The sequence below is a fragment of the Geotrypetes seraphini genome, chromosome 7 (assembly GCF_902459505.1).
Source record: "Geotrypetes seraphini chromosome 7, aGeoSer1.1, whole genome shotgun sequence".
Lineage (NCBI taxonomy): Eukaryota > Metazoa > Chordata > Amphibia > Gymnophiona > Dermophiidae > Geotrypetes > Geotrypetes seraphini.
In genome coordinates, this window is record NC_047090.1 from 151,713,474 (window position 1) to 151,857,652 (window position 144,179).

A 144,179-nucleotide genomic window follows, 5' to 3' on the forward strand; every position below is an offset into this window, starting at 1 on the left:
AATTCTACAAAATAAGTTGTATGGCAACCCCTTTCATTACAAAGGGAAGTTTGTTATTCCTAGCAGATATTTGACTTTTAGTTCTCATTAACGTTACAAATTTGATGGTATAAATGTGTAATTTTAACTTTATGTTGTTGAAGGTGTCAAATAGATATTACGAGTGCCGTTTTTTGTTGTCATTTTTACATGCATTTTTTAAAAGTTCTTCTTTATGGGGTCCTTTTACTAAGACACTTATGCGTCCGTTATATTCTGTGGACATGTTAGCGTATAGCGCACGCTAAAATGGCTAGTGCACCTTAGTAAAAGGACCCCTGTATTTGTACATCATCGTTATGTCCCTGGGATGTCTGATCCCTACTGTTAATCTGTAGATTCTTCTCTGTGTGTATCTGAAAATGTTTTCAGTAAGGAAAGGAAGGAGAAAAAGATTCCTATGGGTTCTTATCTAAACTTCAACCTTAGGCCATCTTTTACGAACCCCCTCTTCTACGAAACTGCGATAGCAGTTTTTAGCACGGTGAGCCACGCTGATCCCGATGCTCATAGAGTTCCTAAGAGCGTCGGGAGCAGTGCGGGCCATTCAGCGTGGCTCTCTGCACTATCAACTGGTAGCACAATTTAATAGAAGAAGGGGTATGTCACGGTACAGGTGTCTACCGTGACCTGGAGCGCTAAATGCTCTAACGCTCATAGAGTTCTATAAGCATCGGAGCATTTACCGTTCTGGGCCACGGTAGAAACCTCCACCATGGCTTAGTAAAAAGGGGAGAGGTGTTAGATTTTTTTTCCCATTTTCTCAGCAACCACTGAATTTCAATGAGAAACTGTTGGTACTTATTTAGTCATCATACATACATATTACTATTAAACAATATTTATCTTAAGCTATGTTGATATTATTGACATTTTGGTGTCCCTACGTAGAAACTTTTGAGCGTTAAAAATGGTTGAGGTAAAACACAGTAAAATAATGTCATTCCAATGAGACAATTAACAAGGTATCAGAATTTCGCAGTCACTGTGAATGCTCGAAGTGTCCACCCCTAGCTTTAGCGTTGGCCTTCAGTCACTTTGGGAAGTTCTCAATGGCCTTGTTGATTGGGTCCTGTGACAGGCTGACCTAAATCATCTGCAGCACCTCCTTGAGTTCGACGATTGGGGCTTTGGGTGGAGCTTGTGATAGGCCTCCAACACTGCTCTCAAGACAAAAGTCTACATCACTGTGATAGTCGATTAGAAAACTATGCTCGTTTGTGCACAGTATTTTGTTGCGTTTTTTTCACAATTCTTAAGTTTGTGGTTTATAGTGGTACCGGACTCTGGAAGAAGGTTGTTTCACGCCCAAAACATGGCCAGTGTTGGGTCTATGCCACAATTTATATACTATGTTATTGTGTTATTGAATATTTTATTTTGTGTTATTGAATATTTTATTTTGGTGCTATCTGCACCGTGTTCAGATAAAAGTTTTTATCAAGATCATCAGTTCCTCAGTTTTTTGCCTTCTGCCCAATAAGCTAGTACCCACTTAAAAAATATGATAATAATAATTGTAGTTTTACAGTGCAAACATTTTCAAATGCATGAAAATCACTGGGTGGTTATGCTACAAAGTCTGTAACCTTGCTATGTTTAAAGATAATCTCATTCTACGTGGTGATAGGCACATGCATGATGATACCCAGTTCATGGAGGAGCATCCTGGTGGAGAGGAAGTGCTATTTGAACGGGATGGTGGGGACGCCACAGAGAGTTATGAAGATGTTGGCCATGTCCTTGATGCCTGAGAAATGCTGAAGCAGTGTTATATCAGTGATGTTTATCTATCTGACTCTGGGAATGCTAGTTTCAAGGAGACCTCCAGTGGTGGATCACCAAGCTTCTCAAATTCCACTGCAGCTGGATGATCCCTGACATTGCTGTCATCATTGTAGGCCTTATGTATCGCTATTACATGCTGGAAGGCAAATCCTCATGAAGCTGTACCATACTACTTTTACTCTTTAGTACTACCAGAAGCATGCAGCGCTATACATTGAACACACAAGTGACAGTCCTTTCTCAAAAGAGCTTATAATCTAGTTATGACAGATAAACAGGACAAAAAGGGTGAATCTATACACACTGCTCAAGTAGTATTTGTAGTCCATGATTCCAGCCATTTAAATCAGTGCTGCAAGTCCCATAATGCACCAGGATGAAAATGGCAGAAATCCAGGACTGGCCAAGGGGTCTCCCTTCAAGAATGGGTGGCCTGGTCACCCTAGTTAGTGGTTGTCATTAAAATAGAAAAAAGGCATTTTCTAGGACTATAGTGCATAGGAAAGACATGCATAAGAGAGAACCAAGGCCACTCTGTACTGCAGCTTAGTGATGGGAATAACTAGTGAGATAATTAAATTTGCTGATGACACAAAGTTGTTAAATCACAAGAGGATTGTGAAAAATTTCAAGAGGACTTTTGTGAGACTGGAAGACTGGGCGTCAAAATGGCAGATAACGTTTAACGTGAGCAAGTGCAAAGCGATGCATGTGGGAAAGAGGAATCCGAACTATAGCTATGTGACGCTGGGTTCTGTGTTAGGAGTCACTGCCCAGGAAAAGGATCTCGGTGCCATTGTTGAGGATACGTTGAAACTCTCAGCTCTGTTTAAATATTCGGATGAAGGACTTCCACTTCTACATAAACTATGGGCTCCTTTTACGAAGGTGGGCTAGCGTTTTTAGCGCACGCACACGATTAGCGCACACTAAAGCGCGTGCTAGCCGAAAAACTACCACCTGCTTGAAAGGAGGCGGTAGCGGCTAGCACGCGTAGCATTTTATTGCACACTAAAACCGCTAGCGCACCTTTGTAAAAGGAGCCCTATATTTCTTGCCTGTTCCTCCTAAGAAACCTTCCTCTTATGATCCTGAGGCTTTGCCACAAGCAATATCCTATGGACCTTTCAAATATATTAGAAAATTCTCAAGGTTGTATTTCAGGTAGTTTCAAGTTTATTTTTAACTTATTGAATCGCTTAATTTAATTTGCTAATTTAAGGTGTATACATAATTAATTAAATAGGTTTGACATACTGACATAAAAACTAACAGGAACATAAGGGAAGTAAAGGCAGAACTACAATTTTATTTATAAAGGTAACATAAATGGTAAAAACAGCAGGTAAGGTGAAAAAAAAAAAAATTGAAAGAGGAAAAGAAAAAAAAGAAGGTAATCATAAAATATGATTTATAAATTAAAAGCATATTTAAAAAGGAAGCTCTTCAGAATACCTTTAAAGTGTTTTAGATCATTTTCCTCTCTTATATACTGAGGTAAAGTGTTCCACAGTTGTGGAGCCATTACAGAAAAAATATTAGGACGACGAGTTCCAATAACTTTTAAAGATGGAACTGTTAAGAGTTTTTGATTAGTCTATGGTTTCAAACTACAGGCCTATTTTGTTAATAAATGTGGATGGAAAGCTCCTGGCTAAGCTATTAGCTTTAAGATTAGCCAAGGCTCTCCCTTATATGAATGGTATGCACCAAACGGGTTTCGTTGCTCAAAGACATTCTTCAAATAATACCAGATTGGCATTTCATATGCTAAATTTATCAAAAACAATGAATGATTCGGCCTTTTCTGTCTCTGTAGATGCAGAGAAGGCCTTTGATAGAGTGGAATGGACTTTTATGTATCAAGCAATGGATTGGTTTGGTATAAGGTCCGGATATATTCAAATGATTCAAACCTTGTATAGTTCCCCTTCTGCCAGGTTGTATATTAATAATACTTTTTCAGAACGTTTTTGTCTGGAGAGGGAAGTTAGACAAGAGTGTCTATTATCTCCTTTGCTTTTTGATATTGTTCAAGAATCCTTGTTATTGGCTATTCAACAGGCAAAAGAGATACAGGGTATTCCTTATGTAGGTCGGGAATATAAGATCTCTGCTAATGTAGATGATATCTTGCTTCATTTGAAAAATCCTGAATCCACCATTCTGCATTTACTGGAATTGATAGACTGATTTGGTAAATTCTCTGGATACAAAATAAATTGGAGCAAATCGGAGGTTCTTCCGCTAGATGTGCATTGTACGAAAGGACTATTTGATTCATTCCCTTTTCTTTGGAAGGATGAGGGTATAAAATATTTAGGTATTATGATTCAAAAAACATTAGAAGACACAATGACAGTAAATGAAAATCTTTATTGCAGAAAGTCAAAGAAATGTGTGAGCATTGGAACCCTTTACAGTTTACATCTTTCTTGGTGGGGGAGAGTCCAAACTGTAAAAATGATGATTTTGCCTGTAGTTTGTTATCAAATGAGTAAGTTGCCAGTTTATTTTCAAGGGTCCTTTTATAAAAAATTAAATAGTATTCTCACAAAATTTATTTGGCTGGGCAAAAAGGCTAGAATTGCCCTAATATCTTTACAAAAACCAATTGCGGTGGGTGGGATAAATTTTCCAAACTTTTATAGATACCATCAAGCTTTTATTATGCGACAGGGTATGTATTGGATCCTTCCTGAAGTCTTGGAGCATCTCCCAGATTGGCTTTACTTAGAATGGCAACTCATGTCCCCATTGCGATTGTATCTAACCTAAATATAAACTACCCAAGTGGTCCCGATCACAAATACTCATATAAAAAACTATATCCCACTAAATGCGAGAAGTGCATCAAGAATTATCTACTAATCCAGGAAAAGGCCTCAGAATTGGATCCTACGCGTAGTCCTATCATGGACTGAACTGTCAGCATAGTATTACCACTCCATGCTCCAATCATAGGCCGGAAAAACCTGGAACTTATAAAATCTCTTGATTAGTATAGATTTTAAGGTTTAAACCAATAATTTAAAAATTTAAAAAATTAAAAAATAATAATAAAACAAGAGATTTTATAAGTTCCAGGTTTACCGGCCTATGATTGGAACATGGAGTGGTAATACTACGCTGACAGTTCAGGCCATGATAGGACTACGCGTAGGATCCAATTCTGAGGCCTTTTCCTGGATTAGTAGATAATTCTTGATGCACTTCTCGCATTTAGTGGGATATAGTTTTTTATATGAGTATTTAATTACCCATTGCGATTATGTCATGTTTTTAAGTATCAAGTTACCTAGGATTTATAAGGACAATAGAATTTTATTCTCCACATGGCAAACATTAAAATTTATTAATAACCTAATACCTATTTTGATTCATCAATCCACGTGTCAGTCCTTATGATTGAACTCCAAGATTCAAATTGGCGAGTCTAAGATCCACTGGATGCACTGGCTGCAGGCAGATATACGCACGTTAGATGATGTGGTATCAAATGGAAAGATGCTTGAGTTTTCACGATTGCAACAATTATTTGGTATTTCAAAGTCCCAAGCATTTAAATGGTTGCAATTGAAGCAGGCTATTCAGAAGGGGTTCCCTTAAAGGTGGAATTTAAAGGATCAATATAGTTTGCCAGATCTATGCTTCAAGGCAGATTTGCTAGGGCATCAAGTGGTATAAATTAATATCAGAATATTTGAATAAGAAACCAAAAACCAGTCTTAAAGACATTTGGAGTATTGAGATTAAGCAGCAGATTTCTGCATCTCAGTGGCCACGAATTTGGACTTGGAGGATGAGATGTACAGCGTCAGCATATATGAGACAAACATGTTTTTTTTGTTGCATAGAAGTTTTTGGACACCTGTTAGATTACAAAAGTTAGATAGTTCAAAATCTAATAGATGCTGGTACTGCCATTTGAATGTAGGGACACTGGATCATCTAATTTTCTACTGTCCCTTGATACTTAAATTTTGGAGATCTATTTGGGGGTCAAATTAATACGATCTTGGAAGTTCCGTTATCATTGTCATATGATATAGTCATGTTTGGAACATCTTTATTGCCCAAGAGTCCTATTAAGGCAAACCAGAACAAATTATTTCTTATCATGACAGGAGCTGCTATGCAACTTACTATGAAAAATTGGAAATCTTGGGATAACTTAAACTATAGGGTTCCTTTTACGAAGCCGCATTAGCGGTTTAACGCATGTAATAGCGTGCGCTAAACTGCCAGCTGCGCTAGAGGCTAACGCTAGCATTGAGCTGGTGTTAGTTCCAGCCATGTAGCGTGGGTTTAGCGCGCGCTACAAAGCTGCATGTGCTAAAACCTCTGACGCGGCTTCGTAAAAGGAGCCCATAGTTTTTGGTGGGAAACCTTATGCCAAATATATAAGTTTTAATATATGATTTTGTTACAACTGGGACACCATAGTAAATTCAAGATTTGAGGTCCCTTAATAAAATTTTGAAAGAATTAATTATTATTATTATTATTTCCCTTTGATTCATGAAAAGATTGCTGTGCACATCCGGGGGGGACAAGTGGGAGGGTTTAGGGGGGTGTTAAGTACTTATATATTATTTTGATTGTTTGGTGTGTTGTCTTTTATATTATTTGCTTGTTAACCTGTTGCACTATACAGTCAAACCTCGGTTTGCGAGTAACCCGGTTTACGAGGGTTTTGCAAGACGAGCAAAACATTCTCGCAAAACTTATCTCGCAAACTGAGTGTTGACTCGATTGGCGAGCACCCCGCCCCGAGAACCGGCATCGCTCCCCCCCGCTCGCAAAGGTTCCCCCCCACGTGAACCAACACCCCCCACCCGAACAACTTGAAACTTACCCCCCATCTGGCACCGGCATGCAGCCCACAGGACGTGCCGGTGCCGCTTGAAGAACTTTCTGCCTCTGTTCTTCAAGCGGAACCGGCACTTCCAGTGGGCTGCATGCCGGTGCCAGATGGCGGGTAAGTTTCAAGTTGTTCGGGTGGGGGGTGTCGGTTCACGTGGGGGGGCCTTTACGAGAAGGGGGGGAGCAGCGCCACTGGCCTCGGGGGTGTGGGAATGTATCAAGCAAGTTTCCATTATTTCCTATGGGGAAACTCGCTTTGATATACAAATATTTTGGTTTACAAGCATGCTTCTGGAACGAATTATGCTCGTAAACCAAGGTTCCACTGTATATTGGATTTCAAAAATGAATAAAGAAGTTCCCCCCCCCAAAAAAGAATATTCTCAAGAGGAAGTTATAATGTGTGCTATGCTTCTTGCAACATTTGCCTTTCAACAGGATAAGGAGGCTCTCCTTCGCCTTTTTTTTAGGCATAGAGAAGTCTCCTTTTTGGGCAAAAAAATATCAGTGTTCCCATATGTTTCCAGAAGTACACAAACAAGAAGAAAAATGTTCTTGGAACTGAAAGAAGATGTGAAATTATTGGGAGCCAAATTTCAATTACGGTATCCATGTAAATGTTTGATCTATTTAGATCAAAATTCTTATGTTTTTTATGAACCCTCCCAATTACAATTACCCCAATTACAATTTTTCCTAGAAGGAAAGGAGGTAGAAATGCAGGATGCCAGGTGAATCCTATTGATCTGGTCCATATAAATAATTGGAGATGATCAACTTCTATTTTCCTATATTTTTATTTTGGTTTGTCAAGTATTATTCCCTCTGTTTTGTGAAATTGTCTCTCTTGAGTGAGGACTGTTAAAGAGTCTTTAAAATCATATTTTGAACAAGTGTATGTTTGGAATTGCTTATAATTTCTTTGATTTGTAAAATGACAAGGCTCTTATTTTGTTCCATAATTGTTTTGTTGAAATATGAATAAATGATAAATAAATAAATGAAATAATAATAAAAAGAAACTCTCAGCTTTCTTTCCCCCAGTCCGCGCCTGCAATCTTACCTCCCCGCTGCTGCTGCTAATCGCCAACAAGAATTCTTCTTTCCGACGTCAATTCTGACGTTGGAGAGGACGTTCCGGGCCAGCCAGGTAATGATTGACTGGCCCAGAACGTCCAAGAAGACTTTTTGTTGGCGATTAGCAGCAGCAGCGGGGAGGTAAGATTGCAGGCGCGGACTAGGGGAAAGGAAGGAGAGAGGCGCTTTTTTTTTTTCCGCGGCAGGGAGGGAAGGATGTAGGCAGGCAAGCTGGCTGGCTTTAGCGTGGAAGGGAGGGAGGGAGGGAGATAGGTAGGCAGGCAGGCAGGCAGACTGGCTTTGGGGGTGGACAAAATCTGGAAGGCAGTGGGGGGACATAAGAAGGAGGCACTGGGGGCACTAAGGACACGGGAAAGGGGCACTGGGGGCATTATGGACACAGGAAGGAGGCACTGGGGGCACTATGGACACGGGAAGGAGGCACTGGGGGGCACTAAGGACATGGGAAAGGGGCACTGGGGGCATTATGGACACAGGAAGGAGGCACTGGGGGCACTATGGACACAGGAAGGAGGCACTGGGGGAACTATGGACACGGGAAGGAGGCACTGGTGGCACTAAGGACACAGGAAGGAGGCACTGGGGGCACTATGGACACAGGACGGAGGTACTGGGGGCATTAGAGACACAGGATGGAGGCACTGGGGGCACTATGGACACGGGAAGGAGGCACTGGGGGCACTAAAGACATGGGAAGGAGGCACTGGGGGCACTAAGGACATGGGAAGGAAGGAGGGAGGGAATAGAAAGGGACAACTGTTGGGTCTGAGTGCAGAAAGAAAGAAAGGATACACAGTCAATTAATAGATGTCCCCTTTTGATGAAAAAAATAAATGGTCACGTTACCTCTGACTTACTTTCTCTGCAGCAGAGTCGGCAGCTGCACTAAGGTGCAGGAAGGTCCCGCGATGACTCAGCTGCCGGCTCTGCTCCGGAAGAAGTATGTTACTTCGGAGGGGGTGGACCCGGCAGACGCAGTCATTGCGGGACTTTGCCACAACTCCCTGCGTCTGCCGGGTTCACCCCTCCGACGTAACTTACTTCTTCCAGAGCAGAGCCAGCAGATGAGTCATTGCGGGATCTTCCAGCATGCGGCTGCTGAGTCCGCCCCAAAATCCCATATAACTACACATATACATAGTAACTCGACCCTAAAGCTGAAGCAGAAAGGGATATTGTGGCAGGTTAGGCATTTTAAAATGTGCTCACAAGGCAGATAGACTGTTAGCCAAATAATTGTCTGGCCTTTGGGTAGCTGAGTTTCACGGAAAAGAAAAAAGACAGGCAGGAGGGGAGAACAGCCACATTCTTTCTTGGCATCCTCTTGTTTCCCTCTTGTTCTTGCCCAAGGAAAGGTCCTTTGTAGCTGGGGAAAGCTGACTATTAGGGGCATTTTCAAAACACAAAGACATTTTTTTTTTTTTTTAAAGGCATAAATTGGCACTTTTCTCACCAAAATGTTCAAATGCCAAAATCCAAAACCATCTTTCTGGACGTCTTGTGAGGCTAGCCACTGTGCATACAGCGGGGGGCTGTTTGAGGCATGTTCTGGACAGGCTTTGGGTGGGTTTAGAGTTGGATGTCTTGCAATAATAATTGAGACTTTGCCAAGACATCCTGGATGGAACTTAGATGTTATGAGCTAGACCTGTTTTAAAAGCATCTAAGCACCAAAAAAAAAAACCTACCCAAACTGACCAGATGACCACTGGAGGGATAAAGTTATGACTCCCCCCTCCACTCCCCCAGTGGTCACCATGACCCACCCCACAAAATATGAATGAAACAGTACATACTAGTGCTGCCCGATTCAGAAAAAAAAAATTTGATTCAATCCTGCTGCTGATGTCAGAGGAGGGGCAGGATCGCGGCAGAGGGAACGTGCTGCAGAGACCGATGGCAGCCTGCAAGGATCGCTTCAGCACCGGCGATCCTCTCTGCAGGCTGTCATATTATCTGAAGGTAAGAGCGGGAGGCAAGGGAGGAAGCCGGAGGACGCTGCAAAGAGTGCCTAAGCACTGCAGCTCTTCCCGACTGACCCTCCCCCCTAAAGCAGGAGCGGCAGTGGACGGCCAGCAAGAGGCAGTGCTGCCGCTCCTGCTTTAGGAGACCTGAAGGCACGGGGAGGAGGGTTGGTCACCGAATCAGTGAGGCCGATTTAAAAAAAAAAAAAAAAAAAAGAATCGATTCGAATCTGAAATCGGGCAGCACTAGTACATACTTGTCTCTAGAACAGCAAGTGTGTCAAGTAGACTGGTGAGTGAGCTAGTGAGGCAGACAAGGAAACAAGTTGGAACGGACAATGAGCAATCCTTGAGAGCCAGCAGGATAAAACAAAGCTTGTTTATTTCAGTCCAGTATATACTTTACCATATACATTTTCATCTTTGTTTTCCATTCCTTTCCTGATAATTCCTAACATTCTATTCAGTGGCGTACCTAGCATATGTACCATCAAACCTCATGGCGCTTTCACCAAGTTGTAGTCCCGTTTCATCCAAATAGATCTATGCAATCCGAAAATCGAAAGTTACTAGACCCGATAGTGCAGGGAAGATATGCTGACACTAGCCCCCTCTTTTACAAAACTGCGATAGCAGTTTCTAGGGCGGGGAGCCGCGCTGAATGGCCCGTGCTGCTCCTGACGCTCTTAGGAACTCAATGAGCGTCAGGAGCAGCGCGGGCCATTCAGCGTGGCTCCCCGTGCTAGAAACTGCTATCGCCGTTTTGTAAAAGGAGGCCTAGGGCAATGACTTGCGGAATGCTCTGGTGCGGCAAGTACGACTATGCTCAAATAGGTTGCAATTCATGAAACAGTTGAAAGCTCAGCTCTTTCTTACCGCATTTCTTTGGTGCGCTTTGTTGATCTTGGAGCAGAACAATCTAATTAAGGCTGAAGATTTTATGTTTTATCTTGTGACGTCTATTTTATGTATGTTCTACTCTTGTAAAACATTTAGGGCTCCTTTAATCAAGCCGCGCTAGCGGGGTTAACGCACGCGACTTTTCATCACACGTAAACCCCCGCGCTGGCCAAAAACTACCGCCTGCGGCTAGCGCGACCGGCGGTTTAACGCGCGCTATTACGTGCATTAAACTGGTAGCGCAGCTTGATAAAAGGAGCCCTTTTTTTTTTTTTTTTAGATGGAACCGTATAAACATTTTTAAATAAATAAAGTAAATCATGTTTCTATATTGTGTTTGAAGTCCACTTCAGCTAAAGAATAATCTCTACCTTCCTCTCCTCTTCCCCCACCCCATCATCTTCACCAAGCCAAGAAAATCTTAACATTTTTGTATGTTTAGCATTTGTTATTTTAAAGACGAGACTGTAAAGGTGATTCAGTGGCTGGATAAGCAAAAGAGCCAAATTTCAGTGTGGATGTGCCAGGGAGGAAATGGAAGTAATTACAGTGAAGTAATAAAGGCTTTCAAAGAAATATAAAACATTTAGAATATCTATGAATATGAAATTATAAATATGGTGCTTGATAAACAGCCTTAAGAGTGCTGCAAGAGGTATCGTTTATGGCCCAGAAAAGTGAATTATATACTAAATGGTTCACAACAAGCATAGAAAAAAAAAAAAAAGATGAAACAGAGAAATGTAAATTTTGTATGAAAGAGCTGGAAACAATTACTCATCTTGTAGCAGGCTGTGAAGATCTGCTGGGAGAAAAATTGTATATAAAAAGATATAATAAGGGAGCACACCTCATCCATTAGGAACACTATAAGCACCACAACTCTGCTATTACAGAAAAGCACTCGATAATTATGGAAAATGAAGAGGTCTTGATCATCTGGGGCATTTCCATTCCTACTAATAAAAAACTGAATACAACACATGAGAACTGCATCTGGATGTCAGTGCCAAGAAATGCAGTCACAGACCAAGAAAATGTGGCACAAAGATACGTAAATATTTCTTTTTGTATTGAATACCTCAGGCTTGATTGAGCAGTCAGTTTGACTGAAAGAATTCGGAACACCTGAAAATGACCAATACAACACAAGAATAGCCCAGAAGACCCTAAAACATATCAAGAAGGCTGTGCCAGAATGCCCTAAAATACTCATAGAGGACCAATACAGCAGCATGATAGGCCGAAAGGCCTCAAAGGACCCAAAGAGGACTAATACTAGGGTTACCCGATTTTCCAAATGGAAAATCCGGACTCATGGCCCCACCCCCAGGCCTGCCTCGTTCCGGCCAGCCACACCCCTCGACCTGCACGAGCAATGAGCGATATCGGATGGCATTTGCGCATGCGCTGGTGTGATGCCATGATGTCATCCGCACGTGTCCGAATGCCGTCCCAGCGTCGCTCGTTCCCAGAAACTTTTCAAAACCCGGACAAAGTGCCGTTTTGTAAAGCCATTTGGATCCCCGGAGATGTCCTGAAAAGGAGGATAAGTCCGGGGAAATCCAGACATCTGGTAACCCTAACTAATACAGCAAGTAAGAAAGACTAAATGAGCCCAGGCAGTGGGAGTAGGGTGAGAACAGCCAAGCAGTATACCTGCAATTCAGATTCCTTGTGCTAAGGATGTTTTTGCAGCATGGGAATCTGTAGTGAAGATTCTTTTGGGATAGGGAGCAATTCACGAGGTGTGCTGTCATAAAGGCCTTAAAGGCAGTTAGAATTGGTAGAAAACCCAGTTGCCCAGAACTGAAGAGCACCAGTGCAGCAGCCAGATCAGCTAGAAGGCCTTAAACACCAGAAGAGAAGCACCTGAAGGCATTAAGGAATTCAGTCATGGAGAATGAAGCCAGGTATCTCGTCCTAAGGCACTTTTAAAGTACCAAGAAACCTATGAGTGGAGCACAACATCACCAACAGTGGCAAGAAGAACCTGGGCAGCATAAAACTGTAGAAAGTAGCAATAACAACAGTGGAACTAAGACTCAAGATACCAAGAAAGGACTAAAACAGGAAATAAGAAATATTGACACCTCTGGATTCCAAGATGGCTGTTGCTAGCTGAATCTTGACAGCATGATGCTTTTCTTCCTTTCATATCTTGTTATGGGCAGAAAAGGAAGTGGGGGAGAGAATCACTGCACGGCTCCTGAGAGCAGCTCCACAATCTCCACTGATGCCTTTATTCTCCGTGCTGGGGCGCATTAAACCAAATCCTTGTAGCTCCGGCTTGAAATGATTTGAGACCTGGGAGATCCCGAACTTTCTGGGAGGTATAAAGTCGCTCTACGTCTAGATCCTTGGGGGTGCCCTGTCACAGCCAAGAGCGCAGAGCCCTCCGTTTCATACATTCTTTGAAAGATTGTGGGGCTGCAGAGGGAGGAAAGACTGAAAACGAGCCGGCAGCTTCAGGTGAATCAGTTGGTGGCGATATGGACGTTAAAAACAGCAGTGATTTGCTACTTGAGAGTGGATGAAATGCCATTCGGGCGCTCTTATCAGCAGGGGAAAATAATAGTCTGAATATTACTACTATTTATCATTTTTATAGCGTTACTAGTCGTACTCAGTGGTGTATATTAAACATTCAAGGGACAGTCTCTGCTAAGAAGAGCTTACAATCTAATCAAGCAGATAAACAGGACAAGTAGGGGGTTAGGAAGTTTCTCAGAGAAAACAGGCATGGGAGTTTTACAAATGAGAGTGAGCTATTGTGCTCCAAAACTGGGATTCCCTGTAAGACTGCAAGTAATAACCTTGAAATTTATCTAGCAAGCAATAGCAGATTTAACTAAAGTTATGGTGCCTCAAGTGTATTTGGGTCTTTCAAAGGTCAGTCTACAGAGACTTCAATTAATACAGAACACTGCAGATAAACTTATCTTTGGTAAGTGTAAATTTGATCACGTAACCCCTCTGCTCAAGGAATTACATTGGCTTCCAGGGTATCTCAGAATTCAATTGAAGTGCATTTGTCTTGCATTTAAGATCCTATTTGGCATTTTTGCCACTTTGATTCCTTTAGACTGGAATGTTCACAGATCTCATCTTGCCAGAAGTTCTCAAAATTAAAACTTACATTTCCCTCTCTCAGTGGTAAGAACAGAACCTTTAAGAGATTTAGTTATTATTTTGCTTTTAAATTAACCGAACTCTGGAATGCTTTACCGCTTACATTAAGAAGTTTAGCTGTATTCCGGAAAGTTCTGAAAACTTTTTTGTTTGCTAAACATTTTGGAAATTAACTATTTCAGTCTACTTTTTCTTGTCAAATTTATGTATCATGTTTTACATTATTGTAAACCGAGTCGAGCTCCTCTTGGTTGATGATTCGGTCTATAAAACTAGAAATCTGTTTTACGAAGCCGCACTAGCGGCTGCGCTGCGGTAACGGCCCCGAAGCTCATAGAGATTTAAAGGGCTTCGGGGCCGATGCCACGCGGCTTCGTACAACAGGGGGTAAGTTTTAGTTTAGTTTTAGTAGTTTAGTTGAGTTTAGTATATACGCGATTGTGAGGTGGAGTGGAGAGGACAATCGTGTACAGACGCAGGAAAGCGCTTGCGTGAGGTTACAGCAGTGAAATGGGCAACGTTCCAGAATGTAAGGTAACTATTGGAGGCAGTGCAGCTTGTGCGTGTGTACATAATCTTGTGAACTCTCGCGAAATTCGGCACCTCTTCTGGCAGTGACTGCTTGATGTAATGGCGGTTGTGTCCTGTGCTGGAGGCGGTGAGAGCTGAAGGCAGTTGCGGATGCAACCACCAGACATTTAAGTCACAAGTTTTCCAGGCACAAGTCAGATTTTGATTCTCCCCTCTACAAAAAAATCCTAGAAGACTACACCAAAATCTTGACTCTTGCAGTTGATACTTTAGAATGTAAATCACAATTTTGCATGAGGTAAAACTCTTTATAGTTTATAAATCTTTCCTTAATTGCTTCTGCTAATTTCAGCTATACACAGCTGAAAGCAGTGCAACATGCAGAAAGTGAAAAATTATCTAAACTTCACTTTCTGCATGTTGCACTGCTTTCAGCTGTATATAGCTGAAATTATTTAGAAGCAATTAAGGAAAGATTTATAAACTATAAAGAGTTTTACCTCAAGCAAAGTTGTCATTTCTTTAATAAGACATTAACTTTTTTTTCTGTGGCCCTCCAAGTACCTACAAATCCAAAATGTGGCCTTGCAAAGGGTTTGAGTTTGAAACCCGCTGGTCGATATGCATTTAAGGATGGCACATCTATTGTGCCAACAATAACACCACCCACAAAACTCTCTCCACCCCCCAAATACTGCTATGTTGAATCAATTGGTCAGACTATCTGTTGTCAAGTTTACTTTTGATTTTAGGTTGAATTGAAGAAAAGTTATTTATAAAAAATTGTGAATTTTTGGAATCTATGATTAGAAAACGGAAATTTACTGAGTTTTCAGATGAACATAAGAACATAAGAAGTTGCCTCCGCTGAGGCAGACCAGAGGTCCATCTCGCCCAGTGGTCCGCTCCCGCGGCGGCCCATCAGGCCCTTTTGCCTGAGCAGTGGTCCCTGACTAGCTCTATAACCTGTCTCTACTCCTATTCCTATAACTTACCTCTACTCCTATCCCTTTAGCCCATCTCTACCCTTATCTATACCCCTCAATCCCTTTGTCCTCTAGGAACCTATCCAAACCATCCATTCTGTGGGTATAATTAAATGAGAGTATGGGTATGTATTAAGGTACTGTTAATGCTATTTTGACATCCTTAGCACTTCCAGTTCTGGAAGATCAGAAGCCATATGCAGGAATCAATCACAAATCTCCTGCATGGCACCACACAGCAAACTGCTGTGTAATATAAGTATTATTAGTTTAACAATTAGTTCAGTTTTAGTCTACATTAAAGGCTGCTCGGCATTTACAGATGATTATCTGACTGGCTCTTTGTCCTTTGGCCCAGTTCCTTGTGTCTAGTCAACCTTTGCAATACGTTTAGGTGTATCAAATTATGACACATAAGGAGTGGCAAAAACCAGGCCCAGCTCAAGCCTTGAGCCCAGACTTTTAAGACATTGTTCTTGGCGTCTCTCCTTAAAAGGGATATGCCAAAATAGAATCAGAGCAGAGGCACGGATATCTCAGCTTCAGTCACGGGGCAGGGGGTAAGGAACCATATGGGGATACATTGAGTCATTTGGGAGTTCTGTCATGGACCAGTCACTTTGGCTCAGACTGCATCTGAATTCTAGAGCCAAACAACACCGCTGGGCAGAGTTCTATATTTTATTTCCTCTCTATTTTTCATATTACTGAAATTTCAGTAAAGAAAACTACAAGTCTGGATCTGTATCATTAATGACTGGCATTTGGCGATGTTCCAGTGAAGATGCAGCAAACTGCACTCTTTATGTACTCACCTCTGACACTCAGGAAAATAAAATTACTGTTGAATATTAATCCATTTTTTTTCTCATAGACCAGATATTGTAGTGCATTCAGCTCAATACTGTCTCAACCCGCTCCCCTCACTGTAACGACCATCACCAGCCTTCTCAGTGTTCCAAATGTTTACTATTCAAAATATTTTCCATGTGAGCATGGTTGTAATTAAGCAGAACTGGTGATCTCTCCAAAACCATTTTGCCAACTGCTTTGCTCTGAAAAGTATAAGGCATGCGCCACCTAGTGTAGGAAAGGATGTACTGTCTACTTTATCAGTCACACTCAGTGGATTCTGTCTGAGCAACATAGTCTTAAACAAAGCTACAACGACTGGAATAAAAAGAGAAATTAAACAGGGCCCATGTTCTCTTTTTACATCTGCACCTAAATGCACTATTTTGCATACTATAAAAAAGATGCTCTGGGTTATTGATTTGGAACTTAAAAGGCTCCAATTAAGGGCTTGATTCACTAAAAGGTGCTAGAGTGTCCATATAACATACATAACATAACATAAAAATTCACTTCTAGACCGCATTACCTTTAAGTTCTATGCACAAGATTAGTTAAAAAAATACACAAACGATAAGAATAAGAAACTAAGAACCCATGAATCTAGAAAATAAGTAAGTCAAGTTGTTTTCTAAAGTGTAATAGGATACAGAAATCAGTAATACGGGTTTCAGCTCCTTATCTCATAAAGCATAGAGATAAATGATATCTCTTTGCTTTACGACCTTTCACTGGTGGAAAAGTCAGACAGGCTTTAGTATTTCGAGAGTATTTTAAAGATGTAAAACAAAATAATTCTGTCAAATAGGAAGGAGCATCCCCTGCTAAGACTTTGTAATACAGACAACCCAGTTTGAAAATAATCTGCATCTCGACCAGTCACCAATGCAATTCCCTATAGAAATGGGATATGGAATCATATTTTTTTTCAGACCATAAATTAATCTCACTGCAGAAATTTGAATAATACGTGATCTCTAACAGCAAGGAATTTGTAAAAGTTAAGGAAGGCTTGGGGTAAAAGGGATAATGTTAGGGGGTGAGAGAAACACAAGAGAAAACCCAACAATTAACATATCTGACTGTGTTGAGCAACTTAAGGGCTAGATTTAGTCAAAGGTGCAATAATAACATGTTATTTACTGTGGATTCCATACTATGCAATGAAACCTATTTACTAATAATAGGGCTCTTTTACTACCGTGTTTCCCCGTAAGTAAGACAGTGTCTTATATTAATTTTGCATCCCAAAAATGCATTAGGGCTTATTTTCGGGGGATGTCTTATTTTTTTCATGTACAATCATCTCTCCTTTTCTCTCCTCCACCCCATTTCTTCATCTTTCTTTTTCTCCCCCACCAAGTGCAGCATCTTTCCTTCCCTCTCACCCATCTCCTTGTGCAGCATCTTTCTATCCCTCCCTCCTATCCCCCTGTGCAGCAGAACCCCACTGACCCTCCCACCATGAGACTGACATACCTCCGCTCCGAGACCTCCAAAAACAGGAGCGGTGCGGGGTTGCTGAATCGATGAGTCCAATTTTTTTTCAGCAAATCAGGCAGCTCTAGTGTCAGGGATGGTGTCAGGGAGTGTCGGGGACATTTGTGTGTGGTGGGGGGGGGAGGGGGAGAGGGTCTTTGGAGGTCGAGCTTAACTAGGGCTTATTTTTGGGGTAGGGCTTATATAAGGAGCATCTTTAAAAATCATGCTAGGGCTTCTTTTCGGTGAAATAGGGTACTACTAATCATTTCTATTTCTTTATTTTATTTTTTTTAGCCCGTCCTCCCCTGGAGCTCAGAACGGTTTACGGCAATACATTCACAGTATTTTCGAAGCATATGAATAAGGGTACATTCACATTATACTAGAGTAATAGTTAGGAATATAGCGGCTTATTCATAATATAGTGTACTTGACGTATTCAAATCTAGGCACATAGAGATGCAATCATAGTGAATTGGAGGTGTTTGGTTAGAATACTGTCTCCACATATTTGAGTCAAGGATTAGGTTGGCAACGATATATTCTCACCCAAACTGGAGACATGGGGCTCCTGAGACTTTGAGGAAGGTACCCGTAGAGAACAGTGTCCCGCAATCGGCAATGTGTCTATAGCGCTACTAGCTGTAGCAGTGAACTACCTGCTATATGCAGGTACTTTTTCTGCCCCTAGTGGGTTCACATTAAGTTTTGTACCTGGGGCAATGGAGTAGGGGTTACTAGATGTCCAGATTTTCACAGATATGTCTTCTTTTTGAGGTCACTATTAGAAGTCTGGGTGGCAGTGATGTAGTAAGGGGGGGGGGCTTGCCCTTGGCGCCGTTTTGCTAAGGGCGCGACACCCCTCCTCCTCTCCGCTTCCCACTCCCCTACTTGCTGAGGGCACGAGCCACTTGCCTTCCCCATACCTTTTTTTTTTTTTTACTTCCCCTGCACACGGTCGCTGCCCGCGTTAGCATCGGCGCTCTCAGTGACATCACTTCTAGGACCCGAGCCTAGGAAGTGACGTCAAAGGGTGAGCCAATACTGACGTGGGCATGCTGCTCACGCTGGAGAAGTTAAAAAGGTTTGGAGAAAGAGAAGGGGGCACGCATATGGCAGGGGGGAGGTGGGGAAGAGGGCGGAGGGAGGGGTGCCATTGCCCCGGGTACCGCTCAACCTTACTACGCCAGTGCCAGGCAGCTTTTCAAGTTCACATTTGTTCGGAGAAACTAGACATCTAGTAACCCTACAGCAGCTCAACCTATCTGGAGTCCCCCTCCCTCTCCAGCCCCCCCCATGCACCTATCTGAATCCTTCTCTCTCCCCCCCTCCGTGGTCTCCTGTGCTTGCTCACCCAGTGCTTTTGTAACTCTTCTGTTGTCATCAGCATCCGTGAGCTAAACACGCTACTTTCGGCAATCTGGAACCTTTCTCTCTGCAGAGAAACAATTTCTGGGTCGCTGAAGGCCGCTAACAACGGCCAAAGGTTTTCAGCAGGGATAGGGGGGGTAAGAAAGATGCTGTGCCATGGGGATGGGGAGGAAAAGGAAGGAAAGATGCCCTAGACCTCCAGGGAAAGAAAGGGAAGGGGCAGATAGCGATACCACACCACGGGAGGAGGGGAAGGGAAGGAGAGAGATGTCTGACTACTGAATGGGGAAGGGGGTGGGCAGAAGAAGAGAGAGATGTCAGATCAGGGAAAGGAAGGAGGAGGGAGCGAGCAAGGGGAAGAAGGGAAAGATAGAGAGATGCCAGACCACAAAGGGGGAAGAAAGGAAAGGAAGGAGGGGAGAAAAATATCAAACTATGGGAAGGAGAGGATAAAGATCCCAGACCATAAAAGGGGGAAAGGGAGTATACAGATGGAGGAGGGAGGATATACAGGGATGGAGGGAAAGGGGAGAGAGATTGAGGACATGGTACACAGAGATTTGGGAAGGGTGGGGAAAGAGAAGGGGAAAGCAAGGGAGGAGATGGTGCATGGGATGGGAGAATTGGGAAAAGGAAGAAAATGAAAGAAATATGTTTCTTCCTGAACAGTGCAAAATATAGACAACAGATGTAAATTCTGAAAACTGAGACATTTCAATCACTAAATTGAAAATAAAATCACTTTTCCTACCTTTGTTGTCTGGTAATTTTATTTTTCTACTAATCTTTTCCCAGTCTCTGGTTGCACTTCCTTCTGTCTGAGCTCTTAATTCTGTTTCCAGGGCCTTCTTATCCATTTACTGTTTTTCTCTCCTTCTTAATTTTCTGCCCTACATCCATCTTTCCAAACAAGTCAAACTGACCTCACATTCAGATTAGTGACCAACCCTCAGAATTGTAACCGCCACATTTAAAGTCACTCAGAGGTATGTAACTCTTCAAGGAGGGAACCGCGCCCCCCTAGTGGTGAACCAGAGTTTACTTTCCAGTCATTGGAACTCTGTTGGTGCTGGTTACACACCCCAAGGTTGATTACAAAAAATAAATAAATAAATATCGTTACAGTCTTTCAAACACTCGTATGGAGATTCTTTGTTTCTTTTTATCACTAATCTGGTCACTAATCTGAACGTGAGGTCAGTTTGACTTGTTTGGACTTTAGCATTTTTCTGACTTCCTCTAGTTTCTAACTAGTATTACCCCAGTGATATCATAAGGAAATCTACATCCATCTTTGGCATAAACTTTTAACATTCAACTTTCTTCCATTTTTCTGATTCCTCCTCAAATATATCCACTTTTCCATGTCTCCCCTTCCCATCTATCAATGTGTACCATGTTCCCCTTCTTTCTTCTCCCCTATTCCTAACTATCTATAAACAGTATTTCTTTCTATTTCTCTAGTGTTGTACTGCAAGCAGAGTCCGGAATCTTAGGGTTTTATTTGTGTACACTAGGACTTTAAGTTTGTGGTCCTGCATTTGCTTAGGGTTTATCTGTGTTCTGCATGTGTGTTCTGGTAGGAATGTATGTCGTGAAGCCTTATCATGAAGTGTCATGGCCCCAAGTAGGAAGATATTTGTTGGCAGTTTGTCTGGGTTTTGGAAGGCCGTGTCTGGAGGGTCTCTGCGTCTGTGCAGATGTCAATAAGATCACATCACATGCATGCACGCATGAGCGCGATGTCAAAACATTGACATCCATGCATGTGCTGAGGCCCTCTAGACGTGGCCCAGAGCTCGGGGAAGAAAACATGAGGTTTATGTGGGAGCAGGGCTGGGGCGGAATGGGGTGGGGTGGGGGGGGGGTGGAATGAGGCAGAATGAGGCGTGGATAGGGGTACAACAGGGTGGGGCCAAGTGTCCTCATTCTTTTAATTTTAAGGACCATTTTAATTGTATAATATCCTTGTTTTTGATTTATTTGTGATTGATTGTTAGTGATATTGTTAACTGTAAAATATCCTTGATTTATTTTATGTATACGTTTATTGTGTTAAAATCCAATAAAATATTTAAAAAAAAAAAAAAAAAAGAAATCTGGTAACCCTACAATGGAGGATTAAGTGACTTGCCCAGGGGCACAGGGTACTGTAGGTAGTGTAGTGGGAACTGAACCCAGGTCCCCAGGACCACCTAAAGGTCATTGAGCCCTAATGTGTGCTTGTTGTTAGGTGTCATCGGCTCGTGTTCAAGTCCTAGCAACTTGATGAACATCATCAAGTTTCTGTGGCAGAATACGGAAGTAGATTGCCGGGCCTTTCTTCTGCACAGTATAAATTCGATGTTGTCATGTCAAACACTATCCTCCGCCTCCAACACTGCCCATCTGCTGCTGCCCAGATGGGTGGTACATCATTAGTCTGACATCTCTGCTGAAACCTGTCTGCCTTTGGAGGCCGTGCTGGTAGTAAAAACTACCGCGTTTTCAGCTTTTCAGATGCGCATAAGTCCCAGTGGCATGAAAAACCCATGTAACATGTGCTTAGCAAGCGGTAAAATGCTAATTTTGTATTTTCCACTTGCTAAACTCATGCTAATGAATTTTTAAATAATATTTTTGAGAAGGGCACATAGCATGGGTGGTGAATGGGCATGTCTGCATTAACCAGCTAGCGCATTCCAGTTAGCATGTGCTAATCGGTTAATACAGGGTAAACATGGGAGCACATAGACCCATATTCTATAAATTACACCTAAAGTTAAATGCCTAGATTGGCACAACTAGCCAGTCTAGGCGCCTACAGTTTCTTAATTGGCTTAATTTGTGTCGATAATTGAAAGCACCATTAAAAAACACGTTAGAAAAAATTAATTCGCTGGCGGGTGTCTAACTCGGTAGGCACCTACCACTTTGAGGTAGACTTCCATACCGAGACACCTACCAGTAAGTAAGCATGGCTAGGGGGTGGATTAGGTGTGGTTTGGGAGAAGATTTTGGACGTGGTTTGACTTAGGTGCTGGTAGGCGCCTGACTTAGGCACGCTCATTTAGGCCAAGAAAACCCTGGCCTAAATGGCAGTGTGCCTAACGATTCACTGCCTACCAGCACCTAAGACTGTTAGGTGCTATTCTTTAAATGGCATCTAGCAGAGGATTGACCATTGCGCTCAGTGGCGCCAGTAAATAGATTCAAGACCCCTAAGTGGCAGCAGGCAAACACTCCCGTGTTAATTTTTATGGCAGGTCTCAAGCACGAATAGAAAAATTAGCATGGGACCCGCTGGAAGAAAAAAGAAGAAGTTAAAAAAAAAAGCCTTGTTTTACGGCAGCATTAATAATGGACTTAGTGCATGGGAAGGAATGACCTGTGTTAATATGCGCTAAGCCCATTTTTTTTTTGTACACATTTTAGTAAAAGGTCTCCAATATGTGTTAGCATACAACCCGCATAGCACACAACTGCAAGGGGGGGGTTGTACATATGGGCGGGGTACGTGCAAGTCCCACACCTAGGCATGTCACTTATAGAATACCATCAATTACATGCTAACATTTTTGCCTGCCATTACATGGCATGCGTGATAGTGATAGGCAGAAGGAAGAGCATCTCCCCCCCCCTCCTCATGTACTAACCATTTATGTCTTCCTCTCCTATCACAGATTGTATTTCTTCCCTTATCATTATGGGCTCCTTTTACTAAGCTGCACTAGTTTTAGCACGCACGCTAGACGCTAATGCCCCCATTAAGCTGGCGTTACTTTTTGGCGCGTAGCATGGGGTTAGCACGTGCGGCCATATAGCGAGTGCTAAAAACGCTAGCGCACCTTAGTAAAAGGAGCCCTACATTTCTGTATGTCATTAACATCTTTTGGTCTTAATGTCATCCCCTTGTTTTTATTAGTTATCATATTGTCCACTGTTCAGACAGTTTTTTAAGTGGTATGTCAAATTTTAAATAAAACTTGAAAATGCCGACTTACATTCTAATTCCAGGGGTAGGGAACTCCGGTCCTCGAGAGCCGTATTCCAGTCGGGTTTTCAGGATTTCCACAATGAATATGCATGAGATCTATTTGCATGCACTGCTTTCAATGCATATTCATTGAGGGAAATCCTGAAAACCTGACTGGAATACAGCTCTCGAGGACTGGAGTTCCCTACCCCTGGTCTATTCTATAAGGGAATCTGGTTGCTCAGATGCCATTATACTGTACAATTGTCACACTCAGCACCTTAGCACCCAAATTAGGGCTACATTCATGGCTTTGCCTCCCCCCCCCTAAACAAGCTGATATATGTCAGCACTGCCAGAACAAATTAGATCACCTACTACAACAGGTTATCTAAAACTTAGCCCTTGCTCAGTTGGGTTTTCAGGATTTTCCCACTGAATATGCATGAGATCTATTTGCATGGAAATCCTGTGGGGAAATCCTGAAAACCCAACTGGGTTGCAGTCTTCAACAACCAAGTTTGAACACCCCTGCACTAAAGTATCTAATTTCATACTGCTTGTCAGTGGAAAATGCTGAAAGGATTACCGATGTGTCACTGAGATGGTAACCGGCACTGTTAAAAGCTCCAAAACAAATATTCTGTAAAGGTGTGAAATAAAAAAGCTGAAACAAATTAGGCACGAGGTATTTTCTTTTGTCCCAGTTGCCAACTAAATTATGAGAAGAAAACCAGACATGTTGGAAATACTGCTGCTACGAACCTTTCAGATTTTAAAATGCAAAACTCCAATTTCAAAGCTGTAATTTTCTCTACATGGTTTGCGTTCATTTACGGGCCTCGGCATTTATTGAGGCATTTCTTATAGGGAATATCACCAACTACACGCACATTGGGTGACAGCCTTTGTTTGCACAGTTTGTGGTTCTGCTTTCACAGCATGATTTCCACCACAGCAAATTATAAAAGCTACTCTGTCTAGAGGACTCTGCAGCTATAAAATCCTATAATAACATCAATGGGATTTTAGCTACATCAAAGGCATTTTATATCCTTCGGTAAGACATGAAAAGCCTCATTTTGCACAATACATCTAGTTATGAATTGAAACATCCAGGCCAGGCCAGTCACAATTCCCTGAGTATTTTACCAAAGATTTTCTGCTGAACAGAGCCTCTTGTAAAAATACGTATAAGGATGCCGGCACATGCATCAATTTCACAAAAGCACACGTTGAAGAAAACAGCAGTAGTTTCAAGTTTATTAAGATTTTGATTTACACGCAATATCAAATATTTTCAATGTGTATTACAAAAATTAAAATTTGGGGAAATAAATTATTTAAACAATAGACATAAAGACATATCCATAGACAATAAAAAGTACATAAGGATTACTAGGATAAAATTACATTTGTTTAAAAAAAAACCACAACATTTTTAGGGAGGAACAACATCAGGAAAGGTATGGATAGGGGAAGAAAAGGGAAAAAAAGAAAAGATTATCTAATTTAAGAATCAAATGCATCTCTATAAAGGTAACTTTTTAAGTTCTTTTTAAATTTTTCTAGAGAGATTTCAGCGCATAGAAAGATAGGAAGTTTGTTCCAGAGCTGAGGTCCAAAAATAGAAAAAGTTGTATTTCTTCTAGTGCCTACATGTAGTACTACATGTAGCTTTACCATACATGATCCATTGAAACATGATGGCAGATAAAGGCCAAATGGCCCATCCAGTCTGCTTATCCAGAGCATCCACTATCTCCACTTCTCCCCAAGAGATTCCACATGCCTGTCCCACTCGTTCATGAATACAGACACAGTCTTTTGTCTTTACCACACCTACTGGGAGACTATTCCATGCATTTGTAAAAAAAAGTATTTCCTTAGATTACTCCTGAGCCTATCACAAATGTTAAAAAGAACAGGCCCAAGAATCGAACCTTGAGGCGCATCACTGATAACATCCCTTTCCTCAGAGAGATCTCCGCTGACCACTACCCTCTGTCGCCTTCCACTCAACCACTTCCTGACCCAGTCTGTCACTTTGGGGCCCATCCTGAGGGCACTCAGTTTATTTATTAGACGCCTGTGTGGAACATTGTCAAAGGCTTTGCTAAAATTTAAATACACCTCGGGTCCTGTAATCACTGGATTCTGGAAACGTCACTATTCTTTGTTTTAAAAGCATTTCCATTATGTACTTTACTTATCACAGAAGTCAAACTTACTGGCCTGTAGTTCCCTGCTTCTTCCTTACATCCAATTTTGTGGAGAGGGACCACATCCGTCCTTCTCCAGTCTTCCAGTACCACTCCCAATTCTAAAGAAGCATTGAAAAGATCAGCCAGCAGAGCCACCAGAAGTTCCCTAAGTTCCTTCAGTACCCTCGGATATACACCATCCGGCCCTATCACTTTGTCCACCCTTAGTTTAGCTAAACTAAACTAAACTAAATCTTGGGTTTGTATACTGCGCCATCTCCACATTTGTGGAGCTCGGCACAGTTTACAGGAATTGTAATGAGAAAGGAACTCCAAGGAAGGGTTGGGTGAAGATCGGAGAAGTTCCTCATAAACATAATCCTCTAAAAATCGTTCTGGGTCTATCACACCTCCGCTTCCGGCACTTCAGCTGTGAACACAGAACAAATATTTGTTAAGCAATTCAGCCTCATATTTATCAGCTTCTACATATTTCTCCCCTTCACCTTTGAGTCTCAAAATGCCACGTTTCACTTCTTCCTATCTCTAATATACCTAAAAATTATCTTGTTCCCCAGTAAGCCTAGAAAAGTGAAGAAGTGATTGGAGGTGGCCTCAGTGATTGAAGACAGCAGCAGTGACCGGAGGGGCAAAATGATATGCAATCAGTCACCAGGGCAACCAGAAAAGAGGGACCAGGCTGGATCACAGGCTTTAATATGATCTTTAACATATAACACTATTCCCTCTCCTTTTCTTTACGCTGTCTTTCCTTACCAAATTATAGCCCAATCATAGTTCTCCATGAACCACATCTCTCTGTGATCACCACTAAATTCAACTTAGCCTTTCCTTAACAAATTATATCCCAGTGAACTTTGTTAACTGGGACGGACAGTGGCTCTTTGCCAATACTCCTGGTAGGGCTATCCCCAGTTTGGGAAGCACACCGGAATATAGTATGGAGTTGGTGCCCCACGGAGTGCCCATCACCAGTATGCAGGCCTCGGGGTGACAGTCTTCAGGATGCAATCTTCTCTGCCCTGGCCTTTAGCCACAACAGAGAGGATCGATGAGAATACCACCTGAGCATCTGACTGATTCGGTGTCAGGTCAAAAGCGCGCCGGGACAAAGGCGCGCGCAGACAATTGAGTGCAGCGCGGAGACACGCACCGAAGAAAATTACTGTTTTTAGGGGCTCCGACAGGGGGGCGTGGGGGGAACCCCCCCCCACTTTACTTAATACAGATCGCGCCGCGTTGTGGGGGCATTGTGGAGGGTTTGAGGGGTTGTAAACCCCACATTTTACTGAAAACTTCACTTTTTCCCTGTTTTTAGGGAAAAAGTTAAGTTTCCAGTACAATGTGGGGGGGTTACAACCCCCCAAACCCCCCACAACGCCGCCGCGATCTGTATTAAGTAAAGTGGGGGGGGGGCTCCCCAACAAAACCCCCCGTCGGAGCCCCTAAAAACAGTAATTTTCTTCGGTGCGCGCCTCCGTCTTGCGCTCAGTTGTCGGCGCGCACCTTTGTCTTCCGCGATTATGTCTATGAACCCTCTCCCAGAGCCACCAAGTCACTTTTGATACCTTCAGAAGGATAGTTAGCAGTATTGTTAGATTATGAATGTTTCTGTATTGATATGCTGTCGAATGCTGTAAAATATGGCTGATATAAAGGACCTGATATTTGTATAATATGTGTTATATATATATTTTTTTTATATATGATTGTCTTTTGTAAAACCGCCTAGGTATAGGCGGTTAAGAAATCTTTTAAATAAATAGACATGGATGAGCAGCATTAGGCTTGATGAGTCTCGGTAAAGCTCTCTGTAACATCTTAGATTTTGGCACCAGGCAGACAGCATACCTCCCGGGACATCATGTCTGGTCTGCAGATGGGTGCCTCTATACCCCTCAGAAGGGAATCACTAACCACCACTACCTTACACTTCCTGGTGGTCATGGATCCAGCAACTTTGGGGATTTCCAGCTTTGGTCCTTCCTCTTCCTGGGATGCTCTCATCTCCTCCACTTCCAGGGCTGCATATTGGTTCTTTAGTTCAAGGGCAGGTGGAGTTTCGGTATTGATCCTAAAAGGTCCTGAAATCTGAGGCATTAAAGATTTCCCGCAGTGGGGAAGAAGAGGCCATGCTGAGGGAGGACAGCTGGACTCAGATTTCAATGATGTACTCTCATTCTCATGGATGCTTGCCACCTCCTCTCTTAGTTCCTTTACTTTCTTCATGAAGTACTCAAGTTGAAGATACCTTGCACATGGAACCACAGAGACAGAAGCTGTAACCTAAGCAACAGCTTTGGTGACACGATGTTTCCCAGCCATACTGAGGTTGCAGAAGTACTTGTTAGGTGCCACCAACTCATATTCAAGTCCTAGCGACTTGAGGCTCTCATCAAGTTTTCATAGCAGAATACAGATGTAGATTGCCAGGCCTTTCTTCTGCACAGTATAAATTCGATGTTGTCATAGCAAATGTGATTCTCCTGCCTTCAACACTGCCTATCTGCTGCCTATCATTAGTCTAACATCTTTGCTGAATCCTGATAAAGAAAAGAAAAAGAAGAAAAAATCCTACCCAAGCAATGCCCTGTTCCTAATTGGCTGATAAGCCTATAAATCAAAAGATCAGCCTTGGTGGGAGCTGCATAGCATTCTTGTTTGGCAAGTGAAAGGGCAGACTGGAAGGATGTCAGCAGGTACTATTCGGTTTAGCACCTAAATACATAACGGACCTTTTCTCTTTCTCATCCAACAGACATAAGAGAAGCTCACACTTGAATTTTGTTTCTCCTCCAGTTAGAGGATGTAAATTTAAAAGGCATCATCAACATCTTCTCTCACATCAGGCAGCATTATGGGGTAAAGATCTAGAACAATTGCTTACGCCTACTACTTATGGGGAATTTAGGAAACGCCTAAAAACATATCTGTTCCTGAAGTACTTAGGCAACTAACCTGCACAATCTCATTCCACAATAACTGATCCCTAGAGTTGTTAATCACTAGCTTTTAACTTTGTTAGATCCACTCAGTTTATAGCATCTTTTAATCATTGTAAACCGGCAGAACATTGTTAAATCCACTCAGTCTGTAGCATCTTATAATCATTGTAAATCGCATAGAACTTCACGGTCCTGCGGTATATAAACTGTTATTATTATTATTAATCTAGGCCTAGGAAACTCTCCCATATCCAGGAGAAATCTCAATGTCCATTAAGGAGGTGCCTAGCGCCCACTTCTTCCCCTTCCCCTTCCCTCCTTGACTCTAGTGCATCAACTCTTCCTCCTAATACTGACTGTCCCCAATCTCTCTCTTCGCTCCAAACCACTTAATCCCCCTACCACTCACTCTTTGATTTCACCACCTCTCCCTCTCTTTTGTCCTCCACCCTTTTCTCAGTCCTAAAGCTTCAACATTTTCTCTCTCTCATTCAGCCATCCCCACTCTACCTGTATGCATCTCAACCATAGTGCAGTCCACCCCCATACTAGTGATACTAGTCACAGGTTGATGAAAATCCCTAAGGGGGTGAGTTTCTGACAGAGCTTGAAAAGAAATTATTTGTGTATAATTGTATATAAAGTCAGCATTGAACTGAATGGGAATAGTTGTGGCTGCCATTTTGGGGGGATGCAGGAGTGTGTGGCGCAGTGGTTAGATCTACAGCCTCCGCACCTTGGGGTTGTGGGTTCAAACCCCGCACTGTTCCTTGTGACCCTGGGCAAGTCACTTAATCCTCAATAGCCCCAGGTACGTTAGATAGATTGTGAGCCCACCGGGACAGAGAGGGAAAAATGCTTGAGTACTTGATTGTAAAAACCGCTTAGATAACCTTGATAGGCGGTATATAAAATCCTAATAAACTTGAAACTTGAACTACATTCAGTTCACATATCTGGGTGGTCCATGGGCAATCCGTGGCCAAGTCTTGCCTTGCAACCGATTCACTAAAGAGTCCCCATGCAAATTAAGTGATCGGGCACATGCCCCACAGCGACCCTACGGATCACTGCAGAGCGATCGTGACACACACACAGACTATCCTGGATGGCTGTAGATACGATCCGTGCATGCGCTTGCTCTCGGCACAAGCAAGGTCAAAATAAAGGGGGAGGGGTGGCTGCAGTTTACTTGAGTGGAATGGAACAAAACACGCTTTAGCCAGATATTAAATCCAAAACAGAACATGCTTTTAACCCGCAGGTTAAAACCACGGGCTTGCACCGCACTGCACGTTTTTCAGAAATATGGGGAGTAATTTGGCGGCAGAGAGCATGAGAGTCAGCAAGGACAGTTGCAACTGGTCCTCAGCAGTTGCTTCTTTTTGGATCGGCAACCCCAATCGGTGTTTCTTCTTCTGTTTAGTGAATCACTGCCTTCTCACTTATGCAGGCAATTTGCCCTCATTTGCATGGGCGGATCGGATCGGTTGGGAGATTGATCGGCCACAAGGTTAGTGAATCGGGTCGGGGAACAATCATAAACGGGATGGGACATTATCGGTGCGTTTAATGAATCTGGCCCATAGTTATTTAGCAGAGGGAGTTGATTAACACCTTATGCAAATCATGCAATGATGGATGAACACACAGACATTTGGGAGGACTGTTATACCTTTTAAAAGATTATTTCTTGACTGGCAATACATTTTGTGAACCCAAATGAATGTGGGGATATAAACTGAGAAGAGCTGAATCAGAATAGGGGAAGTAGAAATCTACTCCCCATGAGTTCAAGGGAGAGAAAAAATGGTGGAGACTTCAGGGAGTTGAACTATAAGAAAGGAAGAGTTTTTAATCCATGAGTCTTGCACTACATACTGTAGAGTCAACTGCAATATACTCATTGGGAAGACAGGTCTCTATGTGAGAAATCCTGTTACTGGTTACTACAGAGCTCTTATTAGAATTGGTATTCTGTGTACCATTAGATGTGCTCCTGAAGATCAGCTGCCCTTAGGAGCTATGCTCAAGGTTAGTAACCTTTGGGAGTAGTTCAGGGCAGAAGTCAAGGGCTCCAGGTTACTGGAGTATGATTGGTACTAGTAGCCCAACAGAGGAACTAGGCTACTGGGGTGTGATTGGCATAATTAGCCCAATGAGGGAGGAGGATCCCTGAAAACAGTCAGCCAAGAAGGAGAGCTTTTAGGAGGGCAGTGGCCTTCAGAGCTTCAAGGAGAACCACCAGGAGGCTACAGCAGGAGCAGGCTCAGCTAGCCTGGAAGGACAGCAACCACCCACCCCTGACATCTTCCATAGATGGGTGAGATCTTAGGGATTGGGTAAGGGTGGGTTGGAAAGGAGAGGAGGGATTTAGGCACACAGTCACGCCCACCTATTTGACTGAACTGAGAGATTTGGGAGGAGCTGCAATTGCAGTGTTGCAGTCAGAACTGGAAGAGGTGTAAAGGTTCAAGAGACTAAAATAGAGCTGAGAGTTAAAAGGTTCAAAAGACTGAGTCAATGGGTTTGGATATCTGAAATATAGACTAATGCTGTTGGTTTAACTGCGTAAGTATTGCTTTAAGTGAGTGACCACTGAAATTATTGAAAGTGTTTATGACAAATGATTTTATGACTAGGCCTATGTACATAGTTCAAATAAACCTGTTTAATTCATTAGCCAACCTTGATCATAGAACTATTTTTGGATTTTTCCTGTGTGAAGAAGAGGGTGAACCAACTCGCCGATACTTCTTTTCCCCAGGTGGAGGCAACAAGCGCTAACCAAGTGGAAGACCAACGGAGACTTGCTATGAGGGACTCCAGCCAGGTCAGGCCCTGAACCCAGAGCCACCTTGAAGGGGGCATTATATTAGTGTTGAAGTAGATTTAGAGGAAATCTTATGAATCATTTTTAAATGCTATAACAGTTTAGGCACACCCGGAAGCCATTTAGAAATGGGACTAGGTGTTCTCCATTGTGGTACCTACATTTTAGGCCACACTTTGAATATGCCCCTTTAAAATCTATATACCCCCCAAGCATCTATATGTGTAAATAATGGCATTGAAACCTCAACATTTGCACAAATCTGCCACACAACCGTTCCAAAATGATCCCCATAGTTCAGATGTTTTGAGTACTGGATAGCTGCTCACCAATCATATTTTTAAAACTCTATGAGGCTCATAATCGAAAGAGAAAAATGTCCAAACACCGGCCTAAGTCGGCATTTGGACAAACATTTCTCAAAAACGTCCAAGCGCCAAAAATAAAAATGGGGTTTGGACGTATTTCTAAACGACCTAGGCCTTCATAGTTCCGCTCAACGTCCAAAGCTAAACGGGTCATTTCGGGAGGCTTGTCAAGGGCGGGAGTTGGGCGGGACATGGGCTGGCTTAGACTTAGTTGTACAGCATGTATAACCAAAAGTTATACAGCCCAGGATCGATGGAACTTGGATATTGTGACTTAGACCATGTAAAACATGGTCTAAGTCACAAAAAAACACCTAAACTCACCAGATAAGCACTACAAACACATAACACAGACCCCCACATATTAGCCCAGTGATCACCAACCCCCCCCCCCCGATAAAAATTTTATTCACAATTTTAAATTTCAGCCTCCAGACCATCATCACCTGGCCGCCTGGCATAGGAAAGCCTAGTCGTCCAGCCCAAAGGCAGCTTAAGTCGTCTTGGGGGTGGGTTAGGGACCCATAGAGAGGAGGACCCATGCCCATAAAACCCTGTAATCACTGCATTGATACTTAAACATGTGCACTGCCCTATACACCCCCAAAACCCATTTTTACTGGCATATAAGTGGCTCCTGCAGCCATAAGGGCTATTGGGGTGGTAGATAAGTGGGTCTAGGGGATTCTGGAGGTGGTTTGGGGGGCTCACCGTCACCTATAAGGGAGCTGTAGTGAGGAGAAGACATGGCACCCTTTTAGTGAAGTTCACAGCAGTGCCCTGTAAGGTACCCCACTATTTAGGTGGCATGTCTGGGTGTGCAGTCCATCACTTTGCAAACCCCTCTCATGTCCAACAGGGCGTGTTCTAGGCGTTTTGGACTTGGGTGGAAAGTTGGACAGAAATGTGGTATAAAGATGGACAATTTAGTGGCTTGGACGATCAGATCGGCAGGACGTATAATTAGACGATTTTCGAAAGTAAAAAAAAGTTGGACGTTTCTTTCGAAAATGTGTCTTAGGCTCTTTTTAACTTTGGACGACTTGCGAGATGGACGTAAACGGACTTAGACGTGTCTTTCGATTATACCCCTCCACTTATTTATTTTAAAAATTTATACACCGCCTAGAACCAAGGCGGTTTTCATACAAACATATGTAACATAAAACAGACCTGTACACTGAATTAAAGAGAAGGACTTCTCTTATAGCAAGGCCAAAGCTTTAAAAAAAAAAAATAAATCAATCGCTGAATGATGAAGGCAGCTTTCTTTCCTTTCTATCCTTCCCCTCCTAATTCAACAGGCTCAACTATCTGATTAATTGCTAGGTAATTCTGAAGAAAATATAATGCCTTTTGTGTCTATCTAGAAGCAGCCAGTATGGAGCTTTGAGACGGCAGCTGTCCTCATTAACATTCTGCATTCTTCCTTTACAATGGGAGGAGAGCAGAAGGTGAGGGAAGCTCGTGCCTTCACAAGAATGAATGAAACCTCCATATGGCTCGTGCCTCACCAGATGCTTCTTCAGGGTGACCCTGTTTACCATACAGCCTCCACTCCCTACAACTGCTTGCACCTCAATCGCTGCACAGCTGACAGATCCTATTCAAGAGCCTCTCTCTCCGGGGATCTGCCGACATGCCCTATTGATGTCTGCTAGACACTTCTAATGGGCAGTGGCTGCTGGTCTGAATTGGACAGCAGGCAAAGTCAAAGAATTTTCACGCTACGCTCCTACACACTTCTGATATAATTCCTTTACGACGACACTTGTGTTATTCCAGTAGGGTTTACTTTTGAAAAGTTGAGCTTGAGTGGGAATTTACCCAGATAACTGCTTAGGTCCTTTGGAAAATGACCAAGAGCCTTTCAGAGACATCAAAGAAAGTAAAATATCTTTTTTTTTTTTTGCTCTTTATTATTCTTTCTAACCCAACAAATGTTGTAAAAAGGACACATACAGGGCAAAATAACTCTGAAAATTTAACAGAATGGCACCAAATTTATCATGGAAAATCCCAGTGAAAAGATATCCTAAGAGTAATTCCATAACGGGGAGCCTAAGTTAATAGATCAGGAAAGTGTCTCTTTTTAGCCTAGGGGTAGGGAACTCCGGTCCTCGAGAGCCGTATTCCAGTCGGGTTTTCAGGATTTCCCCAATGAATATGCAGGGGATCTATTTGCATGCACTGTTTTCAATGCATATTCATTGGGGAAATCCTGAAAACCCGACTGAAATACGGCTCTCGAGGACCGGAATTCCCTACCCCTGTTTTAGCCTATATTACAAAGACACAATCATAGCCAAAAGTTTCCAATTATATAGATTAGAACTATTACGGTATATTGGACTTTAATTGTTCTTATTTTGGTTTAGACCAGGGGTTGGCAACTTGTGGCTCATGAGCCACATGATGCTCTTCTTGCATGTGGCTGCGGCTCTCAAGGCCCTGACCCTTTAATTTCCCTCCCAACTCCCAATCCCCCTCCCCCCCCCCCCTGAGGTATCTGGTGGTCCAGCAGGACTCTTGCCTCCTCACAGCTGCCTTCTAAAATAGCAGTCCAGACCCGGGACATGCCATCTAAAAAAAGGACATGTCCGGGTAAATCTGGACTTCTGGTAACCCTAGTATTGGGGGGTGAGGTGGGGAGTGAGAGATGCCAAAAGGTGCACTGGGTGAAGGGCAGGAGGGAAAAGGGAAGGAAAGAGGGAGAGATGCTGAATTGAGGGTGGATAGAGAGAGGGTAGTGAAGGAAGAGATACTTGATAATGCATAGGATGGTGGGGAGATGTTAGCAAATGGGAGGGAGAGAAGAATAAATAGAGAAATAATGGTCCGGGGGTGGGGAGAGGAGGGAGGGAGGGAGAGATGTTGAACCTGGGGGCAGGAGAGATGGAGATATTGGTCTTTTAACTGTGTGAAAGATGTGTATTAGAGCTGAACTGAATCCTGATGATCATACGAGAACCCCCTCCTTTGTGATTATCTTGGCGTGATACAAGAGTGATTTTGTCATTGCCTTCTTCTGCAAAATGTGGGGTACACTGTGCCACTGCTGCCCAATATGAAGAGTGGGGGGGGGGAAAGGAGGGGGGGAGGCATAACCTGGACTTGCATTGCTGTCAGAACCTGCCCAGCACCAGATCCCATGGCATGGAAGGTTAGGTGATCTGCTGAAGGCCACAAAGGGCTGCGGAATTTAATCATGGCCCTTCCAGTTTCCAGCTTGTTCTTCCTCTGCTTCTATAGATATAGATATATAGATAGGCACACACAGACACAATCCAAAAATTGTACAGTCAACTGCAGGAATACAGCATAATGGTATCTCGCAAAATATCTTTTATGAATTAATGTCTCACTAAATGGATTTAAGCTTGCAAAATGATGTCTGCATGATCTTAAATCACTTGGAGCCATTTTATTCAGTCCTTATTGATTTTCATGCCAGTAAAGCTCATTGCTGCTCTGCCTGTGCCCGATAGGTATTGCATTATATCCTTCATCACACACAATGGGAATTAATGGTGCCAAAAAAACGAATTTCAGCAGAAATTTCTAAACATATCCTTTATCTTCAGAATATTAGAAGCCGCTTTTTAGATGTGTTTATTGACCATTTCAGCACCTGTTCCATTTGGGAGGGGGTCTCTAGTTTGGAAAATTGCTCAGTCCAACGGTTCCACAACAAAAAAAAAAGAAACACAACCCCACGTATAGCAATGTAAGACAAACAGAGCGGGGTCCAGTACGCTTTGTTTTTGCCTTTAATTTTTCCATCGTGTGAGCTGACTGCTGGGTCCGGATCATTTAGCTTGCTCCGGTTCCATTAATTCTCCTCCTGAGGAAGCCATAAAGTGGTGGAACGTGGGTCTAAGTCGAGGCGCAGTCCAATTATGCACATTTTTGAGTGTGTCACTTAGAAGCAAAAAAAGAAAAGCTGACAAGACGACCAGTTACTTCAAATACAGAGATATGTGCTTCTATATTTCAACTTTTGTTTCAGCTTAGGTAGCAGTGATATTTTCCGATTCAGAAGTAACTTTTGATATGCAAACATCTATGGTGCGACTGAAAAGTGGTATGATGGTCCCAAATTTGTCCTCTTAGTGGCACCATTTGCATGAGACAGAGGGCACTGAGCACTTTTCACTATAGAAATAATTTATATTATTTTAATTTATTATTACTGTACAAATGAAACTGAATGAGTCCAAAATAAAACTACTTTGTCTCAGCCCAAAATTAGATCAGTTACCCACGCTCATTTCTTTGCCTTCTGTTCCCACACTGCAGATTGAATTCTCAAGCATAGTTCTGGGCATCATTATTGACTCTACACTTTCCTTTAATGACCATCTCAACTCTCTGGTACAAAAATGTGTTTTAGTCTCCATATTTTGAGAAAAGAGAGATCCTGCTTTGACCAACAATGTTTTGCTGTCCCTGTACAATCAATCATTCTTTCCAGACTGGACTATTGTAACTCCATCTATCTAAATCTAACCAAGAAAAGTCTTCAAAGACTTCAGCAGATCCAGAACACTGCAGCTTGGTTGATCTTCGCAAAAAATAAATTTGATCATGTTTCCCCACTTCTGTCAAAACTTCACTGGCTTCCAGTAATTTCTAGGGTTCACTTTAAATGTGCCTGCCTAACATTCAAGATCCTACATGGCATTCTTCCTCCCCTAATTCCACTTTCTTGGAATTCTTCTAGACCTGACACTACTAGATCCACCCAAAAACTTAAACTACCTTTCCCCTCATTAAAAGGCGTCATCTAAGCGGGAAAATTAGGGAAATCTCTTTTCTTTAAAATCACTGAGCTTTGGAATAACCTTCCTGCCCTGCTGTGGAATCTGGGCTCCTTCCAATTATTCCGAAAGCATCTGAAAATTGGCTATTCTCAAAAATGTAATTCTCTTGAAAAACTTTGATCATTTAAATTTTTCATTCTGGTGGGCAAGTCTTTGCTTCAGTTATAGACTTGAAAGGATGAACGCTGATAATTTGGGACATGGAAATATATTTCATTTGATATGGGGCCCATTGACATCTTATGTTACATCTTTGTAATTGATTATTGATGTGAATTAGTTTTTGCTTATTTAGGTATATATCCAGGGTAGGGTGGGAGAGGGGTATTATTTCTGTCTTAGGTTGGTTCTAGGGTACTTACATTTGGGGATGGGTGACTGGATGGTAAGCTATGTTATTGTGTTTTATTGAATAATCATTGGGTGGGTGGGAGGGTGGGGGAAAATGGTTGATTAAAAACATGTGTAAGTTGAATGTGCTTTTATTGTATTTTTGCATGTTACATTTGTTGTTTTGCACTACTGAAGTTTTAAAAATCAATAAAGAATTTTTTTTTAAATGTATTTCTCACTACCATCTTTATAATCACTACTTCTTATTATGTCTTTCCTTCCTTATATTAAGTTCCTGTAAACCAGGGATCTCAAAGTCCCTCCTTGAAGGGTGCAATCCAGTCGGGTTTTCAGGATTTCCCCAATGAATATACATTGAAAGCAGTGCATGCACATTCATTGAGGAAATCCTGAAAACCCGACTGGATTGCGGCCCTCAAGGAGGGACTTTGAGACCCCTGCTGTAAACCGTGCCGAGCTCTATCTTTATGGAGAGGATGTGGTAAATAAACAGGTTTAGTCTAGTTTATTTTGTTGATTATTATTTGAAAAATAATATGCTGATATAGTGATTATTACTATTTATATTGACATGTTTTTAAAATTTATACATTCTCAATAAATTGATTGTCCTTGTGGCTGATGTGCGCTGTCATGTCCCGTATCCTGTCTCCAACAATGGCCATGTGGAAGCACCAGTCCCTGGCAGCAGGGCCATCTTAGGCATGGGCGACAGGGCAACCGCACTGGATCTCGTGCTCCCAGAGGCTCTGAGCTGCTGTGAACGCATGCATTAGTGTTGCCTCCCATTATAAAGAGGGGAAATCATTACAGATGTCCTACAGAAGTAAAATATTCACACTAAGGAGACAGAAAAAAAATATGCTGGGTCAGAGATCGAGCAAATAAAGCAGGCTGCACATGCTAGGTGCTGAATTAAGGGAAGGACACATATTTGTGGGGTTGGTTGAGCAAGAACTGGGTTGTTTCATAGAAAAGCAGAAATTTGGGGATTGGGTGAGGAGTTAAGAGGGAAATTGGCAGTGACAAAGACCTAGGGTTACCAGATTTTCCTTCAGGAAAATCCGGACCCATGGCCATGCCCCCAGGACTGCCCAGTTCTGCCTCTGTCACGCCCTGTTCCATCCCCCAGCCCTGCCCCCAGACGGCATCCGCGCATGAGCGGATGCCACTTTCCGATGCGATTTTGTCTGGAAGCTATTCAAAACACGGACAAAGTGCTGGGTTTTGAAAAGCCATCCGGACCCCCGGACATGTCCTCAAAAGGAAGACATGTCCGTGGAAATCTGGACGTCTGGTAACCCTACAAAGACCTAAATTGGATTTGAGGGGTTGAGTGTTGAATGGCGGAAAAGGGTGGGGAGCATTGTTCTCTCTAAGCTGAGTGGGAGTGCCCCAACTTCATTGCTTCCCTGAAAATAATCGGTACAAGAAGATCTGATATGTTTTCAGTAATGGGCCCTCAACGGTGGAACTCTCTACCACAATATATTAAAAATGAAAAAAAACCCTCCTCCTTTAAAAAAATTCTAAAGACCCATCTTTTTAAAGACGCTTTTAATATCTAAATTTTAGACTTGCTTTTTATACTTAGATTTTAAATTTCCCCCGTCCCCTTTTGTTCTTCTCCTTTTTTGTTCTTTCTTCTTAATGAAAAGCTTGTAACTTCCCCCCCTCCCATTTCAAGTTTGTCTTGTCGTTAAATATTTACCATTTGGTTTTTTGTTAAATACTTGTCAATTAGTTTGTTCTTCCTTGTACTTCGATTGTTAATTTATGATTCTGTACATCGCTTAGCATATTGATTAAGCGATTAATCAAATATTAATAAACTTGAACTTGAACTTGCTTCAATATTGTGTGTCAATTGGTAGAGATAAGCAGATTTTCGGGAGTCCCGCAGAGCTCAATATTAAAAATGTAACACTAAAACAGCACCTCGTACTGGTAGGACTCCTACTTAGCTTAGAGGTAACTGTGGTGGGGAGAACTGGAGGGAGACTAGCATAGGATCAAGAGGGTGAAGACTTCAGGGAGGAAGAGAGTGAGTGCAGGACCCATTGCCCCAGGTACATTAGGTAGATTGTGAGCCTGCCGGGACAGAAGCATTTTTCCCTGTGAGTACCTGAATAAATTCATGTAAATCGTTCTGAACTTCCCTGGGAGAACGGTATAGAAAAAATTGAATAAATAAATAAAAGATGTCTGCATCCACCCCCCCCCCCACACACAGAGCCCCTACATATCTATGTCCCTCCCCCCTCCAACATCTGCTGTGTTGTTGACTTTGGCGAATACTGTGGAAAGCGATAGACTGATAAAAATATATTCAGTAATATTGAGAATTTTCTTAGAGGAATGAAAATATATATGTTTCCTGATGTTTCCAAGGAGACCCAGAAGCGTAGAAAGCAATTTTTGCTTTTGCACCCTGGGGTGCTCCAACTGGGTGCACAATATTACCGTATTTGCCGGCGTATAAGACGACTGGGCGTATAAGACGACCCCCCCAACTTTTACAGTTAAAATATAGAGTTTGTTATATACTCGCCGTATAAGACTACCCCTTCTTCCACACATCTTCTGCACAACAAATAGTTGCACTATGTATTTTATTACACACTGCCTTTAATGTAAACTGTAAAATTGCAGGACATCAATGGGACAGGAGTGCCAGCCCTACACAGCCATACACAGCGGCACGCCTCCTGCTCGCCCCCGCAACTTCCTTAAGGGCTAGACTCCACACACGGCCGCATGTGCGAGAGACGTAGTAAAGAGAAAAGGGGTGGGGCCAGAGCGCCGCTGCTTCCCGCTGCGCAGGATGAAGGAGCTGGCACCCTTGTCACACTGATGTCCCGCCAGGTTTACTAGTACCGTAAGCACCGTAAGGAGGTAAGGAAGGAGATGTTAGGGCATGTAAAGTAAGGGCATGTAATTTAAACAGTACCCGGCGTATAAGACGACCCCCGACTTTGGGGAGGATTTTAAGGTACTGAAAAGTCGTCTTATACGCCGGCAAATACGGTACTTAAAATTCTCCTGTAAATGTGTTGTGATTTTGTTTTTAGTTAATCTACCCACGGCACTTATATCTTTGCATGAAATATTCTATGAGGATAAAGACTAAAACATCTCTTACTAGAAATGTAGGAATTAACCTACATCCATTAACATCCTCATTCAAAAGATTAGCCCCCACAGCCTCAGAGATACCTCCTCCAACTCGATTGACTCTCACTGTTAAAGGCAACTATATGGTTGAAAGTTGCTGTGGTCGGTTGGAAAGATGAAAAGCTAAATAGGGATGTTTGGCCTTGAGGAAACCAACGGGTGGAACATGTTGGCATAACAGTCCCTAAAAGACCCTACAGTTAAGTACTTTAGTACATTAGTCTTTAAGCTAAATTAAGTAATGAATAAATATAGTAAAAGAGTGATCCAGTGACAAGGTGACTCATAAAGCCTTTAACGATGAGAGTCAATCGAGTTGGAGGTGGTACCTCTGAGGATCTGGCATGAGAATGTTTGTTTTTAGTGAAACATGTCTTTTTGGGAACCTATGCACTTTACATCTTTTTTGGCTACTAGGGAATCTGTGACTGGTAGATTACATTAATGGTGTGATGAGAACTGGATTCCTTTTTTTATTTTTTTACAACAGTTCATTTTCCAGAACAGTAAAGAATGGAATTTTTACAGTCAAACACCATTAGGAAATGAGATCATTATTAAATATTAACTATTTCCATCTAGCCCACTTTAAGAAAGGGCTAACTGGATTCCTAATTGTAGTGGACTGGAGCTAAATCTTTTCTGATCATTTTCATTGCTTAATACTAGTTTTTACAAGATAGCATTGTGCTTATTTGGATCTGTTTTTCTGTACAAGTTTTGCTTGATTTGTCTTTATTTGAAATTTCATAAATAAAAAAAATATTTTTTATAGCCCTCTTGTCAATTGGGGGCAGGGTGAGGCCAGGTGAGGGGAAGACCCACTGAACCGGTCCACACAGGGCCCTGCAATTACTAAGACCAGCTCTGCTTGACCGATTCCAAAGGAGGTAGCTTTTTATTCTCTATAGCGTATACTCTCTGCCTACTTCTTGTGACAGACCTGTCCTCTGGGTATCTTTTTAATCTCAGCTATTCTATTAACCTTGACCGTGTCCTTCCAGCAACAAATCCCACAGCTGAAACATTGTGTTATGATAAATCTACTATTACAGTAGTTACTTTCATGGAGTGCCCCTAACCCCACTTCTATTTCAAAGAATAAATAATCTTTCCCTATTAACATGTTCTATATCACTCATAATTTGCTAAATCTCTATTAAATCTATTAAACCTACATTATACTAACATTTAGAGGACCTGATATTCAAAACAATTTATTAACCAGACAGGAGATGTTCCTGGCTGGACCAACCACTAATATTCAGAGGCACTTAACCAGCTGAATTTTGGCATTGACTATTCTTTTTCACCCAGAGGGTGGTGGATACATGGAACGCGTTATCGGAGGATGTAATAAGCAGGAGCACGCTACAGGGCTTCAAAGAAGGTTTGGATAGGTACCTGGAAGACAAAGGGATTGAGGGGTACAGATAGGAGTAGAGGTAGGTTATAGGGATAAGATTAGAGGATTAGAGGCAGTTACAAAATGAGTCAGGGACACTGTTCAGGCAATTAGGCCTGATGGGCCGCCGCGGGAGCGGACCGCTGGGCAAGATGGACCTCTGGTCTGCCTCAGCGGAGGCAACTTCTTATGTTCTTATGTGACACTATCCGGTTAATAGCAGGGGTGATCTGGGGTCGAGTCAAGGCAGACATGGAAGTTATTCGGGTACCACAGATATTCAATATTGGTGCTTGGATAGCCAACCAATCATGTTGGACCACAATAAAATTAGTGCTAATTATGCAAATACTGAACTGACTGACTGAAATTCTGGGCAGGACCAAAGATCCAGATCTTCAGTGCCTGCACCCGAATAATCCAGCTCTACGTCTGCCCCCAGTGGTCAGCTGATGCAGAATAGAACAAACCTGCTTTTCTCGTTGGAAATGGGGCCCACACAGTTATGAACGGAGCTTTTCAAGGCCTCAACCTAAGTATCCAACTCCAAGGCCTTATCTTTGTCCTTACATCTTTTTTTATTAGCTGACAGGCCCATGTGTATACTGCTTTATCACTGAAGCCCACCTGCCACAGCCAGAGGCCTTCACCTCCTCTTATCAGTTATCAGAGGAAGAAAAACATTCCTTTCTGAATACATGCACACTACCCTGGGCAAGCTCTATGCACATGTACATGTTTGTTGCCCTGTACAGGCTCTGGGCAGAGCAAGAATAGCACTGTACTGTGCACTGGTACATTTGAAGCTTTATTTTCTTTGGCTTTGTGCTCCGACGTTCTATCTCTGTGCAATGTGGAGGTATATCCGTAAGATTCTGCAGTCTAGACTCTTCGTGCCCCCCTCCCTGTGCTAGGGAGGCAAGAAATTGCTATGAATGCCTTCCATCTGTGTACACTTACACTGTTCATTGCATATGCCAAAATATTTGGGAATCAGCACATGGATTTTGCCAGCTATACTTTCAGGGTCTGATTCTATATATAACACCCCCAAAAAATCAGCGCTTAGTGCGATTCAACAAGATGTGCGTATACCTTTTTCGTGGATGAAGTGGTATATGAAACTGGCGACTTGAATCTGAGGGACTTCACCTTCAAAAAGCTTATCAGCGAAACATGTTGGTGAATTCTATGTCCCCGATTTAGACCACACAAATTAAGCTAAGTACTAACTTATTTAAGGCATATTAGATGAAAGAGTAAAAAATGATTCTATTGATTCGACTATCTAACTATTTAAAATTTAACTATTTAAGATTATAAAATGTTTAAAATGAATTAAATCTACTTAAGTAAATACCCCTATGATCCGATGACGATTTAACATGTAAAGCTTAGAGTAATGAAATCAATTGAACTCTAAGGGGTTCATAATAATAATTTAAAAAAAAAGTCTAAAAAGTGTCCTAAATGGCTACTTGGACGATCAAAAAGCCTGATCGTCCAAGTACCTATAACCAAAGCTGGTTTTTAGACGTATCTAAAACCAGCTTAGGCCTTTCCCCTGCCTCTAGACGCACAGAGAGAAAAGAGGCATGTTTAGAGGAGGGGAAAGGGCGGGTGGTGGGCGGGAGGTGGGCCGACCTACACCTAGGCGTACAACACATATAACCAAAACAGTTTACAGGTTGCCTAGTTGGCACTTAGACCTTTTTGACTTAGATGAAGTCAAACCAGGTCTAAGTGCCAAAAAAGGGGCCCAGCAACCTACCCAATGCAACCATCGCGGCAGGAGAGATGCCTCATCTCCCCTACTGCGATGCGATCACCCCTCTACCCGAACTGCCGCAACCCGCAGCAGGAGAGATGCCCAATCTCTCCTGCCGTGGATTGTGGCAGTTTGGGTAGAGTGATCGCATCGCGGCAGGGGGGAAATGGCCAATCTCTCCTGCCGCGATACATCACCCCCCCCCCGACAATATCGGGGCAAGAGGGAGCCCAAGCCCTCTTGCCCCGGCGATTGTGCCCCCCCCGACTTGATATGCCAGGAGGGAGCCCAAGCCCTCCTGGCCCCGGCGACTCCCCCGACTGGATTGGGCCAGGAGGGAGCCCAAGCCCTCCTGGCCCCGGCCACCCCCTACCCCCCACCCCCACTACAATACGGGCAGGAAGGATCCCAGACCCTCCTGCCCTCGACACAGCCCCCCTCCCCCCAACAACTGCCCCCCAGAACCCCCGATCGGACCCCCTGCTGACCCGCAACCCCCCTGGCCGACCCCACAACCCCCCCACCCCCACCCCTTCCCTGTACCTTTAATGGCCAGACGGACGGGTGCCAAGCCCGCCCATCCGGCAGGCCAGCTGGGTCCAGAATGGGGCCGGATTGGCCCAGGCGGCAGAAACCCCGCCCACAGGTGGGGCCTGAGGCGCCTGTGCCAATCAGAATAGGCCCGGGAGCCTTAGGCCCCTCCTGTGGGCGGGGCCTTAGGCACATGGGCCCAACCCGGGGGTCAGGGTTTGACAATGGAGTCCTCTACAGAGTCACCAGATTTGGAAATGCTAACAGCAGGGGGGCAGTAAAACTTTCTCTCTTCCTCAATTCTTGGCTCGGCTAACAGTTATTTTTATTTATAGGTAAAGCTAGCAAATTGCTCTGTAAATTAAAAGAGAAAATGTTTATTAAAATTGTAGAAATCATGTGCGAGTTATACCCTTGCCTGGCTAGTCAAAGCCAAGATTGTTCCATTCGAAACAGTATTTCAGTAGGAAGTTCTGTGTGAACCCTGACCTTCTTGCTTATTCTGTAGCAGCCAACTGAGTTACAGAAGAGAGAATAAAAGATAACTTGCAAGAGGAGCTCATGGATCTCAGACATAGTAATGTTAGGGTAGAGCAGTGGCGTTGCCAGACAGACAAGCTCTTCCATTGCCTGCACCACATAGGTGAGTGCCAGGCCATTATCCCCACTTGCTTGCTGTGTCGCCGTGGGAAAGACGGGGTGGACTATGCCCACCTGTAGCTACGCCTCTGGCGTAAAAAAATGAGATTTCACTGAAAGAATGCAACATCGCAATAGGGAAGGGCATTCATTTGAAACAAACCCTACATTACCAATGGTTTTACATGCCTTCTGGGTAGCAGATTTTTGGTGCTACTACTAGTGTGTATAGGCATTTACAAACATCTGTGTGTGAATGTGTCTGACTGTCCATGGTGCTTGTTTTCAAAGCACACAGACATTTCAAAATGGCTAAAAAAAAAAAAATCCATCTCCCCAAAGCATCCAAACTCGATTTTGGAGTGGCAGAATTTGGATGTCCTACACTGCATTTCATCCAAATAGCTAGGGGCTGAGGTGTGGGCATGTTTTGGGCAAGTCTAGAGAAGGCCCAGAATTAGGATGTTCAACATCGATAATTGAATGGGAAGAAACATCGGCCTCCATTATATAAACATAAGAACATAAGCATAGCCTTACTGGGTCAGACCAAAGGTTCATCAAGGCTTGTCTTCTTTTTCCTACCTGCCCTGCTGCAACACACATAGCCGACTGGAAGTCTTCCCCGATGTCAGCGCTGACGTCGGAGGGAGGGCTTAAGCAAAGCCATCCCTCCGATGTCAGCGCTGACATCGAGGAAGACTTTCGGTCGGCTATGTGTGCTGCGGCAGGGCAGGCAGGAAATGAAAGATGAGCCTCATGGTTTGAGCTCCATTTGGCTGAGAAAGTTGCTAAGATAATTTGCTTGCAGATGAGGGCTGAGAGACAAATGCGGAACACAAAAGGGGATAGGGAGTGCGTTTTTGGATACAATGCATGAATTTGGGAGAGAAGAAGGTAGGGAAAGAGATGCTGAGGTGGGGGAGGGAATGCGTTTTTGGACACAGAAGGCATGAACTTGGGAGAGAGGAAGGAAGGGAAAGAGATGGTTGTGTACACAGGGAATGGAAGAAAGGAGAATTTTTGGTCATAGGGAGAGAGTGAGGTTCAGATGAGAGAGAGAAATATTGTGGTGGAAAGGGAACAGTGGGACAGATTGAAATGGATGCAAGAGGGAGGAATGTTGGACATAGTGGTGAAGGAAATGGAGCGAGAGATGTGGCATGGTGCTGGAGAGGGGTGACAGAAAGAGAAATGTTGGCCATAGGACTCATGGGCAGGGGTGAAAGATGAGAAAGGGATAAATGCTGGACCATGGTAGGAGGAACCAATGGACAGCAACAGAAGAATTTACAGAAGATGGGAAAGCGGAAAAAAGAAACTGGGACCAACTTTATGGAAAAATAAGTCTCCAGACAACAAAGGTAAAAACCAGAATTTATTGACTAAAATATGTTAGCTTTGGGAAATGTATATAGCAGATATCTTTGTATTGTGTTCAAAAGAAAAGGAAATGCATTTCTGTTTTTATTTCTACAGTGTTGAAGTACTTGCTGACCCTTGCTGTGACTGGTGGGGATCCCCAAGCACCGCCAGTAGAGAACCTCCTCCAGAGACGGCCAGAACACCCCTCCACCAAGCACAGCAGTCGCTGGCAACATCCATGAGATACTGAGGTGCCAGCATCTGTGACTCAGAGACGCTACTGCTGCCTGCCAAGCTTGTCAAAAGGGACCCCTGGCCAACTGCAAAGGAAGTCCTCAGCTGACAGCTTGGGGGTTCTCATCAGCTGAGTATTTATATTTTATATTTACACTAGTCTTGAAGCCCGTTACATTAATGGGTGCTAGAATAAATATCTGTCTGCCTTTCTTTCTTTCTCTCTCCCTCCCACTGTCTCTCTCTCTCCCTGGCCCCCTTTCTCTGTCTTTCTGTCCCTCTCCCTGCCCCCATGTCTTTCTTCCTTTCTTTCTGTCTCCCTCCTTCCTGCTGTCTGTCTGTCATTTTTTCCCTGCATTTTCCCGTGCAGCAGCAACAGCATTTCCCTCCACCCCCCCCCCCCCCCCACTTCCCTGTGCAGCAGCGGTATTTCTCTTCCCCTCCAAGTCCCTGTGTAGCAGTAGTAGCATTTCCCCCCCCTCTTCCCTACTCTTACCACGATGTGGCCTGCTCCTTTTGGCCCCTCCCCCTTCCCTTCCCACTGTCTAGCCTGCTCCAAGGGCCCCCCTTCCCTTATTGCGTTCCTCGCAGGCAGGCCCAGCTTCTCCCTGCACGTTACCTTTTTTTAAATTGTGTTGCCTTCCCTCGCATGGCTGCCTGCCTGCCTGGTCCCGTTGAGTGGCTCGCGGCTGTAGTCTTTTTTGTCAGCGCTTCCCTGCCCGTCCCACAGTCTGGCCTGCTCCGGGCGAATTTTTCTTTTAAGTTTTAAAGTTGTTGCGGCGGCTCCTCTCAATCCCCACCAGCGTCAGAAGCCTTATCCGACACTGGTGCAGCTTGTGAGAGGAGCCGACACCGCAATCTTTTGGACAGCAGGGAGTCCAGCACTGGCGGCCAGTCCTGCCGGTGAGTGTAAGTAGATGCTGTAAGGCTGGGGACTCACGCTTGCGCACTCCTGTGGCCACGGACCTACATCTCATGGATCAGAGATCACGGAAGCACGCAAGTATGAGTGCGCATGCGCGGCTAGGGTTTTATTATATAGGATTAGAGGCTCTGGTAGGAACCCGTTTACAAAGTATGTATTCTTCCCAATTAATATTTCCAAATTAATAAAGTGTCTTTGCTTATTTGTGAATGGGTCTCTACTAGAGCCTTTAATTCAGTAGCATAATTAAATGAAATAACTATTTCCGAAGTTTAAAGGGACGGGTGGGGATGGAGGGGATTCCTCACGGGGACGGGTGGGGATGGAGGGATTCCTCGCAGGGATGGGTGGGGACAGGTGGGTTTTTGGCGGGGACGGGTGGGATTTCTGTCCCCGCGCAACTCTCTAGATGATATATCAAGATATTAATAAACTTGGAAACTTAACCATCCTTTTTTAATAATTCCTGGCATCCTGTTTGCTTTTTTGACCACTGCCACCGCACATTAAGTGGAAGGTTTCATTGTGTTATCTACAATGACACCCAGATCCTTTTCTTGGGCGCTAACTCCCAAGGTGGACACTAGCATCCAGTAACTGTGATTTGGTTTATTCTTCCCAATGTGCATCACTTTGCATTTGTCCACATTAAATTTCATCTGCCAATTGGATGCCCAGTCTTCCAATTTCTTAAGGTCTGCCTGCAATTTTTCACAATCTGCATGCCTAGAAGATAGGCACTGAGGAAAGCAGTGCATGGCGTACCCTAGAGGAAAGGAGGAACAGGGAAGATATGATTCAGACGTTCAAATACTTGAAGGGTATTAACATAGAACAAAAACTTTTCCAGAGAAAGGAAAATGGTAAAACCAGAGGACATAATTTGAGGTTGAGGGGTGGTAGATTCAAAGGCAATGTTAGGAAGTTCTACTTTACGGAGAGGGTGGTGGATGCCTGGAATGCGCTCCCGAGAGAGGTGGTGGAGAGGTAAACTGTGACTGAGTTTAAAGAAGCGTGGGATGAACACAGAGGATTTAGAATCAGAAAATAATATTAAAAATTGAACTAAGGCCAGTACTGGGCAGACTTGCACGGTCTGTGTCTGTATATGGCCATTTGGTGGAGGATGGGCTGGGGAGGGCTTCAATGGCTGGGGAGGGCTTCAATGGCTGGGAGGGTGTAGATGGGCTGGAGTAGGTTTTAACGGAGATTTTGGCAGTAGGAACCCAAGCACAGTACCGGGTAAAGCTTTGGATTCTTGCCCAGAAATAGCTAAGAAAATTTTTTTTAAAAAATTTAAATTAAATCAGGTTGGGCAGACTGGATGGACCATTCGGGTCTTTATCTGCTGTCATCTACTATGTTACTATATGAGTTAGGCGCCATTTATAGAATTCTGCCTAATGGTACCTAAATTGAACTTAGCTGCTGCTAGGCGTCAAAATCATAAGCGGCCCCATTTATGCCAATTGCATACAATTCTGCTTCTCATAGACCTTAGAGAGCTCCTTAAAGTACACGAAACTGTTGGGATTAGACTCACCACCCAGTCCTGTCCAGTTCCACCCACCCCCACCCCGTTATGCCCCAGTCCCGCCCAAAATCTCACCCTAGCCCTGGCCCCGCCCCCTGCTGCCTGCTCTTGTCAGGCCGGAGGGCATCTGCGCAAGCGCGGATGCGCTCCTGCCCGACAGTAATTTGTTCCAAGCTTAAACTGGGACAAAGTGTCGGGTTTTGAAAAGGAAGACGTGTCCGGGGAAATCCGGATGTCTGGTAACCCTAGTTGGGATGAGATGGGGCAGAGATCTGTAAGGCCCTGCATCCCCTGATTCCTATTTTGCTCCTCCAGCCCTAATGACTTATCCTGCCTCAAAAGCTGCAAGATTTGGAGAAAGGTACACCATGCACTGAGCTATATGTAGGGTTACCAGATTTTCCCAAAGAGAAATCCGGACCCATGGCCACGCCCCCTGGGCCCGCCCCATTCTGCCTGTGTCACGCCCCATTCCACCCCCAGCCCAGCCTCCAGTTGGCCTCCACGCATGCGCGGACATGACGCAATGATGTCACCGCACTGTGTCCGCATATCCGCGGATGCCCCTTACCGACGCAATTTTGAGGGAAGCTTTTCAAAACCCAGACAAAGTGCCGGACTTTAAAAAGCCGTCCGGACCCCTGGACGTGTCCTCGAAAAGGTACAAGTTTAAAACCATGATTAGCCAAAAACATCCATCATGGATAGCATGGTAGAGGTGGTATGAAAGGAGGGGAGCAGGAAGGGCAGGGGAGGGAAGGTACATGCGATTGGAGCTTCAGATGCAACTATGTCCACTCATGTCACAGTCTCAATTACTGGCAGTCTGCCTTGAATTCTCCAATTCAGGTATTGTTCAAAGCCAAACAAGGAGACTGCCTTCTAGAAAGCTTTTCAAGCAGCAATTATAAAGCACAATGTTTTCAGTAATGTATGAAGAGAGCCATTAAAGCCGCGCTCAAATGGAGCTGAGATTATGTAATAAATAATTTAGAAGAATATTTAAAATGAACTCCAGTTCTTTAATGTATTTACCATGCTTCACCACTTTAATGTTCAATCAATTGTCATTTAGACTCAGTTTCAGTTCTTACAAGACTTTTTGGGTTCAAGGCAACTAAGCGATCCATCTCTCTAGTGCCTGTCTGGTTTTTTTTTCAATACACAGTATTCTAGATGACACAGAAAAAAAAAAGACCAAAGCAATTACTACTGTAATTTCAATCAAAACAAAATATGTCAGTGGTAGGAAGTGCAGAGAGACTGGAAATGTGAAAGTCTTTTCTCTGTGTACCATTGCTGCATTTCAAAAAGTCATATAACAAGCTGTAATACCCTGAAGTTGTCATTTTTCAGCCTTTCTCCTCGTAATTCCCTTGACCCTTGGACAGCAGTTTTCATTCATTTTTAAGCTGGAGCCACTTTGGATTGTAATGAGCTAAAGGAGAGCTGCCAAATATCTGCCCCTGCGGGGACATGACATTAATGACCAGTAGGTGTCAATGATATCTGTCCCTGCCAGCCCACCTTCAAACTTCATGGGGGGTATCCTTCAAGGTTGTGAGCATTTCCACATACATTCGCTTTTGTCTATTAAGAAATGCCTTATCCTTCAAGCATGTGCCCCCCCCCCATCCACTTTCTCTTTTATGTCCTGAGCCTAGGTAGATAGGCAGAATAGCAGACCCCCCTTCCCCCCCAAGAAAGACAATGGGGGCCACCTCAGAGCTCTCCAAGGGCAGCCATTGGCTTTTGGGCTTTCCACTGCTTTAAGGGCTGGCATCTTTAGAACTTACATATTTATTTTTATTTAATTATTGATTTGAAGGATTTATATGCCATACTATAATTTTGTTTCTACATACATAATTTAAGATGCGACACGACATAGTATTCCTGGGTAACAGATATAGGACAGGGGTACAGAATACATTGCTGTTCTGGATAAAACAAGTTGCATTCAAACATTTAACTTACGCTCCCCCCACCCCACCCCCATCCCTTTTACAAAACCGTGCAAGCGTTTTTTAGCACAGGCCGGTGCACTGAATTCTCTGCATTGCTTCTGACACTCAAAGAGTTCTATGAACGTTGGGAGCAGCGCAGAGCATTCAGCATGCTGGCTTGTGCTAAAAAATACTTCTGCGGTTTTGTAAAAGGGGGGGGGGTTTAGTGACATTGTATCAAAGGTTTGGATTCAAGTTCTTAAGTCTGTTTACTCACATCTGCTTATTGGGATTCTAATACAGATTAGCGGTTTGGATAAGCATCGTTGAACAAATGTGTTTTTAGTGAGGATTTGAATGTCTTGAGGTCAGTTATTAACCGCATTTGCTCTGGGAGTTGGATCCACTACTAGGGACCTTTGATGTATAAAATAGAGTTCCTGTATTCTTCAACATGGATTGCTCAAGCAGAGGGTATTTCAAGGAGGTTAGTTTTTGAGAACTGTAGTGGTCTAGTACACTGTTCTTCAATCGCTGGTCCGCGGACCAGTGCCGGTCCGCAGAAAATTCCTGCCGGTCCACGCAGTGCCAGCGAGATTGAGTCAGTGGTTAAATTTCCTGCCGACTGCGGTAGTGTTGGCGGAAGGCTGCTGTTCCACCCAGCCTCGGGCGATCAAGACAGGTTGCCGACGTCGGGGCCTTCCCTCTGTGAGTCTCGCCTATTCGGAAACAGGAAGTTGAAACAAAATAGGCGGGACTCAGAGAAGGGAAGGTCCCGACGTCAGCAGCCTGTCTTGATCGCCGCCCCTGCCGAGTCGCCGAAGAGGGCTGCGGGGAAGGTGCAGTTGGAAGGGAGATGGTCAGCTTGCGCGGGAGCAAGATCATGGGGAGCCTTCGACAGTGGCTGTCTCCCCTCCCAGCAGCTCTCGTACTTGCCAGGGCAATGATTCACCGGCAACTTCCTCTTTCCTCAGAGGCGGCAATGGACCCAAAGCTGCCTAAGTAAATAACTGATGCAGGCAAGTACTGAGAGCTGCTGGAAGGGGAGGAAGCTACTGTTGGAGGCTGGGAAGCTGCTGGATAAAGGGAAAGCTGCTACTGGACCTGAGGAAGGAGAGATGCTGCTGGGAGGGGAGGAGGGAAAGGGATGGGAAGAGAGTTACTGTTGAATAGGGGGAGAAGGGAAGGGAGAAGGAAAAAAGGAAGGAAACAGCTGTCATGGAGATTACAGGAGGGGAAGGGGTCAGGGTGGAACAGAGAGATCAGATGAGGGAAAGAGGAGGGAGAGAGGAATGAGAAAGTAGAGAAAAATTGATGCTGGAAAGGGGGTCATGAGAGATAAAAATGAAGAAAGCAGTGAAGCTGGAATGAATGATGTAAAAAGGATAGAGGAGGCACAGGCTGGATGGAAAGGGGAGAGTGGCATAGAAAGAAGTCAGATACATATGGAAGGGGGAGAAGGCAGACAGTGGATGAACCGGGCAGATGCTGTATTGAAGAGACAGGGCAGACGCTTGAAGGAAAAGAGTGAAAAGAAGATGAAAGCAGAAACCAGAGACAAGAAAAGGTAGAAAAAAATAATTTTATTTTTATTTTGTCATTAGAATATATCAGATTTGAAATATATATCCTGCTAGAGAAATAACTGGGGACTGCAAAACCCAGGCAGTGCTTATGTATCTAGCCCAAAGTGGGGTGTGATGGTGCTTTGGATGATAAGTCTGAAGTTCTTGTTGGATAGTATTCTCTTCAGGGGTTTGATCATTTTTAGTTTGAGGAAGATTTTTTTTCATTGTATGAGTGATGTGGTCTTTCGTTGCTAGGGCTGGGTCAAGGGGTATGCCCAGTAATTTTAAGCACTGTTTCTCAGTACACTTCTCCCTCTGTATTCACTGTGATAGGAGATTAACAGAACCGCAAATACTGAAAAACCACAAATAACTTTTTCATACGTTATTCACTGTTTTCTATTGAAAACCATCATGAATATGGTGAAACCGTGAATAACATGGTGAGAGACCTGGCCTTTTCCTGAAGGACAGGCAAAACACGGTGAAGAAAGTACTGGGAATCAGCGATCTTCTTTGTAAACACTTGGAATCAGCGATTTCTCTATGCAAGCTGATATAATTTGGGGGAGAGGAGCCAACAAGCTAAAAACCGTGAATAATCGAAACCACAATTGCTGAAACCGCGAATACGGAGGGACAAGTGTATTGTGAATTTTAACTGAAGAGGGAAACGGGGTGTTGCTGCAAAGGCTCAGTAGCATTATTTTTGTTTTCTCATGTTGAATTGGAGCCATTGGTTCTCTGTGCCTAGGGTTGAGGTTATAAACTGCAGTTTCAGAGTAGGGTTGTTTAACATGAACGATGTATGTCATCGGCATAGATATGATAATCTACACACCCAGCTTGTACAGGACTGGGAATTACTTGCTTGAATTCTGCAGGTCCAGTTAATGGAAATGATGTAGTGGTCTGACCAGGGGACACTTTCAATTTTTTTTGGTTTACATTGACTCATGGACAGTGCTGGCAATGGTCAACAAATAGGAGATCTAGGGTCCTTCTTTTTTCATATGTTGGCTGACTGATAACACTGCACAACAAAGTTTTTGCTTCCTGAACACTGCTGGGTGTTTCTTATAGAATTTTGGGTGCTGATCATGAATATTACATCAAAAATTACCCATCACGTACCATTTCAGAGAAATCTTCAATTTTGTCGTGATTTTTTCTTATATTTGGATGCAAACAATTTTTTCTCCCATAAGTGTCTTATCAACAACGGTTTGTGCCGCCTGGGTATGTCCATGCATAAAATCTAGCCAGGTTGGAAGCTGTTTTATGGAAGATGACATCCTGGGCATGTCTGGGCAGGTCTGAACGAGCTTGCGCTGTCTCACCATGCTATAATGGTGGCTTCCATACACCGATCCTGCTCATTTGGTTAATATAGATAGTCCGTGTGTGTATATAGTATCAGTATAGTAAAGTATAGTAGTATAGTAGCTGTAGCAATATAACAGTAAGTAAGCTTGATGCTATAGACGTTTTGGTGTCGGGCAATATGTCTCGTCGGTGTCGTAACAGCCGCGACACATTCTGCTATATCTGTGGGGAATATACACTTACGCCTCAGAGACGTTCGATGACTGCCCTTGTAAAGAAAGCCTATCATCTGTATTTTGGCTGCAAAATAGGTGATCAAGACAAGCAATGGGCGCCTCACATTTGCTGTGCGACATGTGCTGTTAGTCTGAGAGCCTGGCTCAGAGGTACTCGAAAGACGATGCCATTTGCTGTTCCGATGATATGGCGAGAACAGAAAGACCATGTGACGGACTGTTATTTCTGTTTGACTAATGTGTCTGGTTTCTCTGCCAAAAACAAGAAGTCAATTGAATATCCTAATCTGCCTTCAGCAATGAGACCCATGCCACATGATGACAGTCTTCCAGTTCCGAAACCACCAGAGGATTGGACCTTAGAAGAACCAGATGAAGAAACTGCAGTGCAGGATTCTAACAGTGACATTGACCCGGATTTTGAACCATCCTCATCAGGCGATCCACATCTGATAACACAGTCCGAATTGAACGATTTGGTCAGAGATTTGGGTCTGTCAAAAGCAAAAGCTGAGCTGCTAGGTTCGAGACTGCAGGAATGGTGTTTGCTATCACCAGGTACGAAAATTTCTGTGTTTCGAGACCGGCATCATGATATAACCAAATTTTTTGCACAAGTCGACAGTCTCTGTTTCTGTTGTGACATTGAAGGATTGTTCTCGGTCTTTGGTTGTGATCACAACCCGGAAGAGTGGCGTCTTTTCATTGATTCGTCAATGTTAAGCCTGAAAGCTGTTCTGTTGCACAATGGCAACGTTTATCCTTCAGTACCTGTTGGCTATGCAGCACATATGAAAGAAACATATGAGAATATGGAAATGTTACTAAAGTATGTCCAGTATACCAGGTATAACTGGAATATCTGTGGAGACCTCAAAGTCGTTGCTCTGTTACTAGGACTGCAGCTTGGCTATACAAAGTACTGCTGTTTCATCTGCGAATGGGACAGCCGAGACAGAGAGTCGCACTATTCTAGAAAGAACTGGCCACTCCGTAAAAAGTTAGTTCCAGGACAGAAAAATGTAGCACATGAATCGCTTGTTGACCCGACAAAGATATTTTTGCCTCCTCTTCACATTAAACTGGGACTCATGAAGAATTTTGTGAAAGCAATGAACAAGGAAGGGGAAGGTTTTCGTTATTTAAGACAGATGTTCCCAAGAATAACTGATGCCAAGATCAAAGAGGGTATTTTTGTTGGCCCCCAGATCAGACATGTTATGAGTGACAAGCGATTTGAAGATCTGTTAGTTGGGCCGGAAAAAATTGGCTGGAAAGCCTTGAAAGACGTTGTTGACAATTTTCTGGGCAATTACAGAGCCCCAAACTACATTCAGCTGGTAGACAAACTTCTCAAAGCATACAAGAGAATGAAGTGCAATATGTCACTCAAGATTCATTTCCTCCATTCACACTTGGACTTCTTCCCCGCAAATCTCGGTGCTGTGAGTGACGAGCACGGTGAAAGGTTTCATCAAGACATAGCTACGATGGAGAAACGATACCAGGGCAATTGGAATCCGTCAATGCTTGCCGACTATTGTTGGATGCTACAACGTGATGCACCAGACACTGAATATAAAAGAAACTCGGGAGCAAAACACTTTTAATTCTGTTTCATTTAGTCGCTTGTGCGAAACGTAAACTTGACTATATATTTTATTGTCAGTAAACATAAAAATGTCTATTTCTCATAGTTCTTACGTGATGCAGTAAAACCAAAACCATATTTGAGCATACCAAGTTGGTACCTGTCATAATCACCAAAAACTTTTCAGGAATCAAGACTTAACCAAAAAATTGTTGTGCAGTGTAATTTGTATCCAGCCAAGGGAGTTTACTGCATTCAGGAAATTGTAGATGTGTGTGTTCTCACGGGCTCGGTCTATGTGCATGTTGAAGTTCCCTAGGATTACAGTTTTATTGGGTGATACCAGAAGAAGCTGAAAACGATGCTCTTTCTATCCCCCCTCTTCTCTCAACCCTTTCCTTCAGTCCTTCCTGCCTTTTCCCCTCTCTCTCCTTTCACTGTATGTCACCTAGAGACTGCACAGGTTTGCACGACACACAAATGGAAATGAGATACGTTAATCATGTTTAGTAGTATATTAGTGATAGGGCAAAGTCAGAGGAATGAGGCCTAGTGTGGGTCTATCAGTCCATATTGTAGAAGGGATGTGGACTAATACACAAGTAGTAGCTCTGGTGGAAGAAATTGGTTTTGTGAGTTAGGAAATAGAGGGCAGGTTGAAAGAAGACCAAGTAAGTCACAGGGGCTTGAACTGACTAGGATGTACCATAAATGCATAGTACTTTAGCTGATGCACTGAATAAAAATTGTTACCTTACAAAATGAGAAGAATACTAGTGTACTAAGCAGTGTATGAGATTCACAGACAAGATGCATATTAGTACCTTAAGTAACTGAAATGTGTCTTTGCTCAGTGCCAGATTATTTTGATACATTAAAATAAAAGCCTTTTAAACACAAAACAGGAGCCAGCTGCTGTCATCTGAGGGCAGGAATTTATGCAGCAGGATTCAGAAACATATCAGTTTTATATTCCCTTTAAATGCTTTTGAGTGTGTTTGACAGAACTGGAATGATGTAGGTCAGTGGTTCTTCTGTATCCATGCCCCAACCCCTCATTCTGCGTTTTAGAGCCGATTCTCCCAGACTGCTAAAAGTAGCCCATAAATAATCGATCCCATGGTTGATGCTAGTTGTGGTCAATGCATTTTTTAAGAAGGAGTGGTGTTACTATGGGGCATATCTATTAGTGGGACCTCCTTTTAGGTGTTCCGATGCCACACAGTAAGACCCTATGTCTGTGGTCTCCAACACGCAGCCCCTGAAGTTCTCCATTGCGGCCCTCAGTTGGCTGATACACTCTACAAATTCTTTAATTTTAATCATGTCCACTTGATATAGTGTAGGTACAAAAAATTAGACTGTGAGCCCACTAAGGACAGAGAAAGAACCTGTATAAAATGTGTACCGTGCTATGTAAATCTAGTATGCTATAGAAATGATTAGTAGTAACTGTAAATGATCTCTTAGGTGTGTTGCTTAAGTGTCTCATTTATAAAATTTGCTCCTGTTGACAATCCAAAATAAAGTGAGTTTTTAAAACATATCCTTGAAGTGTTGTAGAATCAATATTAGTGTTAATTTTAAGAATATAAGAATTGCCATACTGGGAGAGAAAGAAGGTCCATCAAGCCCAGTATCTGTTTCCAGCAGTGGCCTACCCAGGTCCCAAGTACCTAGCTAGATCCCAAAGAGTAAAGCAAATTTTATGATGCTTATTCTAGGAATAAGCAGTGGATTTCCCCAATTTTAATAGTTAATACCCAGCATGACTAGCAGGTTAAAGTGGTAGTATGTGAAAGCTTGAAATCTTTTGGTGGCCCTCAGAGCTTTCTCGTATTCACACTAAGGCCCTTTACATGAGAAAGGCTGGAGACCACTGGTCTAGAACAGTGTTTCTCAACTTCTTCAAGCCAAGTACCTCCTAAGTTTAACAAATTATCAACTAAGAACCTCTGCCCAAGCTCCACCCCAGACCCACCCAAGCTCTGCTCCTGGCCTGCACAAGCTCTGCTCCTGACCCCACTCCGTAATAATAGTACAATTGTACTGCATCCCCATAATAATTGTAATGCAATTTCATCCATTCATTTTTCATATACACACAATATAATCTGATTAATACATAATGGTAACCATCACCAATCTGATGATCAAAACAACAGACATCAAAGTGTTTCGAAAAGAAATCAAAACATTTCTATTCAAAAAACACGTCCTTACTTACTAATCTCCTCCCTAATCGCACATGCTCTCTCCCCTGTGAATAACACATCAGTCAACTCCTCGAACCACACCTACCAAAAATATTAGATTCCCAAATAAGCATCTACCATCGGTAACCAATAAACCTATCCCTTCAAAGTACGGTAACTTTCTTCTGTTACCCGAATATATTGTTATTCTCCACTGTATCCTGTAATTACTGAATCTTGCTATGTAATTCTATCGGAAAAATTCCAGATATCCTCTAATTTGTAATTTTCTACCATAACATGTAATATACTTAGGATGGGAGGACATAAGAGAAGTGGAAAGACAGTGGTCTAAGCTGAAAGGAGCGATAAAAATGGCTATGGACCTTTATGTGAAGAAAATCAATAAAAACAAGAGAAAAAGGAAGCCGATATGGTTCTCCAACCTATTGGCTGAGAAAATAAAGGCGAAAGAGTTGGCGTTCATGAAATATAAAAAAACCCAAGAAGAGGAGAGCAGAAAGGACTACAGGGTGAAACTGAAAGAAGCCAAGAGAGAGATACGTTTGGCGAAGGCACAGGCGGAAGAACAAATGGCTAAAAATGTAAAACAGGGAGATAAAAATTTTTTCAGATATATTAGTAAAAGGAGGAAGATAAAAAATGGAATTGCTAGGCTGAAAGATGCTGGGAACAAATATGTGGAGAGTGATGAGGAGAAAGCAAATGTGCTAAACAAATACTTCTGTTCTGTGTTCACAGAAGAAAATCCTGGAGAAGGACCGAGATTGTCTGGCAAAGTTACACGAGAAAATGGAGTAGATTCTGCGCCGTTCACGGAGGAGGGTGTTTATGAGCAACTTGAAAAACTGAAGGTGGACAAAGCGATGGGACCAGACGGGATCCATCCCAGGATACTAAGGGAGCTCAGAGAGGTTCTGGCGAGTCCTATTAAAGACTTGTTCAACAAATCTCTGGAGACGGGAGTGATTCCTGGGGATTGGAGGAGAGCGGATGTGGTCCCTATTCATAAAAGTGGTCACAGGGATGAAGCAGGAAACTACAGGCCGGTGAGCCTCACTTCAGTTGTTGGAAAAATAATGGAAGTGTTGCTGAAAGAAAGGATAGTGTATTTCCTTGAATCTAATGGGTTACAGGATCCGAGGCAACATGGCTTTACAAAAGGTAAATCGTGCCAAACGAACCTGATTGAATTTTTTGATTGGGTGACCAGAGAGCTGGATCGAGGACATATGCTAGATGTAATTTACTTGGATTTCAGCAAAGCCTTTGATACAGTTCCTCATAAGAGGCTGTTGAACAAACTTGAAGGGCTGAAGTTAGGACCCAAAGTGGTGAACTGGGTCAGAAACTGGCTGTCGGACAGACGCCAGAGGGTGGTGGTTAATGGAAGTCGCTCGAAGGAAGGAAAGGTGACTAGTGGAGTCCCTCAGGGTTCGGTGCTGGGGCCAATCCTGTTCAATATGTATGTAAGTGACATTGCTGAAGGGTTAGAAGGAAAAATGTGCCTTTTTGCAGATGATACCAAGATTTGTAACAGAGTAGACACCGAAGAGGGAGTGGAAAATATGAAAAAGGATCTGCAAAAGTTAGAGGAATGGTCTAATGCCTGGCAACTAAAATTCAATGCAAAGAAATGCAGAGTAATGCATTTGGGGATTAATAATAGGAAGGAACCGTATATGCTGGGAGGAGAGAAGCTGATATGCACGGACGGGGAGAGGGACCTTGGGGTGATAGTGTCCGAAGATCTAAAGGTGAAAAAACAGTGTGACAAGGCAGTGGCTGCTGCCAGAAGGATTCTGGGCTGTATAAAGAGAGGCGTAGTCAGTAGAAGGAAGAAGGTGTTGATGCCCCTGTACAGGTCATTGGTGAGGCCCCACTTGGAGTATTGTGTTCAGTTTTGGAGACCGTATCTGCGAAAGACGTAAGAAGACTTGAGGCGGTCCAGAGGAGGGCGACGAAAATGATAGGAGGCTTGCGCCAGAAGACGTATGAGGAGAGACTGGAAGCCCTGAATATGTATACCCTAGAGGAAAGGAGAGACAGGGGAGATATGATTCAGACGTTCAAATACTTAAAGGGTATTAACGTAGAACAAAATCTTTTCCAGAGAAAGGAAAATGGTAAAACCAGAGGACATAATTTGAGGTTGAGGGGTGGTAGATTCAGGGGCAATGTTAGGAAATTCTACTTTACGGAGAGGGTGGTGGATGCCTGGAATGTGCTCCCGAGAGAGGTGGTGGAGAGTAAAACTGTGACTGAGTTCAAAGAAGCGTGGGATGAACACAGAAGATTTAGAATCAGAAAATAATATTAAAGATTGAACTAGGCCAGTTACTGGGCAGACTTGTACGGTCTGTGTCTGTGCATGGCCGTTTGGAGGAGGATGGGCAGGGGAGGACTTCAATGGCTGGGAGGGTGTAGATGGGCTGGAGTAAGTCTTAACAGAGATTTCGGTAGTTGGAACCCAAGCACAGTACCGGGTAAAGCTTTGGATTCTCGCCCAGAAATAGCTAAGAAGAAAAAAAAAAATAAATAAAAAAAATAAAATATAAATAAATAAATAAATTATAATTTAAATTGAATCAGGTTGGGCAGACTGGATGGACCATTCGGGTCTTTATCTGCCGTCATCTACTATGTTACTATGTTACTTGTATCGTTGTTATGTAATTTTCTCGGTAATGTCCAGATCTCTTCTAATTGTAATCCGCTTAGAACTGCAAGGCACAGGCGGAATAGAAATCACTAATGTAATGTAATGTAACCACAATATTAAAAAAACACAAAACACACCGTATGCAGAGAAAATGTTAATTATCATTTATTTTATTTTTTTCAAAGAGGTCAAGGCAGATGATTTTAAAATATGCAATGTCACCTCAGTAACAACTCTAGAAAAACAGACAAATATAGTACAAAATATAGATAGCAGATGTAAATTCTCAAAACTTACACAGTTCGATCACTAAATTGAAAATAAAATCATTTTTCCTACCTTTGTTGTCTGGTGATTTCATGAGTCTCTGGTTGTACTTCCTTCTGACTGTGCATCCAATATTTCATTCTTTCTGCCTTCTGCATGCTTCCTCTCCTCTGGACCTCATCCCTTCCCCAACCAACATCTCTCTCTGTCCAACTTTTCTTCCTCTCTCCTTCACCGCTATTGATAACATGTCTCTCTCTCTCTCTCACTATCTATCTGTCTTTCTCTCATTCCCTCTCTTGCTGCAATGGGAATGGGGAAAGAGAGAGAGAGAGAGAGAGATCCAGGGTGCATCTCTCCCCCCCCCCTCTACTGCCACATCAAACATTTCTCCCTCTCTCATCCCCCGGCAGCAGCAGCGACTTCGGCGGAGGGGGACAGGCAGACAATAAGGAGAGCATGGGATCCTCAGTGGTGGCAGCAGCGACCATTAAGGAGGAAAGGGGTGGTGACCCGCGCAGTACCCCCAAATGCCCAGCTTCCATTATAGAATATTAGTGTAACCTGGTATTAGCATGCCTGACATTTACTCACCTTCATTTATATCAGCCATAGAGGTGGTGTAACTGTGGTATCATCCGCAAACAGGCAAATCTTCCCTGACAACCCTTCAGCAATAGCGCTTACAAACATGTCAGTGAAGTCAAGCATTAGGCAGATGCCTAAAGAAAGAACAGACACTGGAGTGGTAGAAAAATAAAGAGCGGCCATTCCCCCTTATGAGGTCATGAAGGAGACTTTTTCTGGGCTCTCTAGGAGCGCAAAGAAACTTCTTGAGAGATCTGAGCCTTGTTATACAATGCCCTCACAGCTATATAAACATGAGTAAAGAAACATTTCTGGATGAATATATGCGAGACTGCTTGCTTATTTCATAGACACTGGTTGAAGCTCTGCTTTTGGACAGCAGTTACAGAGGCTAAACTAAACCTTAAACTTATATACCACATCTTATCTATAAAGATAGAGCTTGGCACGGTTTACAAGAAATTTAAAAAAGGAACACATAATAAGAATTAGTGATTATATACAGAAAAGTGAAATTTCCATTTTTGAAAATAGCCAAGTTTTCAGATGTTTTTGAAATGATTGGAAAGAGCCCAAGTTCCGCAGCTGGCCTTTTTTTCCCCCCTCAAATAAATATTTAATTCGGAAACCACAAGAAAGGTGACAATATTTTCTTTTTCAGAATAACCTTTTCTTATGTTGTATATTTTAGACCTTCAGTTTATGTACTCGTATGTTGGTTGTTATCTACTTTGATGCTGGAAGCAGCAGACTATAAATATTTCAATAAATAAATATGGGTTTCAAGAAAGTGTTAGATAATAGATTGATAATGTCAAAATATAAAATTAGATGCATCAGATATTTCATTTATAATGTAATTTGCAGTCGGACAGATGTCAACTTTCTTCTCATATAAAACATTTTCAGCTCAGAACTAGAACATCTTACAAAGAAAAACACCATTATATTATTCAAATAAAAATATGTATTGAGATAAGATCATATTTACTTTAAAACAATAGGTCTATGCAGAACTCTAAGATATGCTAGGTTTCTTTTGATCTAACTTTGATCTAAGAGCGACCAAGATGATAAAGGGGATGGAACTCCTCTCGTATGAGGAAAGACTAAAAAGGTTAGGGCTTTTCAGCTTGGAAAAGAGACAGCTGAGGGGGATATGATTGAAGTCTACAAAATCCTGTGTGGAGTAGAACGGGTACAAGTAGATCGATTGTTCACTCCGTCACAAATTACAAAGACTAGGGGACAGTCGATGAAGTTACAGGGAAATACTTTTAAAACCAATTGGAGGAAGTATTTTTTCACTCAGAGAATAGTTAAGCTCTGGAACGTATTGCCAGAGGTTGTAGTAAGAGCAGAGAACGTAGCTGGTTTTAAGAAAGATTTGGACAATTTCCTAGAGGAAAAGTCCATAGTCTGTTATTGAGACAGACATGGGGAACATAGTAACATAGTAGATGACGGCAGATAAAGACCCAAATGGTCCATCCAGTCTGCCCAACCTGATTCAATTTTAATTTTTAATTTTTTCTTCTTAGCTATTTCTGGGCATGAATCCAAAGCTTACCCTGTACTGTGCTTGGGTTCCAACTGCCGAAATCTCCATTAAAATCTACTCCATCCCATCTAAACCCTCCCAGCCATTGAAGCCCTCCCCAGCCCATCCTCCACCAAACGGCCATATACAGACACAGACCGTGCAAGTCTGCCCAATACTGGCCTTAGTTCAATATTTAATATTATTTTCTGATTCTAAATCCTCTGTGCTTGCCTTGGATCAGTAGAATGGAATGTTGCTGCTCTTTGGGTTTTGGCCAGGTACTAGTGACCTGGATTGGCCACTGTGAGGACAGGCTACTGGGATAGATGGACCATTGGCCTGACCCAGTAAGGCTATTCTTATGTTCTTAAAGACAGGCTTCTATTTCATTGTAACACTGCCTACTTGAATACGTTTTAAACTTTCACTAGCACAATCAAGCAAGATGTCTGGATGGTGCCACCACTTTATTCAAGGCTTACTCAACTTAACTAGGTGGAACGTGTGGCCATAAATAGTCCCTCTGACAGGATTCAAGTGTTTTGAGCAGATGTTTGGCCTGCCTATTGTTCAAGGGGCAGTCACATTTGAGCATGACCTCTTAACACGATGATCAATGGCATTTAGTAAATCATCCTTTTCATCAGCAATAACACAGTACTGCGACAGTTACACACCAACTGGCCTGTGGACAAGCAATTGATCACTGCACTGGAATTAAAGAGCTTTAGACTTGGTGAATAAAAATCTGCAGGATGTGCACGATGCGTTGGACTTGCTCTTAGAGTCTCATTATCGGGAAGAAAGATATAAAATATTCCTGCTCATTAAAACTCCAGTATCTATTTATTAAAATTTGTATACACCGCCAACCTCATCATTCTTATTGTTCTACATATTAAACACTCACAGTTAAAACATAATTAGCATCACAAGAAACCTAAATCATATAACATAGAAAGAATCCTATATAATTTTCTCTAGCTGAAATAATCACAGAAAACAAATGAAATCAGCTGCTTATCTCAAACTGCATAAGGTTGGAAAAAGAGACTGTCTTAGGTGTCTTTCTGAATTGTTCAAAATCCTTTTTCAATGGCATTGTATGACTATTTATTCTATAATTTGAAATTGCTGATTTCTAGTACAGGTACAAGATCTTTTATCCAAAATTCCCAAAACCGAAAAGTTCCGAAATCTGATGCAATTTTTGTAGTTATACAACTACACTCAAAGTAGTTTACATATATACAGTGACTTGCCTAGGGTTACAAGGCGCAGCCCTGGGATCTGATCCCACAACCTCTGGGTGCAAAGGCAGCAGCTCTACCACTCCACAACCTCTTCTCTCTGAACCCTCCACTTCTCTCGGAACCCTCCACTCTCCACTTAAACTAATGATCATGCAAACAATGTAACTCAAAACTTGATCCAAATCTTATTGTAAACTACACTGATTCCTAGCAGAAAACTGCGGTATAAGACACAGCATTGTATTGTTTTATCATTGTCATACTGTCCAATTACAAAGGAAGCTTTCATAAAGTTTGAATCATTGTCTGTTCTAACAATTGTTCATCTGATGGCAAACTCTGTCTGAATATCTTCAAGAACTGATGCAAGAACATCAAATGTGTGGGAACACTTCAGTGTTAAGGATTGAGAAGCAGACTTCCTCTCTAAAGACTCTACCAATACAGTGGACAGTCACCCCAATGTAAAATTTTCCATATATACATATATAGATCATAATATATCAACTGGAAATGGATCAGAAAATTATTCTCTCAAATCCTGTCCTAAAATATCACCCATAATATGGAGCACACTGGGGATACACAAAAATATTTTAACAGATGGCTTTAGACAATCTCAGATCCTGAACGACTTAATCCTATAGAGAGAGACCCAGTGGCGAAGGTGCGCTAGGGCCTTAACACGTGGAATAGTGCACGCTAAATTGCCGCATGCGCTAGCCGCTACCGCCTCCTTTTGAGCAGGTGGTAGATTTTCGGCTAGCACGCGCTAATCCAGTGCGTGCGATAAAACCGCTAGCGCACCTTCGTAAAAGGAGCCCTAAGTTTTGTAAGGAATGATAACTTATTTTATTGACCTTTCAGCATACACATCCAGGGTGGGTGGAAGGGGGGATGGTTTTGCATTGAAGTTTAATTCAGGGAAAATGTGGATATTTTCTTGTGGTTATCTACTTTCTGATTATTTGGGGGAAGTGTGGGGGAAAATAATTGTTCATTAAACATAGAAACATAGAAATAGACGGCAGATAAGGGCCATGGCCCATCTAGTCTGCCCACCCCAATGACCCTCCCCTACCTATCTACTTTGAATAGATCCCACATGTCTATCCCATTTGGCCTTAAAATCAGGCACGCTGCTGGCCTCAATAACCTGAAGTGGAAGACTATTCCAGCGATCAACCACCCTTTCAGTAAAAAATAATTTCCTGGTGTCCCCGTGCAGTTTCCCGCCCCTGATTTTCCACGGATGCCCCCTTGTTGTCGCTGGACCCTTGAAAAAGAAGATATCTTCTTCCACCTCGATGCAGCCCGTGAGATACTTGAATGTCTCGATCATGTCACCCCTCTCTCTGCATTCCTCGAGTGAGTATAGCTTTAATTTATCCAGCCATTCCTCATATGGGAGATCCTTGAGTTCCGAGACCATCCTGGTGGCCATTCTTTGCACCGACTCAAGTCTCTGCACATCCTTGCGGTAATGCGGCCTCCAGAACTGCACACAGTACTCCAGGTGGGGTCTCACCATGGATCTATACAATGGCATAATGACATCAGGCTTACGGCTGACGAAACTCCTGCGAATACAACCTATGATTTGCCTATAAGTTTAATGTGCTTTTCTTGTGATATTATGTATTTTGGATTTGTTTGTTTGCACAATGGAAAATCAATAAGGATTACAAAAAAATAAAAAAAAAATAACACATACATAACATTATACAGTAAATCAAAACAACTTAAAAAGTGCAACCTAAGGACTCCTTAATATCATCCTTCACTATCATTACAGTTAAATGTAGAACAAAATCCTAGGGAGCAGTTCACAATATCCATCGACAAAAAGCTTTGTTTTAAGCAATCTCTTAAAGCTAAGACATAGGGCTCCTTTTATCAAGCCGCGCTAGCGGTTTAACTCGCGTAATAGCGTGCGTTAAACCACCGGCCACGCTAGCCGCTACCACCTCCTTGAGAGACGGTAGTTTTTAGGCCAGCGCAGGGGTTAGCGCATGATGAAAAGTCGCGCGCGCTAACTCCGCAAGCGCGGCTTGATAAAAGGAGCCCATAGTCTCAGTTGACCACATAGTTTATTCCATAAAGAAACACCCATACATGAGAACATTTTTAGTTGTATGGCCACGTACCTTATGTTCACAGCCGATTGAGATATCAATCGCATGCTACCATCTGATCTGACAGCTCGCGATGTTCTATAGTCCTCCCAAAGATCCTGAAACCAGGATGCAGGATCCTGCAATTGGCCCTCTCTGTTTCAGGTGGTTTCATAAGGTCAGTTCATTGTCTAGTCTCATTCCCAAGTACTTTACCTCAATTTTTTTTTTTTTTTTTTAAATCTGCAGTTTTCTCTTGACATACATCATAGGAAAATTGCTATTTATCAATCCAGTTCAATGGTTCTTTATCCCAGCCTTCAGGACACACCCGTTCCTGGGGAAATTCAGCACAAAAAAAATAAAAAAGCCTGATATTCAAAATGATTTAAGTGTCTAAGAGAGGCTTCTGGCCATGTATATCATATGTCCAAGGCTAAAAATGCCCTGTTAGTGCCTAAGCTGAAACTGGCTGCTTTGGGGATATTCTAGGGCCAGAGCTGGTATTTAACTGTTTAAGTGCAATATTTGGTACTTAACCAATTAAAATTAACTGCATAAATAGAACCATATATTGTATATACTCAAATATAAACTGACCCGAATATATACGGAGGTAACCTTTTTCCCCCCCAAAAACTGGGGGTGGGTAGGGTGGTGTATATAATATTCAAGTGCAGTGTCTTGCCTTGCCCTGCCAGGCTTTGCACCCAGTCCCCCTCCCTGCTAGGTTCTGTACCCTTTTCCCTCTCCCTCATTATGCCTTGTAGGCCTCCACCAGGCCTACCGTGAGACCTGATGGTCCAGCGGTGGCCGGAACAGGAGGGATCCTTCCCGCATCCTGACCCAGCCGATTCTAATTTTTTAAATCTCCCTCCTGCCTCCCCCGTGCAATTTAAGTGTCCCTGGTGGTCCAGTGGTGAATTGCGGCAGGAGCAACCTTCCTTCGCTCCTGCTCATGCAGAACCCCTAGCTAATTGGCTGCTGCGAGTTCACAGCAGCCAATCAGCAAGCAGCTCTGCACTGAAATGAAAAAGTATGATCATGATATTTCATGCTTTTATAACCCTTAAAGGGCATGGGATCTTCTGTTGTTCCTTTGGGAAACTAATGAAAATCGATCAACTAGGTAAAGTGGAGTTTGACTGAAAGCAACCTTATAATAGATACAGCCCAATTTAAAGATTATACGAGCTTCCACAGGAAGCCAGTGCAATTCACAGTAAAAGGGGGTTATATGATCAAATTTCTCCCCCCCCCCCAAGGATGTGAATGAAACAGTACATACCTATCTGTATGACAGCTTTAGATGTTATGGCTAGTCCTAGTAGAGCAGCAAGAAGGTTCCTGGAGTAGCCTGCTTTGTGGTATAGTTAACCATAGAGATAGGTACTCAGACCCATATCCCACTCTAACCACTACACTTATGGTGAAATCTGTGAGAATTCCAAAATCCACCCAAATTACATAAGAACATAAGAATAGCCTTACATGGTCAGACTACTGATACGCACCAGAAATTCTCCTCCCAAGAAAAACCCCCGAAAAGTCAACCAAGATTCTCTAAAGCCCCTACCCCCCGCAAATCTTCCCAACACTGTCCCGGACTCTCTCACCCCAGTCCCGACACTTTACTGCAATGCCAGATCCGCATGCAATAAGACCCAAATCTTGAAAGACCTTCTAGACGAGCTCGACCCTGGATTCCTGTGCATCACAGAATCTTGGATCGCCAAAGACGACCTATTCACACAAAATGAACTCCTCCCCCATGGCTATCAAGGCCTCTTCTCCCCCAGACCCAACCGAAAAGGAGGTGGTCTGGCACTCCTCTACAAATCTTTCTTCGACGTCCAGCTCCTTGAGACGGGCACCCATGCTTCTCTAGAATACTTGCTTGCCTCAGTCACTGACGAACTCCGCACCCACCCATTGGGCATCCTAATACTATACCGACCACCCACCCCTTGGACCAAATCTTCCAATCTCGTCTATAAGACCATAACAAATGCCTTCCTTAAATTCCAAAGACTCCTGATTGTTGGTGATATCAATCTCCACCTCGACGACACAAATAACAATGACACATCTGAATTCAACAACTTCCTTACCTCTCTAGGTTTTCCCTCACCCACCCCATCCCCAACCCATGAAAAAGGGCATACCCTAGACTTCACCACCTTCATGGATCTTACTGCCTTCAAAACCTCAACCGACGACACTCGCTGGGAACAAGTCCCCTGGTCAGATCACTTCTTAGGGACTACCTGTCTCCCTGCCTTCATGTCACATCTTGACTCCCCACCCCACTCCTCTCATTCCATAACCTTCCGCAAAAAAACCTCGAGCAATCTATTCTGGTCCAAACTCCTCAACAAACTCTCCTCCAACCCTAGACCTACAGATCCCGAATCACATTGGCACAACTGGACCGCCCTCTCCGAGTCCACCTACCACTCCCTTGCTCCATTAACCACCAAAACCATCTCCTACCCCCAAAAGGCCCCCTGGTACCTACCTTTTCACAGAGAGTTGAAACAGAAATGTCGCGCTTTGGAGCGCAAATGAAAAAAATCTAAATCCCCCTCTGTAGACAGACCTGGAGGGCTAATATTAAATTTTACAATTCAACATTAAAAAAAGCCAGGAAAAACTTCTTCGGAGACAAGATCTCTAGATCCAACAACCAGATCAGTGCGTTGTTCAACATCTGGTGCTCCCTAACTACAAAAAAAGACCCACCTTCGCTTCCACCATCTCTATCAGCCGATGCCCTTGCAAAATTCTTTAATGAAAAGGTTACCACTCTAAGATGCTCCTTCCCTCCCACAGTCTCCTACAATTCCCTGACCTCTATTGATCTCAACCCTACCTTACCTGTATCCACCCCCATTCCTGCCGACAGATCCTGGACCACCTTCGAGCTTGTCTCTGAACCGCAAGTCTCCAAACTCTGCCTCAAACTAAAAACTTGCAAGTGCATTTTGGATCCTTTCCCCTCCTATCTATTCGAGAATATCCCTACACAGGCCATCGCTTCCCTCACCGACCTTATAAACTCTGCCCTAACATCGGGCCTTTTGTCCCCCGACATGGGACACATTTCATTGTCCCCTCTACTGAAAAAGGCCGACCTTGATCCCACCATTCCATCTAACTACCGTCCTATAGCAAATATCCCTCTCCTAACCAAGCTATTAGAATCCATCATATCCACCCAACTCTCATCCTACCTAGAACGTTTCTCTATCCTCCTACCCCACCAATTCAGCTTCAGACCCAACTTCAGCACCGAATCCCTCCTGGCCTCACTAATCTCTAAGGTACAACAACTCCATTCTCGCAACAAATTCGCTGTCCTTCTTCAATTCGACCTCTCCGCAGCCTTCGACGTCGTTCACCACGACATCCTAATCTTCCAACTCTCTGAAATAGGCATAAGCTCCACAGTCCTTGACTGGTTCTCGAAATTCCTACGCTTCCGCTCCTACACCGTTAACACAAACGGTTCCTCATCCCCTGCCTGGAAGCCGAAATGTGGAGTCCCGCAAGGCTCACCCCTCTCCCCTATCCTTTTCAACATCTACATGTCCTCTCTGAAACTCCTTCATCTATCCCCCCTAGAAACTCTCTACTCCTATGCTGACGACATCCTCATCCTCCTCGAAACCGACGCGAACCTCTCGAACCTCGCCGAGAACATCTCCACATGTATTACGAACCTCCAATCCTGGGCCCAATCTGTACAAATGAAACTGAATGAGTCCAAAACCAAACTACTTTGGCTCGGCCCAATTTCAGATCATTTACCCACCTCCATCCCTCTACCTTCCGGCCCCACTCTTCAGCTTGAGTTTTCAAGCAAAGTCCTAGGCATCATCTTAGACTCCTCTCTCTCCTTCAACGATCACCTCAACTCCCTGGTAAAAAAATGCTTCTTCAGCCTCCATATGTTGAGGAAAGTAAGATCTTGCTTTCATCATTCTCATTTCGCCATCCTCGTTCAATCCACCATCCTCTCTAGACTAGACTACTGCAACTCCATCTATATAAGCCTAACTAAGAAAAACCTCCTTAGACTTCAGCTAATTCAGAACGCCGCGGCCAAGCTTATTTTCGCAAAAGGCAAGTTTGATCACGTTTCCCCACTCCTCTCCAAGCTCCACTGGCTCCCAGTATACTCCAGAGTCCTCTATAAATGTGCCTGCTTAGCCTTCAAGATTCTACATGGCGTCCTTCCTCCCGTTATCCCACTCTTCTGGAATTCCTCAAACCCGCTCTCTTCTAGACCCTCCCAAAAACTGAAACTATCTTTCCCATCTATAAAAGGTATATCCCGCGCAGGAAAACTTGGAACATCCCTCCCCTTTAGAACCACGGAACTCTGGAACAACCTCTCATCCCCGCTCAGAAATTCTAGCTCCTTCCAATCCTTCCGTAAACGCTTGAAAACTTGGCTCTTCTCAAAAATCTAATCACCTCCCGTTCTCTAGTACCCTGCCCCTCTCTATCTTCTCAGTCCCTCTCCTATACCCTTTCTTTGTAGTTCCTTTCCTCTCAACCTCTGTAAACCGTGCCGAGCTCTGCGCATGCGGAGATGGTGCGGTATACAAACCTAAGGTTTAGTTTAGTTTAGTTTAGTTTAGACCAATGGTCCATCAAGCCCGATAGCCCGTTCTCACGGTGTCCAATTCAGGTCACTAGTACCTACATATAGGTAAAATCTGCAGGTATTAGGGGTATTGGTGTGGTGTATAGTTGGGTCCAGTAGGTTTTGGGTGGGTTTTAAAGGGGTCACCATACACTTATAAGGGATGTGCACCTGGCTTTTTTTTGTGCAGTTCACTGCAGTGTCCCCTAGGGTGCCTCACTGCTCTGCTGGAATGTCTGTGTGATCAGTCTACTAAGAATGCTGTCCCCCACCCCCCTACATCCCAATGGCTTGTTCTGTCTTCTGTGCACTTGAAAATGGTTCGAAAAGATAGGCACACAGATGATACTATAGATGCACCGAGTATAAACAATATCCATTTCTGGAAAAAAAAAACCCAAAACAAGATAGTTGTTTTGCAGTTTTGAAAATGGGAATGTTCGTACTGGATTTTTGTGTGTGCTCCACAAAATGTGTAAACCAGATTTAGCAACAATATAACCGGCTGATATCTTATTTGAATAAATATGATTTCAATTGTAGTGTATTAACATCCAGCATACAAGTTTTTCCACACACATATATATATATTATTTTTTTGATTCTCAGTGGGCTCACAAAGTGCCTCAAGGCTATGCTAAAAAAAGTGCATAGACCCCAATTGTCACTGGATCGATTTTTTTTTTTTTTTAATATCAATTTAATTTATATATACTTTTTTATATTTTAACTTTTCAGTCTCAAAATAGTATTTAGCTTTATTGCAAAGATTTTACAGGGAGCGCCTCTACCACCGTGGATAAAAACAATAATATCAAAAAAATGTGGAAAAACTTGTATGCAGGATGTTAATACCCTACAATTAAACTCAGATTTAGACATCATATCAAAATGCCCCTCCACATTTATTTCATACAACAGAACACACACTAGTACAGATTTTTAGAATCATTCCCAATTAAAAGGTTCTTGATTTAAAAAAAAACATATATAGATCATAATATATCAACTGGAAATGGATCAGAAAATTATTCTCTCAAATTCTATCCTAAAATATCACCCATAATATGGAGCACACTGGGGATACACAAAAATATTTTAACAGATGGCTTTAGACAATCTCAGATCCTGAACGACTTAATCCTATAGAGAGAGACCCAGCGGCGATCCTGAGTCTTTTTTATGTGGGTGGGAGTTTAAATATAACTTTCACAGAATAGATAATTATTTTTGATGTTTCTGGGAAGGAAGCCACTCTTGACAAGTCAGTGATGCGTTCAAAGATTTTCAGGCAATGCACCTGAAATACATTTGAAGCTACAAAAATGACTTACTTTCATTTAATTGCTGTGTGTTATGACTACTGTGTGCCTTTACTGGAGACATTTGGAAGATATCCTTGGACCAGATGAAATAATGATAGAGACTATATAGAATAAATGTACCTAGGGTTGTATTAAAGGTATCCCTAGTTCCAGAATATAAAACAGGGGTAGGGAACTCTGGTCCTCGAGAGACGTATTCCAGTCGGGTTTTCAGGATTTCCCCAATTAATATGCATGCGATCTATTTGCATGCACTGCTTTCTTTTTTTTAAAAAAAAATCTTTATTCATTTTTAAACTTATAATAAGTGTGATAACATATCCATACAAATGACCATAAATATATCACTTAATAATCAACAATGATATATATAATATTCTCTTATCTCCCTCCCTCCCCACCCTTATCTATCATATAATCAATACTTATACAACATGTAACAATAAAAATACCCTCCCTCCCACCCCATAATTGAACTTGTAAATTTAAGGGAAACAAGATTTTTCTAATCATTACAATACTTTGTTAATGGCTCCAAAATATCTTGAAATTTCCTGAAACAACCCTGCTGTATTGCAATAAGTCTCTCCATTTTATAAATATGACATAAGGAGTTCCACCAAAAATTATAATTTAATCTATTCCAATTTTTCCAATTATATGTAATTTGTTGAATGGCAACCCCAGTCATTATAAGTAATAATTTGTTATTATTTGTAGATATCTGACTTTTTGCTCTCATTGCCATACCAAACATGCATGCACTGCTTTCAATACGTATTCATTGGGGAAATCCTGAAAACTCGACTGGAATACGGCTCTCGAGGACCGGAGTTCCCTACCCCTGATATAAAAGAACTCCTCCTGAAGCTGCCAATCAGCAACCTTATTATCATCATCATTATGATGATGTTTGTTAATCAAATGTATGGATTGTCTCTATCAAATGACCAGTGACAATTTACAAACAACAAAAAGACATATACAGTAAAACCTTGGATTACAAGTAACTTGGTGTGCGAGTGTTTTGCAAAATGAGCAAAACATTTTATAAAATTTTTACTTGATCAACGAGCATTGTCTTGCAATATGAGCACATTGACGCATGCCACATACAAGTATGTACAACATACGTGTGTCACATCGCTGAGCGCATCTGAACGCAGCACAAGCATCGCAACCGAGAATAATATAAGCGCGACACAAGCACACACACAGTACAGTATTTTGTATTAAAGTTTTTGGGTTGTGGAACGAATCGTCTGAGTTTCCATGATTTCCTAAGAAGAAATTTGCTTTGATATGCGAGTGCTTTGGATTACAAGCATGCTTCCGGAACGAATTTTGCTTGCAGTGAGACTTATCTATGGTCTGAAGAAATTTGATCATGAATTGCACTGGCTTCCTGTGGAAGCTCGTATAATCTTTAAATTGGGCTGCATCTATTATAAGGTTGCTTACGGTCAAACTCCACTTTACCTAGTTGATCGATTTTCATTAGCTTCCCAAAGGAACAATAGAAGATCCCATGCCCTTTTCATATTTCCTCCCGTTAAGGGTTATAAAAGCATGAAATATCATGATCATACTTCGATACGTCAACATTCAGAATCCTAGTGCAATCCCTCATACTGAGTCAGCATGACTACTGCAACATCGCCTATCTAGCAATCTCACAAAAGAATATGAGACGTCTCCAAATAATGCAAAATGCTGCGGTCAGACTTATCTTTGGGCTGAAGAAATTCGACCACGTGACACCCTACTATCGGCAGCTGCACTGGCTACCAGCGGAAGCCCGAGTAAGGTTTAAATTTGCCTGCCTCTGCTTCAAAGTACTATACGGCCTGACCCCCAAGTACATAACGAACCTTTACGCGTTTTCTAATAACAAACTCAAGAGAAACACACACCCAAAATTCATTTCCCCTCCAGTTAGAGGCTGCAAAATGAAAAAACACCATGAACACCTTCTCTCTCACCAAGCAGTCCTATGGGGCAAAGACCTAGACCAACTGCTTTCGCCCACTACATACGGGGAATTCAGGAAACGCCTAAAAACATACCTGTTCCAGAAATACCTAAACAATTGACCCGCTCTCCCTCTCCCTCCCCCCTCCCTATTCCACCTGAACTTACAGCACTGTTATAAATATAATCTGTTATCTTCATCTTATCGTAACTTTACATTGTATTTATCCCCAACAGGTCCTGTCGGACATTACCTACTAAAATGTACATATTATATTTTCGCTCAGCAAATTGTATTTCTATACTATTGCCTCCTGAGGTCTCTGATCTCTGTATTTCCTCTGAATATCTACTTATTGTATTTCACTAAATGTCCAGCACTCTTGATTGTAAACCGCCTAGAAGTCGCAAGATTGTGGCGGTATAGAAGAATAAAATTATTATTATTAATATTATACTCTTTCATTTCAGGCAGCTTCTTATGATAAGGAATTTCGCAATCTACTGTTTTCATCTCACTCCTATGTACATTTCAGAAAACAACTGAAAACTTACCATTTTTCAAAACATCTTGTTGATTAGACCTTTATGATCGCTTTCCTTTGTTATTATCTAACTTTGTAAACTGCATTGAACTTAATGGTTATGCAGTCTAGAAATTCAATTTTATGTTATGGGGAGGTTTACATCCCTCCAGTGGTCATCTGGTCCGTTTGGGCATCTCTTTGGCACTTGTTCGTTATTAAACAGGTCTAGCCCTAGTCCTGCCCACGCCGCGCCTCTAACATGCCCCCTTGAGATTTAGATGAACTGCAGATGAACAGTATAGATAACAGGTTTTGAAAATAGCAAATTGGATAGGTTTAACAAGAAATATTCCATCTGCCCTTTTATGCCACTTTTGGGATATTTACCTTTTTTGAAAATAAGCCCCATAGTGAACACTTGTATTAGAGAATGACACAGTGACAAAATTCATCACCGTTCCCGTCTCCGCAGATAACCGTATAATCCCTTGTCATTTTCTAGTGTCTATTTCAACCTCAGTCCTTCTACACCAGAATTCTTCAGAGCAAAGCTTGCAGGTCAGTGGCTGTGGCCATTCATACTCTGATTCTTATGTGAGCCAGAGATAATGAAGCCATTGTGACATCACTGATGTGATTGGTTCTCAGGCACTGGTGGAATGAGGCATTATGACATCACAATATCTGCTCTGGATACCATTCTGTAGTGTCTATCTCAACCTCAATCCTTCTACACCAGTATTCTTCAAAGCAAAGCTTGTGGGTCAGTGGTTGTGGCCATTCATACTCTGATTCTTATGTGAGCCAGAGATAATGAAGCCATTGTGACATCACTGATGTGATTGGTTCTCAGGCACTGGTGGAATGAGGCATTATGACATCACAGTATCTGCTCTGGATACCAGAGACTGTCATTCTGTAGTGTCTATCTCAACCTCAGTCCTTCTATACCAGCATTCTTCAAAGCAAAGCTTGCGGGTCAGTGGTTGTGGCCATTCATACTCTGATTCTTCCCTCTCTCCTTAAAGAATGACACGAAGATGGTTTCCCGCGGTTATCCGCGGGGACGGGAACGGTGATGAATTTTGTCACCGTGTCATTCTCTAACTTGTATCACAGTTTCTAAATGAAAGTGAGTGTGTGTGAAACAACCAAAATTATAATTATCTCAACAATCTTAGGAGATGAAAGCATGGGAAGCAATTGTGACAAGTCATTTTTTGCGTCTTTCTCTCACAGGCTTACTCTTATGTCATTCTAATTTAATCAATTGTGAACCGAGTCGAGCTCCTTTGGGAGATGACCCGGTATATAAACTGAAGATTAGATTAGATTAGATTAGATAATTAAGTCCGTAAAATAATTCAAAGACTCTCAGTGCATGAGTTATAAATTAGTTTGTGGTTTACCTCTGTAATAAATGTGGAGAGATTCATTAGGTGGGACTTGGGTCTGATTGTATGTGATGATCTTAAGGTGACCAAACAGGTTGAAAAGGTGACGGCAAAAACTAGAAGGGTTCATAGGGAGAGATATGGCCAGTGGAGAAAAGGAGGTATTGATGCCCCTGTGTAAGACTGGTGAGACCTCATTTAGAATATTGTGTACAATTCTGGAGGCCGCACCTTCAAAAAGATATAAAAAAGATGAAGTCAGTCCAGAGGAATGCTATTAAAATGGTGCTTGGTCTAGAGAATAACACGGGACAAATTTTTCCCTGTCCCTGCAGGAACTCAATTTCCCAGTCCCATCCCCATGAGTTTTGTCGCTGTCGCTGTCCCATTCCTGTAATCTCTGCCTTAACCAAACAATCCTGGAACACATGATTTTAAAGTGTTTGCGGCTCATGCAGTTGAGGACAGGGCATGCAGGAATGGGTCAGGGACAGGAAAAGAACTTGCTGGGACACACAGGACATGCAGGTGCCGGTCCCGAAGATCCTCCCTGTTGCTTGTGCTGGGCCTTGAGCATCTGCGCATGCTCAAGACCTTCTAGTTCTCGTTCTCTCTGAGATTCTCCGAGAATCTTGGAGAGAATGAGAACTAGAAGGCCTTGAGCGTGCGCAGATGCTCAAGGTCCAGTACAAGCAACAGGGAGGATCTTCGGGCACCGGCATGTCCTGTGCGTTGGTGCTGGTGCCGGTGCCAGAGCGGGGTAAGCGATTGTGCTTGGGTGGGTGAGTGAGGGATGTCGGATCGCGGCAGGGGGGGGATGCCGGATCGCGGAGGGGGAATACCGGATCGCAGGGGGGGGGGCTCTAAAATCAAGGCAAGCTCAGTTTCCGAGGCGCGGATTTTGCAAATGTTTTGCTCGTCTTGCAAAACACTCGCAAACTGAGGCACTCGTAAACCGAGGTTTGACTGTAGTCTATATATAGTCTATATTTCTACTATACTACCTTATTAGTATTTATTACTCTCTTATAACAATACATACTGTACATGCATTACCTGGACACATATTAAAGTAACTTTAGGAAAATGCTAAAGACTCATTTCTTCTCTTTCAACCTGTAGCTCGAAATGCAAAGGTGCTTTATCTCCTGTCTCTATATCACATTGTTCATGATCACAGACTAGAAATCTTATTATAAATTGAGATTATTCATATTACAGTGGTATCTTGGAATCTGAAAATAATCCGTTCCAGAACCCCGTTCGAGTTCCAAAACTTCAAGTTCCAAGAAAATTTTTCCCATTGAAAATAATAGAAACTGGATTAATCCGTTCCTTGATCCCACAAACTCAGACAGCAAGACTGGTAAGTCAGCAAGATCAGGACACTTACCGACAAAGACATCAAGATAGGGACCCCCACCAGCAAAGACAACAAGATCGGGACCCCCACCAGCATAGGCAGCAAGATCGGGACCCCCACCAGCAAAGACAGCAAGATCGGGACCCCCACCAGCATAGGCAGCAAGATCAGGATCCCCACCAGCATAGGCAGCAAGATCGGGACCCCCACCAGCAAAGACAGCAAGATCAGGACCCCCACCAGCATAGGCAGCAAGATCGGGACCCCCACCAGCATAGGCAGCAAGATCAGGACTCCCACTAGCAAAGACAGTAAGATCGTGACCCACACCAGCAAAGGCAGCATGATCAGGACCCCCACCAGCAAAGGCAGCAAGATCGGCAACTGCAAGCGGTGCTCAGCTCAAAGCTTCCCTCCCAGGCGGAAACAGGAAGCTGTGTCAGAGTGGTAGCTTTGGGATGAGCACCGCTTGCAGTTTGGATTCCAAAGCAGCGTTCGGATTACGGGACAAAAATTAAGAAAAAAACCAGTTCGGATTCCAAGTCGTTCGAGTTCTGGGGCGTTTGGATTCTGAGGTACCACTGTATTTGTAATCCGCTCAGAACTGTGGATGTAGCAGAATATAAATATTTTAATAAACAATAAACATCATTGAATCCTTGTTGAAACTTGCAGTATAGAAAAAAATATAGGGTATATATGGTATATGAGTGTGGCATAGTGGTTAGAGGTTGTGGGTTCAAACCCCGTGGTGCTCCCTGTGACCCTGGGCAAGTCACTTAATTTTCCAATACCCCAGTTACATTAGATAGATTGTGAGCTCACCGGGACAGATAGGGAAAATGCTTGAGATACCTGTATGTAAAATGCTTTGAATTAGTTCTGTAACTACAAAAAGGTGGTATACAAGCACCAATCCCTATTTGGGCACCAGGAAAAATCAGCGCTCAGTGCTGTTCTCTAGGTTGAGCACCCTTTGTAGAAGAGCGCGAGTACTGACTCCCGTGACTTAAATAAAGCACCAGGTCTTATGCCTGCTGAAACCAGATGTAAATCCAGCTGCACAAGTTGGGTGTGCATCCCTCCAATTCTGTAAGACTGGCATAACTTTTGGGAATGCTCATGACTCACCCATGCCTTTTCCATGGTCAAGCCCCACTGATTGGGAAGATACGGAGTTAATACGGGGAGGAGCATATTGCCCAGATGCCTCAGGCCCCTCCCTGGTGCATCCTAGGATGCAAAGGCAAAGTAGTGGACAGGTCCAAAGAAGACTGGTGAACTCACTTTATTTCTTCAATAAAACATTCAACGACTCGACATGAATTGTGGCGTATTCGTTCACAGCGTTTTCAACTACTAGAGCAAGATTGCATGAATTATCTCATGTGAACTCTTTTATTCCAATACGAGACTTGTGAGACTCCTGAGGCAGGACCTTTTGGGCCGAAACATGTACATGTCAAGTCGTTGAATGTTTTATTGAAGAGTCGTTGAATGTTTTATTGAAGAAATAAAGTGAGTTCACCAGTCTTCTTTGGACCTGTCCACTACTTTGCCTTTCCGTTTTGTGATTGTGGATTTGACTCTCCTGTGCTATAGCATCCTAGGATGCACCAGGGAGGGGAAGACCCACTATTCTGAAGAGGCAGGCCAGCTGGCTGAAGGGAGTAGGCATCCCTCTGGCCAGTCATCTGAAAGTAAGGTAAGGGAGAAAGGGCAGGGGTTGTTGGAGGCATGGGGGGTGTCAGTTGGTGACAGGAGAGATTGGGCATCTCTCCCGCTACTGGGAGGGGGGGGAGAGATTGGGCATCTCTCCCGCTACCGGGGGGGGAGAGATTAGGCATCTCTCCCGCTACCAGTGGGGGGGGAGAGATTGGGTATCTCTCCCGCTGACGGGGGGGGGGGGGAAGAGATTGGGCATCTCTCCCGCTACCAGTGTGGGGGGGGGTGTCGGTTGGCAGCAGGAGAGATTGGGCATCTCTCCCACTGTCGGGTGAAGGGTTACTTGCTGCTCAATTTTTCTGTTGTTGGGATTCTTTTTTGTTTTGCCTTTATTCTGTGCATGTGCCCATCGCTATCATCAGCGATGGGCACATTGAAATTTAGCGAATCTTCACTACTTTCCGCCAACCTCATCTGCATGAGAATTTATTGGAGAATGACTCGCTTTTTTAAAAATCACCACTATAACGGCTGCAACAGCAGCCCGTCGGTTTTTAACGCGAGAATCTAGGCCTGAATCATTTAACTCAGGGCAGAAGCCGTTCTCCCTGTCTGAGACCTGCCCTCCTGACTCAGCAGCGAGCTCTAAAGCACCAGGTACTCTTTTCCCAGTTGCCCAATGCCCTCAGCTGCCCAGTGGCATAACTGCACTCTTACAGAGGGAAAACCCCTGAATCTATCACAGACCCTTAAATTGATATACCAATTTATTTAAAATCGCAGCGGTGTATAAGCAAAATCATAATAAAAAAAATCACTCCAGTTTTTGATAAAAAAGCCCATATACAAAGAACAGTCATACAAAAAGAAACCAGAAGTCAATAACTGCATTCAGCACCACATCTAATACCTAGGGAGAGTGACATCAAACGCAGCTACATAATAAGTGTGATTTACGAAGGCGTTTAAAACACGGTAGGAGATCTTTCGGTCCGCAAAAGCCTATACTGGGTAATTTAATTATAAGGCAGAATCTCAATTAGAATCAGTTCCACTGCGGATGCAAAATATTGCATCCAATGGTGTAACAAATCCATCTGGCAACGTGGCACCAAATTAAAGGCCTTGAATACACTGCAGCCTGAAATGAGGTTCTGTTTTATGCTGTTTTACCGTATGATTTTCAAACACCATTTCATTTCACAGCACATCTACCACAAAACCCTAATTCTTTCTGTTCAGCAACCTGGGAATTTTGCTCAGAGATATAAATGAAGACGGAGACTGCGGAGAACTAGAATGGCTTTCTTCGTGCTGGATGCCCGAGGGGGGCTGTCGGAGGACCATTGATCTATAGGAAACTTGCACTGTGCAAAGGAAATCACATAATTACTATCCTCTGCCACGGGGAACTACCAGTCCTAGTTTGAACATGAAAGTTCCTGATTTCAAAAAGAGATTGCTGACAGGTCTGCAGAGGGGAAACCTTTTTGGAAATAAGGCCCAAGGGACTGAGTGACTTCCTTGCAGTCACAGATTCAAATCAAGGTCAGGTTGCCAGACGGTAGTTTAAGTACCGGTAATGTATATTTTATGTATTTTCAATGTTCAATGGATACCAGCTGATCTCAGCACCTGTATTTTTTGTTTAATAAAACTAGCGCACCTGTCTTGGTTCTATACTGTGCCTCAGGAAGCAATAATTGATTTGCTTTCATTTGTTTTTTTGCATTTTTCCCTGGTCATAATATTGTGAACTTTCCACTCATTGGCATGCAAAGCCAATAGAATGTTGCTTGATCACGGAAAGATTTGACGTCTGTTAACACTGCATTGGTATCGTGTTGAACGCTGATTATTATTCTCTGTAGATCCCTACTAGGAAGTCCTTCTAGGGAGGTAATGAGTTATTACATAAGAACAAAAGAATAGCTGTACTGGGTCAGACCAATGGTCCATCAAGCCCAGTAGCCCATCTTCATAGTGGCCAATCCAGGTCACTAGTACCTGGCCAAAACCCAAGGAGTAGCAACATTCCATGCCACCGATCCAAGGCAAGCAGTGGCTTCCCCCATGTCTGTCTCAATAACAGACTATGGACTTTTCCTCCAGGAAATTGTCCAACCTTTCTTAAAACCAGCTACGCTATCTGCTCTTACCAAAACCTCTGGCAACGTGTTCCAGAGCTTAACTATTCTCTGAGTGAAAAAATATTTCCTCCTATTGGATTTAAAAGCATTTCCCTGTAACTTCATCAAGTGTCCCCTAGTCTTGGTAATTTTTGACTGAGTAAAAAAATCGATCCATTCTACTCCACTCAGGATTTTGTAGACTTCATTCCTATCTCCCCTCAGTCATCTCTTTTCCAAGCTGAAAAGCCCTAACCCATTTCACTAATTATTATGTAACTCATTTTGTCTAATTATTATGTATGTTACCTTGTAACCTGTTTTGGGCTCTCTGGGGAAGACGGGATATACAAGAAGAGTTCCATCGCCTTTATCATCTTGGTCATTCTTCTTTAAAACATTTCTAGTTCCGCTATATCTTTTTGAGATAAGGCAACCAGAACTGAAAGCAATACTCAATGAGGTCGCACCATGGAACCATACAGAGGCATGATATCATTCTTAGTCTTGTTAACCATCCCTTTTTAAAAAAAATAATTCTTAGCATCCTGTTTGCTTTTGCAGTTGCCGTCACATTGGACAGAAGGTTTCATCGCACCAGATCTTTTTCTTGGGTGCTGACCCCCAAGCTGGACCCTACTGAACTATATTGGCCAAAATGCAGTGTTCAAATTGAGACCCAGATGCATTTCAGTGGAGCAGAGAGCTAGCTCCAGATGAGATCTTGCTTCACTAATGGCAACTGTCAGGACAGAGGGCAGGCTTTTAGTTTTACATTCTGCACACAAGGTGGTGTGATGGCTGGCAGGTGGTGTGATTTGCATTCCAGGCCCCCTTGCCTGCCTGTAGCCATTTAAAGAGTTAGTCACTGCGGCACTGTGAAAAGAGCAGCTGCTGTTTGTGCGTCTTCCTGTCAGATCCTGTTTTTAACACTGATGTGAAACAGGAGCACAGTGTTGTGCTTTAATTTTCTCTAAGCATCGCCACTGATGCTGCCCCTGTTCTGGCAGTCTTCCTAGAAAGCATATGCTGAATTCATGTTCATCTTTCTGCAATCCCATTGTCAAACAATAAGATTAGGATGTTATTCTAGAAATCTTGGGTTTCAGCTAAAAACAAATGTAGCTAATTATGTTTGTAGACAAGATTTTTTTTTTAATATATATCCATAATGCTTCTCAATCTGACATCCTGAAAAGAACACCCCTGACACCAAATGAACTCTCTCCTTTAATAGATTAAAGAGTTTCAGCATGTAACAGAGATGCCCATTAAATTCTTCCCTGCTGCACCAAAATCTATAATTGCACCAACCGTCCCTTTGCCCTTCATTCCTACCTGTGGTGACCTTGGAGCTTCCCTCCAGTAAGAAGTGAATCCAGGATACCAGGGCTGTGTGCTGGGTGGAGGTGGGATTCATCCTGTAAGAGGTGAATCTAAGAGAACAGGTATGTGGCCCTTTTATGGAAGCAGGAACAGATGAAATTCTTCCAATAAGAAGTGAATCCAGGAAACCAGGGATGTTGTCCTGTTATGGAAGTTGGGTACAGATTGGATTTCTCAAGTAAGAAGTGAATCTAGGAGAGAAGGGATATGGTTATTTTATGGAAGCTCGGCACACGTAAAACTCCTCCAGTAAAAGGCAAATTCAAGAGAACAGGGCTGTGGTCCTTTTATGGAAGTTGGATGCAGGTGGGATACCTCATGTAAGATGTGACTCTAGGAGACCAGGGATGTGGTTCTTTTACATAGACTATACTCAATAGATTTTAAGTGATGTTTCTGTTGGGTTAGTTGAAAAAAACTTTTAAGATTGGCTACAGCTGAGCTATATTTATTGGTTATCTCTTTTTATTGATAGGGGAAATACCTTGATAAAGCCCCTTGGGCGAAACATAGCCTATGTTGGGTGAAGATCCCCTGCTATGCTTCTTAAAGAGATGAGTATCTGAATACTAATATTGATAAATGAAAATTAAAACAAATAACAAAAAATAAAAAATAGACCAATGAAGATTCTGGTGCTAGTGAATCTGAGTATGAAAACTGTCACACAGTTGCACCGCTGAGGTCTCTAAATGGGATATAATTTAAATATCTAAGGTGAATGTTTTTTGATATTCTTTTACATAGAAACATGATTGCAGATAAAGGCCAAATGGCCCATCCAGTCTGCCCACCTGCAGTAACCATTATCTCTTCTTCTCTCTAAATCTGAAATCCCACAACGCTTTCTTGAATTCAGACACAGTCTCTGTCTCCACCACCTCTTCCGGAAGACTGTTCCAAGCATCTATCACTCTTTCTGTAAAAAAAGCATTTCCTCTGATTACTCCTGAGCTTATCACCTCTTAACTTCATCCAGTGCCCTCTCATTCTATAGCTTCCTTTTAAATGAAAGAGACTCGACTCATGCGCATTTACACCACGTAGGTATTTACACATGTCTATCATATCTCATCTCTCCCGCTTTTCCTCCAAAGCATACATTTTGAGATCTTTATGTTCTTATGTCCCCTACGCCTTAAACCGCTTAGAACCTAACGGATGTAGCGGTATATAAGAAATAAATTACATTACATTACATTACATTATGATGAAGACCACACACCATTTTAGTAGCCTTCCTCTGGACAGACTCCATCCTTTTTATATATTTTTGAAGGTGCGGCCTCCAGAATTGTACACAATATTCTAAATGAAGTCTCACCAGAGTCTTATACAGGGGAATCAATACCTCCTTTTTCCTACTGGTCATACCTCTTCCTATGCACCCTAGCATCTTTCTAGCTTTCACCATCAACTTTTCAACCTGTTTGGTCACATACAATCACACCTACCAAGTCCTGCTCTTCTGTTGTGTACATAAGTTCTTCACCCCCTAAACTGAACTAGTCCTTCAGGTTTTTGCAGCCCAAATGCATGACCTTGCATTTCTTAGCATTAAATTTTAGCTGCCAAATTTCAGACCATTCTTCAAGCTTTGCTTGGTCTTTCTTCGCGTTATTCATACCATCTGGGGGTGTCTTTTCTATTGCATATTTTGGTATCATCCACAAAGAGGCAAATCTTACTTGATAACCCTTCGCAATAGCGCTTATAAAAATGTTAAAAAGAACAGGCTCAAGAACAGAACCTTTTATGGAAGTTGGGTGCAGGTGGGATTCCTGCAGTAAGAGGCCAATAGAGGCTGCCTGCTGTAACTTTAGATGTCTTAAACTGATGTGCAAAAAGTTAGGGCAAGTATATGGATATTTGACTTGAAGCTCCTAGGTTAGATACAGGGTTAATGCAGAAACCTTGTGATAGAGCTGCAGCTCTACTACAAAATTAGCTCTCCCAACATATCACAGCATGCTCTATTCAATCATGCATGCAAATTACTTATGCGTTAAAATTGACCGCTCATTGTGAGATGTCACTCTTCCTGTAAATCCCTGACCTGCAATTTGGTGAGGCACTGACAGGAGGGGGTGGCGACAATTTAAAAAATAAATTGCCACCAGTAAGCATCAGCTCGATCCCCTTCCCCTCCTGACTGATCCAACCCGACCCCCTTCCCTTCCCCTCTGGTTAGGCAGACTAGATAAGCCATATGGATTTTATCTGCCTTCATTTTTCTATGTTTCTATGATCAGCCCTGAAATCCCCCCTCCCAACTTTAAAATTGCCCCAATTCACTTCCAGTCGTTGCTCCAGTCTTGTGACCTACCCTCTGATTTCGATTTAAAGTCTCTACAGTTCTGGTTTATGGAACTTGACTGCCTGCAAGCTCCAGCATCCCAGTTCTTGCTCTTTGCTCATTCCAACTCTAGGCCTCTGCATAGCCCAAATGCACATACTTGGGCTGAGGCCCCACTTCAAGCTGTTACTCTTAGTCCTTCACGAAGAAAAAAAAAAAAATCCTGAGCAAATACCTGTCATCCAATGTTTCTATAAGGAATAAATTGATCACCATTAGCATGCAAATTGATTCTAAATGAGCATAATTGTATGTAATTATGTTATTTAAAGTAACAGTTCATGTTAACTATGGATATTTTCATAATTTAACATTCCATATAAACTTAGAAAAAAAAAAGCTATGCTCTTTTTATTTCTCGAAACATATTTTCATATAAAATGTATAGTTTTTGTAGTGTATATCTGACATATGCAATTCAAGTAGCAGATAACCAGATATGAATACAAATACAGTGGTTGATATTCAGTGGAATTTATCTAGGTAGGAATGGATCCCACCCTACACTGGTTACCATTAGAAAACAGATTAGAATTCAAAGTACAGCATCTAAAATGTCCCTATTAGCTTCCCCAGATTTACTGAACTATTAGGTTGATCTGCGGACCAAAGTAGCTCTAACAACCTGAACCTATTATTCCCAACTCTGAAAGATATAAATTACAAGACATTGCACTGCAAATCATTCAACTACCAAACAGCAAAAGTGTGGAACTCACTTCCCATCGAAATTTGCACAACCACAGTATACACACTGTTATGCAAAAATCTAAAAACCTAGCTTTTGAAGAAATCCCTACCAGACTGAGATTAATAACACAAGTTACCTGAAACAAAGCAGCAGGAAGTTGCCATGGTTCTGTGGAGGCTGATGCAATACTTCTGCACATGCTCAGTTCACATATTTGAACTGAGCATGCGTGGAAGTGATGGTGTCAGAGGCTGGAGTAGGATTACCAGATGTCCGGATTTCCCTGGACATGTCCTCCTTTTGAGGACATGGCTGGGGGTCTGGACGGCTTTTCAAAACTCGGCACTTTGTCCGGGTTTTGAAAAGCTTCCGACGTCGGGACGGCATCTGAGAACGCGCGGATGCAATGCGGTGATGTCATATGTACACGCACGACATCATCGTGTCGCATTCATGCATGCACACATCATCGAGTTGCATCCACACATGCGCGAATGCCATCCCGACGCACAAACAGGTTAACGGGAGTGGGGCTGGGGGGGATGGAGTGGGACACGGGCGGGAATGGGGGGCATGGCCACGGGTCCAGGTTTTCTTTTGGGAAAATATGGTAACCCTAAGCTGGAGCAGCCTGCCAATTGCTGCTGCTCAGGCAGCATGGGCTGGATTCTGGCAAAGAAACTCTTCAGTTGGTGGGACATGAACATCCCTGCCAGCAAAGGTATGATTGAGAGGGTAGGGTGTGGCAACATCAGCAACAGTGGCAGCGGGGAGTGGGAAGAGGGACTGAAAGGAAATACTTGGCCTCCTAGTCCACCCTCGGGACCCCCCTCAAATAAATACTGCAAGGGGAAGGAGTGAGGGAGCTATGCTTCCACCCCCAATGAGGCCGCTGGTCCACAAGGGATACAGGTAGGTCCGGAGGGGGGCATACCTAGATAGCTGGGGCGAGGGGCCCTTGGGGGAGATGGGAAGATGGCTTTTGCTGCAGGCTGGGGGAAAGAAAGAAAGAGGGGTCATGATTGGGGGAGGTTTCTCTCATCAGCAGCTCCACTGCTATTGTAAACTGGATCTATAATGTCTCCTTCACTCTCTGACTTGTTGCTCTCTTCTAAAGAAAGCTGTTCTCTCTCTGGGGGAGTGGGTAAAAGGGCCCTTAAGTTTGTTCAGTTTGGAATCAATCTAGACTGTTCTGTAAAAAAAAAAAAAGTCAGAAAAGCAGTTTGTCTAATATAACTGACTTTATGTGTCTACTGTAATCTACTGTGAATGTGTTTTTGTAACCCGTTTTGAGCTCACGGGAGGACGGGATGGGATGGAAATCTAAATATAGAAAATGACTATTTATTTATTTAGATTTCCACTCTGTCCTCCCATGAGCTCAGAACGGGTTACAAAAGCACGTTCACAGTAACATAGTAACAGTAGATGACGGCAGATAAAGACTCGAATGGTCTATCCAGTCTGCCCAACCTGATTCAATTTAAATTTTTTCTTCTTAGCTATTTCTGGGAAAGAATCCAAAGCTCTACCCGGTACTGTGCTTGGGTTCCAACTGCCGAAATCTCTGTTAAAACCTACTCCAGCCCATCTATACCCTCCCAGCCATTGAAGCCCTCTCCAGCCCATCCTCCACCAAACAGATTACAGTAGACAATAAAGTTAGTTATATTAGACAAACTGCTTTTCTGACCAGAACATTGATATTTTGAAATTTACTTTTTTTTTACAGAACAATCTAAACCATAAAGACCAACGACTTATTCAGAGATCTTGGTTTCACCAAGTCTAATGCCGAGCTTTTGACATCTAGGCTCAAGCAATAGAACTTTAGATGAAAATGTTTCCATAGGCTCAGTGTAAATTTTTTGTTTTGTTCCTGGGTAATAAGTGTTCTTTCTTAATTGCCTATGGCAGCAATTTATAGAAAATGACTATTTATTTAAATTTGTGGCATAAGCAATTAAGAAAGAACACTTATTACCCAGGAACAAAAAAAAAAAAAAAAAAAACACACCAAAAAAAATTACACTGTGTATTCAAAGTGATTTATATGGACAGGAGAGGTTCTTCCCCATTTAAATTGTACTCAGCAAGTTGGCTGCCAATATTCTGCGACAATTAACTGGGCAGCGTCACTGAATATTGACTCTAACTGGCCATTTGAAAAATGGGCAGGAAAGGGGCATTCCAAACGCGGAGTCATGATTTAGATGAGTGCTGACAATATTCAGTGCCAGCTTGAGTATAGCTAAGCGACCAAATAAGATCACGTAAATAGCAGTCGTAACTTTGGTCACTTAGCTATGCGGGTGGTGGTGCTCAATATCGGTCAGCACCTGCATAGCTTCCAGGTAGTGGACAAAGCTGTGTTCAGCTCTCCTATCTCCTGCACCCTCCCCCAACAAAGTCCTAATCTTCCCCAAATAATGCAACCCCACTCATACCAGATACCTCTCCTGGCACCATCCATTAATAGTGCCTACCCACCCCCTGATGCCAATCCTCTCAACTGACACTTTCCAACAATAGTGCTCACCTCTGATACCAGCCCTCCTCCAACCCTCTTCATCAACCTACCCACATGTAAGCCCCTCCCCTACCTCTAGCTCCCTAGTGGTCCAGTGAGGTCAGTTGGGCAGGAACAAACCCTACTCAGTCTTGTCCCTAGTAGAAAACTGCTGCCATAAGCTTTAGCAGTAGTCTTGTGGTACTACCACTAGAGGACAGCCTTTGATATAGATACAGCAGGAAGCACAGCTTGGCCCCAGCATTCTTCCTTAATTTACTGGAAGACTGGAAGGTGGTGAATGTTACGCCGATCTTCAAAAAAGGTTCAAGAGGAGATCTGGGAAACTACAGACCGGTGAGTCTGACTTCGGTACCGGGAAAGATGGTAGAGGTGCTGATAAAAGACTGCATCATTGATCACCTTAACGGACACAAACTGATGAGGACCAGTCAGCACGGCTTCAGCAAAGAACGATCTTGCTTGATGAACTTGCTGCACTTCTTCGAGGAGGTAAAAAAGCAGATAGACAAGGGTGACCCGGTCGACATTGTATATCTGGATTTTCAGAAGGCGTTTGACAAGATTCCGCATAAACGACTACTTTGAAAAATTGAGAGCCATGGAATAGAGGGTGAAATACTCACGTGGATTAAAAACTGGCTAGCAGATAGGAAACAGAGAGTGGGGGTAAATGGACAATACTCGGACTGGAAGAACGTCAGCAGTGGGGTGCCACAGGGCTCGGTACTTGGACCTGTGCTCTTCAACCTATTAATAAACGATCTGGAAATGGGTACGACAAGTGAGGTGATTAAATTTGCAGACGATACGAAGTTATACAGAGTAGTGAAGACGCAGGGGGATTGTGAAGATGTGCATCGTGACATAACCACGCTCGAGAAATGGGCAGCGACATGGCAAATGAGGTTTAACGTGGATAAGTGTAAGCTAATGCATGTTGGTATCAAAAATCCCACACACGAATACAAGAAGATATCCGGGGCAGTACTAGGAGAGAACCCCCAGGAAAGAGACCTGGGAGTACTGGTCGACAAGTCAATGAAGCCGTCTGCACAATGCGCAGCGGCAGCAAAAAGGGCGAATAGAATGCTAGGAATGATTAAGAAGGGGATCACGAACAGATTGGAGAGGATTATCATGCCGCTGTACCGGGCTATGGTATGCCCTCACCTGGAATACTGCATCCAGCACTGGTCGCCATACATGAAGAAGGACATGATACTACTCGAAAGGGTCCAGAGAAGAGCGACTAAAATAGTTAAGGGGTTGGAGGAGTTGCCGTACAGTGAGAGATTAGAGAAGCTGGGCCTGTTCTCCCTTGAAAAGAGGAGACTGAGAGGAGACATGATTGAAACGTTCAAGATAATGAAGGGAATAGACTTAGTGGATAAAGACAGGTTGTTCACCCTCTCCAAGGTAGAGAGAACGAGAGGGCACTCTCTGAAGTTAAAAGGGGATAGATTCAGTTCAAACGTAAGGAAGTTCTTCTTCGCAAAGAGGGTGGTGGAGAACTGGAACGCTCTCCCGGAGTCTGTTATAAGGGAAAACATGCTCCAGGGATTCAAGACAAGGTTGGACAAGTTCCTGCTGAACCGGAATGAACAGGTAGGGCTGGTCTCGGTTAGGGCACAGGTCTTCGACCTGGGGGCCGCCGCGTGAGCGGACCGCTGGGCGCGATGGACCACTGGTCTGACCCAGCAGCGGCAATTCTTATGTTCTTATGCCGTGCTCCTTCACTTCTGTGACTGAGGTGTGGTATTTTGTTTGCACGTAATTTCTCTGCAGCACTATGTAACAGTCCCACTGGCTCTGTTATACCAGTAATAAGTGTTTTGGTGTTGTAGGGCTCAATGTTGAGATAGGAATTAATTAATTTATTTATTCAATTTTCTATACTGTTCTTCCAGGAGAGTTCAGAACAGTTTACATGAGTTTATTCAGGTACTCAAGCATTTTTCCCTGTCTATCCCAGTGGGCTCACAACCTATCTAATGTACTGGGGCAATGGGGGATTAAGTGACTTCTCCAGGGTCACAAGGAGCAGCACGGGTTTGAACCCACAACCTCAGGGTGCTGAGGCTGTAGCTTTAACCACTGCAGCACACTCTCCCTCCCTTTTCAGGTTTTTACATAAAACATAACATAATTTTATTATTCTATACCGCCACAATGAAATGATTTCTAGGCGGCTTACACAGAAGAGAAACTGGACAATCAGCGAAATAAAAAATACTAGTATTAAAAGTACAACATGTTCTTATGCTGTGCTCCTTCACTTCTGTGACTGTGGTGTGGTATTTTGTATAGAGTATAGACAATATAAAATTTTTGTTATGAATAAAACTTCAGTTAGTACATAACAACTTAATTGAGGAAATAGTACAGTCTTAATTTCTTTTTGAAATGTGCCATAAGACAGCATGGCTCCAGTACTATCATTACCCAACCAAGACTGTTGTTTACTTGCTTGAAATGCAAGCATCCTATCCAGAAAAGACCTGTATCTACAGCCAATGATCTTTGGGTAGGCAAATAAATTGCAATTCCTGGTTATCCTCGTAGGGCTGTATAGCACGAAATAAGATAGAAGGTAGGCAGGGGACAATCCCCAAACCAGCTTAAAACAAATACAGGAGAACATAAATATTATTCGTGCTTCTACCGGCAGCCAATGCAACATTCGGTAGTAAGGACTAATATGTTCATTTTTCTTCAACCCAAATATCAGGCGGACAGCCGTATTCTGCACTATTCTCAATTTGTCTCTCAGGCGTGTCCTGACTGATTAAAGGTTGAAAACTACTGGTCTAGAGACAGAGCATAAGAACATAAGCCTTGCCTCTGCTGGGTCAGACCTGAGGTCCATCATGCCCAGCAGTCCGCTCACGCGGTGGCCCATCAGGTCCAGGACCTGTATACTAGCCCTCTATCTGTACCCTTCTATCCCCTTTTCCTTCAGAAAATTGTCCAATCCCTTCTTGAACTCCAATACCGTGCCCTGTCCTATCACTCCCTCTGGAAGCGCGTTCCAGGTGTCCACCACCCGTTGGGTGAAGAAGAACTTCCTAGCATTGCTTCAGAATCTGTCTCCTTTTAATTTTTCAAAATGCCCTCTCGTTCTTATAGTTGTCGAAAGTTTGAAGAATCTGTCCCTCTCCACTTTCTCTTTGCCCTTCGTGATCTTATAAGTCTCTATCATATCCCCTCTAAGTCTCCGCTTCTCCAGCGAAAAAAGCCCCAGTCTCTCTAATCTTCCAGCGTATGAAAGGTTTTCCATACCTTTTATCAAATGCGTCGCTCTCTTCTGAACCCTCTCGAGTATCGCCATATCCTTCTTTAGATACGGCGACCAATGTTGGACGCAGTACTCCAGATGCGGGCGCAATACATTAACTATTGGTCTCATTAAATAAAACTAATCTTTGTTGAACCAAATTCTATTACATTCATATTGCAGTGCAAAGTATACAAATATACAGTACAATATATAAAACATCTCATATCAAATTAGCAGTGAAATAGGATATACTTGATTCTTTCTTTGGATCAATGATAGTGCACCCAACATTCTTTTTTTTTTTTTTTAAATCTTTATTGATTTTCAAACTTTGACAGTGCAATACAAGTAATTGAACATAAAATACTGTATAAAAACGCACTATTAACTACACAAGTAATACATAAAACAATCATTTTCTCCCACCCACCCTGGATGTGTAAGGAAATCTAAGAAAAGGAGAGATGCATGACCCTTATTGCGAGGTAACAAATGTAGTCAATGGGCTCCACACTTTATTAAATGAACAACTATACCCCATACATTCCGCATTCATTCTCTCATATACCCAACATTCTTATATTCTGCAGCTTGATGGAACTGCCGTTAAACCTTAAGACAACATTTTTGCAAAAAGCTCTATCTAGCTAAAGAGGAAGGTTGTAGCCACATCCTTAAGGACACACTCACCAGATAAACGCATGTCTGGGCGGAACGGGAAGATGGGAGACATTATAAACACTCCATCAAAAAGGTAAAAGCTAGAATATGTAGCATAATCTCCTCCAGCAAACATCCTCTGCAGCTCTCCAAAGTGAACACTGACAGGAATAAAAGAGCAGAATTTGACAGGCTAATGCAGTGTTACCACCACAATGTATTTTTCTGAACTAACTCTAGATCTATGACAAACAATGCAGAAGATTTAGATTTTCCCAGCTGACATCTGCTAGCAGCTAAGAAACTAGTGAAATAACACAGGCCCTGAAAAAAATCTCTTAGGGAAGGCTACAGGAGAGACTCCGATTTAAATGAAAAATTAAAAAAAAAATGTATAGCTAAAAACACAGGTTAGTGAAAAACAAGCGATTAAAAATAAAAAAGACTTTTTCACCAGAATAACATGCTGGGTACAAACTTCACTACAACATCTACCCACAAATCACAGCAAATCAAAACGGAGGAAAAAGCCTCAGAAATCGGTACTTACCAGCCACAAAAGTGGCTCAAGGTAATATCAACAAATACCTCACTGGCATAAAAAAACCTCCTTTATATGTTTTAATATAGAGAATAGCACGGGGACAAATTTGTCCACATTCCCGCAGGAACTCAATTTCCCCGTCCCCGTGAGTTTTGTCGCTGTCGCTGTACCTGCCCCATTCCTATAAGCTCTGCCTTAGCCGCACAGCCCTTGAACACTTATGATATTAAAGTGTTTGAAGCTTGTGCAGATGAGAACAGAGCTTAGGCATTGGTGGAATGAGGCATTATGACATCACAATCTGAGCTCTAGAATGTTGCTACTTATGATTTTAAAGTGTATGAGGCTTGTGCAGATGAGGACGGAGCTTAGGCATTGGTGGAATGAGGCATTATGACATCACAATCTGAGCTCTAGAATGTTGCTACTTATGATTTTAAAGTGTTTAAGGCTTGTGCAGATGAGGACGGAGCTTAGGCATTGGTGGAATGAGGCATTATGACATCACAGTCTGAGCTCTAGAATGTTGCTACTTATGATTTTAAAGTGCTTAAGGCTTGTGCAGATGAGGACGGAGCTTAGGCATTGGTGGAATGAGGCATTATGACATCACAGTCTGAGCTCTAGAATGTTGCTACTTATGATTTTAAAGTGCTTAAGGCTTGTGCAGATGAGGACGGAGCTTAGGCATTGGTGGAATGAGGCATTATGACATCACAGTCTGAGCTCTAGAATGTTGCTACTTATGATTTTAAAGTGTTTAAGGCTTGTGCAGATGAGGATGGAGCTTGCAGGAATGGGGCGGGGCAGGAAAAGAACTTGCGGGGATGGAAAATGAGTCCCCAGGGGACGGGGATAAATTTGTCCCCGTGTCATTCTCTATTTTAAAACAGCTCTGTGTGATGCAGCGTGAGAACAAGAAGATAGAAATATAAACCTACTTATCTTGTGAAAAAGGAAATTTCAAATATTCCAAGAATAAACTTTGTACAGAACAATATCATCCCACCAACCAATATGAAGAATAAATTGTAAATAGGAAAACCAATATAAATCAGAACCATATTTTTAAAGGACACAATTTAGCAATGGGACTACAGTCCCAATTTTAGAGGGGGGGGGGAACCAGAAAAGAAGCTTCATTAAGCTAAACCATACAATAGTAATTAGGACTGTAGTCGCTAATGCTCTTATACAGGGAGCATGGAAGAGATCCCTGCGGTTGCCAAAAATGTTAAAAATCATGTGGGTTCATAGAAATGATATAATCACACCATTGAATGGGAAATTAAGCCTGAGCAATTTTTAAAAAATGCAGGCTTCAGCAGAAGGAACCTTCTCATCCTACTTTGAGTAGCCTCGCCATAGCAGGGAACATCCGTACCTCCATATTAGCAAAAAGAATATCTTTATGGCAAAAGAAACTCCCCCCTCTTTTACGAACGCAAAGCGCAGGTTTTAGCGCCGGCATCGGAGCAGTTGCTGCCGCTAAAACCCACGCTATGCATTCGTAAATAAGGGGGTTAAAGAGGTAATCCCTATCTGAGTCCAAGAGCCCATGCTTACTAAGCTGCACTGAGCAGCTAGCAGAGGTATTAGTGAGGGGGGTGGGGGGAGGGGAATAAATATTGATAGTGATATTTGAGTAACTTTATTCTTTATCTGTATTGTGTATTAGGATATATTATGATATTATTATATGCAGGAAAATGAAATTATTGAATAATATTTATGTTACCTGTATAGATAATAGTGGAATATCTTTTGTTCTTTCATTTGTATGACACTGTTTTTGAATAAAAATCAATAAAGAATTTTTTATAAAAAAGTATTAGTGAGTTAACATGCAGTAACCCTTAGTGGATTCGATCTTTTCTGTTACAGCTCCCCAAATTTGGAACTCTCTTCCTCTCGATATAAGAGAAGAAAAATGACTTACTAAGTTCAAAGGTCTACTAAAAAGCTGGATGTTTAAGGATGCCTTTAACTGACCCTTTTCATAATCACATTATCTCATTCCTTGGAACTTATCAGGACAAGGAACACTGTTAAGTAGAAATTAAGTGGGTACCGTTCCCCAACCTTTTGTTTCCTTACCCATCCTTTTTATTTATTTTCGAATTGTATTTAATCCATTTTTTTCTTTTTTCTTCCCCCCCTTTTTTCTTCTTCATCAGTGTTTTTACGTCATAATTGTTTTTAATGTCCTGTTTGTTGGAAATTTTTAATTTTTTCTATTTTTAATTTTGTAAATCACATTGGATTTGGATATTGAGATTATATCAAATATTTTAAATAAACTTGAAAAAAAAAAAACACTTTTAAATAAACTAATAGCTACAGCCAGCGTGGTAGAAATACCATGCACATATAGGCTAGATTTGGAAGTGATGCGTGCGGGGATAGTGTGGGCCGGCACTGACAGTTACAGGCCCTGGGACGGTGCCGTATCAATCTCGTGGCCCCTGATCAGGAACCCTTTCCTATCAGAATCCTCCTGTACAATCTTCCCTGATCCAATCCCCCCCCCCCTCATTATCCTAAATACAGTACTTCTCACAAGGCAAAGCCCCTCTCCAATCCCCAAATCACACGGCAAACCTTCCCCCCGTTATTTACCCCAGAAAATCCCTAGTAATTTACTGCCCCAATATTCTAAGCTATTTCACTGGCCAGAAACAGCCACTGGCTGATAAGTGTTTAACTAGCTAAATTCATGTAAACCGTTCTCCTGGGAGAACGGTAAAGAAAAATGAATAAATAAATAAATAAAATAATCACAAAAATTTAGCATACATCAACCATTATCTCTGCTGAATATTCATGGTTAGAAGCTAATATAATGCGATAACTGGCAATATTGAGTCCTGAGTGGCCAAGTGCAGCTGAAAATGAAACCATGTAAATACCAAGCCTATCCTTGGCAACTATTAACTGGCCAGCACTGAATATTGACTTAGCTGCTTAATTTAACGTCAGCCCAAAAATATAAGAACATAAGAACATAAAAAGTTGCCTCCGCTGAGGCAGACCAGAGGTCCATCTTGCCCAGCGGTCCGCTCCCGCGACGGCCCATCAGGTCAAGAGTGGCATCTCCCAGTGTTGGTTCCGTGACTAGTTGTTCCATGAAACAGTCCCTCGTGACCTCCAGGAATCGGGTCTCCCTCGTGCAGTTTGAGTGCCCAATACTCCAGTCTATCCCAGGATAGTTGAAGTCCCCCATCACCACCACACTTCCGCTTTTGCATACCCGCCTCAGTTCAGCCTCCAGGTCCTGGTTGATTTCTTCCGGTTGTCCAGGTGGGAGGTAGTACAGACCCAATTTTATGTCTGCCCCAGTTCCTCCCGGTAGCTTAACCCATAGTGATTCCAAGCCATCCGCCCGTACTGTTGTTTCCATCCTGGTTGAGGGTATGGAGTCTTTTATGTACAGCGCTATTCCTCCACCCTTTTTATGTGTCCTGTCTCTCCTGTATAGTTTGTACCCTGGTATGGCCACATCCCATTGATTCCATGCCAGTTGCCAGAAACATAGAAACAGTCTGGTCATCTGCGGCATCCACCATCTCCTCTTCTCCCTAAGAGTTCCCGTCCCACACTTTCTTGAATTCAGACACAGTCTTTGTCTCCATCACCTCTACTAGGAGAATATTCCACACATCTACAACCCTTTCTGTAAAAAAAAGTATTTCCTTAGATAACTCCTGAGACCTACCACCTCTTAACGTCATCCCATGCCCCCTCACTCTGGAGTTTCCTTTCAATTGAAAGAGACCCGCCTCATGCATACTTATGCCACATAGTTATTTAAGCATTTCTATCATATCTCCCCTCTCTCACCTTCCCTCCAAAGTATACATATTGAGATCTTTAAGTCTTATGACCCAGACCACTGACCATTTTAGTAGCCTTTCTCTGGACTGACTCTACCCTGTTTATATCTTTGTGAAGGAAGCACGCACATTTGCAACTTGCCAGGGAACACCTCCGTGCACCCCATGGTATGCCACACATTAGTGCTTTCCGCGGCTTGGTTAAAGGGCCTCTAAGTCATTTGGGGAGCTAATATTTCTGCTAGAGCCAGATAAAATTCCATTGACAGTCTATCTTGGCCAGGAGCCTTACCCATAAAAACATAAGAATTGCCATACTGGGACAGACCGAAGGTCCATCCAGCCCGGTATCCTGTTTCCAACAGTGGGCAACCCAGGTCCCAAGTACCTAGCTAGATCCCAAGTTGTATAATAGATTTTGTGCTGCTTATCCTAGGAATAAACAGTGGATTTCCCGAAGACATCTCAATAATGATATAAAAACATAAGAACATAAGAATTGCTGCTGCTGGGTCAGACCAGTGGTCCATCGTGCCCAGCAGTCCACTCACACGGCGACCCTTTGGTCAAAGACCAGTGTCCTAACTGAGGCTAGCTTTACCTGCGTACATTCTGGTTCAGCAGGAACTTGTCTAACTTTATCTTGAATCCCTGGAGGGTGTTTCCCCCCTATAACAGCCTCCGGAAGAGCGTTCCAGTTTCCCACCACTCTCTGGGTGAAGAAGAACTTCCTTATGTTTGTACAGAATTGGTCCCCTTTTAACTTTAGAGAGTGCCCTCTCGTTCTCTCTACCTTGGAGAGGGTGAACAACCTCTCCAAAGTGTGGCGCAGTGGTTAAAGCTACAGCCTCAGCACCCTGAGGTCATGGGTTCATACCCATACTGCTCTTTGTGACCCTGGGCAAGTCACTTAATCCCCCCATTGCCCCAGGTACATGTGAGCCCGCCGGGACAGAGAGGGAAAACTGCTTGAATACCTGAATAAATCATGTAAACCATTCTAAGCTCCCCTGGGAGGACGGTATAGAAAATTGAATAAATAAAAAAATAAAATAAATACTAACGTCTATTCCCTTCATTATCTTGAATGGTTCTATCATGTCCCTCTCAATCTCCTCTGTTCAAGGGAGAAGAGGCCCAGTTTCTCTAATCTTTCACTGTACGGCAACTCCTCTAGGCCCTTAACCATTTTAGTCACTCTTCTCTGGACCGTTTTGAGTAGTACCGTGCCCTTCTTCATGTACGGTGACCAGTACCGGATGCATTACTCCAGGTGAGGGCACACCATGGCCCGGTACAGCAGCATGATAACCTTCTCTGATCTGTTCGTGATCCCCTTCTTTATCATTCCTAGCATTCTGTTCGCCCTTTAGCCACCGCCACACATTGCGTGGACGGCTTCATCAACTTGTCTAATTACAAAAAGGCAGTATATAAGTCCCTATACATTTCAACAACACCTACCACTTAAGATACCAGAATCAGGGGCCTTAGAGTGTTTATTTTGCCCTGCAAAATATGCAGACATTATATATAGAATTGCCTTTTAAATCTGTTTCTTGCATGTTTAACTTTGAACTTTTCTTAATTTTCCAATTGAAGATACAGTACAATTAGTTTAGGGAGTTCTGCTTATTATAAATGCTTCTTGCTTTTAAACAGAAAAGTCACTTTTCATATTTCATGGCTTATATGGCTGTAGCTCGGTGGTTACAGCCTCTGACAGAAATAACTTTGAAGAATTGTGACTAATCTGGAGAAAGCTGTTACTAAAAATGCACCCTAAAGTGCTGTCAAAATATTGGAAACAAAGGTAGAACTGCAAGGAGATACGCTGGAAAAAAAAAAATCCACCAGAAAGCAGAAGACTCGGAGAATAGAATGCTGAATTTCCAGGTAGCATATAGCTCTGGATTCTGGCTAAAAGATTTCAGAGAGAAAGTAAAGCAATTTCTGGACCTCATCAATGTGCTAGAGCAGGGATAGGGAACTCCGGTCCTCGAAAGCCGTATTCCAGTCGGGTTTTCAGGATTTCCCCAATGAATATGCATTGAAAGCAGTGCATGCAAATAGATCTCATGCATATTCATTGGGGAAATCCTGAAAACCCGACTGGAATACGGCTCTCGAGGACCAGAGTTCCCTACCCCTGTGCTAGAGCATACATGGGCAACTCCGGTCCTCAAGGACTGGAATCCAAATGGGTTTTCAGGATTTCCCCAATGAATATGCATGAGATCTATTTGCATGCACTGCTTTCAATGCATATTCATTGGGGGAAATCCTGAAAACCTGACTGGATTCCAGCCCTCGAGGACCGGAGTTGCCCACCCCTGTGCTAGAGGAATTTAGGCTCATCAGAGAAAAATCTCATTTTATTCTAGATGCATCGGACTCTCCTACCTGTCAACAGAGCCTATCCCGCCCCCTCCATTCCTTCACTTCGCACAAGTTCCCCCCTCCCCTGCCCCTTTAACCCTCTCTGTAAGTCGCCTAGAGCCTGAATAGGTATGAGTGACACACAAATGGAAGATTAGATTAGATTATACTGCAGACCAGTGGCGCACCCGGGACCCATTGTTTTTTTTTAGTAACAATCCAAACGTCACACAAGTGTACCTAGGAAAAGGCAGGATCTTACATACTGCAGTGAACACCAATTCACCCACTGTAAAACTAAACAAGCCAGACTAGTACAGATCAAGCCTGCAGTCAATCCTAACAGAAAACCATGTCTTTCAAACACACAGAACACAGAAAACACCTTCGCCTAGTATGGAATGTCATCACAAACTAACCCCTCCCCCTTTTACAAAACTCATGGAATTCTGAGCATCAGAGCTGCTACCACCATGGCTGGCGCTAAAAAACGCTCCACAGTTTTGTAAAAGGGGGGGATAAAATAGAAATACATAGACAAAGGTTAAATTGAACCTGTTATCTCCCGCTGAATATCAGCGGTTGGCATAGGGTTACCAGACGGTCTGGATTTCCCCGGACAATGTCCTCCTTTTCAAGGACATATCTGGGGGTCCGGATGGCTTTTCAAAACCCAGCACTTTGTTCGGGTTTTGAAAATCACGTCGGGAAGGGACATCCGCGCATGCACGGGCGCAACGCGGTGACATCATGTGCACGTACGTGTGACATCATTGCGTTGCATCCACGCATGCCTGGATGCCGTCTGGGGGCAGAACGGGGCGTGACACAGGTGGAACGGGGATGAACTGGGCTGGCCTGGGGGGCGGGCCTGGGGGCTTGCCATGGGTTCGGATTTTCCTTCGGGAAAATCTGACAACCCTAGGTTAGAAGCTTGCACCTATATGACATAGATCAGTGTTCTTCAACCTTTTTACGCCTATGGACCGGCAGAGATAAAAGAATTATTTTGTGGACCGGCATCGGTCCGCAGACCGGCGGTTGAAGAACACTGGGCTAATTCGTGGGCCAGACCCTGCCCATCTCTACCCAATCTCCACCCTGACCCTGCCCCCATAGTCCTAATTGTAACACTATTTTTTCCATTCATTTTTCATATATACACACACAATATAATCTAATTAACAACGCATCGATCGCACCGCAGACCGGCCGTTGAAGAACACAGTTTTGGGCCTGATGCACATGCCGGCCCTGTGGAATGGCAGGAAATTTCTGTGGACCGGCACCAGTCCATGGACCGGTGGTTGAAGAACACTGACATTGATGGTTAGGCGTGAATAGTCAGCGCCAAAATGGCTATGTTTAACAGCTAAAATAGAAACATAGAAATAGACGGCAGATAAGGGCCACGGCCCATCTAGTCTGCCCACCCTAATGACCCTCCCCTACCTTTCTCTGTGAAAAGATCCCACGTGACGATCCCATTTGGCCTTAAAATCAGGCACGCTGCTGGCCTCAATCACCTGAAGTGGAAGACTATTCCAGCGATCAACCACCCTTTCAGTGAAAAAGAATTTCCTGGTGTCCCCGTGCAGTTTCCCGCCCCTGATTTTCCACAGATGCCCTCTTGTTGCCGTGGGACCCTTGAAAAAGAAGATATCTTCTTCCACCCCGATGCGGCCCGTGAGATACTTGAATGTCTCAATCATGTCTCCCCTCTCTCTGCATTCCTCGAGTGAGTACAGCTGCAACTTATCCAGCCATTCCTCGTACGGGAGATCCTTGAGTCCCGAGACCATCCGGGTGGCCATTCTCTGGACCGACTCCAGTCTCAGCACATCCTTGCGATAATGCAGCCTCCAGAATTGCACACAGTATTCCAGGTGGGGCCTCACCATGGATCTATACAATGGCATAATGACTTCAGGCTTACGGCTGACGAAACCCCTGCATATGCAACCTATGATTTGTCTTGCCTTGGATGAAGCTTGCTCCACTTGATTGGCAGCCTTCAAGTCCTCACTGACGATCACCCATATATATAGCGGGCCTATCTTTAACTGCTAAGCACTTAACCAGTTAGTGCTGAATATTAGCTTAACCGGTTGCTGCAGTCAAAAATGAAACTGGATATTCAATGCTATGTGCTGGGTACGGCCAGGCAGTCACTGCACAGCTCGATGCAGGCTGAATTTTGGGGTGAATGACTTTAAAAATGATGTTTCGCCGCCTCTCCTCCACAAACTGAGCTGCAGAATGAATTAGATGTTTCTTTTTCCTAAATTTTGAGCATCGCGATCCCTTTTTTGGATATGCAAAGCTGTGCAAGTGATATCGATGCCCTGAAGAATAAAGGTGAAGGAACTTGACCGGTACTGAGCATATGCATGCTGTGATGTCAGCACAAATAAGAGACAGAAAGCCTGTTCAGAATTCAATCTTTGCATGCTCTCTGAAACACTTATTTTTACTAGTTCTGTGGCAATCCAAGGGGAAGCGACCAGTATTCGTACATGGGGGGGAAAACCCCCATTATAGTCAGAAAACAAATGACAAGGCTTTAGAACAGCCTGTATGCAAGCTCAGCATTGTTCAGCTATTTTTTAGAAAAAAAACCCCAAAACTTTTCTATCTATATACAATCTCTGTTCTTCAGTTTTCCTCAGAGCTCTGCACTCCATGAAGGTTGGCGTTCCCTGAACACTAGTTACGAGCACAGTCCTTCTGTGTACACATCATGAAGGCCTCAATGCTGGCATTGCTGTCATGGCCTCAATGTCACAATTCCCTTCTACATATGTCCGAAAAAGGTTTTAGGCTGTACCCTAATCTGTTACACACAAAGGCTCCATCGCTGTATTAGTTTTCCTGAATCCCGAGCAGTCAGATGGGTTTTGCCTTCAACCATCCTGTTCCTTTCAGGCGCCCTGCCATCCTCTGCCATCAATCACCATACATCTTAGCAGGCATGGTGATTTGAAAGCTAGAATGTACTGCATATCTGAGCTGTACACCCCTCACTTTCAAGTGCGCACTATGGGCTAAATTCTATATGAAAACTTACAGGAGAAACTGCCTTCACGCCAGTGAACAGCAAACACAGCAACAAAGGTGACCAATTGGTATTCGGAATCTGTTATTATGATGGACTCGACACGATCGTGTTTCAGCCTGCGAAGGGCCTGCCTCAGGAGTCCTTTTATAATCAAATCATACAAAATCCACAAAAATATCACCATATTATATAGAAAACTGCAGCTCGCGGGCCGAAACACAATCGGGTCAAGTCCGTCATAATAAAAGAGACTGAACGCCAATCGGTCGCTTTTGTTGTTGTGTTTGCTAAATTCTATATGCCCACAGATGCCCCCCCCCCCAAAAAAAAAAAAAAAATTGGCTCCAAAAAAAAATGTTAATCTATAAGCAGCACTTTAAAGTTGGGCACAATTTATAGAATAGCACAGGCCCGGGAATTGCAACTATGGGCTCCTTTTACTAAGATGCACTAGCGTGCGCTAACCATGCGCTAGACGATAAATACTAACAGAAGCTCTATGGAGGCGTTTAGCGCATGGGGTATTGTAGCGCTTGCTAAGCGCGTGCTAAAACCGCTAGCGCACCTTAGTAAAAGGAGCCCTAAATTTAGGCGTGGATGGCTGTATTCTATAATTATGTGCATAACTGAAAGTAACGCCGCTGATCCACCCAGGACATGTCCTTTTCTGCACTCCCTTTTATGACTCGTGCATAAAATTTTGATGTAGCTCCTGCGCCTATATTTATAACATGTAATTGATTTTAATTAGCACCAGTAATTGCTTATTAAGAAGCCAATTATTGACACTAATTAGCTTGTTGTTTAATTAAATTGCACTGCCTCCTTTCCCATAGATCTGGAATTGCATTCCTCTCCTCTATCTCTCATAAGAACATAAGAATTGCCGCTGCTGGGCCAGGCCAGTGGCCCATCGTGCCCAGCATTCCGCTCACGAGGCGGCCCTCTGGTCAAAGACCAGCGCCCTAACTGAGACTAGCCCTACCTGCGTACATTCCGGTTCAGCAGGAACATATCTAACTTTGTCTTGAATCCCTGGAGGGTGTTTTCCCCTATGACAGACTCCAGAAGAGCGTTCCAGTTTTCCACCACTCTCTGGGTGAAGAAGAACTTCCTTAGGTTCATACGGAATCTATCCCCTTTCAGTTTTAGAGAGTGCCCTCCCGTTCTCCCTACTCATTTAGGTCAGGAAACCCCTGGCCTAAATGACAGTTTTAATGCCTACCAGTGCCTAAAAATACTTAGGCCCCAGTAGGCACAATTCTAGAAACAACACCTAGTGGATGATTGACAGTCGCACTCAATGGCGCCTAGGAGTTAGACACCATTTATAGAATCGGGGCCTGGGTGCCTAATCTTACATGCTAAGCGTAAATTGGGTCCCCAAGCATATAGAATTAGGGAGTAAGTGCAAAGCTTGTTTAGCAACTGTTGAGCGTGTACCCAGCCTCTGACCTGCACTTACCACATAATGTAAACACTTACCCCCTGGCATAGGTGGTATAGGTGTAATTCAACATAATTAATGCTAACATTTACACCTTCTTGAAAAGTGTGGGCTTACCTAACTTGCTTGTCAATAGCAGCAACATGACTAACAGGCTGCTTTCAGCCAGCCCCTCAGTCTTTCTTCCACTGCATCCCAGCCCCCAGCCATTATGAATTGCATCATAGGAGGCAGGACTTGGCAGAGGGAAGACCAAGGGTTGGCCAAAAAGAAGCCTGTTGTTAATACTGCTGCTAATGGTGAGCAAAGTAACGTTTACAGGACTGGGTGAGAAAAGGGAGGGAGGAAGAGGGAGTGATGTTCGACTGAGAGTGAAAAGAGAAGGGAAGAAACACTGGACAGAAGGGAGAGAGAGAGAGAGAGATTGAGATCAGCAGCAGATTGTAAGCTCTTTTGAGCGGGGACTGTTTTCTTGTTCTTTGTGACTGTGCAGCGCTGCATGCGTCTGGTAACGCTATAGAAATAATTGATAGTAGTAGCAGAGAAGGAAGATGCGGCCTAGGCACACAGCTGTCTTCCTCGATTTCCTACTGCTCAATTTGTGCCGGAGAAGTGATAGGTCGTGAAGAGGGGAGTGCCTCTGGCCAGCTGCTGCCTAACCCAGCTTGGCCTTTGCTTTCCCATAGCAATTCCATTAGAGTTATGGAAATACGGAAAGGATGTGGCAGAAGAGGTGCGTTCTTTCATATGTGGTGGGAATGTCAGAGGGTACAGAGGTTTTGGGAACAAGTTTTTGGCTATGTGAGCAGATTAATTCAAACTCCACTTAAACTGAATGCCGAAAGGGCACCATTGGGAATAAAAATAGAAGGTTTAACATCCTCTCAATCTAAACTTCTGGACTTAGCATTTATAACTGCTAGATTGACATTGGCTCAGCAATGGCGCATGCAAGATGTACCTACATTAAGAGATATGAGGGAACGCCTGGGAATAGTCTGTGAGAAATATAGATTATCGGCCCTATTAACAAATCAATGGGCAAAGTTTAATGATATATGGGAAAGTTATATCCAAATAGAAAAAGAAGTCTAATAAAATAATATATTGCCTTATTCTGATAGATTGGGGATCCAGGCCTCCTGTGGGGGGGGGGGGGAGGGGAGGTAGGGGATAGGTCTGTTGTAATAGTAGATAAATTAGTTGCATTATTGTTATTAATTCATTAAGATTGTGAATCATACTCAAAGATGATTATGTGTTGCAGTGAAGTAGGATTCCTTTAATGATAGAATGGATAACTTGCATTATTTCTATTAGTTTATTAAGATTGTGAATCATATTCAGTGTTGATTATCTGATTTAGTGAGATTGCTGTATTAGAATAAAAAATTATTAAAAAAAAACAAAAAAAAAAAAACAACAACGATTATGGAAATACGCAGGTAGGACTGGATCCTGGCACTTTTGCTGTGGCAATAGAATTGTGGGAGACCAGGACCTACGAGCATCAATATGCAGGAATCATGCGCTCATGTTGTCACGCATTGAGAGGCAAAAAGATGAAGAAGACACAAACAAACTCAATAAGGTCTTCTCTACTGTTTTTTGGACTGAAGAGACAAAAGCTCAGCTACAAACACCATCTGCCACCCATCAGACGTCCTCTTGCTGGTCCTTTGTTGCGAGAACAAAAATGACTATCTTTTATAAGTCTGACATATCTTGTCTGCTGTTAGGAGAATTTTCAATTGAAAACTGGTAAGTTTGGCTGAAACCAGGGGATAAATTTACACTGAACATAAGAACATAAGACTAGCCTTACTGGGTCAGACCAATGGTCCATCAAGCCCAGTAGCCCGTTCTCACGGTGGCCAAAACTAGTACCTAGCTAAAACCCAAGGTGTAGCAATATTCCATGCTACCAATACAGGGCAAGCAGTAGCTTCCCCCATGTCTTTCTCAATAACAGTCTATGGACCTTTCCTCCAGGAACATGTCCAAACCTTTCTTAAAACCAGCTACGCTATCCACTCATACCACATCCTCTGGCAACGCATTCCAGAGCTTAACTATTCTCCGAGTGAAAAAATTTTTTCCTCCTATTGGTTTTGAGTATTTCCCTGTAACTTCATCGAGTGGCCCCCTAGTCTTTGTAATTTTTGATGGAGTGAAAAATCGATCCACTTGTACCCATTCTAATCCACTCAGGATTTTGTAGACTTCAATATCTCCCCTCAGCCGTCTCTTTTCCAAGCTGAAGAACCCTAACCATTTTAGTCTTTCCTCATTCGGGAGGCGTTCCATTCCCTTTATCATCTTGGTCGCTCTACTTTGAACCTTTTCTAGTGCCACTATATCGTTCTTGAGATAAGGAGACCAGAATTGAATGCAATACTCCAAATGAGGTCACACCATGGAACGCTACAAGGGCATTATGACATTCTTAGTTTTGTTAACCATCCCTTTTTTAATAATTCCCAGCATCCTGTTTGCTTTTTTGGCCGCCACCACACAATGGGGAGAAGGTTTCATCATATTGTCTACAATGACACTGGCTTTTACAAATCCGCTGCCGGAGACACCTAGAGCCACTTAAGCTCGCTCAAGGCCACTTCCGGGCAAAACTACACCCATATCCAGCCTTGGGCGAGCTTAAGTGTCCCTAGACACCTCCCTGCACCCATGACAGATGCCTACAGTATAGGCACCTTGCCTTGTGGGTTGTTTTTTTTTTAGTAAACATGTATCCCGATTGGCTAGTTAGACAGTGGTAGGACACCTACCACTGCCTACAATCAGGACACCATTTACAGAATTTGTCCCTAAATGTGCAGCAATTAATTTTAAAAAATTTCTTGGAGGGGCTATGTCAGGGGTAGAGAATGGGCATAGATGCACTAATCCATAATGTGGAAGCCCTTAGCACTTCCTAAATAGGAGGCGGTAAGTGCTCCCGCATTAACTCTTTTACATGGCTGCGTGATAATGCTAATAGTGCATGGCCATATATTCAACAATAGGAAATGGCCCTTTTTGAAAGCCAAATGCTAAAAACGGGCTTAATGCGCAAGAAATTCCCATGTAAGGACATGTTAAGCCAGTGTTCTTCAACCACCGGTCAATGGACCAGTGCCGGTCCACAGAAATTTCCTGCCGGTCCACAGGGCCGGCATGTGCATCAGACCCGAAATAGTGTTCTTCAACTGCTGGTTCGTGGTGCAATTGATGCGGCATTATCTTCAGGCCGGCTCCCTCTTTCTCTCTGACTCAGTGCACAAAGCCACGAGCAGCGGCTCCTACGCACGTCCTGCGCCTGAACTGGAAGCCTTCTCTCTGATGTCGCAACATCAGAGGGAAGGCTTCCAGATGGCCCACAACTTATCTCAGTGTTCTTCAACCGCCGGTCTGCAGACCGATGCCGGCCTACCAAATAATTCTTTTATTTCTGCCGGTCCATAGGTGTAAAAAAGTTGAAGAACACTGTGCTAAGACCATTTCTTAGTGCAGCTTAGTAAAAGGGCCTCTAAATTTTCTAAATTTAGAAGTTTCTTCTTTATTTGAATATGCAGCACACCACCCCACCCTACCCCCCTAGTTTTGCCAATATCTTATTTTAAAAAAAATTTTTTTTTTTTTTTTTAAATCCTTGGCTCTCTTAGGTTTGAGGAGATATAGAATGATTCCTATTAGTGGTTTGATAATATAAAATCTGTGATTTGTGCTTAATTTTTCTTGTTTAATTTAAACCATAGTGGTTTTGCAGTGTGATATTTTTGGGAAACTATTAAAACCATAAAATGTCAGAATCAGAAATGATTAATTCATTGCTATTGCTGAAACTCTTCAGATTTCCTAAAGATCCCTGTATTTCTGTGAGTCTCTCATATGACACTAATTACAGGGATGTTTATTAAAGTGTGCTAAGCAGTGTGGGATTTAAGGAATACTAATGGCTACCGCATGCTACAAGCAGCCACCATGGTAAAAATCCCACAGGTTATGGCTTTTGATTGGGTGTGGCCAGCACTGACAGCACAGGGTGTGTTAACTCACATTAACTGTTAGGGATGCCGATATGGCCGGTGCATGTAACGTCACCTGACTCTACCAGACCCGCCCAAAGATATAAACTATCCTTCCCCTCTCTACGCGGTATTCTCTATGCAGGTAAACTGAGAAAATCTCTTCCCTTCAAAATCACAGGTCTCTGGAACGACCTTACTATCCCGTTGCGGAACCTGGGCTCTCTCCAACTATTCCGCAAGCAACTGAAAACTTGGCTCTTCTCTAACATGTAATTCTATTTTCCCCCTTACTCTTCCATTCTATATATAAGCTCATGTAAATCTTTTCCTATCTCTTCTTATATTTTAAGTTCTTGTAAACCGTGCCGAGCTCCACTTCCATGGAGAGGATGCGGTATATAAACTTAAGGTTTAGTTTAGTTTAGTTAATAATAATAATAACTTTATTTTTCTATACCGCCATAATCTTACGACTTCTAGGCGGTTCACAATAAAGAAAGCTGTACAATCAGCGAATTACAATCTTAAAGACCAATGAATTACAATCTTAACAATCAGCGAACTAAGTTAAGTAAATCCATGCAACTGGCAGACAGCTAATATGGCTCCTGGCCAAACTTTAAAAGAACCTGATCATCGCAACGATCAGCAATCCCCTACAGTGCACATATCAACTTCCATCCCTTACCTAGGCAGAGGTGTGACAAAGCTAGACCTTACCCCAATGTAGGCTCCCTACCCCAAGGCAAACTCCCGCTCCCCCCAGATGCACCTTTTTTTTTTTTTTTTTTTACACCCAGGTACGTTACAGCATTTATTAGTTAAAATCTAAAATCAGAAGCCCTTCTTATTCTGCAGTTTAAAATGAAGTCCTACAAACCATATTCTTGGGTGTGATAGTATGTGATGATCTTAAGGTGGCCAAACAGGTTGAAAAGGTGACGGGAAAAGCTAGAAGGATGCTAGGGCGACATAGGAAAAAGGAGGTATTGATGCCCCTGTATAAGACTTTGGTTAGACCTCAATTAGAATATTGCGTACAATTCCGGAGGCCGCACCTTCAAAAAGATATAAAAAGGACGGAGTCGGTCCAGAGGAAGGCTACAAAAATGGTGTGTGATCTTCATCATAAGGCGTATGGGGAGAGACTTGGGCCCCTTTTACAAAGCCGCGTTAGTGGTTTAATGCGCGTAATAGCGTGCGCTAATTTGCCGGCCACGCTAGCCGCTACTGCCTCCTCTTGGGCAGGTGATAGTTTTTCGGCTAGCGTGGGGGTTAGCACCCGCTAAAAATGTACGTGCGATAAAGCCGCTAACGCAGCTTCGTAAAAGGAGCCCTTAAAGATCTCAATCTGTGTACTTTGGAGGAAAGGCGGGAGATATGATAGAGACGTTTAAATATCTACGTAATGTAAATGCGCACGAGTCGAGTCTCTTTCATTTGAAAGAAAACTCTGCAATGAGAGGGCATAGGGAGAAATTAAGAGGTGATAGGCTCCGGAGTACCGTAATCGAAAGAAATACTTTTTTTTACAGAAAGGGTGGTAGAAGCGTGGAACAGTCTCCTGGAAGAGGTGGTGGAGATAGAAACTGTATTTGAATTCAAGAGGGCCTGGGATAGGCACGTGGGATCTCATAGAGAGAGGAAGAGATAATGGTTACTGCAGATGGGTAGCTCTATGACCTCACAATGCAGTGCACAGAGCCTTAGCCTATAGGAAGAGGAGATGTAAATGTTAAGATCCTTAGCCAATAGGGACAGAAGATGGTGGATGCTGTGGATGAACAGATTAGATGGGCCATTTGGCCTTTATCTGCTATCATGTTTCTATGTTTCTAATATATCCTCCCTTGCATGTAACAGTTCTAGAGAAGTATTCATAAATGTATGCTCTCTTCTGTACTCATTAGCATGCAGGTTGGAGAGCAAACTATACAGTAATAACAGGTGGTGACCAGCAAGTCCAAAAGTGTAAACAAACACAGCATGGAACCATATCTCACACACACACAAAATTACCTTTAAACAGCATACAATTAAAGGTTGTTTCTAGTGGAACCATAGCAAATTACTGTTGCGAAGTTACATTCTGATTGACTTCTTTCTTGTTTTTGAACACAAACATGTTTGCTTATTTTAATTACTGGTGTACTGTCAAGTGAGTAGTTTTTATAATCCATGAACATTTGTTGCAGAATGATGGTTGTCAGGTTGTGCTTGAACAGTCTGTTCTATAATTTTTAGCAATTTTACTTTAAAAAAACCCCAACTACAAACAAACCACTCATTGTGCACATGATATTATAAATGTGGATAGTCCCCAGGCCTTAGCAGTTCTCAGGGGTAGAGAATTACACAATGACTATTTCCCCGTGGCTAGCTGTGGGTAGCCGCGGGTAACCTGCAGGAACGAGGGAAGAAATCAACTGGTTGCTACAAGAACGGCGACAAAGTCATTCACCACCCCATAGAGTAGAGAACGGCCTTGTCCCCACAGTAAAGGAACTGCTGCGAGTTGTCCCTTCCCACTCTTTAACGGTCAGCAGCCCCACCTCATGATCATGGGTGCAGCAGCAGCCCCCCTCAGGAGTCCAGCAGCCCCCTCCCTATTGTGAGTCCAACAGCCGTCCCGAGCTCCCCAAAAGCCAGCGACAAAAAAAAAAAAAAAAAAAGCCCACAACAAGCCCGCAATTTTCCTGAGTCGGTCCCTTTGTACCTCCCGGGGTAGCCTACTAGCCAGTTGGAAGCTTCCTGCACGCAGTGCTGCTCTGGGAACCTTCTTGCCATCAAGTCCCTCCTTCCAATATAACTTCCCATAAGTCTTCTTTCAATTTCTAATAGGAGCAGAGGAAGTGGCACTCTGAAGTTACAAGTTTGATCCGAGCCTGCCCCTTGTGACTCTTCATTGCCCCAGATATCACAGTTAGATTGTCAGCTGTTTTAGATTTAGTCCTTAGTGGAATGCAGGTCATAGGTCAAGAGATTCACTGGGAAACAGTGATCATACCATGACCAAATTTGAGCTACCTAGAATGACATCACTAAAGAAATCTACTGTAGCAGCATTTAATTTTCAAAAAGGCGACTATGATAAAATGAAAAAAAATGGTTAAAAAGAAGGTAAAAGGATTGACTTTAAGGGCTCCTTTTACTAAGGTGCGCTAGCGTTTTTAGCGCGTGCTACATTGCCGCATGTGCTAACCCCACGCTATGCGCCAAAAACTAACGCAGCTCAATGGAGGCATTAGCATCTAGCGTGTGAAGCAATTTGACGCGTGCTAAAACCGCTAGTGCAGCTTTGTAAAAAGAGCCCTAATTCAGGAATGGACATTATTTTAAACTACCATTGAGGAAACCCAGATCAGAAGTAGTCCACATATTAACAAAGGTGAAAAGAAGAGCAAATGAGAGCCGGCATGATTAAAAGGTGAAGTGAAAGAGGCTATTAATAATAATAATAACTTTATTCTTCTATACCACCACAGTCGAATGACTTCTAGGCGGTTCATATCGAAGAAGGCTGGACAATCAGCGAATTACAGAATGCAAGAAGTGTGGGTACAACTTATTACATAAGAAATAGATAAAAGGAAAATATGAATCTTAAGTATGTGGTATAGATCTCATGTATGCAACCCAAGGAATAAAGCAGATCAATCTGCGAAAATTTAGAATAGAGCTGGACAATGAGGCAAATTGCAGAATAAAGCGAGTTACAGGATAAAGTGAATTACAGAATAAAATTGGACAGTCGGCGAATTATAAGATACAAGTAGTGAGGGTACAACTTATTAACAAGAAATAGTTAAAAGGGAAATATGAATCTTAAGTATGTCATTTAGGTCTCATGAATGCAACCCAAGGAGCCAAAAGAACATCCTTCAAGGATTGGAAAACGGATCCGAATGAAGAAAATAAGAAGCAACATAGGCACTGGCAAATTAGATGCAAAGGAGCTCATTTTCAAAGCACTCGGATACACAAAATATCATAGAAACCTGTGCTTTGAAAATAAGCCCCAAAGCATTGACAAAGAAGGCTGAAAAAAGAATATGAAGAGAAACTTGCTAATGAGACAAAAACTGATAGAAACAACTTTTTCAGGTATATCAAAAGCAGACAGCCTGTGAGGGAATCTGTGGGACCGTCGGATGATCAAGGATCAAAAGAGGACCTTAAGGAGGATAAGGCCACAGCAACGAGACCAAATGAATCATTTGCTTCAGTCTTTATGGAAGAAGATATAAGAGATCTACCTAGACTGGAAATGTTTTACAAGGGTGACGATACGGAGGATCCGAAAGAATCTCGGTGAACCTGGAAGATGTACTGAGCCAAATCAACAAGTTAAAGAGTGATAAATCACCTGGACCAGATGATATGCATGCCCGGGTACTGAAAGAACTCGGACATGAAATTGCTGATCTGCTGTTAATGATCTATCGCTAAAGTTGTCTACAATACCTGATGATTGGAGGAGTGGCTAATGTTGTGCCAATTTTAAAAAAGGGTTGCAGGAGTGATCCGGGAAATTACAGAACCCAGACAAACACGGTTTAATGGGACAGAATCAGCATGGGTTAAACCAAGGGAGGTTTCTCTTCACCAATTTGCTGCATTTGTTTGAAGGTGTGAATAAACATGTGGATAAAGGAGAGTCAGTTGACGAAGTGCATCTAGATTTTCAGAAAGCTTTCAACAAAGTTCCTCATAAGGGTTCCTAAGAAAATTAAAGTGTCATGGGATAGGAGGCAATGTTTTGTTGTAGATTAGGAATTGGTTATTGGATAGAAAACAGAAGGTGGGGGTTAAATGTTTCAAGGAGTAAGGCTGCTCTGTGTCAGGGCTCATATCTGAAAAAAGAGATTTCATATAAGTCAATCCATCATCAAAGAGAATATATAGATATACGTTAATAATTATTATAGCACGTGCTTTTGAACTCTGGACAATCTGTTTTCACTCGATAATTCAATCGTTGAAAAATGACAACTAGTTAAAATATCAAATTCAAAAATCCTCAAATGAATTAAAACATAGGTGAACCATTGAAAGACCTAATGGTCAAACAGCAGATAAGGGTCAAAGTAATAGCATATCACCATCTAAAGATATTCATACGAAAAGGTCCGTTATCAGGGATTATTCAAAGCAGGATCCTACTACGGAGAAAAGATATCAGTGTTCCCCAAGAATAAACGCGGGGAACTACTATGAAGTTAGATATAATGAATATATCAACTAATTGTGAGTAATCTGTTTGTTTTTTAGTAATTCCCCTGATGCAGCAAGATAGCGAAACAGGGCCTGTCGGGAATTATAAGATGATCTTCCAACTTTGAAAATTGAAGTGAGAGAATGTAATGCACTGAGCTGCGGTGATCTTTTCTGTGTCAGAGGATATTATTGAGATAAGTCTGGGCTCCTATACTATTTCTATGCAGAAACTTTAAAAAAAATATATTTATTTGTGTTTTGAGCTCTTATTGTACTTAATACGGAGTTTTTCTCTGATCGAGGATGTGTTACCTATGACAACTTAGTAATTGTCATAGTAGTTCCCCGCGTTTATTCTTGGGGAACACTGAGGTCTTTTCTCCGTAGTAGGATCCTGTTTTGAATAATCCCTGATAACGGACCTTTTCGTATGAATATCTTTAGGTGGTGCTATAATATTTTTTTGATATTCTGCTTGGTTAATCTTACTGTTTGTCAAAGTAATAGCAGCCTTTCAAGCTGTTCACTCAGCCCCACTGGGCATAGAGTATTTAGGGCCTGCTGTTCAGTTAGTGGCAATCAGCGTTTTGCTGACCGCTGCTGGAGTTAAAGCCTGGAAATTTAATGTCGGGTCATGTCAGGGCACCAGTATCCCTCTAACAAAGCGGGTTAAATGCAATATTCAGCACTTAACTGGCTATGTGTGCCACTTAAATGCTGGGTTTTACAAAGCCGCAGTAGAAGTTTCTACTGCAGGTCGTGAGGTAAATGCTCCAACGTTCATAGAATTCTTATGAGTATCGGAGCAATTACCTTGCTGGCCTGCAGTAGAAACCTCTACATTAGCTTTGTAAAAGGAACTTTGTAAAAGACAAGACTGACTTTTAGGCGGTCCTATTTATGCAGTTAAACTGGCCAGTTATGTGCTGATTCTGCCCTTTGAATGCCCTCAAAATAGCTGATTTTGCTTTAGGCACCTATCTTAATTGGCAAAATACCCTTAATAGCCTCCATAACTGGTAAAAAAAATTAATTGGGCACTCACACGTCTATCATCTGGCACTTAGCAGTGCCTAACATCTAAGTGGGCGTTCCTGTGGGTGGAGCCAAAAAACTTAGGCACCTGAAATGTAGGCCTATAAAATCCTCGCCTGCATTTCAGGTGCTCCACTCTTAGAAAGCTTACAGGATTATTTTATGTTTTGGGTTTTAGCATGTTTACTCTTCCAAAAATGAAAGGGTGGTTGATCACTGGAATAGTCTTCCACTTCAGGTTATTGAGGCCAGCAGCGTGCCAGATTTTAAGGCCAAATGGGATAGACATGTGGGATCTATCCGCAAAGATAGATAGGGAGGGTCATTGGGGTGGGCAGACTTGATGGGCCGTGGCCCTTATCTGCCATCTATTTCTATGTTTCTATTTAAGGACTAGGGGGCAAGTAATGAAGCCAAATAGTAGATATTAAACAAATTGGAGGAAATATATTTCTTCGCTCATCGTGTAATTGAACTCTGGAATTTGTTGCCAGGTTTAAAAATGGTTTGGATAATTTCCTAAAAGTCCATAAGGTGGACTTGGCGAAATCTACTGCTTATTTCTAGGATGAGCAGCACAGGATACTGGGCTTTATGGACCTTTTGTCTGTCCCAGGGGCAGTTTCTCCAAGCGGGTCAGTTTTGTGCATAAAGCGACAGATAAGAACCTCACTCCTAATGCTTTTGCTTAATCCACAGTTCTTACAGTATTTTTCTTTTGTCTCAGCAGTCCTCACCTCCATCACAAATCATAAGAATAGCCGTACTGGGTCAGACCAATGCTCCATCAAGCCAGTAGCCCGCTCTCACGGTGGCCAATCCAGGTCACTAGTACCTGGCCAAACCCCAAGGAGTAGCAATATTCCATGCTACCGATACAGGGCAAGCAGTGGCTTCCCCTGTGTCTTTCTCAATAACAGACTATGGACTTTTCCTCCAGGAACTTGTCCAAACCTTTCTTAAAACCAGCTACGTTACCAGCTCTTACCACATCCTCTGGCAACACGTTCCAGAACTTAACTATTCTCTGAGTGAAAAAAAAATTTCTTCCAATTGGTTTTAAAAGTATTTCCCTGTAACTTCATCGAGTGTCCCTTCACTTCATCAAGTGACCTAACATCTCTTCAATGCACTTAGATTGCCCTACAAGTTGCCAAAATGTAATGTTCTGGGCTAATTCAACCTCTACTACATCTCTTAATCATCAGACAGCTATTCTGTGATAATATCAGTCAAATCATGTCTTCTTGAGTCACTTTTTATTTATTCCCAGAATCCTGCCCCTCTACACATCTATACATGAAGTGTATGAAAAATTTCTCAATTCACAGTTAGGCCAGCATTTATCAGATGGCAAATTATTCTTGGTTTGCAATCTAACTAGTGTCATACATCCTCTAGCAAGAATTTTGTACTGATGCACAACAGCATTTGCTGAGAGAGCACGTTTCCACGCCTTCCTGGAGATTATATCACACTCCTCTGCACCCACTATCGCCTGTGCTTCGGTTTCTCTTGTTCTATGGTTTTCTCTTTCTAAGGAAGGAAGGGGAAAAGAAAGATCAATATTAACCAAATTTCTTTGAAAATTGAGTAAATATAAGCTTGCATTATCTACCCATTAATGATATCTCAAAATATATTAATGACACGCTAAAACCCAAAACATAAAATAATCCTATAAGCTTTCTAAGAGTGGAGCTCCACCTAGTGGATTGGCCAGAAGATACTCAGAACACCAAGTTCAACTGATCTGGTCATGAAGGACACCATGTTTTATCTTGTTAGATAGAAAGTCATGGCTTGCAGAACCAGGAACCTTTCATGGTGGAATACAAAAGGATAATAGTATAGCCACTTCTACTTACCTTGCAAAAACTGAAAACTAAATAAACTAAATAAAAAATTCTACTTTATGGTACTACCCGCCATTTTAACAATAAATGACTAGTTGCTACAATTTACTTCTATTCTTATGATTCTGGAAGTTTCTCTTGAAATTAATTAGTTGTCTTGGACCAAGCTTGGTCTGTAAATGCAAGATTCATATTTGAACCATGCAATAGTGGCCAAAGAAAATTGTGCCAATCACTAAATTTCAAAATTACTTATTAAAGAGCCTCTTTTAACAAAGCTGCGGTAGTGACACTGCCTCAGTAAATGCGCCAAAGGCCATAGGAACTGAATGGGCTTCTGTGCATTCACCATGGCAACATCACTACCATGACTTTCTAAAAGAGGCCCTAATTGTTAAATTGTAATTTGTATACAGAAAATTTGAAATCTTTAGAAAATTTTTTAAAAAATGTTTACCTCTCTTTATTTTATTTTTTTATGAAAACTTTAGCAATGTTAGTTACATTAGATTCAGTAAATTCTATATGCTCTCACTCTGAAACACAAAGAACTTTATATACAGGTGGGTTTTTTTTTTTAAATCAAATGTTTTAAAATTATATCACACACAGAACTTCAACATTTATTTTTAGTCAAACACATGTAATAATATAGCAAAAATATTTCCAGTTGGTTCAAATGAAGAACTATAAATACAAATGTAATTTCATTTCTTATCTGTACAGCAGACCCATTCGCCTAACCGCAGCATGTCTCCACAAGTACTGGTATTCTTTATACAAGGGATCTTCAAAAACATTTTGCACTTTTATTTTTATTTTTTTTTTTAAATACTATTTATTAAATATCTCAGAAGCAAATTACATCACTTTCCAACATAAGAATTGCCATACTGGGACAGACCAAGGTCCATCAAGCCCAGTATCCTGTTTCCAACAGTGGCCCACTGAGGTCCGAAGTTCCTAGCTAGATCCCAAGTAGTAAAACAGATTTTATGCTGCTTCTCCTAAGAATAAGCAGTGGATTTCCCCAAGCCATCTCAACAATGGCCTATGGACTTCTCTTTTAGAAAATGATCCGAACCTTTTTAAAACCCTGCTAAGCTAACTGATTTCGCCACACTCTCCAGCAACAAATTCCAGAGTTTAATTACACGTGTGAAGAAATATTTTCTCCAATTAGTTTTAAATCCACTATTTAATAGCTTCATCAATTAAGCTTCATGCTCCCTAGATCAATGTTTCTCAACTTGGTCTTGAAGTACCCCATTGCCAGTCAGGTTTTCAGGATATCCACAATGAATATGCATAAACTTGATTTGCATGCACTGCCTCCATTATATGCAAATTTCTTTCATGCATATTCATTGTGGATATCCTGAAAATCTGACTGGCAAAGGGGTACTCCACGACCAAGTTGAGAAACACTGCCCTAGATAATGGCTTTATTGCTTGCAACACCTTGCCTACTGCTAGAGGGTGCTGAAGTATGTCCCTCTAAGAATCTGTGAGAATTGAATGCTGCATAGCTTATAAATAAGTCTGAAAATCTTCCTGCACTGGGATCAATCTCTGACTGATACAGAGAGATATACAGTAATAAACAATCAACAAATGCCTTTACTATACTATAGGGATTAATCAGAGGTGGAGAGTCTAGCTCTAAATAAATTCCGGTGGGGTAGACATCTGCTGTTAGGGCTCTGTGCATGTGACAATCACGTTTCCATGCAAATGATTTGCATGCAAACTTGATAACGCATCGCTGCAGGAGAATCGGCCAGAGAATCGGCCAACAGTGATAGAGTTGGTATCTTTAGAGCATCTAGCCCCATGTTCTAGGCACCTATAGTTTAGGTGTTGTTAACAGAATCAGGTCCTAAGCGCTGTTATACAAAGTAGCACCTAGGTATTTATAGTTTTGTCGCCATCTGTTTTGTAAAATTGAAATATGGGTGAAGAATGGGGGACAACATTTATGGCTTTGAGGAGATATGCTGTGACTAAAATAGTGAAGGAAGCGATAGGCAATAAGAAAAATTCATTCAGGGAATGGAAAAAGGACAAAACTGAAGGGAACCAGAAGGAGCACAGGAAGTATCAAAAAGAATGTCACCGTGTGGTTCGAAAAGCCAAAAGAGAGTATGAAGAGAGGCTAGCCAGGGAGGCACGAAATTTCAAACCGTTCTTCAGATATGTTAAAGGGAAACAGCCAGCTAGGGAGGAGGTAGGACCGCTGGACGAAGGAGACAGGAAGGGAGCGGTGAAGGAGGAGAAAGAAGTCGCAGAAAGACTCAACATGTTCTTCTCGTCTGTATTTACAAACGAAAACACAACCAACATACCGGAACCTGAACAAATCTTCAATGGAAATCAAGCAGAAAAATTAACATCCATGGAAGTGAGCCTTGATGATGTACACAGGCAGATATAAGAACATAAGAACATAAGCAGTGCCTCTGCTGGGTCAGACCATAGGTCCATCCTGCCCAGCAGTCCGCTCCCGCGGCGGCCCAAACAGGTCACGACCTGTCTAAATCACCAGAAGGTGCCCCCATGCCTCCTTGGTTTCCTAATTGAGTCCTATCTTCCTATCAAAGTCCTAGCCCTCCGGTCTTGCACCTGCACGACCTGGTTGGGTTTCTACATTTATTTTCTGGTTAGCTTTCTCAGTATCCCACGATCCCTTTATCCCTCAGGAATCCATCCAGTCTCTGTTTGAATCCCTGTACCGTACTCTGCCTGATCACTTCCTCCGGTAGCGCATTCCAAGTGTCCACGACCCTCTGGGTGAAAAAAAACTTCCTTGCATTCGTTTTGAACCTATCTCCCTTCAGTTTCTCCGAATGCCCCCTCGTACATGTTGTCCCCTTCAGCCTGAAGAATCTGTCCCTATCCACCCTCTCTATGCCCCTCATGATCTTGAAGGTCTCTATCATATCACCCCTGAGCCTCCTTTTTTCCAGGGAGAAGAGCCCCAGCCTATCCAACCTCTCAGCATATGGGTAGTGTTCTAGCCCTCTTACCAGTTTCGTTGCTCTCCTTTGGACTCTCTCAAGTACCTCCATGTCCTTCTTGAGGTACGGCGACCAATATTGAACGCAGTATTCCAGATGCGGACGCACCATCGCTCGGTACAGTGGCATGATGACTTCCCGCGTCCTGGTAGTTATGCCCCTCTTTATAATGCCCAGCATTCTGTTGGCTTTTTTTGAGGCCGCCGCGCACTGTGCAGATGGCTTCAGTGATGCATCCACCAGCACACCCAAGTCTCTCTCAAGATTGCTTTCTCCCAACAATGCCCCCCCCAATTTGTAGCTGAACAACGGGTTCTTTTTCCCTATATGCATAACCTTGCATTTTTCCACATTAAAGCGCATTTGCCATTTGTTTGCCCAGTCTTCCAGCTTGTCTAGATCCCTTTGCAGGTCCTCACACTCCTCCCTGGAGCTAACTCTACCGCACAGTTTGGTATCGTCTGCAAATTTTATAACCTCACACTTTGCCTCCTTTTCCAGGTCATTGATAAATATGTTGAAGAGTAACGGCCCCAGCACCGATCCCTGCGGCACACCGCTCGTGACTCCCCGCCAGTCAGAATATTGGCCCTTTACTCCGACCCTCTGCAGTCTACCCGACAACCAGTGCTCGATCCATCTGTGCACATCCCCTCCCACCCCGTGGGTCCGTCCCCGGGTCCGGACGGAATCCATCCCAGGGTTCTGAAGGAATTAAAGGAGGAGATAGCGGAACTACTGCAGCAAATTTGCAACCTATCCTTGAAAACAGGCATGATCCCGGAGGATTGGAAGATAGCCAATGTCACGCCCATCTTTAAAAAGGGATCAAGAGGTGACCCGGGAAACTACAGACCAGTGAGTTTGACCTCGGTTCCGGGGAAACTGACGGAAGCACTGATTAAAGAACACATCGATGAACATCTGGAAAGAAACGAACTTTTGAAAACAACCCAACATGGTTTCTGCAGGGGGAGATCGTGCCTAACGAACTTATTGCACTTCTTCGAAGGAATTAACAAACGGATGGACAGAGGAGACCCCATAGACATCATATACCTTGATTTCCAAAAAGCCTTTGACAAGGTGCCTCATGAACGTCTACTCCGGAAACTGAAGAACCATGGAGTGGACGGAGACGTACATAGATGGATCAGAAACTGGTTGGCGGGTAGGAAACAGAGGGTAGGGGTGAAGGGCCACTACTCGGACTGGATGGGGGTCACGAGTGGTGTTCCGCAGGGCTCAGTGCTAGGGCCGCTGCTATTTAATATATTCATAAATGATCTAGAAACAGGCACGAAGTGTGAGATAATAAAATTTGCGGACGATACAAAACTATTTAGTGGAGCTGGGACTAAAGAGGAATGCGAAGAATTGCAAAGGGACTTGAACAAATTGGGGGAATGGGCGGCGAGATGGCAGATGAAGTTCAACGTTGAGAAATGTAAAGTATTGCATGTTGGAAACAGAAACCCGAGGTACAACTATACGATGGGAGGGATATTATTGAATGAGAGCAACCAAGAAAGGGACTTGGGGGTAATGGTGGACATGACAATGAAGCCGACGGCACAGTGCGCAACAGCCGCTAAGAAAGCAAATAGAATGCTAGGCATAATCAAGAAGGGTATTACAACAAGGACAAAAGAAGTTATCCTGCCATTGTATCGGGCGATGGTGCGCCCGCATCTGGAATACTGCGTCCAATATTGGTCTCCGTACCTTAGGAAGGATATGGCGTTACTCGAGAGGGTTCAGAGGAGAGCGACACGCTTGATAAAAGGGATGGAAAACCTCTCATACGCTGAGAGATTGGAGAAACTGGGTCTCTTTTCCCTGGAGAAGAGGAGACTTAGAGGGGATATGATAGAGACTTATAAAATCATGAAGGGCATAGAGAGAGTAGAGAAGGACAGATTCTTCAAACTTTCGAAAAATAAAAGAACAAGAGGACACTTGGAAAAGTTGAAAGGGGACAGATTTAAAACGAATGCTAGGAAGTTCTTCTTTACCCAACGAGTGGTGGACACCTGGAATGCACTTCCAGAGGGAGTAATAGGGCAGAGTACGGTACAGGGGTTTAAGAAAGGATTGGACAATTTCCTGCTGGAAGGGGGGATAGAGGGGTATAAATAGAGGATTACTGCACAGGTCCTGGACCTGTTGGGCCGCTGCGTGAGCGGACTGCTGGGCATGATGGACCTCAGGTCTGACCCAGCAGAGGCATTGCTTATGTTCTTATGTTCTTATGCTAATTGTGTCATGTTTTTATGTTTTTTTAGATTGTACTTTTGTATGGCAATGTTCAAGAATTCAGCTGTGCTTCAGCCTGGAAATGGACAACAGGAGCCGATTGCATTAAGAACATCACAAAGATAAGTTCGGTCTGTTTGCCTCTTATCTTATCTGTCCAATTGAATTCTTTTGTTTATACACAGTACAATCGCTGTAGCATGTTAAGGGTTTTTTCTGGCTGATGATCGAAGCATGGGGGAGCCAAGATTTGGTTCTAGCTCTTACTCATAGCCCTTTTCCCTTATCCAGCTTTTGTCTGTAATTTGCATGAGAAAGTGGAGTTTTGGGCAGGTTAACACTGCCTAACTGGTGGTTTTTGTCTGAGTTGGATGTTTTATTCTACCCCAGTTCCTCTATTGTTGAAGGTGTTTTATGTTTGTAATGACCTTTAATATGTTTGTTAATTTGTATTTCGCTTTGTATAAGATGAATAATAAATAAACAAACAATACAATATAGTGCATAACTGCGGAGAGGGTGGGGAATGGGTATAAGTGAGCAGAGCATGGGCAGGTCATAGCCTACTACCAGTTATGCGTATCAATTGGGCCTCCTTTTACAAAGGTACGCTTCGGATTAGCGCGTGCTACCCAAAAAACTACCGCCTGCTCAAGAGGAGGCGGTAGCGGCTAGCACGCGCTATTCTGCATGTTAAGGCCCTAACGCACCTTTGTAAAAGGAGCCCTTGGTGTACGTAGGCGTGCCGACCTGCCATTGGCATGGTATAAATGGTGGTACCATGCCAACGTACTAGAATTCTATAACAGCATCTTTCTTGGCTCACAATTGCAGTTATAGAATCGGCATCCGGTGTAAGTCATCGATGCGCCTAAATGGAGGTTTGCCTCTTATCTGCCCGTGGTTTCTTCCTCTGATGCATGGAACATGTTGAAGTGTCTGAGGACAACTGTGACTGCAAGGAAAATGTCTTCTTCCAGCTGGGTTTCAAAGAAGGATTGGATAAATTCCTGAAGGATACGGGGATTTAGGGATACAGATAGAGGTAGAGATAGGATTATGAAAGAGTATAGATAGAAGGATAAAGGGGATTGAAGGTTTTTAGACAAAGGATCACCTTACAGGTCATGGACCTGATGGGCCGCCGCGGGAGCGGACGGCTGGGCGTGATGGACCTCTGGTCTGACCCAGTGGAGGGAACTTCTTATGTATGGTCCGGTAGAGGGTTTAGCCGTAGCTCCAGTGAAACTTGCTATGCAGCTGGCTGACTCACTACTACGAAGGTTAAATTGGGAAGTGGTAAAACGCGGACCTCACAGAACTGACGGACCTCGCGGATCTAAACCCGCACGTCCTTAAAAATCTGAGGTCCGTGCCGCTTGTAGTTAAGTTTCTGGCTCTGACAGACCTCGGTGACAATTTAGCGCTGACGGATCCGTCTCAGCATAGGGAGGGGAAAGTATTAGGATCCGTCAGCGCTACAATGTCACCGAGGTCTGTCAGAGCCGATTTACTGGGGCTGCAGGAAACCAGTTTAAAGGATTCGTTTTAGAGCCGCTCCAGCACTAGCACTAGTCTCTGGCTCCGACAGACCTCGGTGACATTGCAGCGCTGGCGGATCCTAATACTTTCCCCTCCCTATGCTGAGACGGATCCGTCAGCGCTAAATTGTCACCGAGGTCTGTCAGAGCCAGAAACTAACTACAAACGGCACGGACCTCAGATTTTTAAGGATGTGCGGGTTTAGATCCGCGAGGTCCGTCAGGTCCGTGAGGTCTGCGTTTTACCCCTTCCCGGTTAAATCATTATTATAGAATTTCTAGGAACGCAATCATAAGTTTGAAATTCATAGTATCATTGAAGATTTTGAAATGCATCCATGCTTATAATTCAATTGAACCTCCTCATTTGAAAATGAAATGAAGAAAGCAATTAGCAGTTAGATTTTTTTTTCTTTTTCTGGTAGGTTTTTTTTTGGGGTTTTTTTTTTTTACATGTCCATGAAATGTGCTTGTTGTCCTTTTGTGTGGTGAAAGCTTTTAGTCCTCATTAAAAATGAATGCTCCGCTGGGAATTTGGAGAACACAAGCACTTAATAAAGTGTTCAGGGCCATTTAAACTACTCACTCCCATAAACAAAAGTGCAGAAATAATTTTTGGTCAAACTTGAACTATGCAAGTTTCAGCCTGGCTCAGGACAGTGTAGAGCAGTGGTCTCAAACTCGCGGCCCGGGATCCACATGCGGCCCTCCAGGTACTATTTATGAAGCCCTCGGTATGTTACCATTGTTCTGGAACGTTGCCCGCCTCACTGCTGTAACCTCACGCAAGCGCTTTCCTGGGTCTGGACGCGATTGTGAGGTAGAGTGGAATGGACAATCGCGTACAGGACTAAACTAAACTAAACCTTAGGTTTGTATACCGCGCCATCTCTGCAAGCGCAGAGCTCGGCACGGTTTACAGAGTTAGGATAGAAAGGAACTCCAATGAAGGGTTAAAGGAAAGGAACTAAGAGGGTAGAGAGGGGCCAGGGTACGAAAGAGCGGGAGGACATCGCTTGCATAAGGTTACAGCAGTGAGGCGAGCAATGTTCCAGAACGTAAGGTAACCATTGGAGGCAGTGCAGCTTGTGCGTGCGTACGTAATCTTGTGAACTCTCGCGAAATTCGGCACCTCTCCTGCCGGTGACTGCTTGATGTAAGATGGCGGTTGTGTCCGGTGCTGGAGGAGGTGAGAGCTGAAGGCGGTTGCGGACGTGACCACCGGACCCTTAAGGCAAAAGTTTTTCAGGCACAAGTCAGATATCGATTCTCCCCTCTACAAAAAAGCCTAGAGGACTCCACCAAAATCTTGTCTCTTGCAGTCAATATCTTAGATTAGAATCTAAATCCAATTTTGCATGAGGTAAAACTCTTTATAATTTATAAATCTTTCCTTAATTGCTTCTGCTAATTTCAGCTATACACAGCTGAAAGCAGTGCAACATGCAGAAAGTGAAAAATTATCTAAACTTCACTTTCTGCATGTTGCACTGCTTTCAGCTGTATATAACTGAAATTATTTAGAAGCAATTAAGGAAAGATTTATAAACTATAATGAGTTTTATCTCATGCAGAGTTGTCATTTATTTAATAAGACATTGACTATTTGTTTTGTGGCCCTCCAAGTACCTACAAATCCAAAATGTGGCCCTGCAAAGGGTTTGAGTTTGAGACCACTGACTTAGAGTAACATTCTGCTTGTAATGGTCAGCTGTGTGTGTAGGGGGGGGAGGGGTGTTTTGTCCAGACATTCAACACTGGGCTACCCCAAGATACTTGAGCTGAGTATATGGGTATAAAGCAGACGCCAGCAGTCAGTGGCGTAGTAAAGGTGGGTGGAGCCCAGGGCAGAGGTGTCCCCCTCTCCCTCCCTCCTTCCCCACCCCTCTGCCGTGCAGGCACCCCTTCCCTTCCCCCGTACCTCTTTACTGCTGTTGCGAGCAGCATCTCCAACCGACCTCAGATCTTCCTAAGATGTCACTTCTTGGTCCGGTGACACGGAAGTGACTTCAAAAAGAAAGCCAAGGCTGGCGCGAGCGGCTGGTTGGAGGTACTGCTCATGACGGTGACATGCACGGGAGGGAGGGGCAGCAGAAAGAAGAAAAGGTATCGATACCCCCACCAAGATGGTACCCAGGATGGTCTGCCCCCAACTCCCCACCCCCCCCAAACACCACCACCTTTACTATGCCACTGCCAGCAATTATCTGGTAAATGTTAGGAGAGTTTTTTTTACTGTCCTAACTTTATGCAGATAGTTACCTGGTCCAGTTTGAACCAAAATCAAAGATGGTTAGACTCATGCAAAACAGTGTGAAATAGACAGAGAACCTCACATAGAATAACTGAGTCCAGAACCCACAAGGAACTTGACTAAAATCCTCAAATTTTTCTCATCGGTCCTCTCTCGAACCTGCTTCTGTTTCTGCAAAGGGCGCTTTGATCAAGCATAATAAAGTCCACGGACTAGGTACTAAATCGCTTGCTAAAATCAGTTATTCTAGTTTAAGTAAACGCATTTTCAATACTTTAGCCCAGGGGTGTCCAATCTTTTGGCTTCGCTGGGCCGCATTGGCCGAAAAAAATGTTTCTGGGGCCGCACAAACATGCAAACGCTGCAGCAAGACAGAGGAAGGAGCCAGCAAGACGGTAAACACCCGGGGGCAGCAGAGGAAAACACTGCATCGCCCTCGACTGGGGCCGCACAAAATATTTCACTGGGCCGCAGGTTGGACACCCCTGCTTTAGCCGATCTGGAACATGTGCTGCAGGTGAGTGCATTGCAATAAGGTAAATGGGAAGAGGGGATGCTTCCAAGGCTTGGGTTCTGGATTCCCCACAGGTAGCTTCAGTGGCAGGGCAGCATGGTGTAACAGAGGGCAATGGCTTGAGCAAGGAGGTTAAAGAACTTAGTTGAGGGGGGAGGGGAAGTTGTATTTCTGAAAAGAAACTGTCTCATTCATAAAAGGGCTAAATGAATGAGGACAGACTGCCTCATCTGGAGAGGGAACTAAAGAGGGTTTGTGCTCTGTTGCCTTATAACAGTGTATTCTGTTACGTCCTCTTTGTTCACATTGCATGCCACCCCGAAGAAATACATTGGGCATGCTCAAAGGTATGTCGAAGGTTGGTACCCTAAGAACACACCCAATCCTTGCTTAGTCCTTAGTAGAGTGGGACTCTACTAACTCTGTCCCGGCCCTGTGAGCTCTGTCCTCATCTGCACAAGCCTCGAACACTTTAAGTCAACTTCCTTGAAGCTGACCTGCTAGAAGTGACAGAGCTGTGATTGTGACTCAACGGTGTGTGCTACAAAGCTCGCTCAGTTTAAATCCAGTAGCTGCAGGTATATAAACAGCACAGAAATAACTACATAGTAACATAGTAGATGACGGCAGATAAAGACCCGAATGGTCCATCCAGTCTGCCCAATCTGATTCAATTTAAATTTTTTTTTAATTTTTTCTTCTTAGCTATTTCTGGGCAAGAATCCAAAGCTCTACCCGGTACTGTGCTTGGGGTCCTACTGCCGAAATCTCCGTTAAAACCTACTCCAGCCCATCTACACCCTCCCAGTCATTGAAGCCCTCCCCAGCCCGTCCTCCACCAAACGGCCATATACAGACACAGACCGTGCAAGTCTGCCCAGTACTGGCCTTAGTTCAATATTTAATATTATTTTCTGATTCTAGATCCTCTGTGTTCATCCCATGCTTCTTTGAACTCCATCACCGTTTTAATCTCCACCACCTCTCTCGGGAGCGCATCCCAGGCATCCACCACCCTCTCCGTAATAAAGACCTTTCCAGGCTGGGCACCTGAAAAGTGACAAATGTAGTACGTATTTCTACGTGTATATGTCAATTTCGCCCAACGTTACCGTTTTACACTTTGACTTCTGCTCACTGCGCTGCAAATCTACCTCCTCTTTTACTAAGGGATCCTTTTACTAAGCTGCGATAGCATTTTTAGTGTGTGCTTAGCGTGCACTTAGCGTGCGCATAATTTCTCTTTGTGCTAGCGTTAGTTCTAGCCGTGTAGCGTGGGTTTAGCACGCGCGGCAATTCTGCGCACGCTAAAAACGCTGTCGCAGCTTAGTACAAGGAGCCCTAAGGTGCGCTAACTGATTAGCGCCCGCTAAACGCTAATGCGTCCATAGACTAACATGCACGTGTTAGCGTTTAGCGGGCGCTAATCGGTTAGCGCACCTTAGTAAAAGAGGGCCCTAGTGTTCTTAAATAGAGAATAGCTGGGAGCTATTGATCGATGCACTATGACAGTGAAATACGGGCCTTATCGGCAATCGGAATTAAGGGCTCCGTTTACAAAGCTCTGGCAGCGATTCCTGGGCGGCAAATGTGACGCGGCCCATTCAATTCCTATGGGCTGTGTCGCATTTGTCACGCCAGGACTCGCTACAATGGCTTTGTAAAAGGAACCCTTAAGTATGTGCAAAAAATTCAACCATTTTTGCATGTTAAAAGTTCTATCATAATTTTCACCACCAGTTGTAACTTTTATGATTAGCTTCAATGAGATTCTATCATGTGCTGTAGCATAAAAGATAAAAACCTTGATTTATAGCAACATTTTTTTATAGTGATGTTTTCAAAACATCTCCAGCAGTTTTATAAAATATCTTATCATGCTGTCATTTTTTCCTTTACATAAGTTGAAACCAGAAATAATGACTGCGATGAATGGAAAATTACAGACCACTGTGCTCTGTTTCTGTTAGAAGCTTTCTAGTTGTTGAATATGTTTTTAATGCCTCAGGCCCTTCTTTAATTTAACTTTGGTTTGCTCTGCAATATATTTTCCAGTAGCATTAACAACAACTGAAAAGTTGACTTTCAGGTTTGCTACCATAACCTTGGAATCACTGACCTGATAGTTTGGATGGGCCCTGCATTAACTTGCCCTTCCAGCATCTTCCCCATAGATTTATAATCTCGTAAAATACAGATTTTTTTAACCTTCCACAGGCCGCCCACGCCCACCCAGTGACCACAGCGACTCATTCTCACTGCTTGGGTGGTCCCACAGGCTTTCCCTCTCAACATCCCACCCTCACTGTTTTCTCTCTTAGGCCTGGATGCACTATAATTATCGTTAAAATCAGATGGGTCGCTTTGGAACTGATAAGTTGTATAATTTTAAAACGGCGATCGATGTTCAAACTACTTTGCATGCAAATTAGTTTTGCAACAGGTCTGCCATAATTCCACTCCATCAGTCATCGGAAAAGTGACTCTGACACATACACAGAGCCCCAATATAAACGACTGGGTTAGGTCAAAAAAGCCTAGTTCCAAAAAACGGAATCACAAATAAACAGATAGAGGAACCAGTTCAAAAAATACTTTCCACTTTCAACGGTGCTCAGAATCCAAGATGGAATGTAAGAACTCTGAGTTCTTACATTCCATCTTGGATTCTGAGCACCGTTGAAAGTGGAAAGTATTTTTTGAACTGGTTCCTCTATCTGTTTATTTGACATACACAGAGCCGGCAGGGGAAGCTCGAACAGCTGAGTGCAACAGGAAGCCCCAAAGCAGCCTCCTGCCGCTCAGCTGTTTGGGGCAGGAAGACTTTTTTTTCTTTTTCTTTATGGGCACAGATGAGTGTGTGTGTGTTACACATGTACAATATCTGTCCCCATAAAAAAAAGTCATGCTATCTCCCAGATGCCCCCCCCCCCCAAACAATGGCCCCTGAAAAATAAAAGAGAGGCAGGAGGGATATCCACTCACTTCTGCCTCAGAAACCTTGATCCCCCCGCTCCCGACCCCCCCACAAAGATTATCATCAGGAGGGATGCCCACTCCCTTCTGCCTCAATCACCCAGATCCCCCCAAGCCCCCAACCCATCCCCATACCATATGTAGAAGAAGACAGCAGGAGAGATGCCTAGTCCCTCCTGCCCATAGGCCTGCATCTACAAAATGGTGAGCCTTCCCCTTCCTGGTGTATTCTGGGAGTCCCCATAAGTGCCTGAGCTGGTGCCCCTCCTGGTGCCACTCCACTCAGTATTTTATAGACCTCTATCATATCACCCCTGAGCCATCTCTTCTTCAAGCAGAAGAGCCCTAGCCACCTAAGCCTCTCCTCAAAGGGAAGTCGTCCCATCCCTTTTATCATTTTTGTCACCCTCCTCTGTATCTTTTTCTAATTCCGTTATATCTTTTTTGAGATACAGCGACCAGAACTGCATACAGTATTCAAGTTGTTGCCTTACCATAGAACGATACAAGGGTATTATAACATTTTCATCTTTGTTTTCCATTCCTTTCCTAATAATTCCTAACATTCTATTTGCTTTCTTAGACGCTGCCACCCATTTAGCTGAGGATTTCAACGTATCTTCAACAATGACACCTAGATCCTTTTCTTGGGCAGTGACTCCTAACATAGAACCCAGCATCACATAGCTATAGTTTGGATTCCTCTTTCCCGCATGCATCACTTTGCACTTGTTCACATTAAACATCATCTGTCATTTTGATGCCCAGTCTTCCAGTCATACAAGGTCCTCTTGCAATTTTTCGCAATCCTTTTGCGATTTAACAACTTTGTGTCATCACCAAATTTAATTATCTCAATAGTTATTCCCATCTCTAGATCATTGATAAATATGTTAAAAAGCAGTGGTCCCAGCACAGACCCCTGGGGAACCCCACTATTTACACTTCTCCATTGAGAATAGTGACCATTTAAACCTTTTCTGTCTTTCAACCAGTTCTTAATCCATAATAGGACATTACCTTTTATCCCATGACTTTCTAATTTCCTCCAAACTCTTTTATGAGGTACTTTGGCAAATGACTTTTGAAAATCCAAATACACAATATCAACCAGTTCACCTTTATCCACCCCTTCAAAGAAATGCAGTAGATTAGAGAGGTAAGATTTCTCTTGACTAAATTCATATTGTCTTTCTCTCATTAATCCATGCTTATGTATATGTTTTGTCATTTTATTCTTTATAATAGTCTCTACCATTTTGCCCAGCACCAATTTCAGACTGCATACAGTCTATAATTTCCTGGATCACCTGGAACTCAGTTTATAAATTGGCATACGTTGGCCACCCTCCAGTCTTCTGGTCCTTTGTTAGATTTTAAAGAAAAATTACTAACAATAGCTCTACAAGTTCATTTTTCAATTCTATCTGCACTGTAGGATGTACCGTATACCATTTAGTCCAGGTGATTTACTACTGTTCAATTTGTTAAATTGACCCTTTACATATTCCAGTGTTACAGAGATTTGAATACCATTTCTGGCACTGGTAACTCCCCCACGTCTTCCTCAGTGAAGACAAAGGCAAGGAATTCATTTAATCTCTCTGCTATGGCCCTGTCTTCCCTGAGATCCCCTTTTATCCCTCGGCCATCTAGCAGTCCAACCGATTTTCTTCCCAGTATCTTGCTTTTAATATACCTAAAAAGATTTTATTGTATGATTTTTGCTTCCAGCACAATCTTCTTTAGAAACATAGAAACATAGAAAAATGACGGCAGAAAAGGGCCAAAGCCCATCAAGTCTGCCCACTCCAGTGACCCTTCCCCCATGAGTTTGCTCACCAACCTCCTGCCCTTACCTCATTAGAGATCCCACATGAATATCCCATTTATTTTTTAAATCTGCCACGCTGTTGGCCTCAGTCACCTGCCGTGGGAGTTCATTCCAGTGAAGAAATACTTTCTGGAGTCCCCATGAAATTTCCCTCCCCTGATTTTCAGTGGATGCCCTCTGGTGGACGAAGGTCCCATAAGACGAAAGATATTCTCTTCCACCGCGATACGGCCCGTGATATATTTAAATGTCTCAATCATGTCTCCTCTCTCTCTTCGTTCTTCAAGTGAGTACAGCTGCAATTTATTCAGCCTTACTTCATACGGAAGATCCTTGAGCCCCGAGACCATCCTGGTGGCCATCCGCTGAACTGACTCAACTCTCAGCACATCTTTCTGGTAATGTGGTCTCCAGAATTGAACACAATATTCCAAATGAGGTCTCACCATGGACCTGTACAGTGGCATTATGACCTCTGGCATCCTGCTGATAAAACCTCTACGGATACAACCCATCATTTGCCTTGCCTTGGAGGAAGCCTTTTCCACTTGATTGGCAGTTTTCATGTCATCACTAATGATTACTCCTAAATCCCGTTCTTCCGTGGTCCTAACTAAGGTCTCACCATTTAACGTGTAAGTCCTGCACAGATTTCTTTTACCCAGGTGCATCACTTTGCATTTTTTAGCATTGAAGTTGAGCTGCCAAGTCGATGACCATTGTTCTAATAGTAGTAGGTCCTGCGTCATACTGTCAGGCATAGTGCTTTTACCTACTATGTTGCACAGTTTGGCATCATCGGCGAACAATGATATTTTTCCTCTGAGCCCTTGGGTCATATCACTTATGAATATGTTGAATAGGATTGGACCTAAGACCGAGCCTTGTGGCACTCCACTGGTCACATCTGATGTTTTGGATGGGGTACCATTTACCATCATCCTCTGAATTCTACTACTCAGCCAATCCTTAACCCATGCAGCTAGTGTTTCCCCTAATCCCAGCAATTTCAATTTGTTCAATAACCTGCGGTGTGGGACGCTATCAAAAGCTTTGCTGAAGTCCAAATACACTACGTCCAGGGACTCCCCGGCATCCAGTTGTCTTGTTACCCAGTCGAAGAAGCTAATCAGATTTGATTGGCAGGACCTGCCCTTGGTAAATCCATGTTGATGGGGATCACGTAGATTTTCTTCTTCCAGTATTGTATCAAGTTTCTGTTTGATCAGTGTTTCCATGAGCTTGCATACTATGGATGTGAGACTTACCGGTCTGTAATTTGCCGTCTCTGTCCTGCAGCCCTTTTTGTGGAGTGGAATAACGTTAGCTGTTTTCCAGTCCAAGGGGACTCTTCCTGTGCTTAGGGAGAGATTGAAGAGCACAGACAATGGTTCCGCCAGGACTTCACTCAACTCTCTGAGCACCCTGGGGTGTAGGTTGTCTGGTCCCATGGCTTTGTTCACTTTGAGTCTTGAAAGTTCGCAGTAGACGCTACTGGGCGTAAACTTGAAGTCTTGAAACGGGTCTTTCTGGCTTTCCCTTGTCTGTAAAAGTGGACCGGATCCCGGTGCCTCACAGGTGAAAACCGAGCAGAAGTATTCATTTAGTAGCTCGGCCTTAGTGGAATCCGATTCTGCATAATTCCCGTCCGATTTCCTGAGTCGTTCTATCCCATCTTTGTTTCTTTTCCTGTCACTAATATACCTAAAGAAGGATTTATCCCCTTTCTTAATGTTCCGCGCTAGATTCTTCATCATCCTTATTAACGCCTTGCATTTGACTTGATATTCGTTGTGCTGTTTACAATTATTTTCAGTCAGCTTCTTTTTCCACTTTCTGAAGGATTCTCTTTTAGCTCTAATAGCTTCTATCACCTCACTCATTAACCACACTGGCTTCAATTTGGTCTTCCTTCCTCCTTTTTTAATACATGGAATATATCTAGAATGGGTTTTTAAATAACTTCCACACCTGATGTACATTTTTGACCTTTGCAGCTGCATTTCTAAGTCTCTTTTTTGCCATTCTCCTTATGTTATCATAGTCTCCTTTTTTAAAGTTAAGTGCTGCTGTATTAGATTTCCTGTTTAAACTTATTCCAGGGATTATATCAAATCTGATCATGTTATGATCACTGTTACCCTGGTTGTCTAATGGACACCCCTAAATCCTCTGGACTCTCCCTACCCACCTCAGGACTGAAAAGGCAGGATTAATGACCATTCACTCCTGCCTCTGGCACTATCGTCATTCAAAATAGCAGCACCTGACCTCTAGTGGTATATCCCACCACACCACTAGGTGTCAATCTACCACACAGGGCAGAAAAGAAGCAAAATACATTTTCCCATGAAATTCAGCTCTAATTAGAGTCTCAGTAACCTATCACTCCAACTTTGGCCACCTCCCTGTAAGAACATAAGAATCTCCGTACAGTAGGCACAATGCACAATGCACTCCCCTTATACTGCATCCTTCTCACAAAGAGATAGTAAATGGCATGGGTAGGCAGACTGGATAAGCCATATGGTCTTTATCTGCCTCCATTTTTCTCTGTTTCGGTACAGAAGCAGTGGTTAGCCCTGCTGGACAATGACATCTTACAGGAGAAAATACTTACTCCCTTTGATGTGGGCTGACCCAGTTCATGATCTGGATCACAAATGAAATTTATATTCAGATAAAAACATCAAGTCCAGCTTTCATCAGTTAATGGCTATAGTTTCCTGGATGAAATCACGTAAAAAGAGCTTGAATTCTTTTCTTTTTCATTGTTTTACAAATTATTTTCCTTACCAATATGCTTCCTTTTCATCAGTTATTGCTTAGCTCATTATTATCAATAAACTGTGGACTCATTCCGTACAGGAAAGTGCTCATGGATAATCCATTAGTTCCACCGCTTCACTTTATTCTGTTCTAGTGCTTGTTTGTTATTTGGAATCATAAACATAATAATATTACTAATATAATTAGAAGTAAGACATTTTCTGTCTTTATTAACAGTCTCCATTGATCATGAAGTAGGAGCCAAGTCTTAGAGATAAAGGGATTACCACAGTATCGTTTATGGCAAACCCGCGGAATGGTCTACCGGTACTGTAGTAACACCGGGTGTTATTAGGACATGGTCCCCCATTACTACAGTAATTACCACGGTAACCACAGTATCACTTCAGTAATGGTTACCATGTTACTCTCCAGTTGGGATGGGTTGTGCTGCTGATGTCAGGGGGTATAGGGGGGGTTAAAGAGGGTAAGGGTGTCTACTGCTGATTTAGTAAAATCCAAGGGAGTGGAGGAGTTGTACTGCTGATTTGGGGAGGGGGTTATGGAGAATGGAGGGGAAGTCCTGAGGGGTTAGGGGTTCTTTTTAGCAGCAGGAGCCCTTATAGGGAACATTTGTACCTATGGGCACCTTCAGTTAGGCACTCCAAGGCAACGCGGTAGGACCTTATTGTGTATCAGCACCAGGACACCCAAGTTATGCTACAGAATACTCGCATAACCTGGCTAACATTTATGTTACTCTAGTTACACTAGCCATAGCATAACTATGGGTAAGAAATTTAACAGAGGCAAGTATAACTGGGAGCTCCGCCCATGTAGTGCCCAAGCTCCACCCATCTCTACCTTCCCTTGCATTTACAAGCACCCCTACAGAACAGTGCTTTGGTTCCCTGCTGGCACTTTCATGGATAAGTGTACACGTACACGCATCAGTACTAGTGTTCTAAACATATATATACACAAGGGATGCATTAATGTGGGCACTCTGTGGGTGCCCGAGCACCCCCAATATTTTTGGGGACCTCTTATGACCAGATCCAGCATGTGGTCCGGCAATCTCTTTCCCTTCTGCCCACCTCACTCCCTTCCCTCACCTTCCTGCAGCAGCGTACCAAAGGGGTGCTCTGAGAGCCGGCGGCATGAACGTCTGGCAGCAGCAGTGTTCACAATAATAATAATAATAATAACAGTTTATATACCGCAGGACTGTGAAGTTCTATGAGGTTTACAATGATTAAGAATGTTACAAATTGAGTAGAACTAACATAGTTAAAAACTAGTGACTGACAGCTCTAGAGATCAGTTATTGTGGGAAAGATTGTGCAAATCAGTACCTAAGTATTTCTGGAACAGATGTTTTTAGGTGTCTCCTAAATTCCCCATAAGTACAATCCGCTGCTCTTGTCGACATCGGGCCTTCTTCTCTGCCGGGTCCCACCTACTTCCTATTTCTGCGAAGGCAGGACACGGCAGAACGGCCCTTTTATTGGATTGCCGATAATGAAGATGCAACCAAGCTATTTGCAGTGCACTCAGGAGGTAATCCTATGAAGGACTTTTCATAGGCCTTTTATAAAATCATCTCACGTGCAAAAGTGCATTTAGGTGCATATTTGTAAATGACTTCAGAACAGTTCTCATTCCACAGAACTTACAATCTATTCACGACACACAAACATGACAAAGTTTTATTTATTTTAGCAAACATTTAAAAATACTGTCCAACCAGTGGATTAAACAATTTTCAGCCTCAGAACAAATTTCCTGTGCAAATTTCCTTAACTTCAGTTTCCACTTTTTAACGTATTACTTGTGCTGCCCGTTTTCCACCATATTGTTTGGTTCAATGAAGCACTGGTGAAATCTGGAGGCTTTTTTTTTTTTTAAATTCTTTATTGAGTTTTCAAATTACAATTGTGTAACACATGATTCACAAATATGGATATTATAAAACAAGCACAATAAGGGCTCCTTTTACGAAGCCGCGTTATTAACGCAGCTTTATCTCATGCACATTTTTAACACGCGTTAACCCCCCCCCCCCGCGCTAGCCGAAAAACTACCACCTGCTCAAGAGGAGGTGGAAGCGGCTAGCACGGCCGACAAATTAATGCGCGCTATTACACGCGTTAAACTGCTAACGCGGCTTCGTAAAAGGAGCACTAAAACGTACAGACATTAATGTATAATTATATTATCCCCCACCCTCCCACCTGATAATCAAATCAAATAAAACCTTCATGAAACTATTCATAAAATCCCTGAATCAAATTCCTATTCCACTCTTTCCCCCCACCCCCACCTCCCTGGATGTGTATATTTACATATCTATGAAATAAAAATCAGTTATTCCTCCTTACAAAATTTACCCAATGGCTCCAAAACATCCATAAAATTCCTGTAATGTCCCTGCTATATGGCCATGCAATGTTCCATTTTAAAGGTATAACAGAGGGATTCCCACCAGAATGTGTAATTTAACCTATCCCAGTTTTTTCAATTTCTTAAAATAAGCTGCATGGCTAACCCTGTCATTACAAAAAGAAGCTTGTTATTTCTCACAGATAATTGACTTTTAGCTCTCATAAGTGTACCAAATAAAATAGTATCATACGATAATGCACTGGATTCTCTAATATATTATTTACTTGGTCCCAAATAGATCTCCAAAATCTGAAGGCTTTTGATCCATCTTCAAGCTCAGCCCAAAATGGCTGCAACTTGTGAATCCTATGTGGGGAGTTCTGTTGCATAGCCGGGGATATATGAGAAATTTTCCTCCATAAGTACAATGTAAAAGGTAATAAAATAAACAAAAACAAAAAATTAAAAAGTAATAATTTACAAAGTGGAAATAAAGGTTAAGGAAATTTGCAAGATGATGTTGAGAGAGTTATTTAATCCACTGATTGGATAGCGTTGCTTGTGTGATAAAAGTTATCAGTGGTTTTTCCTATAGTCTCATGTGTGTAATAAAATGAGTAGAACAGAAGAATAACCATCCAATATTCAGCACTATTTAATCACCCGGGAATGTCTTCTAGCTGGTTAAATAGCACTTAACCAGCTAAGCGTTAATATTTAGTGCAAGATGGTTGGTAAATATTAGCGCTTAGTAGCTAGTCTGGTCACCGTCAATTTTGCTTGACATAGCCAGTAAGTACAATAGTCATTGGCTGACTGGCTAAGTTTAGTGACCAGATATATTCGCATAAATAGCAGCTGTTTTTGGCCACTATAGCTTAGCTGGTCAGCTGATAAATATTGGCTTAACCAGCAATGTCAAACGTGGCTAAAAAAAAACCCCTAGAAATTCAATGCCAGTTGCTGGATAATGCTCAGTATTGAATTTCTGGGTTCACTGCGGGAGATAGCCGGGCTCTCCCACCGTCTGAATATCAGACCCTTACCCTCTCTTTTACGAAACCGCTCCAGCAGTTTCTAGCGTGGGGAGTCGCACTGAATGGTCCACACTGCTCCCGACGCTCATAGGAACTCAATGAGCGTCAGCTGCAGTGCGGGCCATTCAGCGCAGCTTTCTGTGCTCTCTCTGCGCTAAAAACCACTAGTGCGGTCTCGTAGAAGAGGGAGTAAGAGATTGTTCTATTGATCACTTTCTCCTCAAAAATGGATTTCCTGTCCTATTAACCCTCTTTCTTCCTCTCCTCTTAAAGTCAATCAATTTGTACCTTTGCTTAATCTTTGTAAACCGCATAGAACTTCACAGTATTGCGGTATATAAGCTGTTATTATTATTATTATTATGAAGATGATGTAAATGCAGTCTCAAAAAGGTTAGCTTTTAGTCTGAATTTGAATAAGGCCAATGAGGGAGGATGACACACAACTCAATCCAACTGTTCAAGTCTTCAGAGGTCACAGATCTGCACAGTGACCTCCTTTAAGGATCAACCTGTTGTGCCAGTTAATATATTTTATTTTCTATGAGATTTACCATTATGAATAGTCCCCTGACAATTAACTGTTAATCAGTCTAGGAATACCTCACCTAATAGTTTCCTCTTCCTCCCATCCCTAAACTTTAATTACGAAACATAAATCCAATTAAAAGAGAGAAACTGTTCACTAAGGCTGTAACCATATGAAGACCAGGGCAATGAAAAGGAAAATATTCCTATCGTTAACAGTTCTGGCAATATTTTAATCTGTTGTGTTGACCATTGAAGTCACTGAAGATACAAATCATGTCTAACTTTATTATTAGGTCCGACATCCTTAAACACAAACATTCAAAGTGTTATATGTCTATGGTGCTCTTTTTCGAAGCATATGGATGTCTAAAAAGGCCACAATCTTCCTTAGTATATTCAACGGCAGCAGAATATACAGAACTGTAAAAAACTGTTGAAGTGGCATCTTTTTTTGCCAGACGAATTATAGGGTTTGAGACTATTATGCTATTAGTGAAAAGGAGATGATAATAAGGCGCTGGTCGCCATGTATTTTATGGTTTGCATTTCTTGCTTTGTATTGTGGGAGTATTTATTGTTGATGGCGTATGTTTTCCTGATGTAATGTTATAGTTCTGTATGTAAGTTTGTAACCCGCCCTGAGTAAGGGCGGGATATAAATGAATAAACAAACAAAACGGATGTCCATGTGCTTGAAACAACCAAATCCCAATTTTGCAACACAATAGAAATGTCTAATTACAGTGTATCCAACTAGCATGGAGGTGTGTTGTGGGTATATTTTGGGAAGGACTAGGGAAAGCCTCAAATCTAGACATTCAAGAGTAATTATGGAAGAGGAAGAAACGACCATGTCTAAAAAGAAAGGACACCTCTCCCCCTCCCCGCTGACCCTACCCAGCACACCAGAAACCCCCATGGACCCTCCCAGCCGACCCTCCCACCGCTACACAGCCAACAAACCTCACAGCTCCAGTAGCATCCCAGGCACAGTAAACAAGCTGCTTCGGCTCTTCTACTGGCCTAATTTCCTCTGCCGCGTCCCTGATGATGTGTTTAGTGTGCCTGGGACGCTGCTGGAGCTGCGAGGTTTGTCAGCCGTGTAGCGGTGGGAGGGTCGGCTGGGAGGGTCAACAGGGGAGGGGAGGAGGGGGAATTGAGGTATGTTACCTGGCTGGTCCTTCGATGCGCATATGCGCACTCTGCCAGCCACATCCCGACAGATCAGATCTCAGGGAACACGGGATAAGAGTGCACATGCGCGCTTAGCATATTATTATTATAGATAATAGAATATTAGTAGAAACATGGAAAACATTAAGATATGTGAGTAATTTAACACCTATTCCAATTCTCAAATCAACAAATCAAACTATATGGCTGAACTCCAAGATTCAAATTGGCAGATTTAAGGTCATCTGGAAATATTGGATGATTGCAGGCATATGTGTATTCAATGATGTTATTTCTAATGGTAAGCTGCTTGATTTTTCACAGTTGCAACATAAATATGGCCTCAATAAATCACAAAGTTTTAGATGGATGCAACTGAAGCAGGCCATTCAGGCGGGTTTCCCTGAATGGAAAAATCTTAATAATCAATATAGCTTGGAGTTCTTATGTTTTCAGGTGGACTTCCTGGGGCACCAGGCCGCCCAGTGGTATAAATTGTTAACTGGATTTATTAAAAAGAAACCAAAAACTGGTCTGAGAGACATTTGGAGCATTGAGACTAAGCATCAAATTTTTGCGTCTCAATGGCCACGAATTTGGACTTGGAGGATGAAATGTACAGTGTCTGCATCTATGAGACAAACTTGGTTTTTTCTGTTACATAGAGCATTATGGACCCCTGTTCGGTTACAAAAGTTGAATTGCTCTAAGTCTAATAGATGTTGGTATTGTCATCTTGAAGCAGGGGCTTTAGACCATTTATTGTTCTATTGTCCATTTATTATGGCTTTTTGGAAATCAATTTGTGGCCAAATTAAATGTTTATTAGAAAACCCGGTGGAATTGACCTATGATACTATATTATTTGGCATGTCAATGAAGGCAAAGAGTCAGATATCTTTGAATAATAATAAGCTTTTGCTTATAATGACAGGGGTTGCCATACAACAAATTACTTGTAATTGGAAGAACTGGAGTAGACTGAATTATAATTTTTGATGAAACTCGTTGTGCCATATGTATAAAATGGAAAGAGTAATAGCTACACAGCAGGGGTATTTAAGGAAATTTCAAGATGTGTGGGAGCCGTTAACAAAATATTGTAATGAATAGATACCATTTTCCCCTTAAATTTATAAGTTCAATATTCGGGGGGGGGGTAATTTTTAATATATCATCTAACTATAAAGGATTATATATTTATTATGAAAGGGTAGGGAGGGAGGGTGATAATATTATATGATTTGAATTATTGCTGAATATTAAGTGATATATTTAATGTTAAAATGTTTTAACTTACTGTCACACTTATTGTAAGTTTTAAAATGAATAAAGATTTTATCTGACATTGTTTCCACCATTTTGCCCGGGACTGAAGTCATGCTTACCAGTCTGTAATTTCCCAGATCTCCCTTGGAACCATTTTTAAAAATCGGCATAACATTGGCCGCCCTCCAATCTTCAGATACCATAGCCGATTTTAGCAACAGCAGGTTAGCAATTTCATGTTTGAGTTCTTTTAGTACCCTGGGATGTATGCCATCCGGTCCAAGTGATTTATCGCTTTTTAACTTGCAGATTTGGCTTAGCACATCTTCCAGATTCACCAAGATTTCTGGTGGCTATGGTTTGGATTATTCTTCCCAATATGTATCACTTTTCATTTCTCTACATCACACCTGGTTTGAGCAGGCATATGTCATATTACTAGGGTTACCAGCCTCACAAATCTGGATGCTTAGCTCCACTCTGCTTTGCCCCCATCCCTACCTTGTTCCACCTCCAGCCCCGCCCAAGTCCCACCCCATTCTGCCCCCAGCCCCCTCAAAGTCTCATCTTTTTCCCCCACCCGCTTCGTCCACTTCTAGAGGGCTTGAGCATGCATGGATGTGTATGACATCATCGGCACATGCTCAGCGGCCTCCAGATGCAGCAGGAGCTCATCGGGACTTTCCAAAACCCTGACAAACTGCCGGGTTTTGGAAAGTCCGTCCAGGAACGCAGATAGTCTGGACACTGAAATACTGCTCCTCTGCTGTAATCACCTCCAAATCACTCAAATATTGTTGCTCTTTCAAACTCTTTTTAACGTTTGGGAACAGAAAATAGTCATATGGAGCAAGATCTGGTAAGTAGTATGGATGGTCTATGCACTGAAACCCCAACTGCATCAAATCATCCATCGTTTTGCCAGCCTTGTGAGCAGGTACATTGTCTTGCAAAAAGAGAACTCCTTTCCACAGCTTCTCTCTTCTTTTTTCTTTCACTGCTTCTTTTAATTAGCACAGCAAGTTATAATAGTATTATGCATTAACAGTTTGGCCCCTTGAACGATAGTCATTACAACACCTTCATCGTTCTAAAACACTATTGACTTTTGGGTCTTGAATTTCTTTGGCTTTGGAGAATCTGAGTGCCGCCATTATATGGACTGTTGTTTTGTCTCAGGATCATAATAGTGTGACCATGTTTCATCAACAGTAACTAGTTGTTCCAAAAGGTTGGCACCAACTCGCTGAAAATGCTGCAAAATCAACTTTGGAAGTGTCCATTCGATGTTATTTCTCGTCAGCATTCAAAAATTTGGGCACCCACTTGACTGATAGTTTCTGCATACCCAGCTGCTCATGGATTATACACTCAACACGTTCCCTGAATATCTGTAGTGCCTCAGCGATTGTTTTAGTAAATATTCACCGATCTGCCAAAATCAGGACATGCTCAACAATTTCAGGAGTTGACACCATTTGAGTCCTCCCAGATCGTGCTGCATCTTCAGTCTCGAAATCTCCATGCTGAAAGCTTGCACACCGCTTCTTCACTATGGAGTATAATGGGAATTTATCACTTAATATTTGTACCATACATCATGGATTTTCTTTGGAATTTTCTTCTGCGGGAATAGGAACTTCATGATGGCTCAGAGTTCCACACTTGAAAATTCTACACTTTGCGCTGGCATGGTTCAATCAATGATCTGAATTAATGTCAAAACATAGCATTACGATTATGCAAATTGGAACTTTCCAAAATAAAATAAAACTCTTTTCAGCTACAGTGGCACAATAATGCTCAGAATTTGGGAAGTTGGTTGGGCTGAGAACTTTTCAGCACCTCCTTGTAGTCTGGTGCTTTTTGAACAAGGTATCATAAACTTTCTAGCCTTTGACTGTTTTCTAGTTTAGAAATAGGATTATTTTAAGCTAAGCATGAAGAGGGCAGGAAAAGAGGAAAGAGGAGCCCGATCCTGCGGGGGAGCGCGAGGCGGTCCGCCCCTCCCCCGAAACCAGCGGGGTTTCCTTGCTTTTTAGAGCCCCACACCGGCGATCTGCCTTGCCTGCACTCTGAAAGCAGGAAGGCAGTTAAAACTGAGAGAGGAGCCCGAGCCTGCAGGGGAGCGTGAGGCAGTCCGCCCCTCCCCCGAAACCAGCGGGGCCTCCTTTGATCTAGCCCGAGACACGCTGCCTCGCCTGCACAGAGAGCCTGCAGGTAGGCAGGAAAAGAGGAAAGAGGAGCCCGATCCTGCGGGGGAGCGCGAGGCGGTCCGCCCCTCCCCCGAAACCAGCGGGGTTTCCTTGCTTTTTAGAGCCCCACACCGGCGATCTGCCTTGCCTGCACTCTGAAAGCAGGAAGGCAGTTAAAACTGAGAGAGGAGCCCGAGCCTGCAGGGGAGCGTGAGGCAGTCCGCCCCTCCCCCGAAACCAGCGGGGCCTCCTTTGATCTAGCCCGAGACACGCTGCCTCGCCTGCACAGAGAGCCTGCAGGTAGGCAGGAAAAGAGGAAAGAGGAGCCCGATCCTGCGGGGGAGCGCGAGGCGGTCCGCCCCTCCCCCGAAACCAGCGGGGTTTCCTTGCTTTTTAGAGCCCCACACCGGCGATCTGCCTTGCCTGCACTCTGAAAGCAGGAAGGCAGTTAAAACTGAGAGAGGAGCCCGAGCCTGCAGGGGAGCGTGAGGCAGTCCGCCCCTCCCCCGAAACCAGCGGGGCCTCCTTTGATCTAGCCCGAGACACGCTGCCTCGCCTGCACAGAGAGCCTGCAGGTTGGCAGGAAAAGAGGAAAGAGGAGCCCGATCCTGCGGGGGAGCGCGAGGCGGTCCGCCCCTCCCCCGAAACCAGCGAGGGTCTCCTTACCTTTGAATCCTCCAACGACATACAGCCCTCTTGCACCACTAGCCAGCAGTAAGGCCGGTATACATTGACATAGATTGCGATATTTAACTGATGGTCTACCTTGTCTTATATGTACTGTTGACTTATAATTAATGGCTGATAAACAACGTAATGATAGACTTCCTGCCATAACCAGTTTAAACATATATTAGCACAAAGAACTAGTCTGAAGCTCAACTGCTGGTTTCACTTAACAGTTAGTTTACAATGATTTATTTAACTGCATTATTTACCTTGTTTTATTCAACTGTAGACTCATACTTAATGGTTGACAACATGCTGATAGACAGCTTACCCCAAATTGCTTAAACACATATTATCGGGCCCCTAACCAGACACCAGCAGGACCTTCAGAGTCCCGGACCCGATCCTGAGAGAGGTCAGAGTGGGAGCCCTGTTCTACTCCACTCCCGCCCAGCAAAGGAGCCATCTAAATTCCTAGCGCGAACGACCGGAACACATAAGCTGCCAATACCAGTTAACTTAGAAGAGTTAACTTAGAAGTGAGTGAGAAAAACCACCCACACCATCCGGAATTCACTCTAGATAGAACACCACTACCAAAACCAAACAAACATTCACTTAAGTGACGCAACCTACAAACAGTACAAACGACCAGCCTAAATACTGAGGCCCACCAAAGTACCAGCAAATCCCACAACAACTACTCCCCACTATTCACACAATGGATACAAACACACCCAAACTCATCCTTGCGCTTCTACTGCTATCCCTCTTCATAGACAAATGGAAAACAGTAGGATACCACACACAGCCAATCCCAATCATCACAGTACCACACAAATCTGTTTTACAAACCAGGAAACTCCAAACCCCTAGAAACTTGATCCTCTGTTCACCATCCGACCAAGTAAGCATTCCCACAACCTGGGGTAAAAGACATACAACAAAAACCAAGACAAGCTTACAAAGACCTCAGACATCATATAAAATACTATCAAATATAGCTACTACCCCCATCCCCCTCAAAAAAACCACAATAGCATGTTCATACTTAAATATACGATCGGTAAGTCCAAAAACAGAACTAATCAAAGACTGGCTGATAAAAGATGATCTAGGATGCCTCTTCCTTACAGAAACCTGGCTCACATCTGATACAGACCCACACATTATAGAACTCTGCCCTAACGGATACAAAATTGAACTAATATGCCGAGCTAACAGAAGAGGAGGAGGGATAGCAATCATAGTAAAAAACAACTTCAACATCAAAGTACTAGCCAAGCACTCCACCCCTCATTCAGACCTTCTAGCCTGCCAACTTTCTGACTCCACCCTTACAGGAAATCTAAACTGCCTTCTATGCTATATCACCCCAGGAAAATGGAATACCACCAAACAAGACCTAGAAGAGTTCATCCTCCAGAACTCTCTTTCCTCTACAAATAATCTGATCCTTGGTGATTTAAACCTCCACCTAGAAGACCACACCTCCAAACAAGTAGTAGATATTCTATCATACCTCAATACCCTATCGTACCAGATCCTCAATCCTGAACCAACACACGAAAAAGGTCATCAACTCGATATTGCAGCATACTCATCCCCAAACCTCAATACACAAAACATCCAAATCACCAACGGCGCTTGGCAACCCACCCTATGGTCGGACCACTATAAATACAATTTCACCATCAAATGGCAGCAAAACAAAAATAAACCCACTCCTCCCAAAACAAGCTTTATGATCAGACAGAAAATCGACCCCAACACATTCTGGAGCGCAGTGGACCCAGCATTAGTTTCCAGTAACCCTAGTGAATTCATAAACACCTGGCGGTCTCTCAGCGAATCGACCTTGAATAAACTAGCACCACTAAAAGCAAAAAATAAAATATGTAGACAATCAGACAAATGGTTTGACATCGAACTCCTACAACTAAAAAGGAAATGTAGACAACTAGAAAGGGCATGGTTAAAACAGAAACAAGATAACACTAAAACAGAATGGAAAATCCAAATCAAGCAATACAAAATCAAACTGAAGGAAAAACGTAAAGACTATTACTCCAACCTCATAGGCACCGACAAACCAGACACAAAAAAACTTTTCAACCTAGTAAAAACCCTTACCGACACCAAACCATGTCTAGCCACCCAGGGAAACCTAACACCTACAGCCTCCCAATTAGCAGACCACTTCAAAAATAAAATCATCTCAATCAGAACAACATTCAATAACTCACAAAACAACATAGACGAGATTCTAATAAAACCCATAACAGATGAATCCATATCAGCAGACAGATCCTGGACCGACTTCCCCACAATCCAGTGGGCTGATCTGGACAGGCTATACAGAAAATATTGCAAATCCTCATGCGATCTGAACAACTGCCCACCATACCTACTAGCAACAGCTTCCACCAACTTCAGAGCTAGCTACATATTATGGCTGCAAACCACACTCAGGGAAGGCCAGTTCCCACCTGACCTTGGTGAAATCATAGTTACGCCTATACTGAAAGACCCCAAAGGTCTAATAGACAGCCCATCGAACTACAGACCAATCGCTTCAATTCCAACATACGTCAAAATAATAGAAGGGCTAGTAGCACAACAACTGTCCATGTACCTAGATGCCCACAACATCCTACATCCATCCCAATCCGGATTCAGAACCAACCACAGTACAGAAACTCTTCTGGTATCTTTACTAGACATAGCTAGAAGACACCTCAGCCAAGGACACAGACTACTAATCATCCAATTTGATCTCTCGGCTGCATTCGATCTGGTGGACCATTCCATACTTCTCCAGATACTAGACGCAATTGGAATTTCAGGAAAAGTTCACAACTGGTTCCAAGGCTTCCTTAAAACTAGAACATATAGAGTCAAATCAAAAGACATTCTATCAGAACCATGGACCAATCCATGCGGAGTGCCACAAGGCTCTCCCCTCTCTCCCACACTCTTCAACCTATTCATAGCTTCCCTAGGCACCACCCTGAACACCCTAAATATTACTTCCTTC